Below are 144,179 nucleotides of genomic sequence, written 5' to 3' on the forward strand. Positions count from 1 at the left end.
GATGTATCAGTAATTACACTTATGTCTGTTGCAGGAAGAGCAGAGCTAGATATCATTATATCTCACATAGCAGAAGTCTAGAACAGAGATGTAATGACGGCCCCGATCTCACTGCAGAGTGATTTGAAAGTTGCCTCAGCACAGCAGAGGTAAGGTTGATTACTGACAAACTCAGTAATCAAGAGAGCTGCTAGAGAGGTTTTTAATGTAGTACAGCTAAACTCAGCTGCACTCTCCTCCTCTTACTCTGACTCCTGCTGGAGGTTACACTGAGAAACCTGCTTCAAGTTATGGTGGGGACGTGACCTTTCTTTTGAGTGTTGCTGCCTGCTTATGATTAGCATCAGACAGGGAGAAGACGTACACAACCCCGGTGAAAACTGTCTGATAACACCTACTTGGACTTAAAAAAGTAACTTATTAAGTGCCAAACACTGTAATTGCTAATATCTTTGTAACGGAGAGGCCAAATTGAGAAAAAAAAAAAAAACATTCTATTTCGCTCTGCAGCCACAATTACATCGTGTGTCCAGTTCAACATGACAAATTTGGTGAAAGGTCTTCTTTAACAGGCATAAACAAGCCGTTCACCAGAGCCTCCTCATCAGTCAACAATAATAGCCTATGCTGCACTAAATAGGCAACACATGATACAATAGCACAACATGTAGAAGAACGTTATCTTTTCAGCACTAAATCGCCCTCCTTTGCCGACTTACTAAATACAATGGTTGGCAAGTCTGATTTAGTAAATGTTGACCCAAAATATTTGCAATATCAACAATTCTCATCAGAGGACATAGCACAGGATTGTATTTCATCATGAAGCTCAAGTCTTTCTTTGTTTGATTTGAGGAACTAAACACGAATTAAGGGTCAGCGAGAGTTCTTCATTATCCTCATGTCCCACAATGCTACCGGCATCTGCTCGCATCAAATTGTAGTTCTGTGTTGTTATTTAATATTAGTAGCTCTGAAAGGAACGCCTTGTCTGACTCATTAGTGATAATGAATAAATGACAATGAGATAAAAATATACTTACAATTAATTCTACCAGTATCCGAAACATTGTAGAGTTTCTTCTAATGTCTCTATCTATTGAGCTACATTCACACTTCTGTTAAACATATAAACACAGACGTATTTTGAACAACATTAGAAAAAACTTTATTAATTTATAAAACTCATATAGCCATTAAAAAGTAGCCAATAATGCTTGTAATGAGCCAGAAAGATACAAAAGCGGCATCACCATAGGGTTGGCAAAATTATCACATCAAAAAAACCATCAATACGTAGTGCAGCATATCTATACGTTCATGGTAGAACTAGGGACAGGATCTAGTTTGAGCACCTTACAATTGAAAATACAACGGTTAATGCATAAAAGGACCAAGATCTGGTGAAACAGAGCATTCCTTGAAAATTATGTAAAAAAGAAGTACATTCCACGTGGATTTCGGATCCAGATTTTCCCATCATTTCCAGTTGATAATGAAGGATATATATATCCATATGTGAGGACATTTGCAGTAAAGGGTCAAACCAATTCATGAAATTATTGATTGAACTAAATAAGAATGCAATTGAGACTGAAATTGATGAACTGTATACCTCTTTAAAACGAGATGCTACTCCTGAGACAATTACTGCCTTTAATACATCTAAAAAATCCGAAGAGTGGGAAACACAGATCAAAACGTTACAGGCGAAGAAATTTGCACGTGATACCATGGATTACCAACAAAATAAGGTATATAGGTGGCGACAGCGAAACACTAAATCACAAAACAGAAGATCAGCATCCATGTCATCAATATCATCTGTTGACGAATCATCTGATAACTCACAGTACTCTTATAAGTCGATGAAAACCAGGTTTGGCGTTGGTAAACGGAAAGGAGATCATAAATTACCCAATACCAAACAAGGGATACATCAACCAAAAAACGGACCAAAGGTAATTAATTTCTCTGAATATTCTTTTTCTGATGTTGAATTGCAACTCTTTTTTTAAAGGCTTGACATTTTCACCAAGTAGTAGGTTTGATCCATTCACGGCCGTCAAGGATCTTCACATCTTCGCAAGATCTCTAGTTTTTAAAAAATGGTTTCACAACGAAGATACAAAGCGGAATTTTCCAATGCCAGAGGAACAGGAGGCGCTACAGGTCCTGGAAGAACTCAGCAGAGAACACGACATGCCACCTTTAGGTATAGCACCATCATCTATGAAACAAAAATCTAAAAAATTTCCTCCATTATCAATGTGTCCTAACATCGAGATTTTTGTTCAACTAGTTGCAAGAGAATTTGAGGAAATACCTAGGAATAACTTTCATGATAATTTGACTGTACCTGAACGTGTTGGTCTAAAACACCTGAAAAAAATTAGATGATGCACTATTCAAATCCGCTGACAAGGGGGGCAATGTGGTAGTGTGGCCATGCAAAATGTATGAAACCGAAGCATATTGACAACTGAGAGAACCATCATGCTATAAGAAACTCACTTACAATCCTATTTCTTCATACAGTGAGCATCTTGGAAACAATTCTTAAAACGGCATTGGACAAAGAAATTATCACCCAAGAGACACGTAATCTACTCTGGACAAAAGATCCATCTGTTCCAACACTATACCTACTACCTAAAGTCCATAAAGATGTCAGAAATCCTCCAGGTAGGCCCATTATCTCCGGGATTGCGGGATTAACCGAAAATGTTGGCAAATACATCGACTCCTTTCTAAAACCATTGGTTGAGACGTTTCCATCTTTTTTACGAGATACTTCTGACTTTTTGTGTAGAGTGGACTCCATACACATTGACGGGGATATGCTCCTTGTCACATGTGATGTGGAGTCCCTCTACACCAGTATTCGGCATCATGATGGTCTAAGGGCTGTGTAATATTATCTCTCTATGACTAAGCTTTCTTAAGACAAGATGGAGTTTCTTTTACAACTATTGGACTTTCTCCTCACTCATAATTTTTTTATTTTCAATGGGTCCTTCTATCTGCAGCTCCAGGGGACAGCCATGGGAGCAGCGTGCATGCCCTCCTATGCCAATCTGTTCCTGGGGCTGTGGGAGAGGGACCTGTTTTCGTCGGATCAGGGTTTGTCGATGGGCCGGGTCATTTTATGGGCCAGATTCATCTACGACATTTTTTGATCTGGCGGGGAACATCAGTAAACAAGAATTCTTGCAATATAAGACTGACTTATAAGTATCATACTAGTCAAATTTAATTCTTGGATGTGCTGATCAAAAAAGATAATACCGGCCTATTACAGACAGACATCTTTCGAAAGGAAACTGCAGTCAATGCAATTCTGCATGCTACATCACCCCACCCAACACATGTAGTGAGATCTGTCCCTCTTGGTCAATTTTTAAGAATTAGACGTATATGCTCAACGGACTCTGATTTTGAGGAACGTGCAAATAAAATGAAGGAAAGGTTTTATGAACGTGGCTATAGTGAGCAATCTATCAAAACATGCCTACAATCGAGCAAGGAATGCTAACCACCACGAATTGATGTATGTTAAAACAACAAAACCAAAAATGGAGTCTTCAAGGATGGTGACACGGTACCATTCCCAGTTGCAGAAAATGTACAAGATAATGCAGAAACATTGGCCAATCCTACTAGCAGATAAGACTTTCAGACAATATTTACCACAGAGACCAGTTGTCACTGCCCGACCATGTGAAAACCTGCGTGACCACCTAGTAAGGAGCTACTGTTCACCCACGAATCAACCGCATGTGATTTTGAATATGGGTAAAAAATTAGTTAACGTTTGGGGATGTGCACCATGCGGCAAATGTGTCACCTGCCCTAACATAGAAAAAACAAAAGAGTTTCATTCATCTGACGGGCAGAAATTTGTTATCACACATTCGATAAACTGTTCCACACAGTGATCTACCATGCAACCTGTCCCTGTTACCTCATTTATATAGGCCTTACTACGCGGGCCTTGAAGGTCAGGGTACGGGAACATGTACGCGATATTGTGGCAGCTGCGAAAGAAGAGGATTTGGAACAATTGAAGACAATCCCGAGGCACTTTAAGCAACATCATTCTTGTGATCCATCAGGCTTTCGAGTTAAAGGAATTGATCATATTCAATCTAATCTTCATGGGGGTAACCTTAGTCGTAACCTGGCACCAAGAGAGGCCAAATGGATCTGGACTCTGCGCACCCTTCAACCGAATGGATTAAACGAATCCCTTAGCTTTGCTCCTTTCATTTAAACTCTGACCCCGTGCATAAAATTTTTTATTCTCTTTTTTGGCATCTTTTTCGGTTGTATATATTTGTTTGTTCTTTTGTTTTTATTGGCTTTTTAACTTGTTTTTATTTCTATCGGTACTAATTTGTGCTATTTTTTTCATGCTCCCTTGTACGATCTTGGAGAGTTACCAATGATCTCTCTCTGACTCACAACAGTGATGTTTTTCCATGTCACCTTGATGAAGAGTTCACCGTTCGCTGAACGAGATTACACTTGGTGACCATATGAAGAGATTGAATGCCCGTGATCGTTTTAGTTGAACAGGACGATACTCCAGTGTTTAGATGAAGATTATTGAAGAAGGCCCACTATACCCATATGAAACTCAGTATGAATTATAAATCTATTTTATTGTGGACATTTCGGCTCGAAGTTGAATTATTGCTGACCAAACTCTAGATATATGCACTTTGCACTTTAAGATGCACAGGACTATTATAATGGGTCATGTAAAAATCAGGATTTAGGGTCATATCCCTCACCATTGGTCGTTGTTTTTTTTTTCTATTTTAAGAACTTATTTTCATATATCAATCATTTCTTAGAAGTAATAGCTAAACATGGGGATATATATATATCATTGTATATGGGAATTGGCAAATGGTATATGAATTTAGGTAGGTATTCACATACCAAGATATTTGTGACACATGTTATTGGTAGTATGGTTTCTTATTGTTATAGGCACGTATGGTATGTCTCTACTTGTCTGTAGTGTTGTACTTTTATAGCTTTTTTATATCTACGAGCTTTCATAGCTATCTTTATATCTATTTGATAATTTATATTCACTATATTTTATTTTGATGCAATTAAGGCAACATAATATCACATACAGATTTGTGTTTGTATACTCTTGATATTTATACACTCACCGGCCACTTTATTAGGTACACCATGCTAGTAATGGGTTGGACCCCCTTTTGCCTTCAGAACTGCCTCAATTCTTCGTGGCATAGATTCAACAAGGTGCTGGAAGCATTCCTCAGAGATTTTGGTCCATATTGACATGATGGCATCACACAGTTGCCGCAGATTTGTCGGCTGCACATCCCAAAGATGCTCCATACAAGGCAGGATGGATCCATGCTTTCATGTTGTTTACGCCAAATTCTGACCCTACCATCCGAATGTCGCAGCAGAAATCGAGACTCATCAGACCAAGCAACGTTTTTCCAATCTTCTACTGTCCAATTTCGATGAGCTTGTACAAATTGTAGCCTCAGTTTCCTGTTCTTAGCTGAAAGGAGTAGTACCCGGTGTGGTCTTCTGCTGCTGTAGCCCATCTGCCTCAAAGTTTGACGCACTGTGCGTTCAGAGATGCTCTTAGGCCTACCTTGGTTGTAACGGGTGGCGATTTGAGTCACTGTTGCCTTTCTATCAGCTCGAACCAGTCTGCCCATTCTCCTCTGACCTCTGGCATCAACAAGGCATTTCCGCCCACAGAACTGCCGCTCACTGGATTTTTTTTCTTTTTCGGACCATTCTCTGTAAACCCTAGAGATGGTTGTGCGTGAAAATCCCAGTAGATCAGCAGTTTCTGAAATACTCAGACCAGCCCTTCTGGCACCAACAACCATGCCACGTTCAAAGGCACTCAAATCACCTTTCTTCCCCATACTGATGCTCGGTTTGAACTGCAGGAGATTGTCTTGACCATGTCTACATGCCTAAATGCACTGAGTTGCCGCCATGTGATTGGCTGATTAGAAATTAAGTGTTAACAAGAAGTTGGACAGGTGTACCTAATAAAGTGGCCGGTGAGTGTATATAGACTAGATGATGGCCCGATTCTAACGCATGGGGTATTCTAGAATATGTATGTATGTATGTATATAGCAGCCACATAGTATATAGCACAGCCCACGTAATACAGACAGCCACATAGTATATAGCACAGCCACGTAGTATATAGGAGCCACGTAGTATATAGCAGCCACGTAGTATATAACACAGCCCACGTAGTATATAGCACAGCCACATAGTATATAGCACAGCCACGTAGTATATAGCACAGCCACATAGTATATAACACAGACCACATATAATATAGCACAGCCACATAGTATATAGCACAGCCACGTAGTATATAGCACAGCCACGTAGTATATAGCAGCCACGTAGTATATAACACAGCCACGTAGTATATAACACAGCCACGTAGTATATAACACAGCCCACGCATTCAGTTTTTTTCAGGCATGCGCAGTTGCGCTGCCCCTCGTACTTACAGCGCAGGCGCCTGGGACGATAATGCAGCAAGAGGAGGCGGCGCCCGGTGTGCACAGGCCCGAAGTGACGGCTGTGCTGCGTCTGATTAGGAAGGAAAGACTCGCCCTGGGACGGTTTCACGGTATGAGGGGGCACATTTTACAAACGTTTATTTCAGCGTGTGCAGGCATCATAACTAAAAGAGCCACCTTGTCAGAATGCAGCATTTGTGCTGCACAAGGTGGCTCTTTTAGTTACAAACGCCTGAGGGGGGTGGCAGGTTCCCTTTAATGGCCGAGTCTGATCCACAAAACTGCTGAAAATTGGACATGCTCCGAGTCTCGTTGACCAGAGAAATTGACCCATTATTAAAACTGATGTGTGTGATCAATGAAACTCTGGGTCAGTGTGTGCTGACCCCCCCAAAAAAGGGTCGCACATGGATGTAAGAATGTAGCCTAAATGTATTACGAACCTCCGTAAGCGCAGTCCTTCCTCTCATACATCAATGACAGCAGGTGCACCATCAAAAAATGGAAGTACCTGACAGTGGCCAGAATTAGGATTTTATGTGTAATAAATCTAAATATTAGACAAAGATAACACATGTAAATGCAAAATGCAGTTTTCAAGTGAAGGTCTTTATTATTAACCCCTTTCCGACATCGGGCATATTAGTACGCCAATGTCGGACACACCTTTGATGTGGGCTCTGGCGGTGAGCCCACATCTTTCCCGGCACGTTAGCTGTTTTGAACAGCTGACATGTGTTTGGAACATCTGCGGGTTCATCGTGATTTAACCCGTTAAATGCTGCTGTCAAACGCTGACAGCAGCATTTAACATGCACTTCTGGCAATTGCGACGGAAATCCGCCCACCGGTGACCCCCGTCATGTGATCGCGGGTCACCGATGGGTTGGCATGACAACCAGAAGTCTCTTACCGACCTCTATGGTTGTTATAGATGGATTGCTATGAGCACCGCCCGGAGGTCGGTGCTCATAGCAAGTGAGGTATTCTGCTACATACTGGTGATCTGATCATCGCCTGTATGTAGCAGAGCCAATCGGGTTATGGCAGCTTCTAGTCTCCCATGGAGACTATTGAAGCATGCCAAAAGTGAAAAAAATGTATTTAAAAATATATATAAAAATGTATAAAAGTTCAAATCACGCCCTTTTCGCCCCATGCAAAATAAAACAATTAAAAAAAAATCAAACAATCAAACATACACATATGTGGTATCACCACATTCAGAATCGCCCGATTTATCAAAAAAAAGATTAACCCAAACGCTAAACGGCGTAGCGAGAAAAAAAGTAAAAATGCCAGAATGAAGTTTTTTTGCTCACCGCGGCACTGCATTAAAATCGTATCTGCGCCAAAATGGTATCATTAACCCCTTTCTGACATATGATATACTATCCCGTCGAGGTGGTATGGGCCCGTATGACCACCGATGGATAGTACATCATCACCGATCAGAAGCACTAACGGGGGGAGCGCGGCCTGGTGTCAGCTGACTATCACAGCTGACATCGGGCACTATGCGCCAGGAGCAGTCACGGACCGCTCCTGGCACATTAACCCCTGGTACACTGCGATCAAGCATGATCGCAGCGTTCCGGCGGCATAGGGAAACATAGCGCAGGAATGTGATCGCGTTGCTCCGAGGGTCTCCTCCGTCCTCCTCCCTGCAGGCCCCGGATCCAAAATGGCCGTGGGGTTCCTTCCGGGTCCTGCAGGGAGGTGGCTTGCAAGCGCCTGCTCAGAGCAGGCGCCGGAAAGCCTCCTGCAGTGCCTGTCTGATCGCTGATTTGACACAGTGCACTGCAAAGTGTCAGATCAGCGATCTGACACTATATACTAGTCATGTACCCCCTGGGACAAAATAAACACGTAAAAAAATATATATATATTTACATGTGTAAAAAAAAAAAAAATCCTAAATAAAGAAAAAAAATATATATATTGTTCCAATAAATACATTTCTTTATCTAAATTAAAAAAAACAATAAACATATTTAGTATTGCCGCGTCCGTAACGACCCGACCTATAAAACTGTCCCACTAGTTAACCCCTTCAGTGAACACCGTAAAAAAAAAAGAGGCAAAAAACAACGCTTTATTATCATTTATATAAAAAAACATGGTACCACTGAAAACGTCATCTTGTCCCGCAAAAAATGAGCCGCTATACAGCGTCATCAGCGAAAAAATAAAAAAGTTATAGTCCTCAGAATAAAGCGATGCAAAAATAATTATTTTTTATATAAAATAGTTTTTATCGTATAAAAGCGCCAAAACATAAAAAATTGATATAAATGAGGTATCGCTGTAATCGTACTGACCCGAAGAATAAAACTGCTTTATCAATCTTACCAAACGTGGAACGGTATAAACGCCTCCCCCAAAAGAAATTCATGAATTGCTGGTTTTTGGTCATTCTGCCTCACAAAAATCGGAATAAAAAGCGATAAAAAAAGTCACGTGCCCGAAAATTGTACCAATAAAAACGTCAGCTCATCCCACAAAAAAACAAGACCTCACATGACTCTGTGGACCAAAATATGGAAAAATTATAGCTCTCAAAATGTGGAGACGCAAAAACAATTTTTTGCAATAAGAAGCATCTTTTAGTGTGTGACAGCTGCCAATCATAAAAATCTGATAATAAACCCACTATAAATAGTAAATCAAACCCCCTTAGTTAGGGAAAAATAATGAAATATAAAAAATGTATTTATTTCCATTTTCCCGTTAGGGTTAGGGGTGGGGCTAAAGTTAGGGTTGGGGCTAAAGTTAGGGATGGGGCTAAAGGTAGGGATGGGGCTAAAGTTAAGGATAGGGTTTGGATTACATTTACGGTTGGGATTAGGGTTAGTGGTGTGTCAGGGTTAGGGGTGTGGTTAGGGCTATGGTTGGGATTAAGGTTAGGGGTGTGTTGGAGTTAGGGTCATGGTTAGGATTGGGATTAGGGTTAGGCCGGGATCACACATACGCAAGATACGGCCAAGTCTCGCAGGTGAAATCACTCATCTGGCCCCGGCACTCCGGAGCGGAGCGTGCAGCCGCACAGCAACACATGAAGCTGCATGCTCCACTCCCAAGTGCCGACGCCAGAGGAGGGATTTCACCTGCGAGACTCGGCCGTATGTGTGATCCCGGCCTTAGGAGTGTGTTGGGGTTAGGGGTGTGGTTGGGATTAGGTTAGGGGCATGTTCGGGTTAGGGGTGTGGTTAGGGTTATGGTTGTGATTAGGGTTAGGGGTGTGTTTGGGTTAGGGTTTCAGTTAGAATTGGGGGTTTCCACTGTTTAGGCACATCAGGGGCTCTCCAAACGCGACATCGTCCTGTAGCCTTAACATCTCACGCTATGAAGGCCTTGGAAAGATTAGTGCTTGCTCACTTAAGACCAAGGGTCAATGCTTTTATCGATCCCCTTCAGTTTGCTTACCGACATAGATTGGGGGTGGATGATGCTATTCTTTCTCCGTTACATAGTGTACATTCATTTCTGGAGACTGACGGAACCATGGTGCGAGCGATGTTCTTTGATTTCTCGAGTGCATTTAATTCCCTGCAGCCACCTTTACTACACAAAAAGATGACTGATATGAAGGTGGAGGTGGGGATGAGAAATTGGATAACTGACTACCTATCAGATCGGCCACAGTTTGTACAGATGGGAGCAGTTGTGTCAAGCAGATTATTGAGCAGTGTAGGTGCCCCCCAGGGAACGGTGCTTGCACCCTTTCTATTCACACTGTATACATCGGACTTTCAGTATAAATCTGATCTTTGCCACCTTCAAAAATTTTCGGATGACTCCGTGGTTGTGGGATGTATTAGGGGAGATCGGGGGGATGAGGAATATAGAAGGGTGGTGTCGAATTTCGTGGATTGGTGCAATGGTAACTATCTACAACTAAATGTTAAGAAAACCAAGGAGTTGGTGGCCAACTATAGCAGGATTAAGTTGGAATGCTTACCGATCACTATTGCTGGTCAGGAGGTAGAGCAGGTGGAGAGTTATAAATATTTGGGGGTCCATTTGGATAGCAAACTGGACTGGAGATGCCACTCAGAGACTGTCTACAAGAAGGGGATGAGCAGATTGTATTTCCTAAGGAAACTGAGGTCTTTTAATGTGTGCAGCAAAATGTTAGAAATGTTCTACCAGTCTGTGGTGGCAAGTGCCATCTTTTTTGCAATCATATGCTGGGGTAATAGTGTGCGGGCCTCTGATGCTAATAAGCTGAATAAGCTTATCAAAAAGGCAAGCTCTGCTGTCGGCTGGAATCTGGACTCTCTTGAGGAGGTAGTGGAGAGAAGAACTCTGAAAAAGTGTATGGCAATTATGAACAATAATGCACATCCACTATATGAGCTATTCATGAGACAGAAGAGCACCTTCAGTAACCGGCTAATACTTCTGAGGTGTAAGAAGGAAAAATTTAGGAAATCGTTTTTGCCAACTGCTATGGGGATGTACAACAATAACATTAGGGTTAAATCATAAAGGGGATTGTCTACTTTATTTCTTCTACTTTTCAGTTCACCCGCTGTGTATGTCCTATTCTAATGTATAATGTCCTTCTGTCAACAAACTGTCATGTCAATTAAGTAATTCATTTTATGATTCTTATGATATAAGTTGTGCTGCTGTGATACCATAATTTCCCATGGGATCAATAAAGTGTATCGTATCGTATCGTATCGTATGGCGTCCGATCTCGATTCCAGCCAATTTTGCATTGAAAAGTCAAACGGTGCTCCTTCCCTTCCGATCTGTGCCATGCACCCAAACAGTGGTTTACCCCTACATATGGGGTATCAATGTACTCAGGACAAATTGCATAACAACTTTGGGGTCCAATTTATTATGTTACCCTTGGGAAAATAAAAAATTGGGGGCGAAAAGATCATTTTTGTGAAAAAATATGATTTTTTATTTTTACGGCTCTACATTATAAACTTCTGTGAAGCACTTGGTGGGTCAAAGTGCTCACCACACATCTAGATAAGTTTCTTAGGGGGTATACTTTCCAAAATGGTGTCACTGGTGGGGGTTTCAATGTTTAGGCTCATCAGGGGCTCTCCAAACGCGACATGGCGTCCTATCTCAATTCCAGTCAATTTTGCATTGAAAAGTCAAACGGTGCTCCTTCCCTTCCAAGCTCTGCCATGCGCCCAAACAGTGGTTTACCCCCACATATGGGGTATCAGCGTACTCAGGACAATTTGCACAACAACTTTTGGGGTCCAATTTCTCCTGTTACCCTTGATAAAATAAAATAAATTGGAGCTGAATTTTTTGTGAAGAAAAGTTAAATGTTCATTTTTTAAAACATTCCACAAATTCCTGTGAAACACCTGAAGGGTTAATAAACTTCTTGAATGTGGTTTTGAGCACCTTGAGGGGTGCAGTTTTTAGAATGGTGTCACACTTGGTTATTTTCTATCATATAGACCCCTCAAAATGACTTCAAATGAGATGTGGTCCCTAAAAGAAAATGGTGTTGTAAAAATGAGAAATTGCTGGTCAAATTTAACCGTTATAACTCCCTAACAAAAAAAATTTTGGTTCCATAATTGTGCTGATGTAAAGTAGACAAGTGGGAAATGTTACTTATTAAGTATTTTGTGTGACATATCTCTTTGATTTAAGGGCATAAAAATTAAAATTTAGAAAATTGCAAAATTTTCGAAATTTTCGCCAAATTCCCATTTTTTTCACAAATAAACGCAGATAATATGATAATAAGAAATTTTACCACTATCATGAAGTACAATATCTCACGAGAAAACAATGTCAGAATCATCAGGATCCGTTGAAGCGTTCCAGAGTTATAACCTCATAAAGGGACAGTGGTCAGAATTGTAAAAATTGGCCCGGTCATTAACGTGCAAACCACCCTTGGGGGTAAAGGGGTTAAAAACGTCAGCTCGGCGCTCAAAAAATAAGCCCTCACCCAACCCGAGATCACCAAAAATAGAGACGCTACGGGTATCGGAAAAAGATACATTTTTTTTTTTTTAACAACGTTTGGGATTTTTTTTCACCACTTTGAATAAAAAAGAACCTACACATGTTGGTGTCTATGAACTCATAATGACCTGGAGAATCATAAAGGTAGGTCAGCTTTAGCATTTAGTGAACATAGTAACAAACGCAAAACAAAAAAACAACTGCGGGATTGCACTTTTTTTGCAGTTTCACCACACTTGGAATTTGTTTCCCATTTTCCAGTACCCAATATGTTAAAACCAACGGTGTCGTTCAAAAGTACAACTTGTCCCACAAAAAACAAACCCTCACATGACCATAATGACGTAAAAATAAAAAAAGTTATGGCTCTGGGAAGAAGGGGAGCGAAAAACGAAAACGCGAAACTGAAAATACCTCCGGTCATGAAGGGGTTAAGGGAAAAAGAAATCCAAACCTACAGGGCCCTGCGTAATCTATCTATATATATAATTGTCTAAGGGTTTTTCTGTCTGTCCTGGAAATCCCGCGTCTCTGATTGGTCGAGGCCGCCTGGGCCTCGACCAATCAGCGACAGGCACAGTATCGACGTAGATGTCATAATGGTTGCCATGGTGACGATGATGTCATAAAGGTTGCCTTGACCAATGAGCGACGGCACAGTCTGCCGCGAATTCTGGAATCATCATTGTCCATATACTACGGGGACATGCATATTCTAGAATACCCGATGCGTTAGAATTGGGCCACAATCTAGTTTATATATATATATATATTGTATACTGGGCAATAAATTTATTTTGGGGATTTCATATGGGTTCTGAATAATTTGAGGAGTTTGATCTAATTTTAAGGGGCTGATCTAAGGTCTTATTACATTTTGGGGCGTCTGGTCTTTGGATCATTTAAAGGAGTGTTCTAATTTTCTGTCTTCAGGAGCATACCCCTCCCTACTTTTCAGGTGCATGAGGTAGTGCGCTCCAGAAGATTCTCAGTTCATACAAGTGTCCTGGCTTCACTGCTGGTCCGAACTGTGTGCTCTCTACTATTGCTTTATGGGGCAGCTTTACCTCTGAAGCATTGGAGTAGCACAGGAAGACTGGTGCTGGCGAAATCCAGCAATCTGTCCAGCTTCAGTGTGGCACAATCAGGCTTTAACACCGAGCCTGCAAGTGGCATGTGCTCCTTACCTAGGTAAGACTACCGCGTGGCTGCTAACCTGGACAACGAACTGTAAACTAGAGCCCTTCCTTCTGGTGAATGGAGAGGAGTTTTAATAAAAGGTAAAATTGCATAGTTGCTTGTTTCAAAAGAAAAGAAACAAGCATTGTTTCTCAACATTTTGTAATAACATTGCGCCTCAGTCATGTAAAGGGACATCACTTTTCATTTTGATTCAAGTAGCTCTACAGAGTTTGCAGAATATCAGTAGAAGACTATATTTCCTGTTTGTGTTCAGCTCATTCATTCAGCTTCATCTGACCGCAGACTCAGGGAAGTGGACTTTTACTAAATTCAGTACCGCTGCCCTATACGACTTATAATGATCTTCTTATGTAAAAAGGCTGGTGGACAAGCACCTTGAAACCTGAGATTTGTTATTTCCAAAATATCTAACTTCTACTTGTAGAATCGTTAGATATATGACATCAAACTGATCAAAAACATTCGCAGTAGGCCACTTTGAAATCATCCATCACAGCGTAATGAGGTCACGGCAGGCGACTAATTCTAAGAGGCGCAGGGGACGTAGCGGGAGTTCACAGTGCTCTGGCTCAGCAGCTATGGACTACTCACGTAGCTTCTTGTCCAGGGCACAGCATTCTTTTTGCTAAATTCTGATTTGTAGAAACTCTATATCACCGTTATAGAACTATATATTTGAAGGGGCTTTCCACTCCTTCCTGTTATTTGACTCATTGTCCAACTCTACCATAAAAACATGAAATAGCACATATTCCTTTCATCTTGTGCTGTTGTCAATGTGTGACTGCTGCAGCCAATCAATGGCCACATTGGTCAGACGGCTCTATGGTCCAAGGCTCAATTTATACTGCAGGCGCCCATTGTGATGTCATCACCTACATATGATGTCATCACCTGTAACACTGCCAACCATTCTGGAGCCTTAAAGGAGAAAAATCAAGTCATAACGCACTGACCTCTGCTCCGTATCGATCAGTCTGATTGTAAATCAAAGAGCAGAGACTTCACTGTGGGACACTGCCATTATCAATGGTGATCCAGCTCTGATGCATTGCAAGTCTTTGGGTATATGATTTATAGACACAGCTATTTATCTATCATTCCAGTCTCTTTGTGTATCTCGGTGGAATGTAGAACGCAATAGCACAATAACATTAGAGGAATACCCACCTGTGTTTGCTATTGGGAAATGTAGATTAAATACACAAGATTACATGAAGATGGTTAAAGCATAACTCAGAGAAACAAGTCCATCTGATAATTATTATAGCATGATAATAGTGGTTCTGGTACATTTTAAAGACATTTTCTAGTTTGGGAAAACCCATCTCCTTGTTGCAGTCTGTTTTAAAACCCCAAACTGTTCTTTACTCACTATCCCTGAGTCCAGTCTGAATCTGCGCCACTACTCCTGCTGTCTGTTATTGTCAGTCAGTGACCGCAGGGGCTTGTGCCGTCCACTCAGGCAGAGCCGCTGAACTCAGTTATTTTCTGCAGTGCCGTCAGCCATGATGTCAGAAAATAACACACCTGGAACAATTGAGTCGCCCAGCAGGGCAGTGGGGCACTCGGTACCGGGTCCGGTCGCAAGGGGGATGTCACGGTGGCTGCGACCCGGTCCGTGGGCCTCAACGTTCAAGGGGAAAATGTTCAAAGTTTGTCGTGACGCCACCTGTGGAGTTCGGTCAGTAGTGGGACCGACACTGCATTAAAGGGGTCCCCTGGGGGATGTTACGGCAGCACAGATGTTACACTTCCCACAGGTGAAGCGGGTCCCCAGGGGTCCTATGGTGTAGGGCGTGGATGGTATAGCCGGTAAATAAATGGAGGAGACAAGTTGTAAGTCTTTACCTGGTTTACTGTAGGTTGCTGGCCACAGTCCAGGATACCAGGCATGGATGATGGTGGTCTGGCCGGCTCAGAGGCAATGAAGAGTTCCCTTGTTCCAGTAGAGGTCCATGAGCCTTTTCAACTAGCGCCCTTAAAGGTGAGGTCCCTGCTGCCTAAAGCTTCCTACAGGGTCCTCCAGTTTCCCCCTGTCCTGGGACAGGTACTGTTATGATCTGGTGACCTTGGAGCCGCATGAGAGACTTTCTCAGGAGTAGGTGGTACCTGTACTGACTGCAAACCCTAATCTAACACCGCAACTAGAAGTAGCCGTGGGATGTACCTAACACGTCCTAGACATCTCGACACAGCCGGAGGACTAAATACCCCTATAGATGGAAATGGGAATTCTATCTTGCCTCAGAGCAGAACCCCAAAGGATAGGCAGCCCCCCACAAATATTGACTGTGAGTATAAGAGGAAAGACACACGCAGGCAGAAAAACAGGATTTAGCAAAAGAGGCACTTCTAGCTAAATAGAAAAGGATAGGACAGAATTCTAAGTGGTCAGTATTAAAATCCTAAAAAACATCCACAGCAGATAATACAAATATTCCACATCTAACTAAAGACATAGAAAGTATATCTGCATCTCCTGAGAATCCAGCATGACTTAAAAATCCAAACAAAGTCTAAGCTGGACAAAAACACAATAAATTGCACTGAATTGCCAAGCACACTGCATGTGTGCACAGAGACAAAAAACCAGACACTTATCTTAGCTGAATTTGCAGCAGGGCATGAGGAGCCAGAGAGAGATGCAATCCCTCCAAGTACAATGGACAACTGGCACAGACTCATGGATCCTGCACACCTAAATACCTAATAGAGCTGCAATCAGCAGAAACACCTGCCCGGATTACAACCCCAAGACAACTGCACTACCACCAACAACCACCGGAGGGAGCCCAAGAGCAGAATTCACAACAGTACCCCCCCCTTGAAGAGGGGTCACCGAACCCTCACCAGAGCCCCCAGGCCGATCAGGACGAGCCAGATGAAAGGCACGGACCAAATCAGCAGCATGGACATCAGAGGCAAAAACCCAAGAATTATCCTCCTGGCCATAACCCTTCCATTTGACAAGGTACTGAAGCCTCCGCCTCGAAAAGCGAGAATCCAAAATCTTCTCAACCACATACTCCAACTCCCCATCAACCAACACAGGAGCAGGAGGATCAACAGAGGGAACAACGGGCACCACATATTTCTGCAATAAAGATCTATGGAAAACATTATGGATGGCAAAAGAGGCTGGAAGGGCCAAACGAAAAGACACCGGATTGATAATCTCAGAAATCCTATAAGGACCAATAAACCGAGGCGTAAACTTAGGGGAAGAAACCTTCATAGGAACATGACGGGAAGTCAACCAGACCAAATCCCCAACCCGAAGCCGGGAACCAACACACCGACGACGGTTAGCAAAACGCTGAGCCTCCTCCTGAGACAACACCAAATTGTCCACCACATGAGCCCAAATCTGCTGCAACTTGTCAACCACAGAATCCACACCAGGACAATCAGAAGGCTCAACCTGCCCCGAAGAAAAACGAGGATGAAAACCAAAATTACAAAAGAAGGGCGAAACAAAGGTAGCCGAACTAGCCCGATTATTAAGGGCAAACTCGGCCAATGGCAAGAAAGCCACCCAATCATCCTGATCAGCAGACACAAAGCATCTCAAATAAGTTTCCAAAGTCTGATTAGTTCGTTCGGTCTGGCCATTTGTCTGAGGATGAAATGCGGAAGAAAAAGACAAATCAATGCCCAGCCTAGCACAAAAGGCCCGCCAAAACCTAGAAACAAACTAGGAACCTCTGTCAGACACAATATTCTCCGGAATACCATGCAAACGAACCACATGCTGAAAAAACAACGGAACCAAATCAGAAGAGGAAGGCAATTTAGGCAAAGGCACCAAATGAACCATCTTAGAAAACCGGTCACAAACCACCCAGATAACCAACATCCTCTGGGAAACCGGAAGATCTGAAATAAAATCCAAAGAAATATGCGTCCAGGGCCTCTCAGGGACCGGCAAAGGCAAAAGCAACCCACTAGCACGGGAACAACAAGGCTTGGCCCGCGCACAAGTCCCACAGGACTGCACAAAAGAACGCACATCACGCGACAAAGAAGGCCACCAAAAGGACCTACCAACCAAATCTCTGGTACCAAAAATACCAGGATGGCCAGCCAACACAGAACAATGAACCTCAGACATCACTCTACTAGTCCATCTATCAGGAACAAACAGTTTCCCCACTGGACAGCGGTCAGGTTTGTCAGCCTGAAATTCCTGCAGAACCCGTCGCAAATCAGGGGAAATGGCAGAAAGGACCACCCCTTCCTTCAGAATGCCGACCGGCTCAAGTACCTCAGGAGAATCAGGCAAAAAACTCCTGGAGAGGGCATCAGCCTTAATATTCTTAAAACCCGGAAGATACGAAACCACGAAATCAAAACGGGAGAAAAACAGGGACCATCGAGCTTGTCTAGGATTCAGCCGTTTGGCAGATTCGAGGTAAATCAGATTTTTATGATCGGTCAAGACCACAATACGGTGCTTGGCTCCCTCAAGCCAATGTCGCCATTCCTCAAACGCCCACTTCATAGCCAACAACTCCCGATTGCCGACATCATAATTGCGTTCAGCAGGCGAAAACTTACGGGAAAAGAAGGCACACGGTTTCATCAAGGAACCATCAGAATTCCTCTGAGACAAAACGGCCCCTGCCCCAATCTCAGAAGCGTCAACCTCAACCTGAAACGGAAGAGAAACATCTGGCTGACGCAACACCGGGGCAGAAGTAAATCGGCGTTTAAGCTCCTGAAAGGCAGAGACAGCCACAGAGGACCAATTCGTTACATCAGCGCCTTTCTTCGTCAAATCGGTCAGGGGTTTAACCACACTGGAGAAGTTAGCAATGAAACGGCGATAAAAATTAGCAAAGCCCAAAAATTTCTGAAGGCTCTTCACGGATGTGGGCTGAATCCAATCATGAATGGCCTGAACCTTAACCGGATCCATCTCTATAGATGAGGGAGAAAAAATGAAGCCCAAAAAAGAAACCTTCTGCACTCCAAAGAGACATTTAGACCCCTTCACAAACAAAGCATTGTCACGAAGGATCTGAAATACCATCCTGACCTGTTTCACATGAGACTCCCAATCATCGGAAAAAATTAAGATGTCATCCAAATATACAATCATGAATTTATCAAGATAATTCCGGAAGATATCATGCATGAAGGACTGAAAAACATTAAACATTAGAGAGCCCGAATGGCATCACAAGGTATTCAAAATGGCCTTCGGGCGTATTAAACGCAGTTTTCCATTCGTCACCCTGCTTAATACGAACAAGATTATATGCCCCCCGAAGGTCAATTTTAGTAAACCAACTAGCCCCCTTAATCCTGGCAAACAAATCGGAAGGGAAAGGTAAGGGGTATTGAAACTTGACCGTGATCTTATTCAAGAGGCGATAATCAATACAGGGTCTCAAGGAGCCATCCTTCTTAGCAACAAAAAAAAATCCCGCTCCCAACGGTGAAGAAGATGGCCGAATATGCCCTTTCTCCAAAGACTCCTTAACATAACTCCGCGTGGCGGTATGTTCCGGCACAGACAGGTTGAAAAGTCAGCCCTTAGGAAACATACAGCCTGGAATCAAATCAATAGCACAATCACAGTCCCTATGCGGTGGAAGGGAACTGGACTTGGGCTCATCGAATACATCCTGAAAATCAGACAAAAACTCTGGAACTTCAGAAGAGGAGGAAGAGGAGATTGACATCACAGGAACGTCATTATGAACCCCCTGACAACCCCAACTAGTCACAGACATAGACTTCCAATCCAACACAGGATTATGTATCTGCAACCATGGAAACCCCAGCACAATAGCATCATGCAAATTATGCAACACCAGAAAACGACAATCTTCCTGATGGGCTGGCGCCATGCACATGGTCACCTGTGTCCAAAACTGGGGTTTATTTTTAGCCAAAGGTGTAGCATCAATGCCCCTTAAAGGAATAGGGTTCTGCAAAGACTGCAAGGGGAAACCACAACGCCTGGCAAATTCAAAGTCCATTAAGTTCAAAGCGGCGCCTGAATCCACAAACGCCATGACAGAAAATGACGACAATGAGCAGATCAAGGTCACAGATAACAGAAATTTAGGTTGTACAGTTCCGATGGTAACTGAACTAGCGATTCTCTTTGTACGCTTTGGACAGACTGAAATGACATGAGAAGCATCGCCACAATAAAAACACAACCTATTCTGACGTCTGAATCCTTGTTGTTCCGTTCTAGACAGAATCCTATCACACTGCATAGGCCCAGGCATCTGCTCTGAGGACAACGCCACAGCACGCACAGTTCTGCGCTCCCGCAAGCGCCGATCGATCTGAATGGCCAGAGACATAGAATCACTCAGACCGAAAGGCGTGGGAAACCCCACCATAACATCTTTAACAGATTCAGAAAGACCCTTTCTGAAAATTGCCGCCAAAGCATCCTCATTCCATTTAGTCAGCACAGACCATTTTCTAAATTTCTGACAATACAATTCTGCCGCTTCTTGACCCTGAGACAGGGCCAACAAGGTCTTCTCCGCTTGATCCACAGAATTTGGTTCATCATATAATAATCCTAGAGCCTGAAAAAAGGCATCTACATTAAGCAAGGCCGGATTCCCAGATTCCAGGGAAAATGCCCAATCCTGAGGGTCGCCACGCAGCAGGGAGATGACAATTTTAATCTGCTGAATGGGATCACCAGAGGAACGAGGCTTCAGAGCAAAAAACAGTTTACAGTTGTTTTTAAAACTCTAAAATTTGGACCTGTCCCCAAAAAACAAATCAGGAGTAGGAATCCTGGGCTCTAAAAGCAGAGTCTGAGCAATATAATCAGAAATGCCCTGTACCCTAGCAGCAAGCTGGTCTACACGAGAAACTAATCCCTGAACATCCATGCTAGCACAAGACTCCTCAGTCACCCAGAGGAAAAGAGGGAGGAAAAGACAAAACAGGCTACAGAAAAAAAAATGGCTCTTTCTTCCCTTCTTCTGAGATGCATTGAACTCATTGTTGGCCAGTTGTACTGTTATGATCTGGTGACCTTGGAGCCGCATGAGAGACTTTCTCAGGAGTAGGTGGTACCTGTACTGACCGCAAACCCTAATCTAACACCGCAACTAGAAGTAGCTGTGGGATGTACCTAACACGTCCTAGACATCTCAACACAGCCGGAGGACTAAATACCCCTATAGATGGAAATGGGAATTCTATCTTGCCTCAGAGCAGAACCCCAAAGGATAGGCAGCCCCCCACAAATATTGACTGTGAGTATAAGAGGAAAGACACACGCAGGCAGAAAAACAGGATTTAGCAAAAGAGGCACTTCTAGCTAAATAGAAAAGGATGGGACAGAATTCTAAGCGGTCAGTATTAAAATCCTAAAAATATCCAGAGCAGATAATACAAATATTCTACATCTAACTAAAGACATAGAAAATATATCTGCATCTCCTGAGAATTCAGCATGAGTTAAAAATCCAAACAAAGTCTAAGCTGAACAAAAACACAATAAATTGCACTGAATTGCCAAGCACACTGCATGTGTGCACAGAGACAAAAAACCAGACACTTATCTTAGCTGAATTTGCAGCAGGGCATGAGGAGCCAGAGAGAGATGCAATCCCTCCAAGTACAATGGACAACTGGCACAGACTCATGGATCCTGCACACCTAAATACCTAATAGAGCTGCAATCAGCAGAAACACCTGCCCGGATTACAACCCCAAGACAACTGCACTACCACCAACAACCACCGGAGGGAGCCCAAGAGCAGAATTCACAACAAGGTACCTGCACGACGGGCAGGTTGAGGCGTTTTACAGGGACGCTAACATGCCCCGGGCTCCTTAGTTGCTGCTGCATCTCAGGCGTGGTGCGAGCAGTTAAGGTGTAGTGTCATGCCCTCCGATTCTGCTCTGTGTCCTAGAGTCCCACAAAAGCCTCGGGCTCCCGGTTCCCAGCTACTGCGCTTCAGCTCTGAATGTACCCTGTCACAGTTCCCCTCTGAGCTCTGTTCCTCTCCTGTGCTCTTTCCCTTCTGGCTACTCCACATTCAACCCTTCCAGGTTATCTGTCCTTCCAGAGGCTGCAGCTCCCTCGTGGCTGCCAGACCTCTCTGTCTACACTCAGTTCCAGACTTCCTTCTACTTCAGTATCTCTCTCAGACTCAACTAGCTCCTCCAGGTCAGGATACATAAAGCCTAGGGAAGCTCCCCCTCCTGGCCTGGATTCAGAATGTGTTGCATGTGTGTGCCTTACCTGGTGAAGAGAACTCTATTGCCTCTGAGCATTACATTACTCTCCCCGAAGGAAAGGCAACATCACTGCAGCAACTGGTCACCTGGGGTGCTGCACAATGGTGGAGACTCAGCGCTGGACCAGGGAGGGTGACTGAAGAACTGTTTTAAAAAAAATACTACAGCTGATAGACGGGTTTTCCGAAGCTGGAAAATGACTTTAAATATTAAAGTATTTTGACTTAAGACATACTGTGGCATGTAAAAGTTTGGGCACCCCAGGCCAAAATTACTGTTATTGTGAACAGTTAAGCAATCGGAAGATGAAATTATTTCTAAAAGGCCTAAAGTTAAAGATGACACATTACCTTTGTAGGCAAAAATATATATATATTTTTATCTTTTACATTTTAAAAATTACAAAAAGAAACATGGGCTTATGTAAAAGTTTGGGCACCCTCCATGGTTAGTACCTAGTAGCACCTCCTTTTGTAAATATCACAGCATGTAACAGTTTCCAGTTCTTTTTTTACCATCTCTGCGTTCAACGTATATTTTTATATTTTACTAGTACTGTAAATTTTTAATTTTTTTTATACTTTTTACATGTAGTGATTTAAACTTTTAGTTTTTTTTTTCTAATTTATTAAACACAGCAGATTTTCTGCACAATGGAGAAAACTGCACTTACACTACATAAGAACGTGCCTATAGGTCTGTTTTCACTATTTCCTTCGCTCAGCATAGAGAGAACACTTCTTGTGACAGGGCACCTGTAAAGGGATGAGATATATTAGGCAGCAAGTGAACAGTCCTTCCTGAAGTTCATGTCTTTCAATCATGAAAATAAACACATGTAATTATCTAAGCATTTTGACATGGGCCAAAATATTATGGATAGGACATGATTTAGAACATCCCCAAAATGGTACTTCTTGTGAGGTTTTATATGAAAGGACCTACCAAAAATGGACCTAGAAAAGATTGGGTCATGGATGCCCAAGGTCAGTGATGCCCAAGGAAAGTGAAGCCTAGCCTTTGGTCAGATCCCATAGAAAGCTAACACTTCCTATCATACAAAGATATCAAGAAACACAGTGCATGGCAGCTTAATTGTGTATGGGGTTGTGCTGCTACAGACAGGTCAGAGAGCCCATGCTGATCACTGTCCACCACTGAAAGCATATCCATTGGCCATGTGAGCCTCTGAATTGGACCATGGAGCTATAAAAGAAAATTGCCTGGTGAACGCAGCATTGTGTACTGGGCAGGAAACGTAGGGTCCTGGAATCTATGTGGATGTTACATTTTTTATAAGATCATCAAAATTATCTGTACAATAGAGAACAATATAAACATACAACGTCTGTGTCATAAAAAATGAGCTAAGATAGCTGTGACCAAGAGAAAGACCCATACCAAGCCACCCACTCATTCATACCCTATCCTGTGCACCATTTAAATGTAGCTTTACTTTCATGAAAATTTGCATAAATCATGCAGTGAAATATAAGAAACTCTTGGGAATATATCTTATCAGAAAAATCAGCTTCCTTCCCCACTTATGAGACACTTTTTCCCTTCCTCATTGCCTTGTGAACTTATCAGCCAAGAGCTCAACTCTGTCTTGCTCAGAAAAGACGGATTGCCATCTCACTGTAGTATTCTGTGACACAGCCAATTATACTATAAAGAGAGTTAAGGATGAGCAGAGTGAGGAAACAAGCAGATGGAGACGTAGCTGAGCTTTCTAACAAGTCTTTTACCTTCCCCACAGTTGGATTCACATCTACACTGCTCACTAATGCCACGTAATTTCCTCAATGCTGCTGCTTTTCTCCATGTTTTAGCATAATAAATGATGAGCAGGAATCCCACCTTGCGTGCTGCGCTGTGAGGATGAAACTGGTGAAAATGCAGGATACAAGTCATATAATGGCCAGAAATAATGGTAATCCCAATGTACTTGAAAGTTTGGCTACTTTAATGTCAAGATTAAAAGATATAAGGCAGCAGTTCTAGAAACATAGAAATATTACATCACATTTGTTTTATAACATTTCCACGTGACTTTTCTTTTAGATAAGTGTAGTTTCAATAAATCCTTTCTGTGGTATGAAAAAAATGTGTCTGTTTCTTATCTTTATGGTTCCTCTGTCCAATCCATGTGCAGAAGGACCATTTTATTAAGCAATAGGCCCATAGCTGAAGGAGTAGGCTTCGCCCAGCAGTGAAGAACGCTTTAACACAGTACTGTCCTGTGGTAGTGACCTCTTTCAGCAGGATAGCCGGCATTTCTCCAACTGGTGGATATCTTGCACTTGCACAGCAGCTGCCTTGTCCCAGTACTTACATGACTAGGACAAGGAGAGCTCTTTGTGCATGATTACAGCAGATCCAGTATGACTGGTCCAGGATCAGGAGACCACTCGGTGACTAGTAGAGGTACTTTACATATGTTGCGCAACACTATTAAAGGGTTTTTCCGCTACTTAGAAGACATTGCTGGCCTATCCTTGGGATAAGTGATAAATATCGGATTGGCTGATGTCCAGTCAACATCTGACTATCCAAACATTCAGCTATTATCAGCCCGGCAGCAGCTGGACCAAAACACCATACATGTAATGCCAGATGTTGGGTACCCCAGATTATCCTCCATTCAAAGTATTAAGGACTGATCTGCAGTACCCAGAATGTGAATATAGCACTGGTGGGTTCAAGTTATGTAATCACATGTTATGTTATTTCAAATACACGGCAAACGTTTTTGCAGATGTATGATTGGCAATTATTCAATTTCTCTTTAAGAAGGTGCTTTGTGGTTAGTGGGCTGATATCATAAATGAAAATCCCCCCCATGTAAACCCACCCTGGTGCTCAACAGCAGTTGTGGATGACTGCGAACGTTCTCTTTGTGGTCAGATTGTATTCTAAAAAAAAAAAGTACCATCTGATTTAGTCGCTGATGGAATGGTTCCAGTAAATGTCATGATGAATGTTTTGTCTGTGTTCGGGCTTTTATGTGGTGTTACGGAGTCTGTTAGGTTTTCGGCTGCTGGAGGCAAAAGATGACATTTACAGACTGGATGTGTTAATGGCAGGTTTGATTTTTCTCACATTCACAGCTCAGCTTTGAAGTAATGACTGTGATATATTGCGATGTCATGTTAGGCTAGAACTCACTATTTGTCCTTCTCGATTTATGTCATCATCCTTATATTTGTGATAATCCGACGATGTAGAAGATATTCTAACATTATAAAGCTTAATATAACTTACCAGAAGTGGCAGGTTTGGGACCTATTTATAACATCGTAGTCATCTCTAAATTTTCTGAAACTCTAAGATCCCCAAGCAGCTGTGATCGAGAACAATGATTTTATATAGCATAATAAACTAAAGTAGATCTTAGACGACGTTCACACATCTCTGTCTGTTTTTACATCCCAGTAAAACAGACCAGTTTTCTCTCTTTTATCATCCGTATTGCCTACATTTTGAGTACATTTTTTTCTTATTTGTTTGTAAAAACTGAAGCAGTTAGACTATCAGAACTTTTATTTATCCAGTGGTTCTTAGCAAAAGATCGGTGAAATGTGGCTAGAACACAGAAGTAAAGAGGATGTCTCTTGTTTTTCATCTATGTTTGACGGACACCCGTAGACTTTAATGGCCGATTCTGATCCACAAAAAAGGACGAGAATAAGGCATGCTCTGAAATCTCACCGCCTGGACACATGGATCCATCTTTTAAAACAGACTTGTGTATGCCTCAGTGAGATTCTATGGGTCAGTGTACTGTCGGAGGAAAAAACGTGCACATGGACATGTGAATGTAGGCCGAGACTATATGAACCTGTGGGAGGAGGGTGCATTGAAGGGAAAAATGAACATATATACACTCCACCTTCTATATCTATTTGTAAATTATGTGCATTTACATGCTAGTTAAGTACTCGTGATGCTATGTGTGAGATTATGGCTAGTAATGTCAAATTGACCACATAAAAAACAGATGGAAACTGCTAGCAACTAACAGCAAATGTAATAAAACAGTGCACTGATACACTTAATGTTTTTAGCTTAAGAAATGGTCCAAAAATACCCCTTTTAGGCATTTGTGATCAGGCAAATTATTCTATTCAAAACACTGACTCAAACTGATGGTGTTAGAGGTACCATCATTCTGCTGTGAGACGAGATATGTGACATATAACACTCTTGCCTCCTCACCACTAATTCACTTGTTGGAGGCAAAAGAGGCCAATTGTGACCTGAATTGCTGGTGCTAATTGTCATGGCTCAGTTGGGGGATTCACTCCAGTGACCTATTTCTTTGGAGTCAGTTCTTCTGTCTGTTGAACTATTGCGCTTTCCCTTCCCTGTTCTGATGCTGATTGTTCCTATTGTCTTTATTCTCCCTTCTTTGTGTGCTCCTCTCCAGGTGTTTTCTATGAAACATGGCAAGGATTGCATCATCCATCTGTACGATATTAAGTTGGAAGTATTCGGCTGGCTTTACGGTGATGTAAGTGAATGCGTTGTGTTCGTCCATTTGCTATGGCGCTGAAAATATATATCCCATAAATATCGGATTGATGCACAACCCAATATTCATCACCACTACTGGCTCCAGCGAGTCTGAGATTATTCCTTGGAATACAGGAAGATATTTCATTTAAACAGAGGAAGCCCCTGTGCTTCTCCGCTTCTGAGTATAGTTATCCCAGACTTGTTGACTAGTTTTCAGAGATCCCATGTTTGTAATTACTTGTTCACAGCAGGAGGTCCCATTTCCATGGAGGTTGAAGTGTCAGCTTTTTCTTACTTCCCCGTTATAATTAATCCCATATGTTCAAAGTGAGGGTGATAGGTCCCCTCTTTGGAAATGTGTTTATGAATTCTACAATTTTTCGGTATGACATCTCCTCCTTTAAGAGGTGGCATGGGAAACTGATTTACAGATCGTCTCCCAAGCCCATCTCATGGTACAACCTCCCAGGATCCCACAATACCCTATCCTTGTTGGACTCGGAGACAGGCTTCTCCGTAAGGTCACTCAGTGTCTCATACTGGCATCTACAAGTAGTGCAGCCTGTAACTCCTGGCTAGAGGTAGCCAGAAGTAACGTTAAGGCCCCAACTTCACAGGAGCCCTCTGGAACCTGTTTTGCTTCAGTAACTGATTCTGATATCCCGCGGAATGGTGAGGTTCCAGAAGGAAACTTGTTGACAGTGGGTGACAGCGACTATGTAGGCTGTCTCCCCTGGGTATAACAGCACTTTCCCAGCATCCTGACAGGCTGTGGATACCGCTGTCCCATCACCTTGACAGGCTGTGGGTTCCATTTTCCCATCACATCACCCTGGCAGGCTGTGGTTAACACTCTCCCATCACCCTGACAGGCTATTGGTACCACTTTCCCATCACCCTCACAGGCTGTGGGTAACATGTTTCCCTCACCCTGACAGTCTGAGGGTACCACGTTTCCATCACCCTGAAAGGCTGTGGGTAACACTTTTCCCTCACCCTGACAGGCTGTGGGACACACTTTCCCACCATCCTGTCAGGTTGTGCATAACACTTTCCCATCACCCTGATAAGTTATGGGTACAGTTTTCCTATCACCCAGACAAGTTGTGGGTAGCACTTTTCCCTCAACCTGATGGGCTGTTAGGCACATCTTCCCATCATTCTGACACGCTGTGGTAAAACTTTCCTCACCTCCCCTAATACCACATGAGCAGTGCTAATCATGGGGCAGCTACCACCGGCTGTGTCACAGTCCATCGTGACACTGGTCAACTGCACGCGACCAGCTTCTTTATGATCCCCGTGCATGTTCCCATCCTCCAATAATACTTCAGGAAATATGCTAATCATGGGGCAGCCATTACAGGCCATGTCACAGTCCGTCGTGACACTGGTCAGCTGCAGGGGACTACCTACTTCATGATCCCTGTGCCTGTTCGCATCGCCTTTAGCACTTCTTTTAGGGGATCCTCAGCAAAATCACCCAGCAGCGTGACATGGCTGAGCTCTCCTGTACAAAGAAATACTTTATCATTATGCATGACATTGACATCCAAGTTATCGACATTTGAATCACATGAAGTGCCAGATCTATAAGGGTTGTCAGGAACATATTGAGCAACCAACCATCCCAGATCAATCTCCGGGCAGGTTGGTCGCAGGTATAGCACTGGTGGGAGTCAGATGCAGGCCTGGTGCAGGAAAGTGGGGCGAGACCCCCTGAAGACCATCTGGCAGGGCATTGGGTGTCGGCTTGCCCTTCTTCCAGCTGGCGACAGCTGACTTCCACACCCCAAGTGTATGGTTGGTCTCATAGGTATCTGAGACCTGTGCGGCCTCCTTTGGCTCCCAGTCCATCAAGAACTGTCGCACCTATACAGAACACCATCAGACCATCAGGTACTCAAAGGTGGTAACCGATTGTCCCTGGACCCACTGCTCAAAGTTGTCTCTGAGCCCGTCCATCACATCACCATAGCTGTTGGAGGGCCCGGAACTTTATCTGGTACACTTCAGAAGTCAACTGATATTTATGAATCCCCCAGCACATTCGCTATGCGCTGTGAGGATTCACCGCTTTCTGACCCAGAACCGGAGGGTATGTGTGCATTATACATACTCTCGGCCAGTGGGCACAACCTCGCTTACATACACTTGTATGGAGCGAGGCCGTGCCCTCTGGTCGACCACGCCCACTGGATGGCCTCATCACTAGACGGGGTGCGGCCTCACTCAATAGAAGTGTAGGGAGTGAGGTCACACCCACCAGTTGGGTTCTGGCCTGGAGTATGTATAACTCATACATACCCTAGGGTCCCAGGTTTGAAACCAGAGAATCCCTGCAGCATAATGTGCATGTGCTGGGGGAATTCATACTTCTGAAGTCACACAGAGTAACTGTAGACTCATCGATTTGGACCGGACAACCCCTTTAAAGCCAATCCCACCTGGGAAAATTGTAATGTACTGGAAGCTGGTGATGGCTTTGGGCTTTGAAATTGGGGGCAATGTTGGATTTGAGGCTTATGCTAGCCATACACATCAGATAATTGTCGGCAGACAACTCAGAAGACTATCTCTCCCGACTCCCGCATACATATCACGAGCATCCATGTGTTTTCAATGAGGAGAGAGAAGATAGCTATCACTAGAGAAGTATCCCCTGAAAATGAAAGAATTGGCTGCTGAAATTCCAATAGCCAAATTCTTTTTTCTCCCAACATCATCTGTCAGACGAGAGTTGGGAGGCCCTCATAGCCATCAGATGATTGGCTGGTCCCACTAAAGTTCGTCGATTTGGGTCACTTACATCTGCTGTGTATGGTGGCCAGTAGAGCTGTTTGCCTGGTGAGGATGGGAGGTAGGCTGGAAACCCAAAGGTGTGACGAGGGCCTAAGGGGTGCTCTATTGAGAGTCACCAGGCATACTTGAGCTTGTTTTTGGAAAGGAATTCAGTAGGCTTAGCTGAATGGAGAAGATTTTGAGCTAATACAGTGACTGCTTATTTTTATTCTTGATAGATGGAAGACTGTTAGTGGACAAGGGTGCTCTGCAGTGTTCTGTGCAGGCAGTCCAGAGATCCAAACCATCAAAAAATCTTCTTCGAAAAAACTATTGATATCAGTGTACACAAGAAAAAATGTATGCAACATATTGGCCACACAGGGCCTTTTGTGTGCACGCTGCTGAGACAGTATAGACGGAATGTACTCCTCAGCTTGGGTGGGGATAGCACTGTGGAAAATCTGCTGTGCCTGGGGATATATACACGTGGTCAAAATTGTTGGTATCCCTCGTTTAATTACAGAAAAACTCACAATGGTCACAGAATCTGACAAAAGTAATAATAAATGAAAAATCTATGAAAATGAACAGATGAAAGTCAGATATTGCTTTTCAATCATGCTTCCACAGAATAAAAAAAAATGAAACTCATGAAATAGACCTGGACAGAAATGAACAACGCCGGTCTTGATGAAACAGGCCCATAATGTTATAATTATTACAGCTCGTAAAGTTGATCATTTTCAGAGTTGCAGATATGCTTGCAGAATCCAGCCTGGGCAGTACTCTTAGGTTTACCTACATGGGCAAGACCAACTGGATCAAGTTCTTGAAGTTCAGACACTTATTTCATATTAGCATTTTGAGACACTGACACTGCAATGGAGAAGATATTTTATAACTAAAGTTAATGATTCAAGGTTAAGTGTAGATTTAGTAACTCGTTTGAATGTATGAAAACTTAGAGCAAATTCTCCTTAATCCCTGTAATAGCGGAATCTTGATGTTTTGTCTCAGTAGAAAAATTCCATCTGAAAACATATTCCAATCGCACAGCATGAGAACCCGTTTCCTCCAGCTCCCAATTAACAATTTTCTTCATAATTTATTAATGTTGACATTAAATGTTTTTAACACCTTCAGGACTTAGTCTGTTTTGTCTTTTAGGACTGATCTATTTTAAGTTTTTTTGGCTTCCCACATTCAGGCCCAAATGTGGTAAGACAAAAATGTACAAAATTCTATGACATGACATTATGTAGCTTTTTGTGTTGCAGAACATGCTGTACTTTGTCATAACAATATGTTAGAGTACACGCTGTATTTCTCAGCTTTATTTATTAATCAACTTTAATCTAGTTACAAAATTAAGGTTGTTGCAGTTATGTGGATACCAAATATATATAAAATATTTGGTAAATATTGGTTTTCTTTTTAGCCAATAAGAGATTTTCTTTATTGATCAGTTTTGATCTGTAGTATCTAATATACAGGATGGCCGGAAAAGAAGAATACACACTTAGATAGTGGTTATTTATGCCCCTTTTAAAAATTCTAATTGAATTATGGGAAATGAGATGGGAAAATTAAATTTTTCATTTAGTTGCATAATAATTCTGCACACTAATAGCTGACCAATAGTTGTGCACACATACAGGGTAGATATTCTCCTGATAAAGACAAAACATCACTTTTGCCTTCTTAAGTATTACATTTTTGAGTGACAGCACTGTAGTTGTTCATTTACCCCTTCAAGCCATGGCCATTTTTCTTTTTTTAATTTTCGTTTTTCGCTCCCCTTCTTACAGAAGCCGTACTTTTTTATATTTCCGTCAATATGGCCGTGTAAGGGCTTGTTTTTCCCAGGACAAGTTGTAAACTTGAAAGGTATCATTGATTTTACAATATAGTGTACTGGAAAAGGGAAAAAAAAATTCAAGTGCAGTGAAATTGCAAAATTTGCAATTGCTCAATTTTTTTATTTACCAGATTCACTATATGGTTAAACTGACCTAGTAATATGATTCCCCAGGTTAATGAGTATGTAGGTAGCAAACATGAATCGTTTACTTTTTATTTAAAAAGTGAAGTTTTTTTTCGAAATTTGAATAAAAAAAGTTTTTGCGTTTGTCACCATATTCTGAGACCCCTAGCATTTCCATTTTTCAGGATCTGGGGCTGTGTGATGGCTTATTTTTTACTCCCCGAGCTGACGATTTTATTGATACCATTTTGGGGTAGATACGGTGTTTTGATTGCCTCTTATTGCATTTTTTTTGCAATGTTGTAGCTGCCAAAAAACATTATTCTGGGGTTTTTATTTTTTTCTCGTTATGCTGTTTAACAATCAGATTAATTTACTTTGTATTTTGATAGATCTGACATTTCTGAACACTGTGATACCAAATATGTGTACTTTTTTTTAATTGCTTGATTTTCAATGGGACAAAGGGGTGTGATTTGAACATTTGTGATTTTTTAGCTTTTCAGATTTTTTTTCAATTTACACTTTTTACTTTATTTAAAAAGGATTTGACACTTAATTGTTTACATTGTAGAGGGCACTATTGCCCGCACTCACTAGCCAAGGGTATTGAAGGGGAGGTAAAGGGAGAACAAATCTGTGCTACCCACTCATGAGTGAAGTGAACAGTTACTCCTGCTACACTCATTCAGTGCCTGCATCGAAGTATGGTACAGGAATGTACAGCGTGATGTGAGCAGTACCAAGAGAGGGTGAGGAAGCAGTCTCATACAAAATTCTCCACTGTGCCCTACTCATGTGTGTGTGTGTGTGTGTGTGTGTGTGTGTGTGTGTGTGTGTGTGTGTGTGTGTGTGTGTGTGTGTGTGTGTGTGTGTGTGTATATAAATATATATATATTATATATACAGGTCCTTCTCAAAAAATTAGCATATAGTGTTAAATTTCATTATTTACCATAATGTAATGATTACAATTAAACTTTCATATATTATAGATTCATTATCCACCAACTGAAATTTGTCAGGTCTTTTATTGTTTTAATACTGATGATTTTGGCATACAACTCCTGATAACCCAAAAAACCTGTCTCAATAAATTAACATATTTCAACCGTCCAATCAAATAAAAGTGTTTTTTAATAACAAACAAAAAAACCATCAAATAATAATGTTCAGTTATGCACTCAATACTTGGTCGGGAATCCTTTGGCAGAAATGACTGCTTCAATGCGGCGTGGCATGGAGGCAATCAGCCTGTGACACTGCTGAGATGTTATGGAGGCCCAGGATGCTTCAATAGCGGCCTTAAGCTCATCCAGAGTGTTGGGTCTTGCGTCTCTCAACTTTCTCTTCACAATATCCCACAGATTCTCTATGGGGTTCAGGTCAGGAGAGTTGGCAGGCCAATTGAGCACAGTAATACCATGGTCAGTAAACCATTTACCAGTGGTTTTGGCACTGTGAGCAGGTGCCAGGTCGTGCTGAAAAATGAAATCTTCATCTCCATAAAGCATTTCAGCCGATGGAAGCATGAAGTTTTCCAAAATCTCCTGATAGCTAGCTGCATTGACCCTGCCCTTGATGAAACACAGTGGACCAACACCAGCAGCTGACATGGCACCCCACACCATCACTGACTGTGGGTACTTGACACTGGACTTCAGGCATTTTGGCATTTCCTTCTCCCCAGTCTTCCTCCAGACTCTGGCACCTTGATTTCCGAATGACATGCAAAATTTGCTTTCATCAGAAAAAAGTACTTGGGACCACTTAGCAACAGTCCAGTGCTGCTTCTCTGTAGCCCAGGTCAGGCGCTTCTGCCGCTGTTTATGGTTCAAAAGTGGCTTTACCTGGGGAATGCGGCACCTGTAGCCCATTTCCTGCACATGCCTGTGCACGGTGGCTCTGGATGTTTCCACACCAGACTCAGTCCACTGCTTCCTCAGGTTCCCCAAGGTCTGGAATCGGTCCTTCTCCACAATCTTCCTCAGGGTCCGGTCACCTCTTCTCGTTGTACAGCGTTTTCTGCCACATTGTTTCCTTCCAACAGACTTACCATTGAGGTGCCTTGATACAGCACTCTGGGAACAGCCTATTTGTTGAGAAATTTCTTTCTGGGCTTACCCTCTTGCTTGAGGGTGTCAGTGATGGCCTTCTTGACATCTGTCAGGTCGCTAGTCTTACCCATGATGGGGGTTTTGAGTAATGAACCAGGCAGGGAGTTTTTAAAAGCCTCAGGTATCTTTTGCATGTGTTTAGAGTTAATTAGTTGATTCAGAAGATTAGGGTAATAGGTCGTTTAGAGAACCTTTTCTTGATATGCTAATTTATTGAGACAGGTTTTTTGGGTTATCAGGAGTTGTAGGCCAAAATCATCAGTATTAAAACAATAAAAGACCTGACAAATTTCAGTTGGTGGATAATGAATCTATAATATATGAAAGTTTAATTGTAATCATTACATTATGGTAAATAATGAAATTTAACACTATATGCTAATTTTTTGAGAAGGACCTGTATATACACAGTACAGACCAAAAGTTTGGACACACCTTCTCATTTAAAGATTTTTCTGTATTTTCATGACTGTGAAAATTGTACATTCACACTGAAGGCATCAAAACTATGAATTAACACATGTGGAATTATATACTTAACAAAAAAGTGTGAAACAACTGAAATTAGGTCTTATATTCTAGGTTCTTCAAAGTAGACACCTTTTGCTTTGATGACTGCTTTGCACACTCTTGGCATGCTCTTGATGAGCTTTAAGAGATAGTCACCGGGAATGGTCTTCCAACAATCTTGAAGGAGTCCCCAGAGATGCTTAGCACTTGTTGGCCCTTTTGCCTTCACTCAGCGGTCCAGCTCACACCAAACCATCTCGATTGGGTTCAGGTCTGGTGACTGTGGAGGCCAGGTCATCTGGCGTAGCACCCCATCACTCTCCTTCTTGGTCAAATAGCCCTTACACAGCCTGGAGGTGTGTTTGGGGTCATTGTCCTGTTGAAAAATAAATGGTCCAACTAAACACAAACCGGATGGAATAGCCTGCCGCTGCAAGATGCTGTGGTAGCCATGCTGGTTCAGTATGCCTTCAATTTTGAATAAATCCCCAACAGTGTCACCAGCAAAGCACCATCACATCTTTTCCTCCATGCTTCATGGTGGGAACCAGGCATGTAGAGTCCATCCGTTCACCTTTTCTGCGTTGCACAAAGACACAGTGGTTGGAACCAAAGATCGCAAATTTGGACTCATCAGACCAAAGCACAGATTTCCACTGGTCTAATGTCCATTCCTTGTGTTCTTTAGCCCAAACAAGTCTCTTCTGCTTGTTGCATGTCCTTAGCAGTGGTTTCCTAGCAGCTATTTTACCATGAAGGCCTGCTGCACAAAGTCTCCTCCTAACAGTTGTTGTAGAGATGTGTCTGCTGCTAGAACTCTGTGTGGCATTGACCTGGTCTCTAATCTGAGCTGCTGTTGAGCTGCTGTTAACCTGCGATTTCTGAGGCTGGTGACTCGGATAAACTTATCCTCAGAAGCAGAGGTGACTCTTGGTCTTCCTTTCCTGGGGCGGTCCTCATGTGAGCCAGTTTCTTTGTAGCGCTTGATGGTTTTTGCCACTGCACCTGGGGACACTTTCAAAGTTTTCCCAATTTTTCGATCTGACTGACCTTCATTTCTTAAAGTAATGATGGCCACTCGTCTTTCTTTACTTAGCTGCTTTTTTCTTGCCATAATACAAATTCTAACAGTCTATTCAGTAGGACTAATCGGCTGTGTATCCACCAGACTTCTGCACAACACAACTGATGGTCCCAACCCCATTTATAAGGTAAGAAATCCCACTTATTAAACCTGACAGGGCACACCAGTGAAGTGAAAACCATTCCCGCTGACTACCTCTTAAAGCTCATCAATTTCGCAATAAGATCCCCGGAAGAAGCTTATTGCGAAACGTGCGTTGGGGTGAGGAGGGACGTGGTGGTCAGCACAAGGCTAGCTTTATTTTCATCACTGCCTTTGGTAAAGTATTTTGTCTATTACATGTGCATACTTTGGTAGCCTCTATTAGACTGGAATATAGATCCTTATGCACATTATGTGCACCTTGTGGGGTATGTGTATATGTGCTATAACCTAGCGTCCCCCTTGGTTAGGGCGCTCTTGCTTGTTTGTTGTTATTTAAACAATTTTTATCAATAAAGCAACTGATGTTTTTTACTTTATTTTGGATCTCTTTGTTCGGCTATGTTATGTAAGTCCGTATATGGTGTTTAACTATTGCTTGAAGTGCCAGTCTCTGATGGCTTTTTTGGACATTTGTGAGTCTACCCTTTCTTTGATGTTGAAATTTGAAGAGGACAGGAACTTCCTCCAGGTTCTAGAGTAGATTTTTGTGTTATCTGTTTCCTACTCCTTATCTACCAAATTTGGGGAGAAGCCTCTGTCCTTTAACAATGACCACTCAAACTCCAAGCCGTTAAATGGAGTCCCATCACTTGTGGATGGCAGATCGGTCACTGGAAAAGCAAGTTCAGAATATCTGGTAGTACCCAGGGATCGCTGTTGTGATTTCTGCTCTTGGGCTCCCTCCGGTGGTTATAAGTGGTAGCGCTGCTGTCTCTGAATCGCAGCATTTATCAGGTGTGTTCACTTGTTGCAAATCTGACTGGGCTATTTAGTCTTGCTTCACCCTTTAGTCAGTGCCAGTTGTCTAATGTTCCTGGAGGATTCACATCTCTTCCTGGTCTCTCCTGCTTTGCAGTTCTTTTCATCAAAGATAATTTCTGGCCTTGATTTTTTGCTGTCCACATCCTGTGGCCTTATTGTTCAGTTCTTTCCCCATGTTTTTGTCTTGTCCAGCTTGGTCTGTATAAGAATTTGTTTAGCCAAGCTGGTATCTCTGGAGATGCAGATATACCCTCCATATCTTTAGTTAGATGTGGAGTTTTTGTATTTTCTGTGGTGGATATTTTCTAGTGTTTTAATACTGACAGCATAGTACTCTGTCCTATCCTTTCTATTTAGCTAGAAGTGGCCTCCTTTGCTAAATTCTGATTTCAGTCTGTGTATGTTTTTTCCCTCTCCTCTCACAGTCAATATTTGTGGGGGGCTTCCTATCCTTTGGGAATTTTCTCTGAGGCAAGATAATTTTCCCTTTTCTATCTCTAGGGGTAATTAGTCCTCCGGCTGTGTCGAGATGTCCAGGGAGTGCTAGGTACATTCCACGGCTACTTCTAGTTGCGGTGTTAAGTTCAGGGTCTGCGGTCAGTACAGGTACCAACTTCTCCAGAGTACGTCTCATGCTGCTCTTAGGCCACCAGATCATAACAGATCGCCTACCGACATTGTCCTAAGCCATGCGAACCAGGTTCTCCTGGGCCAACAACACACAAAGAAAGGTTCATGCATCAAAAAAATGGGATCACCACACCAATAATTTTGGTACAAAAAGATAAAGTTTTTATTTGAACAACACCACACAAAGACTGTAATTTTAAAAACAATTAAAAAATCCCCACAAACAAAGTGGGAGGTAAGGGTCCATACAAAATATGAGTTAAATACTCAAAGGAACATTGCACATTGCACAGTCTATATCAACTTTATAAGTATATTTCAGAATGTGACCAAATACAAAATAATGTGGGCCAGACAATATATGCATGCTGTATCTCCTTTCAATAAAGCAATCAGATAAGATTATTATCCCAGTACCATATTCAATGTGCAGGCAACATACATAATCATGTGGCAATACCCCACACAGGTTAATGGGGATACCTAAGTATCCAAAGGGCACAATGCGATTGATTATTGTTCAAGAAGAAAATATATATACCAATCTCCAAAAAGCCGCACCTAAGGACCCGGTATCTTACCCCCACACCATCAAGCAGGTCACCTTAATTAGTAACAAAGCAGACTGTGACAATGTTAGACCCACGCGTATCGACGCTTAAAGCGTCTTCCTCAAGGGCCACAGTGCTCTAGTGGTGTAGTCCCTGTTTAAATACTTAGTTCTGAATCAATCATACATACCAGGTGTGCAGCATAATGGCGGTGAGACCCAAAGGATATGTGTCAATCCGGCGTGTTGTAATAGCCAGTGCGCAGATGCTAAGTTTCCTGCCTAACCGGAACACTAACTCCAGCGTACTGCGCAGGCGTGATCCAGCGAACAAGTCGCCATAACAACCAAGACGCATTTCCAAGTACGCATAAAGGGAGCAGAGTATTTAACTCTGTGCAGTGCGGTATGTCTCTGCTACAAGCCACACAGCCCTACCCAAGTTATATATACTAAATTGTGAACTAATTTACTCCAAAAAATATTCACGGAGGTTATGATTACAACACCCCATACTTGGGTATCAAAAGGCTGTTTTAGCAAGGGATCAAATTCTCACATGTTGCGCATGCGCAATCAGAAAAGGCGAAGACATAACCCTCAAAGACGCATTTATAGCAGACCAAGCATAGGAAAGGAGTTTTACCTCCATACAATGCGGTATGTCTCCGCTGGATCTATCAACACTTACACCCAATTAGGTCCACTGAAATGTGAACGACCATTGGCAAAGATTGTGATTAAGGTATCATATAGGCAGCTATAAGAAAGCTGTTACAGCTAAATTAGTGGACAATAGCTATATAGTATTTCAATTAAAGGTAAATGGTTGTATTACTGGACACTTGCTGTATCTTCTGTTCTCCTGGGCCAGAATGGGGCAATTAGAATGACTTTCGCTCAATCTTCCCCGATTTTCCTCACCACTAGAGGTAACAGGTTCAATGGTGGGAAAGCGTAAGCCAAAGGAAAATCCCATTTTATCAGGAATGCATCCACAGCCAGAGGATTCTCCCTGGGATTCAGAGAACAAAATCTTTTTACTTTTTTGTTGTCTCTGGTGGCAAAGAGGTCCACCACCGGTTGACCCCATCTGTGGACAATTTGATTGAAAATGTTGCCGTTTAGAGACCACTCTCCTTGTTTTAGCGTATTGCGGCTGAGAAAGTCTGCTTTTACATTTTCTTTCCCTTTGATGTGAAGAGCAGTTAAAGATTGAAAATTTGTCTCTGCTGTTTGGAACAGGCGATCTGCCACCTGCATCAGAGCCTCGGAACGTGTTCCACCTTGATGATTTACATAAGCCACCACCACCACCTGGTCCGAGAGGATCCTGACGTGGTGTCTCTGCAGGTATATGAGGAGTTTTTTAACTGACAATTCGATCGCCATTAACTCCCTCTGATTAGATGAAGTCGTGCGGGGGTTCCATTGTCCCTGAACCACAATGTCACCCATGTGGGCCCCCCACCCTGAGGGGCTAGCATCTGTGGTTATCACCCGAGTCATATGTGTTAACCAGGGAACGCCTGCAGATAAATTATCTTTATCTAGCCTCCACCTAAGGGATCTAGGGGTTAACGGCTTCAAAGTTATCCTTTCTCGTAAGGCCCCTCCCAAGGCTTTGTCATTAATCAAGACTTCTTTCTGTAGGGATCTAATGTGAAGTTGAGCCCATTTGACAGCTGGAATACATGATGTGAGGGACCCCCAACAAGGACATAGCTTGTGGAAGACTCATGGAGCGTGTTAATTGCTTTTATCACCTGTTGTTGAATTTGATCTGACTTCTCCATAGGAAGAAGACACTCTTGTGAAGCTGAATCTAACAACAACCCTAAGAACCTCTGAACTTTTAGGGGCTGTAACCGAGATTTTTCATAATTTATTATCCAACCCAGGTGTTCCAACTTAATTCTAGCTACCTCCAATTGTGACAAGCAATGATCCATTGAATTCCCCGCTATGAGGAAATCATCTAGGAAGGGGACAATAAGAATATTGGATTCCCGTAAATGTGCCATAACCTCAGCGATTATCTTTGTAAATACTCTAGGGGCGGAAGATAGACCAAAGGGAAGAGCCCTATACTGAAAATGGCGAACTACTCCCCCCATTAAAACTGCTACCCTTAGGAATTGTTGGAAATCTACATGGATGGGTACATGATAATAGGCATCTTTCAAATCCACTACTACCATGAAACAGTTTTTAAACAGCATTTTTATTGTTGAATTGATAGACTCCATTTTGAAGGTATGTTTGTCCAGAAAATAATTAAGGTACCTAAGGTTTATGGTGGTCCTATATGTTTTGTCAGGTTTCTGAATAAGCAACAGGGGAGACTAAAATCCCCTTCCTCTTTCAGATTCTGGAACTTCTATCAAGACATTTTTAGAACAAAGAGCCATCACCTCTTCTTCTAAAGCCGACTGTTCAAGGGGAGAAGAGCGTAAGGGAGTCCATTTAAAATTATCCCATGGGGTACGACTAAATTCAAGCTTGAGTCCCTGAGATATAGTGTTCTGCACCCAAACACTATTTGTGATCTTTGACCATGCTGGAAAAAAGTATAACAATCTCCCACCCCCCCGGGATTGCTAGTCATTGGTCTGGCTTCTTTCTCTCCCTCGAGGAACGACGGAGCATAAATCCTGTACCTCTTCTACGCTTATCTTCCCATCTAGACCGATCTCTAATGGGTGAGAATGCACGCTTCCTTCCCCGACCAAATCTTTTCTTATTGAAGAGACGGCGGTAGGACATGGATAAATTAGGGAACTTTTTGTCATCTCCGGCCTTTTCTAGGAGCTCATCCAAGGCCGGACAAAACAAATATTCTCCCTTGCAAGGAATGGCGCAGAGCTTTGACCTCGTCTGTATATCTCCCGGCCAGCATTTTAACCACAGGGCTCTTCTAGCAGCATTAGAGAGTCCTTCTGCCCTATCCGCCATCTTAACTGAGTCAACAGAAGCGTCTGACAAGAGGGCAGCAGCCTCCTGAATCACCGGTAGAGCAGTTAAAATAGAGTCTCTAGAAGCCCCCTCCTTTAACTGGGATTCTAATTGGTCCAGCCAAACCATCATTGACCTGGCTGTACAAGTTGATGCTACCGCAGGTCTTAAGGAACCGGCTGCCATTTCCCAGGTACCCTTAAGAAAGGTGTCGGCCTTCCTGTCAAGGGGATCCTTAAGGGTTCCCATATCCTCAAAGGGAAGAGAAGCTCGTTTTGCCACTTTGGCTACTGCCGCATCTAATTTAGGGGCCTTCTCCCAACTGCTGACTGCCGGGTCATCAAAGGGATATCCTTTTTATGTTTAGCCTTACCGATGCATTTCTTCCCCTAAAATAAAGAATATGAGGGGAATCACGTCACTGAGTGAACATTCTCGTAGATCACTTACCAGTGGTTGCCCAAAAAGAAAGATACCGGAATATGAGGGGGATTCTTCCTGGCTGATGCTTCTGATCCCTGTCTGGAGGAGCTTTTGCGACCAGACTTATCACTCCTCCTGTCATGCTCCTTCCCTGTAGGCTTCTGACATCCCTCATCCAGCAGCTGAGGCTGCTGCTCTCGATCACTCTCCATACCTCATGGAATTGAGGCCAGAAGCAAGGGACCGGATCTGGAGCTCGTTTAAATACCCCTCCTACGGTCAGCAGATTCGCCAAGCGCTCCCCCTGAATCGTTGTCTGCCCCCCCCCAGGTGTAGGAGATTGGCCGGAGGGCCTGCGAGTGAGCGGCGTGCAAATCCCGGTGGGCGCCGCCATATTGGAGACACCACGCATGCGCGGAACTCCGAGACCCGGAAGCAGACGCCCGCTCCACCCCCAGACATCACCCCAGCCCGCAGCGCTTCCTGTCGGTGCTGGGAGCAGAGTGGGACACCCGGCTAGCCAGCGGTGCACCAGGCGGCGCCACCCCAATGCTGCCGCACAATACACAGCCCTGCAGCAGCAGCCACACACCTCGGGAGGAACCAACCAGGGGAAAATACTTACCTCGCGCTGGCCTGGAGACAGAACACCGCTGGCGACTGCTCCCGGCTGTGAACGTCACCGCCGTGCAGCCCTGCCAGGACCACCGTGACGTCTCCAGGATCTCCGCAGCGGCCGAGGTAAGAGACCCCCCCGCAACCTGAGTTGGCCGGCCTGGGATTCTTTGAAAATTCTGTAGGATCCCGTCCCTTTAGGAACAGGAAACCAACTGATACGTGGGAGAGGTGCCTCCCTTTTGTATCTGTAGGTTTCCTGTCCCTAATGGGCAGATCCCCTCTCTTGTGGTGCTGTCATGGGAGTCCGAATAAAAATCTTTAAATGAGAAGGTATGTCCAAACTTTTGGTCTGTACTATATATATATATATATATATATATATATATATATATATATATATATATATATTTTCGGTCATCCTGAGACAAGAACTCTGTCCTTGAGCGAATGCATTGTCTATTACAGTTGTCCTCGGATGGGCCATAGCGTATACATAGTTGCCAGCCTACAAGGCTCTGAATGGTAAATTTACAGACTGTAGCTAGGACATCCATAAATATGCCCTAATAACAGACCATTTGATTAGAGATGAGCAAACTTGTTCGAAAAACGTTTGCCAATCTCAAATTTGACATGAACTTAGCAAATTCGGATTTGAGTTCAGATTCCCAAGCATTTTTCTGCAAAGTCAGCAAAATTCGTCCACAGTTTGGTAAATTATTGTGTTTCCACTAATGCTTTTGTTACTACTTTGGCTAGGATAGTGGTGCTTTATGAAAAGTGGGGGACGTGTTTGATGAGGGGAGAAGTAGTGGCGGATTGTAGTTTTTTATAAGTTAATGGGTGGAGATTCAGGCAACCAATCAGGGCGCAGAAGCCATCCACAACATCCAGACACAAGGGCTTCTGTCATTGGTTGCCGAAGTCACGTCCCTCTCATATAAAAAGTGGACATATTGTTTTGGCACCATTTTGTCAGTGTAACAGCGCAGAGAGGCTGTTCCTGCTGCAAGTAATCAGATAGTTAGGCGGTTTATGGTCAGCTACTTCAGCTAGATAGGAGCCTGTGTGAAATCGACCTTCCAGCATCTAAATCGTTTGTGCTAATAGTGTTGTCCAGCAAGGGAGTCCACATTTCCGAATCTAAATCCTTTCTGATAATAGTTTGAGCCATACACCAGGCCACACTTTAGAATCCAAATCATTTGTGCCAATACCGCGATGCAGGCAGGAGGCCACATTTAATATTTTAAATCGTTTGTGCTAATACTGTGGTGCAGGCACCAGGCCACATATCATAATCTAAATAGTTTGTGGTAATGCTGTGGTGCAGGCACCAGGCCACATTTCATAATCTAAATAGTTTGTGGTAATGCTGTGGTGCAGGCACCAGGCCACATTTCATAATCTAAATAGTTTGTGGTAATGCTGTGGTGCAGGCGTCAGGCCCCATTTCATAATCAAAATTTGTTTTGCTAATGCTGCAGTCCAGCCAGGAGTCCACATTTCAGAATATAAATAGTTTGTCCTAATTGTGTTGTCCATTCAGTATTCCGCATTTCAGCATCTAAATACTTTGTACTAGTTGTGTGGTCCAGACACCAGGCCACATTTTAGCATCTAAATCTTTTGTGCTAATTCTGTGGTTCAGCCATACTATCTCAGCAAGTAAATACAGATTGTTAATTTACTGACAGGTGACTGACAGGTTGTGGGCCTAGGGTTGTGAAACAGCTGATTAAAAGAGGGGAAGGGTACAACTAACATGAGTGTGAAAACGTGAGGTCATGGTGTAAGGGTGAATAGGCTTGGTGTTCCAGGTGTATGTGGGGTAGGAGGTAATGTTACTGAAAGCTCTACTGAACAAACACCAACTCGTCCTATCCAAAGACAACTGACAACTTTTGTTACTGGCCAGGCATCTCGACTCCCTTTCTTTGGCAGCGGGGCAGCGGTACACCTTGTAATTGAGAACCAGAAAGAGCATGTGCTCCAGTGGATGGCAAACGCTGCATCAAGTGGCCTCTCCACTTCCTCCACTTTATCATCACACACAGTACAGTCCTCAGAGGTGGCACCCAAATTACCCTTGTCCACACCCGTCACAACTCTCCAACCACCCAAGTTACCCAGAGTACAAATAGTAAAATTGCGCAGCATGAATGCATGGGGCAGGACTTGGACCTGTATTTGTAGCTTAAACATTGATCAGAAACAGGTGGATGAGTGACACTTGGTGCTCTGAGGGCCTTGCCAAATTCAGGCAACAGGCATGAAGGAGACCCAACTTGGAGTCCAAGCATTTCCAAAAATGGCATGGGCCATTTATAAGCCAGGATTGGGCCAGCATTAATAGCCTGCCAGTTGCCAGTCTGGGAGCCCTACTGCTACAGGCAACACACACATGAAAAACCGAACTTGGAGTCCAAACATTTTCCAAAATTTTTGGCAGACGCCACTAAAGTATCATCAATTTCCCCAGAGTAGAAATAGTATAACGAGGCTGTGACACTTCTTCTACTACAGACAACCCACCAGATTGAGACCTAACTTGGAGACTCCACATTTCAAAAAAATTGTTCGTAACATCAGCAGCAGTAGAAACAGCAGGCAAAGAAGCCACGAAAATGGTGTCACAGACTGCAATAACGCGAGGTGAATGCAGCACACTAAACTACACCTTCGCCTAGTCTGCGACTGGGTGCAAAAGTCATTGGAGATCCATGACTTGTTCATCTTGATGAAAGTTTGGCAGTCTACACTTTCAGGGGACAGCTGGATGCGCTTATCCATCAGGATACCACAAGCAGCGCTGAATACACGTTCTGAGAAAACGTTGGCTGCCAGGCATGACTAAACATACAAGGCGTAACAGGCGAGCTCAGGTCACTCTTCCATTTTTGAAGATCAAAATGCAAAAGGGTCTAAAACCCTCCCCACCCCCGATGGCATTGATATTGAGCTCGAGATAGTGAACATCTGGAGAGGATGGTGCAGGACTATGTGTCAGACTTGTACTCTGTTCTGCTGGTGCACGGACTGTGTGTGAAACGACTCACAGAAATTGCTTATGCAACTTACACTGCTGCTGCTGCTGTTTTTGCATTGACGACTCAGCATTTTCAGGGTTGGAAGTCTATAACTACTATGCACACTGTATGCCTCACTGCTGTCTTGGGGAAAACCACTGTTAAGATTGTCTACAAGCATGTTTTGATACTCCAGCATGCACGCAACCATTTCCAGGGAGGAAGAATCTTGCAGAATTTACTCTCGCACAATGGATCTATTAGAGTGGCAACCCAGTAGTCAGCACTATTTCTAATCCATACAATACGGGCTTCATGTTGCAGACAGTGCAGCAAGAAGACGTTCATGTGTCAGGCACTTATATGAGATCCAAGTCCATGGTGTGTTGGTAGCGTGGTAACACTCAAGTTTGCTTCCTCTGTTCTCTCCTGCCAACCACAGACAGCAGAGAGGGGATCATTATCCTCTTCATCTCCTGACTTTTGCGCACCCATCACCTCTTCCTCCTCCATTCTTTCCTCAGCTCCTGCTCCTTAATTAAGTTTGTCTGTTACCATGAGCTCCCCTCAATCGCTATAATCTACCCACCTGTGCGACGACAACCTGGAACTTAAGAGATATTGACCCTAACCATGGCATACAAAGCCATTCACAACTTGTCTCCTCCATACATCTGTAACCTAGTCTCCTGGTACTTACCTGCGCACAACCTCCAATCCTCACAAGATCTCCTTCCCTACTCCCCTCTTTCCACAATCGCATACAAGATTTCTCCCGTGCATCCCCTCTACTGCGGAATTCTCTACCCCAACATATCAGACTCTTGCCTACCATGAAAACTATTAAATCCATTGTAAAAAGCAGCCTGGCTGTCCTTCAAAAATGTCTCCTCCTTTCTCAGAAATCAAAGCAGAAAACTACAGTGATATGGTGAGTGATCTTGCAAAATTATACTAAAGAAGATAGACAGAAGATGCAAATTATCCTTCAAACTTCATTTCTTGGACTCCCCACTTGGACGACTTCTCAAAAAATCTTGACACTGTTAGTGACCAGCACGGGAAGCTTTTTCCATCAGCTAATTTCTACGATGGAACGGAGGTACCAAGTCAAGGGAAGGCCCAGTATGCTGGCTGACTATTGCTGGACCATGAAAATACATCCCAAAAGTAAATTTTTCCAGTACATCATCATGAAAAATTTTATAGGCAAGGTGCATTTCATATAATGTTGACTACATAAGTATTGTTTTATATTTTCAAAGCCCTGTCTGATGAAAAAATAACAAAAATGAGCATATTTGAATTCAGCACAAAAAAAAATTTTTTTAGATCCAGTTAATTTTGTTTTTGTAAATTATTGTCCACCAGTCTAATACCTGCAAGAATGAGATCCATTCGGAAGAGCAAATTAAATACCCGATACATTTCGGTGCTTATTCTGTGTGGCAAAGCCGAATGTTTTTCTATTCCCATGCCTCTGGCACTACCGCATGAGCTCCTCACTCTGAGTAACTTTACTTTCTTCTTGGTGTAATAGTTATAATAGAAGGGTCCATTAGTAAGCGGATGCCTGGCAACGGCAGAAGAGAAACTCTTAATGAGGGACGATTACATGCTGTTTGAGTCTCTCCTGAAAATGATTAACGTGCGGCCTGTAGCAGAATTGCAGCGACCTGTGAAAATTGTCCTAGGAGTTTACCCCGTGCTGTTCTAATTTCAGAAAATTTAATTACATACACTTTTAACAAGAACATTTTCCCTGATGTCACCAGTTTTTAATCAGCTACCAAATATACTGAATATATATATTTTTAGTTTTTATTTGCTCATTATCAAAGCTGTAAGACTAAGATTTTGGACCCCAATTCATCAACTCTGGCATTTTGAACACCAGTCTTGAAGAGTGTGCCGGAGTAAGTTGCGCCAAGAACCACAAAGAGCCTAACACCTTTTCACAAATTTTGTGCATCTGTTAGTGATTTTGTGCCACCGCCAGAAAATATACAGCAGAGACTGGCACACATTTCTGTTGTCATTTTTGTGGCAAAAATAATGGATTTGTTGGGCTTCATCAGCCTCACCCGCTCCTGGCCGAAAACACACTTTCAAAAGGTTGTCTAGAACTGGTGTAAAAGGCCAAATATTGATTCTGCAAAAATTGTAACATTTCTACATTTTTATGCCAGAAAACTGTCGTAAACAGCTTGTTAACTTAGCCCGTTAGATTTAGCGGACTTAGCCCCACCACATTAGGATCACATGATGAGTGTATAGCCAAAAATGCACAAGATGCCCAACAGCCCCACGTCAAGGTGATCTATACTGCACATATTGTTGTAACACTCCAGCCCTTTGTTGTTGTTTTTTTATTAACCCATCCTCTAGCCTGCAGTAATATGTGAACACTCCGTGCATTAGGATCCTTACCACCACTGCCCTTGCTACATTCTGGCACCACTCCGATCCTCTCCTGCACCATGACAGCAGATGGGATTAGCCGGCTCTCTCAGCGGCTTGTATGTGGACCGGATGTCACTTTCTCTGCGCGTCGATGAGGATCACAATGAACTTGCATTGAAAGAGCAACAATCCACTGTATGACCCAACCAGGTATAGCAGGGGCACATGATGCAGGAGGGGCCCAGATTGGTCTTGGAAAGACAAGACTGCATGCATCAGAATACTGACCCAGGAGCCAAAAACTGCACTGTTCACATATTATAGAAGGTTAAAGGATTGGTTAACCTTCAGAGATTTTACTTAAATGCATGTATTTAGGGCTAAAAATAATTGTGCAAAATATTTGAAACTGAAGTTTGCGTTATTTAGCCTCTGTGTTGCACTCCCTATTCCTTGCTGCAGAATGAGTTAACTCCTTAACTCTCCAATAAGTACCATTGGACTTCGGAGTAGATGCAGAAGCAGAGCCCTCTCTACAGAGAGCAGATGCCGGCTATATTATACAGCTGGCATCTACCTCTAATAGCGGCAATCGGTGCACACGCCGATCGCTGCCATTGACCTCTTAAATGTTGCCGTCCATCACCGACAGTGGCATATAAGCACCACGATCCGGCCCAGACGTTCGTTCTGATGCCGATCAGCCCCACTGTGGCACAATCACAGCGAGCCGATAGGATGCCTCCATGCCTGTGACTGGGCATTATAGAAGGTCATCTTCACTATATAGAGCAAAAATAAAGGAAACTTTTTGAACCATCTACACGTACTTGTAAAAAAATAAAAAATAAATAAGCAAGCATGTGAAGAAAACATCAGACAAGTGTAACAGACAATCATTTTATTAGAAAAACATGGCAATGACAAAGGAAGAAGACACTTTAAATAAGTAAAACACTATTCTAGTGAATGCGAGTACACGGAGAAGGCAGTTACAGAAATCTGTGACATTTCCCAAGTGCATTTAGACTGGAGACATTGTCTTATCAGATCTGGTAGCTGCTATTGCAAGGAATAAAACAGATCACTGAATAATAACCTAAAATGCCGGCCGAGCCAAGAATGGCAGCCATGAGAGTATACGACAAGTAACCGTGGTGGGTGCAACCTAGATACGTGTATCTAAATATGATAGCTTCCAAGGTGACTTGTGCTGAAAGCGGGGTGGTCTAAGAAATATGGCCCACCAGATCCGTTCTTAGAGGCCTGCTCAGCATAGGCGGTTTAGGACCATTACACACAGCAGCTAGGAAGAGATCAGAGACCTTAAAGTACCACTGTGGGGTTTATTCCAACAATGTATCAGTAATGTATGTTCCCAATGTGTACTACAATACTTACCGGCTGCCGTCTTCTACTCTGGTTCTATTCTGCACATGACCGGAGAGGTGACCTGCCGGATCACGCCCGTGTCTGCTGTGCACAGGCCCTTCTCAATGTCAGTGTACAAGACTCAGGAGGAGGTTTTCATACACGTCCATTAGTAGAGACAGAGACCATTGACTTCCGGCCAGTCAGAGCTGTGGTCACACGCCAGTGTAGAGCGGCCCCGGAACCTTGCAAGACGGCGACCAGTAAGTATTTTATTACACACAGGGAACAAACATCACTGTTGCCACTCCGGTGCTGAAATGAAAAAAAGAAATTAAACTGCAGATGTACTTTTAGGGTAGAGATGCCTATATCCCAGCCGGGCTAGCACTGCCAAGATATGGTGTAGCAAGAAGCTGGGAGGTGGACGTTCATGATTGTAGAAGAAGAGGGAGACTGCCTAAAATATCATGAAAGGGGTTCTCCATCTTTTGGGCCAATTTTCTTTTCTTACTTAATTACATGTATATGGGGCTAAAAATCCTATTTTCAGTTCCATTTGATAAAACAAATGATTTCTGACCACAGATCATATCAAAGTTTAATGTGCTGGGGAGCAGCCTGTAAAAGCCAAATAGTACAACATTTTCAATGAAACCCCCTGACAAAAATAATTTTGAGCCTGAAATATTTGCATTTGTGTGTTAAAAAAAAGGGGACCCAAAAGGTGGACAACCCTTTAAATGAGTTGTATCTGTGTCCTCAAGTATATGCCATTATTAATGAGCTCTCATTTTACAGTAGGAAGAAAAATGTCAGGACAAATGTAATACATCATAGGAAGGCAAGTGTAGTTTGAGGGAAACCATCAGCGGCTTTATTCAGATATGATCTTTTGCTTCACAGAAAAGGGAGCGATTTTCCTTTTCCGCACTGATCTTTCCAGGGTAAGTTACAGAAACCTGCAGCAATTGCCCAGGATTGAGCAGTGAGATCATTAATCCTAAACTTAACATACTTTACATTTACGCTCGATCCTGGGCAGCCTCTAACCTACATGTCTATCATTAGCTGCCTGTCTGGGGTGGAGAAACCTGCAAAAAAATAGCTTCTTTCAGGGCTTTGTACTCAAGAGACCATATTGGAAGTCTCTCCTGTGCCGCCAAAAAGAGACTTTGGATGTCATACAGTTGCCTACTGGTGATGAGCGAATGTGCTGGGATAAGGTGTTATCTGAGCATGCTCGTGTGCTAACCGAGTGTCTTGCCATGCTCGAATAATATGTTCGAGTCCCCGTGGTTGTTCGACAGCTGCAACACATGCAGGGATTGCCCAACAAACTGGTAATCCCTGCACGTGTTGCAGCTGTATAACAGCTGTGGGGACTCAAACATATTATTCGAGCACACCGAAGACACTCGGATAGCACACGAGCATGCTCAGATAACACCGTATCCCAGCACATTCGCTCATCATTACACAACAAAACCACCCAATCATCTCCAAATATCAGCTCTAGACTTCTGGTGGGACACAAGAACGCCAGTAGTATGGAGGGTACTCTATAATAGAGTTGGACCCTTCACTACATCTCAAACCCCGTGCAGAGGTGAACCTCTATTGTACAAGTTCCCATAAGCCACTGGTAAGGAGCTGCTGGAAAACTATCAGTTCTTCACATCTTCCATCACTACGTCCATATGGAGAAGGTGCGTGATCTACAAGTTATACTACAAGGCCAGAAGTGTGGTCAATGTACCAACTCTACCTCCTCTAGGTCGCAGGTTTTCTTCACCGTCTATGAGAGCAAATGTAACATCGGTAATCAAAATGATGTAAAGAAAAAAAAATGAAATACAAATACATACAAAAAAAACAAAGGGGAGTGCACCCGGGTGAAAAACTAAGGCCAGTAGCCATTTAGAAGAATAACTACGGTTCCAAGTAAATCCCAGCTATTTTTTTTTTCACTGTACAAGACCAGAAAAAAAGCACAGAATTCACAAAAATAAAAGTTTTACTGGTATAAACTTAGGCCTCATTATTTTGTTTTTGTGTGCGAGAAAAAAAACAAAAAAACAATTACATGGTCTTAAAATACTAAAAATGCCAGGGTTTTAATTTTAAAGTGCCTCAGTCTTTAGTCTGCCCTAAATCATAGGATTATGTACAGTCTGAAATGCAAATATATTCTGAAATGTATTCTTCTGATTGGAAGAGACAGATACATTAATGGGGGTCTAAAACAATTGGGACACCATCAGCCCAGGGGTCTCCTTCATGGATGACAGCAGGATGCAGGTATGCTCAAAGTAGGACGATCCCAAGGCCTCGCTCTATAGCTATATAATGAAAAGTAACAACCGGCTCGGCCAGGGTCCACGTGTGTGTTGGGGTGGAAATTTTGTTGTTTCCCTTTAGTTGTGATGAAGTCATAAAGAAGATAATTTTTTTCAATTCTGGACGCTTTTGCTACTTTTTTCACTATATGAACATTTAAAAAAAGGACCTGTCAGATTTATATGTTGTAATACGTAAGGAAATATGAAAAACCTGAATAAGGGAATGTTCACATGTAGCGTATTGGTTGCATAAAATACGCAGCACTTTACAAAACCAGCGTAAATCAATGAGATTTCTGAAATCTTGTGCACACGTTGCTTTTTTTTCCAGTGTGTACTTTTAGGCCTGCCACAACCCATTCTGATCATCAGATGATATCTACCGCAAAAAGAGAAGAAAACATGAAATATAATGTAGATACTGGGTACTAGCCATGTCTGGCAATCAGTATTTGCTTTCTTACTGTTTTTCCAAATTTTTCAACACCTCTTTTGACATGAGGAGATATATTATATATATATATACACATATACATACACACACACACACACACACATACATATTATATATATATATATATATATATATATATATATATATATTTTATTTTTTTTTAAAGACGCAGGAGTTGGAGGAAAAAAATTGAGGAATTTCCTTGTTGAGTTTTCTGAAAACATACTATCACAATATTAAAAGGGCAAGGATCCAATACCGTGACAACTAGGTAAAAAAAACCAAACAAACAAAAAAAGAAAACACAACAACAAAAAAACAGGAACATAGCTTCATGTGTCCTTGGACCTCGGCATTATTGGCTAGGTAATGACTAAGGACCGGGATGCGCCTTGCTTAATCCTGGCAATTGTTCGGAAGGTTTCTGGTGCTGCAAGCAACTTCTCAGCCAGAAAGACTGTAGGATAAGACACGGCAATAGCCACAAAATATTGTTCCACCTGTAAGACATTTTACCACCCTATAGATTTTGACGATAGAAAAAAAGTGGAATATTGGAGAATGCCACCTTAATAAGTGAGGACATTTATATTTAGGGAACATTCTTACTTAGGAGACTTAACAGACTTTAGACAATTGTAAAAAGAACATTATTAAAATGACAAGACAGAAAGATCATATCTTGCCATGGCCTGAACACTAAAGGGAGGAATATAACACAAAAAGAGAACTACGATCAATAATCCCAAGAATAGGTTTTCAATATTACAAAAAATCTTTATTCAATATAACAAGGGTACATGAAGATGGAGGGAGGAACAAACAAGACATGCACATACTGAAAGGGTGTGCAATATATTAACTCTAATCATAAGCATAGTATAACCCTTATTCTAGTGCACATTCCCAAATGGCCTAATGAAAGGTAAAAAGAAGCATATAGATTGTTTATCAACAAGTGTTGTATCTGATCAGATGGCTTTGAAAGTGTCACACTGCTCCCTCCCCGACGCGCGTTTCGGCTGGGAGAGCCTTTACCCCTTGTCAAAGGCTCTGCCAGCCGAAATGTGCGTCGGGGAGGGCGTCCCGATACTTTCCCAGCCATCTGATCAGGTACAACACTTGTTGATGAACAATCTATATAACATGTATACATAAGATGCTTGTTTTTACCTTTCATTAGGTCATTTGGGAATGTGCAATAGAATAAGGGTTATACTATGCTTATGATTAGAGTTAATATATTGCACCCCCTTTCAGTATGTGAGCCCCTTGCTCGTATGTGCAGGTCTTGTTTGTTCCTATTGAATAAAGATTTTTCGTAATATTGAAAAACTATTCTTGGGATTATTGATCGTAGTCCTCTTTTAGTGTTTTTATAGTAAAGCCTAGTGATTTATCCCCGTATTGTCCATTACATTTTCTGGCCACACATAACTAATAATCCATACTTCATAGTTTTGATGGATGTGCTATAGTGTGGTTCCCATGAGGATTTTATGGTATATTTTATGCTAAAGGGAGGAAGTAGACGTGTACGTTTTCGGTTTGACCACCTTTCCATTTCTCACGTTGGGACAATACACTAACCAAAACATCAAAAAAACACCTAAAAAACAAAAACATAATCAGTCGCATTACATAATAATTTCAGAGTTCTGCAAAACGGAGCAGGTTACACATATTCTCAATCTACATTTGTTACCAAGGATCACGGCTGACACAATATGGACTACAATGAGCTACAATCGACATCACGAGCTCCGGTATGTAACCACTGAAGACATCGGTATCTCCACCCATGGCGTCCAAATTTACAGGCCTGTATGTACACTTTAAAACTTGCATGTGAGGTCTATTACATGATATGTGGGACCGTACTCGTTAAATGATAAAATGGGGATCTTAGGGTGGCTTTTGAGGTATTCCATTTAGTTGCATACCATTCTGTAGGCTGGTGAATCCATCATACACAGCTGGAAGTCATCCAGCCTCTAGTGATAGCAGACAGCTTGTAAAAGTTCCAGTAGTGTGGGCTGAAGCATAGTAAAAAGGTAATGGTGGCGCAGGTATGTGGAGACTAAGGCACCTCCTCCATGTCTGGGAAAGCTGTTGCACTGCTTTGCTTTCATACGTACAACAAGAACGGAGAAGTAACGGACGATGCCCAGGAGGAGCGGAGAAGTAACGGGCGATGCCCAGGAGGAGCGGAGAAGAAATGGTGATGCCCAGGAGGAGCGGAGAAGTAACGGGCAATGCCCAGGAGGAGCGGAGACGTAATGGGCGACGCCCAGGAGGAGCGGAGACGTAACGGTGATGTCCAGGAGAAGCGGAGAAGTAACGGGTGATGCCCAGGACGAGCTGGTGTACACGGGAAGAATTGTACTTAAGGTGCTTTCTTCTGGACAGAACCAAGTCAATTGCATCAACGAGGAGAAAAGCCTGTTGCCAAACTGCAACCCACTGTCGGTGTCATGTCCCAGATCTATAGAACAGAAAATCAAATATTAAATTTACATTTTTTTTAGACAGAAGACTACACTAAATGTGGTTAATGACACCGGTCCCAATGTATATTATATGTATAGATTATAAAATGCTTGTTTTACATTATGGAAGTTGTGCACACTTGTCTTAGGCCTTGTTCAGATGATCACATTTTTGGATCATGCACTAAACAGACAATTTACAGACTAATGTAAGTGCATGCACTAGTCCAGTGTTTCTCAACTCCAGTCCTCAAGACCCCACAACAGGTCATGTTTTCAGGATTTCCTTAGTATTGCATAGGCGATGGAATTAATGCTTGAGCAGGTGATGAAATTATCACCTGTGCAATACTAAGGAAATCCTGAAAACATGACATGTTGTGGGGTTTTGAGGACTGGAGTTGAGAAACACTGATCTAGTCTCTTCAGTTTATCTGACAAGACTCAAGCAAAGAACCTAATCGGTGCATACTTGTATGGCAGTATCCGCATGGCACCGATTACATAGGAAATGGTAAGGTTTAGTGAAGCTTATTAATCATTAGCTTTACAAAGGTTCATGCTGCTTGAACCATGGGCGGCCTTAAGTAAGGATGGGGTCCCTCATTATAGAGTTATTATTTGCTCTGAAACAAGGCAGCATTTTAGATTAGGAGTAGTGATGAGTGAGTGAACTCGTTGCTCAGGTTTTCCCGAGCACGCTCGAATGGTCTCCGAGTATTTATGACTGCTCGGATATTTAATTTTCATCGCCTCAGCAGCATGATTTACAGCTATTAGCCAGTTTTATTACATGTGGGGATTCCCTAGCAACCAGGCAACCCCCACATGTAGTCAGGCTGGCTAATAGCTGTAAATCATTCAGCTGCGGCGATGAAAACTAAATCTCCGAACACTAACAAATACTCGGAGGTCACCCGAGCGTGCTCGTGAAAACCCAAGCAACGAGTACACTCGCTCATCACAAATTAGGAGTAGAATTAAAAATGAGCCAGACACAAGGCGAACCGTGCACTTCTCAATACCCCGCTTGGTGACAGGTCTCTCCCTGTACATGAATATACAGAATCCCATCTATCAAACCAAGCGGATATGGAGAAGCCGCCCAGCTCACACTTATACCTTTGCCAAATCATTTTTTAAAACAGTATTTTCTACAGAGCATTTCAGAGTAAAACAAAGTTCCTACAATAAAGGACCCAGTTGGTATTTAAAGGGGTTTCCCACTAGTCAGACAACCCCTTTCTGAATCCCTAGGTTTTAATAATACTTATACTCACCTGAGAGGCTGGCGCCTTACCAGCGGTGTCAGCAATGGCTCCCCCGGGCTCGCATTACACATCAGCACAGGCTTCACTCCCCTCTCCTTCAGTGAGAACAGCTACAGAGCTCACTACATTCGGCTGTCAATTATGTCCGAAGAAGAGGGGAGTGAAGCCAGAGCTGATTGGCCACAGGGATCACGTGACATAATGCCACGCAAGCCCCAGGTGAGTCAGTGCTGACACTGGTGGTACGACGACGGCACTGGGAGGGGTGTAGATGTTCTTATTTTACTGAGGGGAAACACAGGAATTCAGAAGGGGTTGTCCAAGTAGTGGACAACCCGATTAACGCTGCTTGTAGTTTTGGACAGTATGAAACTAATGACAAGTTACCGGGAACTAGTCATGTAAAATACCGCGATTAACCTACAGGTATGGGGTTTATTTGTTGGTTAATAGTGTTCTGACACTGCGAGAGTCCCGCTGCCAAAAGGAAATTAACAAAAGAAACTTTATTCCGCCCAGGGAGCGTTCAGCTTACAGTCACAGGGGTGGTGCTGTACGGCTGTAACCGCGCGCCCCCGGCACCGACTGACAGCTGGCTCTAATGCTGAGCTGCTGTCAGTCACTGCTGAGGGTGCGGTTACAGCCGCCGCTCTCTATACACAGAACAGTAACTGAGCCCATGTCGGTGCCATCCCGATGACTGAAATGGCTTTTCCCAGTAAGGTCTCTTTCACACTTGCGTTGGTACGGGTCCGTCGCTAAGCATCAGCGCGACGTACCGACGCACTTTGTGAAAATTTGTCACAACGTGGGCAGCGGATGCAGTTTTTCAATGCATCCGCTGCCCATTGTAAAGTCCCGGGGAGGGGGCGGAGTTCCGGCCTCGCATGCGCGGTAGGAAATGGCGGACCCGATGTACGAAAAAACGTTCCCTTGAACGTTTTTTCGTGCTGGCGGTCCACCAAAACACGACGCATCCAGTGCACGACGGACGCGACGTATAGCCATACGTCGCGTCCGTCGGCAATACAAGTCAATGGGAAAAAAACACATCCGGCGGGCACATTTGCAGGATCCGTCTTTTCCCCAAAACAACGCATTGCGACGGTTGTCACACAACGCAAGTGTGAAAGAGGCCTTACCGTTTCCCTACCTTATTCATCTCTATGTTGTCAGTCAACGTATATCTAAATCTTCGACAGCAGCTCTTGAACGAATTGAAAAAAAAACAAAACACAAAACTGATACCTTGACTAGTCGGTCTGTGCCACACGTAACCATAAGGCCTCGGGAGACATCCATTGTCATAAAGCAGATGTTGTGTTTACCCTCATGGAACGTGGCCAACGATGCTCGGCTACACAGAAGTATTGGAAGCAAGAAGGCTATTAGTATCAATGTGTGACAACCATTATCCACTCCCCCTTCACCCTCCAAGATGCCCCTCTGTACACATAGAAGTTCTTTTCCCTTAAAACACATCTATACCAGCCAACGTAACCTAATAGGGTCTGATCCACCAAGACTGGTGACGTTCACACCAGTCACAAAGAATGCAACACTGGAGTGAGATGCATCAAATTCATTAAGACACGTGCATGTCACTTATAGGGAATCTGTAACCAGTTCCTTTGCTACTCCATGTGAGAGCAGCATGGTGTAGGGGCAGATATCCCAATTCCAGTGTTGTGTCATTTACTGGGCTGCTTGCTGCGATTTTGAAAATAAAAATAAGTTTTCTCTGCTGCAGATTTACTAGTTCATTGAATGTTGATCTTTGTATAGCCTGCCCATACAACTGATTGTGAGCTTCCTGTGTACACTGTGCATAGGCAGAAAGCAGCTAATCAGTGGTGGATGCAGGGTCCTCTAGTGATGATCTCCTGCTGATAAAACACTGATTTAATAAAAACTACAGCAAGCAGCCCGATAATATATGGCCAGGATCAGGATCTCTGCCTCTACATCAGGTGTGGGGAATCTTTTTTCTGCCAAGGGCCATTTGGATATTTATACCAGCTTTCGGGGCCGTACAAACTCCGCCGACAAAGTACATCCTGATTGGCACTGGTGTCAGGACGTAATCTTTCATTGCATGCCTTTCAGTGGTGTGTGTGTGTGTGTGTGTGTGTGTGTGTGTGTGTGTGTGTGTGTGTGTGTGTGTGTGTGTGTGTGTGTGTGTGTGTGTGTGTGTGTGTGTCAATCCAAATACACCCCCCTGCTCAAGAATGTTGTCCCGGAAAAGCTGCCCAGAGGCCTGATAAAAGGTCATCCAGGGCCGTAAATGGCTCTGGGGCCTGAGGTTCCCCACCCCTGCTCTACATCATGCAGTTCTCAGATTACATAGAAAAAACCTGCCGACAGACTCCCTTTAATGAGCTAGGCGCATATTACAATCGGCAGGCGCCTTCGCAAAAAATGTTACTACAGTCAGGAACTGGAGTACATTACCAGCGTAGCTTCTGATAAATTTGCTATTCGGGCATAACCACACCTTATCCCACACACATTTGCAGATCTGGCTGAACTGGCATAAAAACGTCAAAAGAAAATGTTGTGACATTTCAATGTGTTTTGCGGTAGAATTCTGGCACATAGACTTTAGAAAAGTCACTAATATTACGCAGCCATTATCACTGTAGATTTCAGACTGTATTTTTCTCTGCAGATGTATTTTTTTTTACATTTTGTAAAACCAAAGTAAGGGTCACCAACTTCATCTACAATGACCCAAGTAAGGGTCACCAACTTCATCTACAATGACCCAAGTAAGGGTCACCAACTTCATCTACAATGACCCAAGTAAGGGTCACCAACTTCATCTACAATGACCCAAGTAAGGGTCACCAACTTCATCTACAATGACCCAAGTAAGGGTCACCAACTTCATCTACAATGACCCAAGTAAGGGTCACCAACTTCATCTACAATGACCCAAGTAAGGGTCACCAACTTCATCTACAATGACCCAAGTAAGGGTCACCAACTTCATCTACAATGACCCAAGTAAGGGTCACCAACTTCATCTACAATGACCCAAGTAAGGGTCACCAACTTCATCTACAATGACCCAAGTAAGGGTCACCAACTTCATCTACAATGACCCAAGTAAGGGTCACCAACTTCATCTACAATGACCCAAGTAAGGGTCACCAACTTCATCTACAATGACCCAAGTAAGGGTCACCAACTTCATCTACAATGACCCAAGTAAGGGTCACCAACTTCATCTACAATGACCCAAGTAAGGGTCACCAACTTCATCTACAATGACCCAAGTAAGGGTCACCAACTTCATCTACAATGACCCAAGTAAGGGTCACCAACTTCATCTACAATGACCCAAGTAAGGGTCACCAACTTCATCTACAATGACCCAAGTAAGGGTCACCAACTTCATCTACAATGACCCAAGTAAGGGTCACCAACTTCATCTACAATGACCCAAGTAAGGGTCACCAACTTCATCTACAATGACCCAAGTAAGGGTCACCAACTTCATCTACAATGACCCAAGTAAGGGTCACCAACTTCATCTACAATGACCCAAGTAAGGGTCACCAACTTCATCTACAATGACCCAAGTAAGGGTCACCAACTTCATCTACAATGACCCAAGTAAGGGTCACCAACTTCATCTACAATGACCCAAGTAAGGGTCACCAACTTCATCTACAATGACCCAAGTAAGGGTCACCAACTTCATCTACAATGACCCAAGTAAGGGTCACCAACTTCATCTACAATGACCCAAGTAAGGGTCACCAACTTCATCTACAATGACCCAAGTAAGGGTCACCAACTTCATCTACAATGACCCAAGTAAGGGTCACCAACTTCATCTACAATGACCCAAGTAAGGGTCACCAACTTCATCTACAATGACCCAAGTAAGGGTCACCAACTTCATCTACAATGACCCAAGTAAGGGTCACCAACTTCATCTACAATGACCCAAGTAAGGGTCACCAACTTCATCTACAATGACCCAAGTAAGGGTCACCAACTTCATCTACAATGACCCAAGTAAGGGTCACCAACTTCATCTACAATGACCCAAGTAAGGGTCACCAACTTCATCTACAATGACCCAAGTAAGGGTCACCAACTTCATCTACAATGACCCAAGTAAGGGTCACCAACTTCATCTACAATGACCCAAGTAAGGGTCACCAACTTCATCTACAATGACCCAAGTAAGGGTCACCAACTTCATCTACAATGACCCAAGTAAGGGTCACCAACTTCATCTACAATGACCCAAGTAAGGGTCACCAACTTCATCTACAATGACCCAAGTAAGGGTCACCAACTTCATCTACAATGACCCAAGTAAGGGTCACCAACTTCATCTACAATGACCCAAGTAAGGGTCACCAACTTCATCTACAATGACCCAAGTAAGGGTCACCAACTTCATCTACAATGACCCAAGTAAGGGTCACCAACTTCATCTACAATGACCCAAGTAAGGGTCACCAACTTCATCTACAATGACCCAAGTAAGGGTCACCAACTTCATCTACAATGACCCAAGTAAGGGTCACCAACTTCATCTACAATGACCCAAGTAAGGGTCACCAACTTCATCTACAATGACCCAAGTAAGGGTCACCAACTTCATCTACAATGACCCAAGTAAGGGTCACCAACTTCATCTACAATGACCCAAGTAAGGGTCACCAACTTCATCTACAATGACCCAAGTAAGGGTCACCAACTTCATCTACAATGACCCAAGTAAGGGTCACCAACTTCATCTACAATGACCCAAGTAAGGGTCACCAACTTCATCTACAATGACCCAAGTAAGGGTCACCAACTTCATCTACAATGACCCAAGTAAGGGTCACCAACTTCATCTACAATGACCCAAGTAAGGGTCACCAACTTCATCTACAATGACCCAAGTAAGGGTCACCAACTTCATCTACAATGACCCAAGTAAGGGTCACCAACTTCATCTACAATGACCCAAGTAAGGGTCACCAACTTCATCTACAATGACCCAAGTAAGGGTCACCAACTTCATCTACAATGACCCAAGTAAGGGTCACCAACTTCATCTACAATGACCCAAGTAAGGGTCACCAACTTCATCTACAATGACCCAAGTAAGGGTCACCAACTTCATCTACAATGACCCAAGTAAGGGTCACCAACTTCATCTACAATGACCCAAGTAAGGGTCACCAACTTCATCTACAATGACCCAAGTAAGGGTCACCAACTTCATCTACAATGACCCAAGTAAGGGTCACCAACTTCATCTACAATGACCCAAGTAAGGGTCACCAACTTCATCTACAATGACCCAAGTAAGGGTCACCAACTTCATCTACAATGACCCAAGTAAGGGTCACCAACTTCATCTACAATGACCTAAGTGGGTATTAATTAAAACCGACAACACCCGTTAACACTGCCATCATCTTTTCCAGCCATCTGGCGAGGGGGCATGTTGCTCTATGTAGACACACCAGCTGTCTGCCATGGATCCTAGAAAAAGCTTGCCAGTCAAACATTTTTATACCAGAGAACATCTGATTTAGATTTAAGGGTTGCCCCCAACTGTATTAACTATGGGACTGTGAACAACTACAATGCAATCAGTCAGAATACTCACTCCTCGTCTTTTATGCTTTCATAGCAGAAGTCACAGACCCGCACCTGGAACTCGAAACCCATAATGGGGTAGCTGGACCTCTTGGAGCTGCATTTCCCACAGACTGCCTGTCCGCATTTCCTGCAGTGATGCTACAGGGACAAAGGGAACAACATAAAGCTCCTCAACATGTCAAGAAGTATGACACAGACACTGAGAAAGTACTGACAGAGGCAAAGGGAGAGGATCCTTCTCTCCGTTCTATTACCTGGCGTAACCCCATAGTCCTTGTGTCCCACATCTGTTTTATGTTCCAAAAGAACGGCTGGGCACACTTTTGACATGAGTCGCTTTCCAACCATTGAGGAGCCTGGAATACAGAAAATAGGGAGAAATGTATTCCAATTTGTAATCAAAACACCAGGGAGCATGTAAGCCTCTGTTCACATCGGAGTTGTGGTTCACCATGCAGTGTCCGATTCATCACACAAGGGGTGAAATGACCTCACTGACATAATGAAACGTGAAGATCTGCAATGAAGACTCCTGAAAGAGTCACCAACACGTGGCACCTTAGCTTCCTATGAAGCTACAAACGAGAATGTAGAATGTAAGTCCGCAAGGACAGGGTCCTCTCCCCTCTTTACCAGTCTGTCATTGCAAAATGTTTACTGTAACCGATACCTATAACCCTGTATGTAACCCCTTCCTCATGTACAGCACCATGGAATTAATGGTGCTATATAAATAATAATAATAATAATAATAATAATAATAAACACCCCCCCCCCCCCCACCGTACTTGGCATTGAACTACTAGTACTGACCTGGAGAAGTTCATCGCCAGGTCACTTTCAATGTGCAATGAATACAGTCAAAATAACCCACCCAAGCAGCCGATGGCAGAATTGCATTTTTTTTTCTTCATTATTTCACCCCACTTGGAATTTTTTTGCCTGTTTTGACATTGAAACAACAGATGCATAAATGTGCAAGACTGAAAACCAAGACTTAAAAGTTCCACTACCTCTTTTCTTTCGACATCCATATTCCAAACACAGATTCCTCCATCGACTGAACAGGAGACGAGCTGCCGAGTGAGCTGCAGATAGCACAGGCCTTGTACCTTATCACTAGAATACAGGGAAGAGACAGGATTTACCATCACTTACCATATCAAATGTGCAGACATGTCTGGTTGCAGGAAAAAAATCATATTCCAATAATACACAGTAAGTGACACTTCATCTGTGCACCACAGATAGTGAGGGTGACGGACAATGACGTCTGCTGGCTACCTGCTTTTTAAGTCATCCGCTCTAACACTACCAGCACTTCAGTATTAACCCCTTCCCGACCTTTGACGCATACGCTGCGTCATGAAAGTCGGTGCCAATCCGACCTGTGACGCAGCGTATGCGTCATGGAGGGATCGCGCTCCTGCAGATCGGGTGAAAGGGTTAACTCCAATTTCACCCGATCTGCAGGAACAGGGGGAGTGGTGCTTCAGCCCAGGGGGGGTGGCTTCACCCCCTCGTGGCTATGATCGCTCTGATTGGCTGTTGAAAGTGAAACTGCCAATCAGAGTGATTTGTAATATTTCACCCAAAAAAACGGTGAAATATTACAATCCAGCCATGGCCGATGCTGCAATATCATCGGCCATGGCTGGAAAACCTAATCTGCCCCCACCCCACCGATCGCCCCCCCAGTGCTCCGTTACGTGGTCCGCCCCCCTAAGTCGTCCTGTCCGCTCCTCCGTCCTCCTGTCCGCTCCCCCCGTGCTCCGGTGCCCCCTCCCTGTGCTCCGGTCCCCCCCCCCTCCCGTGATCCGATCACCCCCCTACATACTTACCGGGCCTCCCGGTGTCCGTCCGGCTTCTCCGTGGGCGCCGCCATCTTCCAATATGGCGGGCGCATGCGCACTGCGCCCGCCGAATCTGCCAGCTGGCAGATTCGTTTCAGATATATTTTGATCACTGCGATATAGCCTATCACAGTGATCAAAATAAAAAAAATAGTAAATGACCCCCCTTTATCACCCCCATAGGGACAATAATAAAAATAAATAAAATATATATATATTTTTTTTCTGCTAGGGTTAGGGTTTGAACTAGGGTTAGAATTAGGGTTAGAATTAGGGGTAGGGTTAGGGGTAGGGTTAGGGCATGTGCACACAGTGCGGATGTGGCTGCGAATCCGCAGCGGATTGCCGCGGATTGGCCGCGGATCCGACGCGGATTGGCCGCTGCGAATTCGTAGCAGTTTTCCATCAGGTTTACAGTACCATGTACACCTATGGAAAACCAAATCCGCTGTGCCCATGGTGCGGAAAATACCATGCGGAAACGCTGTGTATTTTCCGCAGCATGTCAATTTTGTGCGGATTCCGCAGCGTTTTACACCTGTTCCTCAATAGGAATCCGCAGGTGAAATCCGCACAAAAAACACTGGAAATCCGCTGTAAATCCGTAGGTAAAACGCAGTGCCTTTTACCTGCGGATTTTTCAAAAATGGTGCGGAAAAATCTCACACGAATCCGCAAAGTGGGCACATAGCCTTAGGGTTGGAATTAGAGTTAGGGTACCGTCTCACAGTGGCACTTTGATCGCTACGACGGTACGATCCGTGACGTTCCAGCGATATCCATACGATATCGCTGTGTCTGACACGCAGCAGCGATCAGGGACCCTGCTGAGAATCGTACGTCGTAGCAGATTGTTTGGAACTTTCTTTCGTCGCTGGATCTCCCGCTGTCATCGCTGGATCGTTGTGAACGCATCGCTGGATAGCTGTCACACACTTGTAACCAGGGTAAACATCGGGTTACTAAGCGCAGGGCCGCGCTTAGTAACCCGATTTTTACCGTGGTTACCAGCGTAAAAAAAAAAAAAAAAAAACCGTACATACATTTCGGTGTCCTTCAGGTCCCTTGCCGTCTGCTTCCCGCTCTGACTGTCTGCCGGCCGGAAAGTGAGAGCACAGCACAGCAGTGACGTCACCGCTGCGCTCTGCTCTCACTGTACGGCGGCACTCAGTCAGAGCGGTCTGTGTGACAGCTCCCCAGCGACCACACAATGACTTTCCAACGATCACGGCCAGGTCGTATCGCTGGTCGTGATCGTTGGTAAATCGTTATGTGAGACGGTACCCTTAGGGTTGGAATTAGGGCTAGGGTTGGAAATAGGGTTAAGATTAGGCTTGTGGTTAGGGTTAAGGATAGGGTTAGGGTTGTGTTGGGGTTACAGTTGTGGGTAGGGTTGGGATTAGGGTTAGGATTAGGGTTGGATTTAGGGTTACGGGTGTGTTGGGGTTAGGGTTGTGGTTAGGGGTGTGTTGGGGTTAGGGTTGTGATTAGGGTTATGGCTACAGTTGGGATTAGGGTTAGGGGTGTGTTGGGGTTAGTGTTGAAGTTAGAATTGAGGGGTTTCCACTGTTTAGGCACATCAGGGGTCTCCAAACGCAACATGGCGCCACCATTGATTCCAGCCAATCTTGCGTTCAAAAAGTCAAATGGTGCGCCCTCCCTTCCAAGCCCCGACGTGCGCCCAAACAGTGGTTTACCCCCACATATGGGATACCAGCGTACTCAGGACAAACTGGGCAACAACTATTGGGGTCCAAATTCTCCTGTTACCCTTGCAAAAATAAAAAATTACTTGCTAAAACATAATTTTCACGGCTCTACGTTATAAACTTATGTGAAACACTTGGGGGTTGAAAGTGCTCACCACACATCTAGATAAGATCCTTTTGGGGTCTAGTTTCCAAAATGGGGTCACTTGTGGGGTGTTTCTACTGTTTAGGCACATCAGGGGCTCTGCAAATGCAACGTGACGCCCGCAGACCATTCCATCAAAGTCTGCATTTCAAATGTCACTACTTCCCTTCCGAGCCCCGCCATGTGCCCAAACAGTGGTTTACCCCCACATATGGGGTATCAGCGTACTCAGGAGAAACTGGACAACAACTTTTGGGGTCAAATTTTTCCTGTTACCCTTGGGAAAATTAAAAAATTCTGGGCTAAAAAAATATTTTTGAGGAAAGGAGACACATTTATTATTTTCACGGCTCTGCGTTATAAACTTCTGTGAAGCACTTGGGGGTTCAAAGTGCTCACCACACATCTAGGTAAGTTCCCTTGGGGGTCTAGTTTCCAAAGTGGGGTCAATTGTGGGGAGTTTCTACTGTTTAGGCACATCAGGGGCTCTGCAAACGCAACGTGACGCCCGCAGAGCATTCCATTAAAGTCTGCATTTCAAAACGTCACTACTTCCCTTCCGCTCCCCGACGTGTGCCAAAACAGTGGTTTACCCCCACATATGGGGTATCAGCGTACTCAGGAGAAACTGCACAACAACTTTTGGGGTCCAATTTCTCCTGTTACCCTTGGGAAAATAAAAAATTGTGGGTTAAAAAATCATTTTTGAGGAAAGAAAAATATTTTTTTATTTTCATGGCTCTGCGTTATAAACTTCTGTGAAGCACCTGGGGGTTTTAAGTGCTCACTATAAACTAGATTAGTTCCTTGGGGGGTCTAGTTTCCAAAATGGGGTCACTTGTAGGGGAGCTCCAATGTTTAGGCACACAGGGGCTCTCCGAACGCAACATGGTGTCCACTAACGATTGGAGCAAATTTTCCATTCAAAAAGTCAAATGGCGCGCCTTCCCTTCCAAGCCTTGCCGTGCACCCAAACAGTAGTTTACCCCCACATATGAGGTATTGGCGTACTCAGGAGAAATTGCCCAACAAATTTTAGGATCCATTTTATTCTGTTGCCCATGTGAAAATGAAAAAATTGAGGCTAAAAGAAAATTTGTGTGAAAAAAAAAGTACTTTTTCATTTTTACGGATTAATTTGTGAAGCACCTGGGGGTTTAAAGTGCTCACTATGCTTCTAGATAAGTTCCTTCGGGGGTCTAGTTTCCAAAATGGGGTCACTTGTGGGGGAGCTCCAATGTTTAGGCACACGGGGGCTCTCCAAACGCGACATGGTGTCCGCTAAAGATTGGAGCCAATTTTTCATTCAAAAAGTCAAATGGCGCTCCTTCCCTTCCGAGCCCTGCCGTGCGCCCAAACAGTGGTTTACCCCCACATATGAGGTATCAGCGTACTCAGGACAAATTGGACAACAACATTCGTGGTCCAGTTTCTCCTTTTACCCTTGGGAAAATAAAAAAATTGTTGCGAAAAGATCATTTTTGTGACTAAAAAGTTAAATGTTAATTTTTCCCCTCCTTGTTGCTTCTGCTGCTGTGAAACACGTGAAGGGTTAATAAACTTCTTGAATGTGGTTTTGAGCAGCTTGAGGGGTGCAGTTTTTAGAATGGTGTCACTTTTGGGTATTTTCAGCCATATAGAACCCTCAAACTGACTTCAAATGTGAGGTGGTCCCTAAAAAAAATGGTTTTGTAAATTTTGTTGTAAAAATGAGAAATCACTGGTCAAATTTTAACCCTTATAACTTCCTAGCAAAAAAAAAATTTATTTCCTAAATTGTGCTGATGTAAAGTAGACATGTGGGAAATGTTATTTATTAACTATTTTGTGTCACATAACTCTCTGGTTTAACAGAATAAAAATTCAAAATGTGAAAATTGCAAAATTTTCAAAATTTTCGCCAAATTTCCGTTTTTTTCACAAATAAACTCAGAAATTATCGACCTAAATTTACCACTAACATGAAGCCCAATATGTCACAAAAAACAATCTCAGAACCGCAAGGATCCGTTGAAGCGTTCCTGAGTTATTACCTCATAAAGGGACACTGGTCAGAATTGCAAAAAATGGCAAGGTCATTAGGGCCAAAATAGGCTGGGTCATGAAGGGGTTAAGTGACTGGACGTCAATCAACCATTGACCATGGACGTCAGTCGCCACTGAAGTGAATTAAAGTGCGGACTTGGCTCGGGGCCAGGAATTGTTGGTCCAATATCCGAGAGTGAACAATGTCACACACTTTCCTGGAGCAAAAGCAATGTGAAATTCTTACTGGTGTCCTTGTAGGATGAGTGTTCGTCCTTGTCGCCCTCCAATATCCCACAAGATGATGCTGTGATCAGATGAACCTGAAAACAGATAGCGCTGGACAGGATCCCAGTACAGACATGAGATGCTGCCTAAAATGAGAAGAAAAAAAAATGTAACAATAAATCTGCTTCATAATCAATGGGTGAAGAGAACAGTCTGATAGAAGTGGTAAATCCGCCCTATGGGGATATTTATAAAAGCAATTACTGCAATTTTTCTTGGTATCAAAGTTGCATTTTTTGTGCACCCCTTTCCGTTGTTACAGCAGCCCCAGCTCTAATAAAACGTGGGTCCTTATAGTAATAAACATGGCCAGATAGACTTCCTGGGGCACTGCAAGCCACAAAAATGACACAGATGTGCCACATTTATTAGGGGATTCATAAAGCACTACTTCAGCGTTTGTGGGGGGGTTTCAGTACCAGTGGCGCTTTAAATGCAAGCCCCTTGGCCCCATTGTTATACTCCCCTTCTGGCGGATTCGCCTTCTACTGACGCCGCTCAGCTCCCGCGGCACCATCTTGTGCCAGTAACTTCTCACTGGCCTGAAGTCAGGAGTTACGTCACGCTCAATGCAAGTCTATGAGAGCCAGAAGGAGGCCAGAACAAGGCCCTCATAGACTTTCATTGATCGGTGACCTCCAGCGCACTCGATGAAACACCGGAGCTGCCGGCAGCTTACGTCACCGGAGATCGACGGGGGCGATGCTGGAACAGGATGAAGGTGGCGGCAGGGGAGTATGAGAATGGGGGCGGGGAATTACATTTCTTCACTCCAACGGGGCTATGACAAAACGCTGGAGTGGGGTTTTAAATTACCACACCTTACTCCAGTGGGATTATGAGCAAGACTGGAGTAGGAATCACTAGTCTGACACATCGAGGGGAATGTAACAGAGCAGATGAGGAGGTGCCGGGAAGGTACAACCCGATAGTCTTCCTACTCCTAAAGGGGTCAGGATTTAAACATTGTGGGGAATCTATAATAAAGTCACAACCCCATTTTTACTACATAGAATGTAACAGACGGGGTCTCTGCTGATTCAGTTCTGTACTTAGGTCCTCTTACACCCCCCTTAGCAGGAGATTACATATAACACCCATGCTATATGTTACATCTAATAAGGAGAACACACGTAGAACACGTAGTCCTGTAGAGCGTCCAATGCTGGGTTTGTAGATATGAAATTTACAGATTTATTTTCTTTATTTCATGAGTATTCAGCTATGGTCCCCGGGACAGCTACCATGAGACCTCCTCCTTTCATAAATGGTAAAACATTTTCAGCCATAGACAAAATCATCCGATTTACGCAGCTGCCGTTTCTGACGGACTACTTGCTTGTAGCGCCACCTGTCAGTTGCAAGAAGTATTGCACTAAAGCCTAAATGATCATTAGACAGTAACAGAAATTTTATTCCAGTCGTGTGGACAGAAGATCCATTTCACATGTGTCACATGGTCACATGAAAGACACAAATATCTGCCCGCACTTTCCTGGATGAAAATCTGCAATCTATGCAATGGTTGAAATTTGCAGCACAATCCACATTGAAATCTTCCTCTCTCCCAAAAAATTAAAAATAGGAAAGGCTTGGATACTATATTTTTTGCCATCGTAGACTCACAGGTATTTAGAAGGGGTCATGTGAGTGTTGGACAACCCCTAGAACCGTTTCCCGACAGTAAAACAATAACACCTATATTCACCTCCGGGTCCGGTGCCGTTCCAGCGATGTCGACACTGGTTCTCCTGGAGCGCATGTGACAATGTTATTCTAAGCAATTCCTGCAGCCAATCAGCACGGCCATCACTCTCCCCGCCTTCAGACAAATCAAGACATCCGGAGGAAATGAGAAAGCAGCCGCAGCCATCGTTTACGTTGGATGTCAACTACGTCCGTAGGAGCCAGCGCTGATTGGGAGCAGGGATTGCATGACATAATGTCACACAAGCTCAGAGCCAGTGCTGACACAGATAGAACGGCGCTGACTAACAGTGTTACTTTACTGGGGGAAACACAGGAATTCTGAGGGGGTTGTCTAAGTAGTGGAAAACCCTTTATAAAAAGATTAACAAACATCTACAGGCAATTGAAGTGACTGCCAAATATGAAACATTGTTTTCAGATATCTCACAGTCCAGGTAAGTAGTAAGAAGTGTGCAGCTCAGGAGACAAAAGCGCTCATAGTACGGCGGTCAATAAAAAGCACGGGTTAGGAAGGGTATGCCTTCTATTGAATCCGTTACATGTAGTTTTTATTGATTACTTGGATTGTTGAGTGAATTTTACTCCAAAACCCACTAGAAATACTCGAGTGGCAAAATGCTCCTATGATGCCCACGGTGCAGTTTTTCTCCCACACGCTTTTCTGAGCATTTTCCGATAACAAAACAAAAGTTTATTATCTAATGTCCTTTACAGTGAGAAGAATACTACAGCAAAATCTATATCACTTACTAAAATACAGCTTTGCATCGGAAGTTACCTTCATGACCTTTGAGGGTGGAGATGACGGAGCAGGTGTCCAGCTTCAACAGCGTGACCTGGCCAGAGAAGTCTCCCACAAAAGCATATTTGGTTTCCTCATCATACCTGTACGGGGGTGGTTAGGGATCATGTCGCTTCTTACAGAGGTTGCACAGATAAAAGAATCCCCCCAACCCAAAAAAAACAAAACAAAAAAAAAAACATAAAAAGTAAATGAAACCTTACCTCTGTATATGTATGTGAAGATAGAAATAACTCTGCATACATTGATTCTATGCTGCGCTTTCCCACGAGAGCTTACGCTTTGCTTCACTTACCATCACATTACTGAAGGTATAACCCTGGGGAAAGCTATGGGGGTGATATTGGATCTGGGTATTAACACTTAATTTTTCGCTTTTGCGCTTTCGGTTTTCCTTCCCTTCTTCCAAGAGCCATAACTCTTTTCTGTGTACACAGACGTACAAGGACTTGTTCTTTGTGGGACGAGTTGCAATTTTGAATGACACCATTCATTTTACCATATAATGTACTGAATAATAAAGGAAAAATTACAAGTGAGATGAAATGGTGAATATCATGCAATTCAGCCATTGGGGTTTGTTTTGCTGCATTCAGTATATAGTAAACAAGACCGGATAGCATGATTTCCCACGTGAGGATGAATACATAGAGTAAAAAAAAAAAAAAGAAAATATATAACACTTTTGGTGAGCGTTGAAAGAAAGAATTGAGAAGTCTGACAAAAAAAAAAAATTTGGTTTGTGTACACATTTTCCAAGACCCATATCATGGACCTGGGTGAAGGCTTGTTTTTTTGGATTGCGAGTATTGATGGCTTTTTATTGTTTTTTTTTTTTGTTTGTTTTTAGAGATGCGTGGAGATTTTTGATTTTTTTTTCTGATCACAGCATTTAGCAATTAGGTTAATTAGTTACAGATTTCGATAGATCATACTGTTGTGGAATAGATCTGATTTATTTGTTCGGTTTTTTTAAAAAATTTTAACGGTGGAGGAGAAGGGATGATTGCATTTCTTATTTGTAAAAACTCATTTTGTCTATACTTTGTTAGTCCCTTTAGGGGACTTGAATCTGCAATCATTCGATCACTTATACAAGCTGCTGCAATACAATGTAGCTGAGCTTCTGAGGACCAAGATGGAAGTGACGAGGCCCTCGCCTGTCATTGTAATTTAGGCTACTTTCACACTAGCGTCGGTACGGGCCCGTCGCAATGCGTCAGGCCGACGTACCGACGCATGCTGTGAAATAACTGCAAGACGTGGGCAGCGGATGCAGTTTTACAACGCATCCGCTGCCCCATTGTAATGTCCGGGGAGGAGGGGGCGGAGATTTGGCTGCGCATGTGCAGTCGAAAATGGCAGACGCGACGCACAAAAAAAGTTACGAACTTTTTTTGTGCCGACGGTCCGCCAAAACACGACGCATCCATCGCACGATGGATGCGACGTGTGGCACTCCGTCACAATGCGTCGCTAATGCAAGTGTATGGAGAAAAAACACATCCTGCGGGCAACGGTGAAAGTAGCCTTATCAGCATCCTACAATGACGTAACGAGGTGCCTGTGGGAGCCGCTGCGGACATTGGCTGTGACGTCATTTAAGTGCTGCAAAAAAAAAAAAAAAGGATTGACAGTGGTATTTAAATGGTCAGTAACCAGATCTCAGCTATGGAATGGTTGTTAGACAGGTGCCAACTATTTAATACAGCCGGCATCTAATGTATGGATGGACAGAGCTGAGCTCCTGAACCTCCTCTACACCTGGCAACCCAGCACAGGATGCAAGTTACACCCATAAGCGCAAAGGGGTTAAAAATGACTTTGCTACCATACACTGCCATGCCAGCCAAGTTCACATGCTCAGTATTTTTTTTTTAAATTTGGTTTGTGTTCATTTGTGAGATTTGTCATGTTTTTCCGTTTCTGCTGATGGAGCGGTGAGCGCTTGTTGATGAGGTCTGTAAAGCGCTGTGGAATTAATGGCGCTATATAAGAGTAACATACAGTAAAATATTTTAAGATACATACGATGTTTTGATCATTTTTCGGTGCATTTTCTTGGGGGGAGAGGAAATGATCGAAAACCAGCAATTCTGGCTCTTGGATTGTTTTCTCTTTATTACATTACCTTATGGGCTAATTAAGTTTATATTTACAGACAGATCAGACTTTTACAGTGGTGGCAATAGTATATTTTCATTTGGTTTTTAAAATAAGGGTGTCTATTAAAACTTTAAACCTTTTTTTCTATTATTCCTTTTCCTATGAGTGTGGTTGGGCTTTAGAATTACACAAAAATGGCAGAGACCGGGGGGCTTTAGTAGGCCCCTGGCTGCCAATGGCAACCCATCACAAGTGAGGGGCCAATGGGCTCTGGAACGGTCATGGCACACGATCCCGCCATCTGAATGCTGCTTTCAGAGATTGACAGTGGCATTATATAGTGGCTAAAGAGCGGCGATTGCAAGTGATGGCTGGGTAAGACCGTTCCTACCTTGTATGAAGCGGGCTTAGCACCCTAGCATACATATAGCAGAAGTGTGATGAATGGGGGCCAATATGTATGACAATGCCCATTCATAATACAGTGATATAGCCATCTTAAAGGGAAGGTGCCACCAGTATTCTTGTAGTTTCTTTTTTGTGAAATAAAGCTTAAAATAGTAATTACAATGTATTAATGCGATGTTTGCAAACATTTCTATATGAAAAATCTTATATAATTTTGTACAAATATATATATTTACCACTAGGGGGAGCATTTTCCGTTTTAGACCTCAAGCAGCTATAAAATTAGCAGCTGCAGCTTGGATATACCAGACTGTTGCACAACTCTTAGGGTAGATAAATCTTATTCAGCAGGAAGAGTGTAACCCATAACGTTATGGGTTACACTCTTCCTGCTGAATAAGCTCAAGCAGCTATAGTAAGACTTACCAGCTTTACTGTTAGCTGGAAAAATGGGGCAGTAACTGCTGACATCACCATTTCCCTCTCCTTTTGGGTGGTCTAGTATCCCTGGGGCAGAATGAAGAGCAGCATCACAGGGCAGCGCCATTTTGTGGGTGACTGCCCTGTGATCTGCTATCACCAGCAGTTACTGTCTCTCTCCTATCAGTCTTCATATGTCTCTCTCACCCAGATTACATGCATCTCGAATGCTGATTGTACACTGTTCCTCCTTGATGTCTTTGCAGTCTCTGATACTCTGCCTTAGCTTTTCTCCCATTTTACTCCTGTCAATCTAGGATCTGTTCTGCTGGAAGAAGTACTGCTAGTTAAGTTATGTTAGCAGATCCTAATGTCAGGAGATGAGAATTGAGCACAGTTGACAGCCGAGGGCTCCATGAATATGGCAGCAGAACACTCCCACTACTGTGAATTGTGCAGCCCAGAGGCGTGCCCAGTTCACAGCAGTGACAGTTCTATTGCAATAGATAGGGTCTGCGTCTGTCTGTTATCTACTATGACCATGGGATGCCGTATGATGACACTGAAAGTGTCGTGTTGCTAATGTGAAAGCAAGATGTCAGCCCTCAGTGCCTTATTTAAACTCCTATAACACACGGAATATGTTTCAAATGCAATCAAAACTTGGTTATAACAGCATGTTATGCTACATTACATTAATTTATGAATGATCTACAAACGCGGTACCTTTCCTTTAAGCATTTAGGGCGTCTCTACAGCATATGTCATAAATGCCTGATAGTTGCGAGAGCCAACATAATCTCCAGTAGCTCAAAGGGTGAGGTGGCCATGCTTGCATGGAGAGTTACAGAAGAGGGTGAACAAGCAGCTCCCTCAGGCTGCTCTCCTCACTTATTACAAGAGACCGGAGTGGTACAAGGGCAGTAGCCAACTGCCCACAAAGGATTTCACTTTAGTAATGAAAGACAATTGCAGAAAACATCTACCGTGCTTTGGCAGTCTGAAAATATAGCTCAAGAGCCAGCCCGGCACACTGAGGTATACAATCCTGGAAGTAGGAGATGAAAAAAAACAGGAGCCTCCACTGAAAAATGAATGTTACAAGACATAGAAAAGATTAACTCAAAATCCAAGATAAACAAGGCCATAAATACTTCTGAAAGTATTTACAACCTAAACTGATCCTCCTTGACTGGTCCGTGCTGTGGGTGAATAGCACAATTGCGTAATAAAGTGATCTAAAAAAAACTATTGTACTGCAATGTTCAGGATTTTAGTAGGTTTTCTTTTGAGAGTGGAGGTACACTTTAAAGTTAGGTCACCTCTAGAATGGCACAATCTATACATTCATGCTTAATCTAAAGACCCGTACAAAGGATACTGGAGGCAGGAGGCCCAGGAAGTGAATGCATGTCGTCCCACCAGCGATCCGCTCTGCGTGCACATCCAGGTGAGGAATTTATCCTGCCCAGTGCTAATCACCCATTCAGGGTCAGGAGCGAAAATTACCTCGGTCACACGGTTCTGATGAGCTGTAATAGTTAATCACAAATATAATAATTAGCGGAACCTCGTGAGAGACTGAAATTGGAGCTAACTGACCTATGAAAGGCAATGAGACACCAGTACATGGGGCATTCACCTAAACTGCAGAAGAGAACCAGTAGTACCTTCCGCTCTCTTCCAATCTAACCTACACAATATGAATCATATAGTGGGATCTCATGCTTTAGACCAAATACCTTTCACTAGAAATATCTAGTACAGCAGACTCATCTACCTACCAGGGTACGTCTTCACAAAGTTCATTTTGTTAAAGTCATCGGAGACCAAAAACTCCTGCCCAACAAAAAATGTAAGAAAAATTTTAGACACAATGTCTTACTACATATGAAAACAATACATAAACAAGTAGAATAGTCTCCATGCTTGTCAAAATAACAGCAATCTAATTCAGCTTTTATGGTTCACAAGAGACCAAGTATGGAACACAATGTCCAGACCTCCTGCTGGTCTCCAGGCCCAAACTCAACAGCCTCATAGGATATATACACATAAGAGGCTGCTGAGATGGGGTCAGGACAGGAGACCTGTGCTCAGTCCGTGCATCACACCTCACACCAGGACAGTGAAACCGGCCTACACATACACAGATACTTACAACAATAGCTCCACTATCTTGTCCCACAAAAATCATTCTACTCTCATGGTGGTATCTCAGAGCTGAGCAAGGGGCTGAAATAAAAAATGACAAAGTTAGATACAAACAAGGACAAACCAAATATTAAAAACTAGATGGTGGCCCGATTCTAACACATCGGGTATTCTAGAAAATGTATGTATGTATGTATGTATGTATGTATGTATGTATGTATGTATGTATGTATGTATGTATGTATGTATGTATGTCTGTCTGTATGTCGCGCTTAGCACAGCCACGCAGTATATAACACAGCCCACGTAATATATAGCACAGCCCACGTAATATATAGCACAGCCCACGTAATATATAGCACAGCCCACGTAGTATATAGCACAGCCCACGTAGTATATAGCACAGCCCACGTAGTATATAGCACAGCCCACGTAGTATATAGCACAGCCCACGTAGTATATAGCACAGCCCACGTAGTATATAGCACAGCCCACGTAGTATATAGCACAGCCCACGTAGTATATAGCACAGCCCACGTAGTATATAGCACAGCCCACGTAGTATATAGCACAGCCCACGTAGTATATAGCACAGCCCACGTAGTATATAGCACAGCCCACGTAATATATAGCACAGCCCACGTAATATATAGCAACGCCCACGTAATATATAGCAGTGTGGGCACCATATCCCTGTTAAAAAAAATTAAAATAAAAAACAGATACTATATACAGTACAGTATACAGTTATATACTATCACCCTCCGGCGTCCACCGAAGCTGTCCCGATGCGCGCAATGCTGCCGCCACCTTCCGTTCCCAGTGATGCATTGCGAAATTACCCAGATGACTGGTAATTTCGCAATGCATCACTGGGAACGGAAGCTGGCGGCAGAATCGCGCGCATCAGTGGACGGCGGAAGGGGAGAATAGCACAATTTTTTTATTATTATTATTTTTAACATTGTATCTTTTTACTATTGATGCTGCATAGGCAGCATCAATAGTAAAAAGTTGGTCCGGGATGGGGTGACACACTGGCACTGACTGGAGGGGAGTAGGGAGGAGGCACTTACTTGAGGAGAGTAGGGAGGGGCCAATTCGCGGCCGGACTAAGCCTGTCGCTGATTGGTCTCGGCGGGCCGCGACCAATCAGCGACGCGGGATTTCCGTTACAGACAGACAGACAGACAGACGGAAGTACCTCTTAGACAATTATATAGATAGATTAAATAAAAATACATATATATCCAGTACATTATATATACACTGCTCAAAAAAAATAAAGAACACTTAAGCAACACAATGTAACTCCAAGTCAATCACAATTCTGTGAAATCAACCTGTCCAGTTATGAAGCAACACTGATTGTGAAACAATTTCTCCTGCTGTTGTGCAAATGGAGCAGACAAGTAGAAATATTAGGCAATTAGCAAGACAACTCCTATAAAAAGGCATGGTTCTGCAGGTGGTGACCACAGACCATTTCTCTGTTCTCTTCCGTTTTGGCTGTTTCGGTCACTTTTGCATTTTGTCATTGCTCTCACCCCTAGAAGTACTGTACAGTAGCATGAGGCAGTGTCTACAACCCACACTGAGGTTTTTGTTTGCAACCCACAGAAGTTGTTCAGGTAGTGCAGCTCACAACAGAGTTGAGAGGAAACGTCCATGTGGACACGCTGAGTGGAACAGCTTTTGTGCAGATAGCCCACAAGGAGTGGTGGGTAACTCCCCAGTCTTGAAGCCACAAGATAACAATTATGGAAACAGGAACACATGGGCTACTTGCACAGTGAACAAGTCTGTAGGAACCTGCTCTATATGGGTATACCTTGACGTTTGGTGGAGCAGCTTAGTATACATTTTTTGCAAAAAATGTATCAACCAAATACCCTGTTTTTTTACATCTTTTTACTAGCACTTGCAGATTACTGTGATTTTTTGAAACTGAGTGTTTTTGGTTTTACTATGCTCTTTCGTGTCTTCAACATCCTCCAGCATGACCGGTTTGGCAGTGAGTCAGTAATGCTGTGGGGAGGCAATTTTTCAGAGGGCCGCGCAGCCCTCAATGTGTTAGCCAGGGGTACTCTGACTGCCATTAGGTACCGGAATGAGAGTCTCAGACCCATTGCGAGACCATATTCAGGTGCAGTGGGTCCTGGGTTCCTTCTGATGCATGACAGTCCTAGGCCTCAAGTGGCTTAAGTGTGTCAGTAGTTCCTGCATGATGAAGACATTGATGCTATGGACTGGCCCGCCCTTTCCCCAGACGTGAATCCAATCAAGCACATCATGTCTTGTTCCATCCACCGATGGCACGTTTAACTACAGACTGTCCAGGAGTTGACTGATGATTTAATCCAGGTCTGGGAGAAGATGCCTCTGGAGAACATCCTCCACCTCATCAGGAGCATGCCCAGGCACTGTAGGGAGCTCATATAGGCACGTGGAGGCCACACACTACTGAGCATAATTTCCTTGTCTTGAGGCATTTCCACTGAAGTTGGATCAGCTTATAATTTAATTTTCCACTTTGATTTTGAGTATCATTCCAAATCCAGACCTCCATGTGATATTAATTTTCATTTACATTGATCATTTTTGTGTTTTATTGTTCTCAACGCATTCCACTATGTAATGAATAAAGATTTGCAACTGGAATATTTCATTCATTGATATCTAGGATGTGAGATTTTAGTGTTCCCTTTTTTTTTGAGCAGTGTATATATCTTATTTTGTTCAGTATGGAAAAGAACAATCTCCTGCAGATGCTTATCCACAGAGTTAGGGCTCAGTCAAATGTCTTATCTCGTATGCGAAAAACAGTTTTTCAGATAGAACTCGTACCCATTATGGTCTATGGAGCTGTTCACATGTCCATGTATTTTTGTCAACTGGCTGGTCCGCACAAAATCACAGACATGTCCGATGTAACAGAATTTCAGATAAATCTCGTTAATACAAATCATATTGCACTCAGATGCCATCTATGTGCTGTCCATTCTTCAAAGATCGAAATGAGAAGCTGGAGAAACTTTTTTTTCCATAAGAGAAAAACTGATAAAACAAAGGTAAAAAATGACCAAACTCTGATCAAAAGAACTGATGAAACTCAGACCTTCTTGCCGGACGAGAAAAAAAACTGCTGTCTGAGTACATTGTAATATCAGTGCAGCTGAAAGCGGCCAAACTTACTGGGTGGGGTAAAGCGGAGGTTTGGAAGCCATTTACATATTTTTTTATTTTTATTTTTATTTATTTTTTTACACAGGAATTAAGACAAACCCACTGAAAAAATTATTTGTAAATTTTCACAACGTTCCATGCAGGACAAAATTCTAAAAAAAAAGTTCAGTTATTCATTAACTTCTTGGTGCTGCAGCCATTTTTCCCTTTTTTTTTTCCATCTCTGCTTTCCAGGAGAGGCAGTTTTAGTTTTGACAGCGTTCTCTTTCTCTCAGCAGTAAAATTTACAGGTATATGTTAACTTTATTCTGGGCGTCCTTATGATTACAGAGATACAAAAATTATAGAGCTAAGGTTTTATTACTTTCAAGAAGTATAAAGAAGTTTTGAAATACAGAGGTTTGCAGAAGTGTTCACCCTTTGTTTTACCTATTTTATTACGTTACAACCTGTGTTTAAATATTTTTGTAATCCGATTTGTGTGTGATGCATCAGCACTAAATAGTCTAAGTTGGTGAAGTGAGAAAAACATAGGCATAAACTAAATTTATGGGATCAAATAACTAGAAATTGGCATGAGCATATGAATTCACCCGTTTTTCTGGTGCAAGTAATTCCCTTCATAAGTCACATGTCCACCCGTGTGCAATCTATGTGTGACATGGTCTGTCAGTATATACATGCATTTTCTGAAAGGCCACAGAGGCTGCAACACCATTATGCAAGAGGCAACACTAAGCAAACAACACCATGAAGACCAAGGAGGTCTCCAAACAAGTCAGGGACAATGTTGTTGAGAAGGTCAAGTGAGGGATGGGTTATAAAAAAAACATCCTAATCTCTGATCCTCCCCCGGATCACCATTAAAGCCATGATCATCAAATGGAAAGAACATGGTGCCACAACAAACCTGCCAAGAGAGGGCCACCACCAAAACTCTCAGCCCGGGATGGAGGACATTAATCAGAGAGACAGCACAGAGACCAAAGGTAACCCTGAAGGAGCTGCTGAGTTCCAAAGCAGACTGGAGTATCTGTCCATACGACCACGGAAGAGTGGGCTGAAAAAAGCCTTTACTTAAAATGAGCCTTACAATTTTTGTAAGTTTGCCAATAGACATGTGGGAGCCTCTCCAAATGTATGGAGGAAGGTGCTGTGGTCAGATGAGATCAAAATTTAACTTTTTGGCCATCAAAGTAAACGCTATGTCTGCCACCAAACAAGCACGGCTCAATCACCCCAAGAACACCATCCCCATAGTGAAACATGGTGGTGGCATCATGCTGTGGGGTTGTTTTTTGACACCAGGGCCAGGGAAAACAGATGGTGTGAAATACAGGGACATTCTTGAGCAAAACATTTTTTTCACTCTGTCAGTGATTTGAGATTGGGACAGAAGGTTCACCTTCCAACAAGACAGTGACACAAAATATACTGCTAAAGCAAGACTAGAGTGGTTTAAGCGGAAACATGTAAATATTTGAAGTGGCTCGTCAAGGCCAGACCTTAATCCAATTGACAATCTGTGGTCAGACTTGAAGATTGCTGTTCATCAGAGGAAACCATCTAACTTGAAGGAGCTGGAGCAGTTGTGCATTGAGGAATGGGCAAAAATCCCAGTGACAAGATGTGAAAAGCTCATAGAGACCTATCCAAGGAGAAGTGCAACTGCAATGGAGACTCAAAGTATTGACTTTAGGTGGGGGGGTTAATAGTTATGCACACTGAAGTTTTCAGTTATTTTGTCCTATTTGTTGTGTGCTTCACAATAAAAAGAAAACCAAACGTTCACACTTAGCCATGTTCTTTACATCAACTGATGCAAACCCTCAAAATGAACACAAAAACTTGAAATTCCAGGACGTGAAGTAGCAAAGCATGGAAAAAATGCCAAGAGGGTGAATACTTTCGCAAGCCACTGTAAATTCAATTTTAGTTTGTTTTACCATGTTGACTACGTTTTATTACATTATTTTTTTAGAGGCAAAATGACAGTAATGCCAGTATTTTTTACTGCATTAATTGTGCACGATAAGCATATTAAAGGGAACCTGTCACCCCCAAAATCGATGGTGAGGTAAGCCCACCGTCATCAGGGGCTTATCTACAGCATTCTGTAATGCTGTAGATAAGCCGCCGATGTTACCTGAAAGAGGAAAAAAAAAGAGGTTAGATTATACTCACCCAGGGGCGGTCCCGCTCCGATGGGCGTCGCAGGTCCGTTCCGGCGCCTCCTATCTTCATTCCATGACGTCCTCTTCAGGTCTTTACGCCGCGGCTCTGGCGCAGGCGGACTTTGTCTGCCCTGTTGAGGGCAGAGCAAAGAACTGCAGTGTGCAGGTGCCGGGAAAGGTCAGAGAGGCCCAGCACCTGCGCACTGCAGTACTTTGCTCTGCCCTCAACAGGACAAAGTACGCCTGCGCCGGAGCCGCGGCGTGAAGACCAGAAGAGGACGTCATGGAATGAAGATAGGAGGTGCCGGAACAGACCTGAGACGCCCATCGGACCGGACCGCAGCGGGACCGCCCCTGGGTGAGTATAATATAACCTCTTTTTCTCATCTTTCAGGTTACATCGGGGGCTTATCTACAGCATTACAGAATGCTGTAGATAAGCCCCTGATGACGGTGGGCTTAGCTCATCATCGATTTTGGGGGTGACAGGTTCCCTTTAAATAAGGGCCAAGTCCCATACAACACAGTATAGCTCATTTAAAGTGCATTTTGGTGGCGACAGTCCACCCACAATCGATCTATTGCTGGTTCACCACAGAAATGCTTCTACATCACCATCTATCACCAGTCAGGATCCTCATATTAACCCTTTCAATACAGGGCGATTTTCCGTGTTTTATTTATTTTTTGTTACAATTTAGTTTTTTCCTCCCCTTCTTCCAAAAGCCATAACTTTGTTATATTTCCGTCCACATAACTAAGCCGTAGGGCTTGATTTTTGCAGGAAAAGTCGTACTAGGTTATGACTCCATTCATTTTAACATGTAAAGTGGGGAAAAATTTCAAATCGAGTTGAAATTGCAAAAAAGTACAATTCTTCAACTGGTTTTGGGGTTTTTAATCTACCAAGTTCATTATATGGTAAAACTAACCTGGAAATATAGTTCTCCAGGTCATTACGATTACACAGATACCAAATATGTGTAGCTTGGGGAGGAGGGTAGAGGGGTGTGTTTATTCAAGCAGTGAAAAAAAAAAAAATTTTGAAATCTGTATATGTATGTATATAAATATTTGCATTGTCATTTTTAGGGTATGTGCACACGATGCAGATTTGGTGCAGAATTGCACTGTGATTAACAGTACAATGTAAATCAATGTGAAAAAAAAAAAAGCTGTGCACATGGTGCAGAAAAATCTGCGCAGAAACGCTGCAGATTTCAAAGAAGTGCATGTAACTTTTGTGCGTTAATGCAGTGTTTCTGCACCCCTCCATTAATAGAAATCTGCAGTGGTAAAATCTGCACAAAAAAACGCATTAAAAACGCACAAAAAACGCATTAAAAAACGCATTAAAAAAAGCACCTGCGGATTCTGCCAGGAGATGCAGATTTAGTGCAGAAAATTCTGCACCACATTTCCTACGTGTGCACATAGCCCCATATTCCAAAAATTGAAAATGTTACAGGAGTCTAAGGCTATGTGAGGGCTTATTTTTTGCTCCCTGAGCTGATGTCTTTACTGTTACTATTTTGGGGTAGGTAAGCCATCTTTCACACATCAGTTTTTAGCCGTCAGGCACAATCCAGCTAACTTTGAAAAAAACGGATCCTTGGCAAACTGAGAAAAACTGATGCGACGGATCTGTTTTTCTGCTGGATCTGACTTTTTTTTTTTTTTTTTTAACCTGGGGACAGAGTTTGGAGATCCGTCGAGAGAGAGGGGGGAGAGAAAAATGCATGATTTTTTTTTTTTTTTTTTAAACGGAATTGGTTGCGGAATTCCATCATTTCACCTCACGTTTTATCTGTTTTTCGCCGGATCCGTCGCTGTGCGTTTTTTCACCAAACAGAAAAAAACGTTCCTGTGTATGTTTTCTCCGGCCGCCAGAAAACTAATTTTCGATGGATCCGGCAAAAAAAGAAAAAAAAAAAAGGATGAAACATGAGGCCATCTGGAGCAATCCAGCGCTGAGAAAAAAAAGTATTCGGCGGCAACTTTTGCAGGATCCATTTATTTTTTATATTTTTTATTTTTTTTAATTCGCCAGATTGTGCCTGATCGCAAAAACCTGATGTAAAAGGGGCCTAAGATGTTTTGATCGCCTCTTATTGCATTTTATTTGTTTTACGGCAGCCGGAAAAAAAACCATAATTCTGGCATTTCAGTTTTTCTTCTCGTTATGCTGTTTACTAATCGGATTAATTTATTTTAGATTTTGACAGCTCGGACTTTTAGGAACGCAGTGATACCAAATGTGTATTTTTATTTTATTGTTTTATAGTGAAAATCACTGTCTCCTATGAACATCAGCTAAATGCTGGCTCTCAGAGGAAAATAGTCATAGACCCCTGGCTGTCACGGCAACCGATCAGGCCACGCGATCACACTGCAGGAGAGTCGATGGGGGTGTGGAATGATACACCTTCCTGCCACCAGAGATTGACAGTAGCATTTAACAGGTTAAAGGAAACCTGTCACCCCCAAAATCGAAGATGAGCTAAGCCCACCAGCATCAGGGGCTTATCTACAGCATTCTGTATCCTGAAAGATGAGAAAAAGAGGTTAGATTATACTCACCCAGGGGCGGTCCCGTCCGATGGGCGTCGCGGTCCGGTCTGCGGCCTCCCATCTTCATCAGATGACGTCTTCTTCTTGTCTTCACGCCACAACTCCGGCGCAGGTGTACTTTGTCTGCCCTGTTGAGGGCAGAGCAAAGTACTGCAGTGCGCAGGTGCCGGGAAAGGTCAGAGAGGCCCAGCACCTGCGCACTGCAGTACTTTGCTCTGCCCTCAACAGGAAAAAGTACACCTGCGTCAGAGCTGCAGCGTGAAGACAAGAAGAGGCCGTCATCGTAAGAAGATGGGAGACCCCGGACCGGACCGGGACACCCATCGGACCGGAACAGAACCGGGACCACCCCTGGGTGAGTATAATATAACGTCTTTTTCTCATCTTTAAGGATACATCGGTGGCTTATCTACAGCATTACAGAATGCTGTAGATAAGCCCCTGATGCCGGTGGGCTTAGCTCACCATCGATTTTGGGGGTGACAGGTTCCCTTTAACAGCATGGGCAACTGATGTTCTATAATTTGAATATTCTGTAACAGACATTTCCTGATTCCATAACTGCCATTTCCCCCGGAAACACTTGGATATTCCGCCGGAGAAAAAGCGGCGTTTCCAGGATGTTACAATATACACAGGAAACCCGGCCGTATTTACACAGCTGGAAGATAGCAGCACTGGCACAAATACACTGACTCCACACTGCGTCCAGCCTCAGCCATCACGGAATAGAACACTTCAAAAGTGAACATTTAAAGGGAACCTGTCAGCAGGATTGTGCTCAGTAACCTACACACAGTGTCAGGTTGGCGCCTTTATACTGATTACAATGATACCTGGGAGATTAATCCATGTTGTTGTTTAAGCTTTGTGTTAATGACATGCTCGTGCTTCGGGGCAGCATGTGGGGGGGTCTTAGGCTGTGTGCACACGTTCAGGATTTTTCGCGTTTTTCGCTATAAAAACGCAATAAAACCGCTAAAAAAACATACATTAAGCATCCTATTATTAGAATACAATCCGCAATTTTTGAGTACATGTTTGCGTTTTTTTCCACGGAGGAATCGCATTCCGAAAAAAAAATGCAGCATGTTCATTCTTTGTCCGGAAATGTGGGGATTCCGCACACATAGGAATGCATTGATCCGCTTTCTTCCTGCTTGTGGCTATGCCCACCATACGAGAAGTAAGTGGATCATGTGCGGTTGGTACCCAGGGTGGAGGGGAGGAGACTCTCCTCCAGGCCCTGGTAACCATATAATTGTTAAAAAAAAAAAAAAAAAAAAAGAATTAAAATAATAAATCGTGATATTCTCACCATCCGGCGTCCCCCGCAGCGTTCCCGCTCCTCGCGATGCTTCTGTTCCCAGTGATGCTTTGCGGCAATGACCTGTGATGACGTGGGTCTCGCAAGACTGCTACGTCATCACAGGTCATTCTCGCAATGCATTACTGGGAACGGGAGCATCGCAAGGAGCGGGAAGACTGCCGGGGACGCCGGAAGGTGAGAATATCACGATTTATTTTTTTTAAACTATTTTTAACATTAGACCTATTTACTATTGATGCTGCATAGGCAGCATCAATAGTAAAAAGTTGGTCACACTTGTCAAACACTATGTTTGACAAGTGTGACCAACCTGTCAGTCAGTTTTCCAAGCGATGCTACAGATCGCTTGGAAAACGCTAGTATTCTGCAAGCTAATTACGCTTGTAAAACGCTAGTGTTTAGCGGGAAAACGCATGCCAATTCCGCATGCTTTTTACCCACGGCACAGTTGTGGAATTGCCGCTGAAATTTCCGCGGCAATTCCGGACGTGTGCACATAGCCTTAATGTGGTGCTCTGCTTACATATGCATCGGTATGGCATAGGTCACGATCCCTCACTGGCCTGCCCCCTAGTTTACATAATGAATGTAATATGTATTGGGGAGAAAACAAACAAACAAAAAAACACATTTAGCAGACAGGCGTCGGCGCATATATAATATGCATTAACCCCTTAACGTCCAATGACGGATATATCTGTCACTGGACGCCTCCCCGTTTCATCGCCAGAGCCAGCACCTTTTCCGGCACATGACATCTGACCCGACAGCTGCAGGTGGAATCACGATGTACCCGCGGCTATTAACATGTTAAATGCCACTGACAAACTGACAGCGGCGTTTAACGCGTGCTTCCGGTAAGCGAGACTGAAATCTGTCCATCGGTGACCCCTGTCAAATGACCACGGGTCACCGATGGGTTGACATGACAACCAGAGGTCTCCTGTAGACCTCTATGGCTGTCACTGCCGGATTGCTAAGAGAGCCGCCCAGTGGACGGCGCTCACAGGAAGTGAGTAATTCTGCTTATACAGGTGATCTGATCATCGCCTCTATGAAGCAGAGCCGATCGGGTTATGGCAGCTCCTAGTCTCTCATGGAGACTACTGAAGCATGCAAAAAGTAAAAAGAAAAAAAAAATGTTTTTAAAATCATAAAAAGTCCAAATCACTCCCCAACACCCAAATAAAATAAAGCCACTAAAAAAAATTCAAGAATAAAAAATAAAAATCAAACATGCACATATTTAATATCGTCGTGTTCAGAATCGCCCAATCAATATATAAAAAGAATACAATCAGTAAAACGGTGTAGAGAGAGAGAAAAAAAAAAAAATATTGAACAGCCAGAATTACTTATTTTTAGCTGCTGCAACATAATGTGATAACGGGCAATCAAAAAAATCATATGCACACCAAAAAGGTATCAATAAAAACGTCAGCTCGGCACGCAAAAAATAAGCCCTCACCTAACCCGAGCTCACAAAAAATGGAGACGCTACAGGTATCGGAAAGTGGCACAATTTTTTTTTTTTTTTTTTTTTTTGACAAAGTTTAGAATTTTTTTTTCACCACTTAGATAAAAAAAGAACCCAGACATTTTTGATGTCTATGAATTCGTAATGACCTGGAGAATCATAATGGCAGCTCAGTTTTAGCATTTTGTGATCCTAGTAAAAAAGCCAAAACAAAAAACAAGTGTGAGACTGCACTTTTTTTGCAATTTCTCCACACTTGGAATGTTTTTTCAATTTTCTAGTACACGACTTGGTAAAACAAATGGTGTCGTTCCAAAAGTACAACTTGTCCCGCAAAAAATAAGCCCTCACATGGCCATATTGACGGGAAAATAAAAAAAAAAAGTTATGGCTCTGGGAAGGAGGGGAGCGAAAAATGGAAATGCAAAAACGGAAATACCCCTGGTCCTTAAGGGGTTAAATTATTTTCTTTAAAGATATACATTTATTCTGAAGAAAATAACAAAATTCTCTCTCAAAATGGCGCCGGCCGCCCCTGCTCAATGACATATATTGACCATCCCATAGATGCTACTACGAGAAAACGAAAGTTTGTCTCCAAGATGGCGTTGACGGCGCCTGCGGAGTAGGATTGCTGATAAATACTACTGCGCAGGCGTGGCAGGCACCATTGTGAGAAGTTATTTTTTTTTTTGTCAGATTAAAGTATATCACTTAGTGCAGCAGGGCTGATGCAGTGTGACAGACAGGCAGTGACCACAGGAAAGTTCAAAACAAAGTGTCTTTAATGTTCAACATACTCAGAAACGGAAAAGAAATGGCATCCTCCGGTTCGTATTCGGGAATCAAAACAATCCGTATCTGAGATCTGTTACCGTGGGTGACTGCACCATCGTGTCACGTTGAGGGGCGCCAGGTCTTTTGGATTCGCTTGGCTCCGTGTTACTTCACAGAGGCTGAACCTTGCAGAGCCACCTCCTCTGCAGTTTGCAAACCGACACCCCCAACCCTTTACTGCAGGGATTTTAAATGGAATCTGTGGACATGGGCCACTTGTAAGACCAGGCTGGAGAAGGTGAACCGCACCACTACCATCTCCTGTAGCTAACTTAAAAAATAAATGGCCATGCCGGGTTTTCTTAAATCTGTCTTGGGCAAATAGCTTGTCCAAGACCACACTTTTATTCTGCACGCCAACCACAGCTATGCCTGTGACTACAATACACTCCAGCGGCCTCAATACGCTTCTATGCGCATCCTGGGGGACACATAGTGACCCTCGCATAAACTACCTGTCACTGCCTCACACACTAAATAAAATAATGTAATGCATATTATAGATGTGATCATGCTGCAGAGAAGGCGATGCCGCCGACAGCTGAATGGGATTTATTTAACACATATTATATTCAGTATGAAATATAGGGGGCAGGTCAGTGAGGGATCAGTGACCTGTCAGCAGTCTGCATTATGAATAGCTAATCAGAGCACCACATGAAGACCCCCACAGGCCGCCCCAAAGCACGAGCATACCATTAACATAAACTGAAAATAAGGATTAAACAACAACCACAAGACGGCGCAGACCTGACACTGTCTGTAGGTTACTGAGCACATTTCTGCTGACAGGTTCCCTTTAAAAGGATTTCGATACTGATAAAATGTACCCACATGGCAGAGCAGACTCCACTCTCTTTATATACACAGGGAGATATCGGGTAGGGCAAAAACTAATGTAGCTCTTACATGACATGGTGTGATAGATGCTGGGCCAATACTGCCCGCTGTCTCTCTTCAGCCATATTCGCAGAGTCCTGTGGATACAAATGAAGCTTTTATATATCGTTGTTACAGTACAAAAACAGAAGATATTTCAGGAAAGTATTACGTTCCAATAGTGTTTACACAGTTACAGGAGAAATGATTTCTCTGTTATAGGGAACCGGTCATAAGATTCCTGTCGCCTGAACCATGGGAGAGACCTGTCAATCACCTGGAGAGGGGCAGGGAGAAGTCAGAAAGGGGCTGACCTTTCTTCAGCCAGAGGAGACAGGGTTGTAAATACGTTATTTTTTGTTTGTTTTTGTGACACCCCCTTTAACTCTTCGGTGCCATCAATAAAAATGTAGTGGACATCCCCTTCAATTCAACTTGAAAAGTCATGTATTGTGTGATTTAACAGTAAATAATATTTATTTGTAGGACAACCCCTTTAAGGCTATGCGCACACGTTCAGGATTCTCTGCAGAATTTTCCTGAACAAAACCGGACTTTTTCTGCAGGAAATCCGCATGCGTTTTTCACGCGTTTTTTGCTCGTTTGTGACGCTGTTTTGTGCGTTTTTTTCCGGAGCTTCCCAATGCATTAAATAGCAGGAAAAATGCGAAAAATCCGCAAAATTAATGAACATGCTGCGTTTTTAACGCAATGCGTTTTTTTCGCGGAAATATCGGATTACTCACCGGTAATGCTCTTTTATAGAGCCCACGACAGCACCCACTGAGAGAGGGGATCCGCCCCTAGGAACAGGAAACCTACAGAGAGATAAAAGGGGCGGCCCCCCCCTCGCTCCTCAGTTGTTTTACAGAGAAAAAGGAGGAACCGCCGCCAGGTTTTTTAGTTTACCAGGTTTAGGCATATATACATATTTACAACCTCATACCATATTACTCTATTATATACATCTCCCTATTAAGACACCACGTGCAACTAAATAAAGAAAAGGGAGGGAATCGAATGGGTGCTGTCGTGGGCTCTATAAAAGAGCATTACCGGTGAGTAATCCGATATTTTCTATTCGCCACGACAGCACCCACTGAGAGATTTTCAGAGACTATATACTGGGTGGGTTAACTGAATCAAGAACCGAAACCCCAAAGGTTAGGTCAGAAGCAGCAGATAGATCTAATCTATAGTGTCTATAGAAGGTGTTTGGTGAAGACCAAGTTGCAGCCTTACATATAATGTCTATCGGCACATTCGCCCTTTCTGCCCAGGAGGTCGACACGGCTCTTGTGGAGTGTGCTCCCACATGCATTGGAGGATCTCTTCCTCCAGCTTTATACGCCAGGATTATGGCATCTCTAATCCAGCGTGATAGCGTGTTCTTTGTAACTCTGGAACCCTTGGTTTTCCCCTGGAAAGAGACAAAGAGAGCCCTACTCTTCCTCCAGTCCCTAGTCCTCTCTAAGTAGGCTAGAATAGTTCTCTTAACATCTAGGGTATGAAGCCTGGCTTCTTCTGGAGTCGAGTGGTCTTTATAGAAGGTAGGTAACAAGATCTCCTGGGATCTATGAAAACTAGTGGCTACCTTAGGGAGATAACAAGGGTCCGTCTTTAAAATTATTCTATCAGATGTCACGGATAGATAAGGAGGGTCAATAGACAAGGCATGGAGATCACTCACTCTTCTAGCGGATACTAACGCTACTAACAGTATTGTTTTTAGCGAGATGTTCTTTAATGAGGCCTCATGTAGCGGCTCAAACGGGCTTTGTGTCAAGGCATCTAGGACCAGAGATAGATCCCACTGAGGCACCTGTGGTATATGAATAGGTTTCGATCGTTCACATGCTGATATAAAACGAGAAACCCATCTATCTCCCGCCACATCATAACTAAAGAGGGCTCCTAGAGCTGAAACCTGGACTCTTAGAGTATTTACAGACAGTCCTAATTCAAGTCCTTTTTGCAAGAACTCCAATATTGCAAATATAGGAACTTCAGCGGAAAGTTGTGCAGTATGAAATTGAAGGAATTTTTTCCAAATTCTGACATAGATTTGGGTAGTGGAAGGCTTTCTACTCTTCATAAGAGTATCTATAAGCCCACTGGAAAAACCCCTTAGAGTTAGTAAGTGCCTTTCAAATTCCATACCGTCAGATTCATGCCTTTTACCCGAGGATGGAAAAACGGTCCCTGAGACAACAGGTCCTTGGTCTGAGGCAGGATCCAAGGGTCTGTAGTCGACATCGCCCTGAGCCAGGAGAACCATGGCCTTTTGGGCCAGAATGGGGCTACCAACAGAACTCTTGCCCCCTCCTCCCTTATTTTTCTTATTACTATAGGTAATAGATTCCATGGAGGGAATGCGTAGGCCAGGTCGAATGTCCATGGCACCTGAAGGGCATCGAATATGTCGGGGTTGTCCAGTCTGCAAAGGGAAGCAAATGTTTTGACCTGACGGTTGGACCTTGTTGCGAATAGGTCTATTTGTGGCACGCCCCATCGGTCTGTTATCAGCCGGAAAATCTCTCTGCTGAGCATCCATTCCCCTTGATGAAGGGTATGGCGACTGAGGAAATCGGCACGAATGTTGTCTATACCTCTGATGTGCACCGCTGACAAGGACAACATGACTTTCGGCTAACGTCATGATGTCCGAAGAGACTTTCATAAGATTTTCTGACCGTGTACCTCCTTGACGATTTAAATAGGCTACTGCCGAGGTGTTGTCTGAGAGGACCCTTGTGTGAGAGCCTCGTAGCTGGGGAAGAAAGTGGAGTAGGGAATAATATATAGCTCTTAATTCTTTTACATTAGAGGAATTAGCTAATTCTGACCCGGACCAAAGGCCCTGAACCACCTCATCACCAAAATGTGCTCCCCAGCCCTCCGGACTAGCATCTGTGGTCACTATGGAAGAAGGGGTAATGACCCATGGTACCCCCTCTGATAGATTTCCCCAATCTAACCACCATGTAAGGGAGTGTACTACCTCTGCCGTTAAGAAAATTGTTCTATCTAAATGTACTCTATTTTTAGTGTCCTCCTGTAATACCAATTTTTGCAGCTGCCTGGTATGGAATTGGGCCCATTTAACCGCAGGGATACATGATGATAGCGAACCTAACAATGACATGGCATTTCTCAGTGACATATTACGCTTTTTGATAGCCAAATCTACTTTACTAATGATCGAATACTTTTTATCATCAGGCAACCAACATTTTTGGTCTACTGAATCCAGGAGGAGACCTAAAAATTTCTGACAAGTGACGGGTTGAAGTCTGGATTTTTCCCAGTTAATAATCCAACCCAGCCTTTGTAAAGAGGATACCACCTCCTTCAACCTTTGCTCACACTGTAAGAAATTTTTCCCCACAATTAGTAGGTCGTCCAGATATGGGATGACCAATGTGTCTTTTAATCGTAGGAAGGACATTACTTCCAAAAGTAACTTAGTAAAGACTCTAGGAGCCATAGACAGACCAAAGGGCATTGCTCTATATTGAAAATGACGAACTTGACAGTCTATAACTACTGCTACCCGAAGAAACTGCTGGTGCGACTGGTGTATAGGAAGATGATAATAAGCATCTTTGAGATCAAGTACTACCATGTAACAGTTAGGGAACAAATTTTTAATGGCTGATCGAATGGATTCCATCTTAAATGTTGTGGGTTTTATGAACATATTTAGTTTCCTCAAATTAAAAATAGTTCTATAGGATCCGTCAGGTTTTGTAATCAGAAACAAGGGGGAGTAGAACCCCTGCCCCATTTGAGATGACGGAACCTCTATTAAGACCCGTTTTGCAAGAAGGGACTTAACTTCTACTTCCAATGCTTCTTGTTGTAGTTTGGATTTTAGGGAGGTGAGCCGAAAGGAATCCGGAGGTTTTCGGATGAAGTCTAGGGTGAGGCCTGAGGATATTAATTTTGTGGCCCATGGGTTGACAGTTATTTCTCTCCACTGATTGATAAATCCCAGTAGTCTACCGCCCACTGGTGGAATAGGGTTCCCGGGATTTTTCGGCTGGTTTGAAGGGACGTTTGTTAAACAAATTGCCTTTCTGCCTGAAGTCTTTGTTCCTCCATTGCTCTTTAAAGCTTCCCTTTCTGCCAAATGCTGGCCTCCTAAATGCCCTTCTGTAAGCAGGAACAAAGGGATTAGGAAAACCTTTTTTACGCTCACCCGCCTTAGTGAGTATCTCATCCAGAATAGTTCCAAAGAGGTACTCACCCTGACAGGGTATGGCACACAACTTGGATCTGGACTGGGCATCCCCCTTCCAGTTCTTTAACCATAAGGCTCGGCGGGCAGTATTTGCGAGGCTGGCTGTTCTGGCCGCCAGGCGGAGAGAATCCACGGAGGCATCGGATATAAATGCCGCAGCGCTCTTAATTAAGGGGATGGATGCCCTCAATTTCTCTCTAGATATACCACTCTTGATATTCTGGTCCAGCTGGTCTAACCAAACCAGCATAGATCTACTGGTACATGTGGTGGCGATCGCCGGCCTAAATGCAGTGACACAGGCTTCCCACGATTTTTTCAAAAGTGCATCCGATTTCCTATCCATGGGATCAGATAAGGAGCCTGAATCTTCCACTGGTAGGGAAGAACGGCGGGAAGTGGATGCGACAGCCGCATCGACCTTTGGAACTTTAGTCCAGGTGTTTAAATCTTCGTCCTCAAAGGGGTAACGTCTCTTACAGGATACTGGTGTAAACCCTTTCTGCCCCTTGCTCCACTCTTTTTTAATGAGATCTTTTATAGTCTGGTTTACTGGGAATACGTGGCCCTTTCGCTGAGATAGACCTGCGAACATAACCTCCTGGGCCGTTTGGGGTTCTTTAACCTCCGACACCCCCATCGTTTTCCTCACTGATTTGACTAGACTATTTACTCCCTCAGTCGGGAAACAGACATATTCCTCCTCATCTGAGGAACCAGACAAGTGGGAGACGTCTGAATCAATTTCCCCACTTTCCGCCGACGTGTCAGCATTAGGTGAGGATTTTCTCCTACTTCTCTTCTCAACACTGCCTGAGGGACCACCACTCAACGATTGGAGTTCCTCCCGAATCATGAGCCGTATTTCGTCCATTTTAACGGACTCCTCCTGCCGCAGGGTGTTATCTATGCATGCCTGACATAACGTTTTTGAATAAGAGTCAGGCAGGGGCTCAATACATATAGCACACTGCTTGTGCTTGGTCTTCTCCTTGCTTTTTGCCTAGAGGGACATGAGCAGAGGAGACCAATATAAGCTCTGAAGGAGCTGAATACCCAAACATTCTGAAGCATACTATACCGATTGTTGGGTGGAACGTCCGGTCTGGGATGTGGAACGGGATGATCTCCTTCCTGATTTTTCAGTGGAATCACTCTTCCTGGAGTGTCCACTATTCTTTTTTGCAGCATTTCCACTTTGCTTTTGTGGCTCTTCTACAGGGTGCTCACTGACTTCCTCGTGGGACGACATAATGCGCACTGTTTTTCCCTTCCTATCGGACTTTTATAGTGCGGACTATCAACCCAGCCCCCGCAGCTGCAACCCATTTTTTTTTTTTTTTTTTTTAATTACCTGCACCAGGACACCTGCGAATACCGCCAGGAGGAATCCAACATGGCGGTTCCCCCGGAAATGCAATGCCGACCTCCGGGGGTCGGCCATACTACATCCGGGATTCCGGACGCACTGCGCATGCGCCGGCGTCTGCCGCATTTTTCCGGCATTACAACCCCACGAATCGTACCTGAGGGACCGGGGGGAGCCACCGCTGTCGCGCCACACCTTCCAGACCGGAATCGACCAGGTAACCATACCGCGATGGTCGTCCTTCCACAACGATGTCCCAGCAGGGAGATCGTTGGAACTTCCCAGGCCCCACTATTTGGCCGGTGCAGACGAGGAGGGAACCAACAGGAATCCCCGACTCTGCTTCTACTCGCTCTGGAGCCCCTGCCGCTCAGCAGAGACGTACAGGCGGCATCCAGGCGAGTCTTTCCTCTTCTCAGACACCGCTGTTAGTGTCTACAGAGATCTTCTCTGTGGGCTTCCTTAGGAACAGGAAACCAACTGAGGAGCGAGGGGGGGCCGCCCCTTTTATCTCTCTGTAGGTTTCCTGTTCCTAGGGGCGGATCCCCTCTCTCAGTGGGTGCTGTCGTGGCGAATAGAAAACAATGCATCATGTGCACAAAAATTGCAGAATGCATTAAAAATGATGGGATGCTTAATGTATGCGTTTTTAAGCGTTTTTATAGTGGTTTTATTGCGAAAAAAAACGCAAATAATCCTGAACGTGTGCACAGTCTAAATGCTACATCTTTCACGAGTCCTTTTAGACATCTCCTTTTTTTAAGACACCTATCCACACTGCTGATGAAAGTACAAAAAGCGAAATAATTTTTCCCAAAATTGTGACAGAATTAGGGAGCATTACAGTAAATACTACACTACGGTTGTTATACGAGAACAGAACAGAAGCAGGAGCCTTCACATGCCTAAGGGAAAGCATGCCACGTATACAGATCACATGAATGGGGTGAAGGATTAAGTGTGACTCCTTATTTCACATGTTATGTGTTATACAAGAACCCCTTGTTCTCCACGGACATAGCACAACACCCCCTTTATTCTCAGGCATCTACAGCTCATCAATAGGGTTTAACAGCAGCATAAACACACTGAGAAGACATTGTGACAAGTCTCTGGGGGTAAAAATGTCCAAAATAGGAGATCTGAGGAGTAGCAGTAGCATCAGAGCCATGCGCGGCCCCTGCAGGCCACAGTTCCTTCATGCAGTAATGAATGGGATTCTCCAAGTACCATCCATGGCGGCTGCGTTATTCTACACCACAGCAGGTCCTCTCTCCTATCCATGCAGATTTTACATTTGTTCCTCAGATATGGTGTCTTCTTCCTTGTATGTAAATCTAGTATTTTTAGCCAAGTGGGCGTGGTGCTCAGTTCTTCTCTGTAGAAGTCTTCTTGAGGACCCCAGGAAGGAGGGAGCCGTATCTCATTAGTGGGGAAAACATCAGATTCAGCCGAAAGGCGACATTTACTCCATGGAAGACCATGACTTATTTATGACAAGTCACAGATCCCGTTTGCGCCCTGTGCACACTGCATCTGAGGCCTACATTTGGCACATCCTCTGGAAAATGCTCCCAGAGTATACAGCACAACACATGTATCTGCAGGGTTCGCTCAGCGGGAACCATAAGTACTGTGTATACATATACTGTTTCCCTATTATCTTAGAAAGCCCAGTATTCTGCACAGGGGGGGCATGCAGTCGAGCGATTTATTTTTAATGACCGAATTGGTGTGTGGAGGGAGAAAAAAAAATGCTGCAAAATCACTAATTACTTCTGTAAATTGGATTAGACTATTCAAGACTATGGGTACTGTCACACAGTGGCACTTTGATCGCTCCGACGGCACGATCCGTGACGTTGCAGCGTCGCTTGATTATCGCTCCAGCGTCGCAGACTGCGGTCACACTTTGCAATGCACCGGCGCTGGAGCGATAATTTCATGACGTAGTTGCGATGAAGAAGTCATACGGGACATTGGGAATATCGTGCACACCTTTGTTACACGCTGCGATCATGCCGCCACAGCGGGACACTTGACGACGAAATAAAGTTTCAAACGATCTGCTACGACGTACGATTCTCAGCGGGGTCCCTGATCGCAGTAGCGTGTCAGATACAGCGATATCGTAAGTATATCGCTGGAATGTCACGGATCGTGCCGTTGTAGCGACCAAACTGCCACTGTGAGACAGTACCCTATGAGTGCGAGAAACCATTTGGATGCCATACAGCGACAGTACAGCGTGCGATTATACACCACAATTCTGTAACATAGGAAACGCTAAATGGTCCTGTACATTATTAATAGCTGCTGCTGTAAAGAAAACAGATTGTACACGGATGACAAGTGAGAAAAAAAAAATTGTCCCTCATTTCTGGATGGAATGGAACGATTTATTTATTTATTTATTTTTTTAAACGCTCCTGTGAACCTGCCCTAAGGAAAACAGGGCGTGATCTGCTGCCGGTAATCTGATGCTTCTGAGTTTAGCCTAGATAACAGGGCTGTGGAGTCAGTAAGCCAAACTTCCAACTCCACAGCACTGGACACTACTGAGCATGTGCAGAAAGTGCAGCACAGATTCATCTCAACTACGACTCCACAGCACTGATCACTACTGAGCACGTTCATAAAGTGCAGCACAGATTCATCTCAACTACAACTCCACAGCACTGATCACTACTGAGCACGTACATAAAGTGCAGCACAGATTCATCTCACCTATGACTCCACAGCACTGATCACTACTGAGCACGTACATAAAGTGCAGCACAGATTCATCTCACCTATGACTCCACAGCACTGATCACTACTGAGCATGTACATAAAGTGCAGCACAGATTCATCTCAACTAAAAGCCGAGGTCCTTAGGTCAGGAACAGAACAGACATTTATAGGACATTTTATAACTTTCCCAAATTATTATGAAAACATTTACAACACATCCTGCATTGTACTACTGTACCCAATGTATTATATATTCAGTCCATTTTATACCAACTCCACAGCCCTACTACAACACATTTTATTCCAAGTTTGCTATTTGTATCTGTCTGATCTTTAGATCAATTTTATAAAGTGTTAATTTGATGTTGGGATGTTTTTTGTTTTGTTTTTTTTATAAATAAAATAAGAAAAAACTAAAAACAACTTTTAAAGGTGCTAGGTCATTAATTTCAGATCAGCGGAGGTCAGACATTCATTGTCCCCACCGATCCAATGAATGTACATTTTGTGCGGAGAGGACCGCCACATTGTTACGTTGTTTATTCTGTTGGTGTAGTACTGTAGATCACGTATAATGCCTTAAATCGGTTTTCCCACAAACAAAAGTTCATTTTAATCAACAGATCGTGAAATAATAGTAAGTTTCACAATTGGATGTGTTAAATTAAGCCCTTAGCTGCCACCGATAAGCCTTATGGGTCATATGGGCGGAGTTTTCGGGTGTTTGATTCACCCTTTCCTTACCCGCTGGCTGCATGCTGGCCGCAATATTGGATTGAAGTTCATTCCCTGTCCTCCGGAGTACTCGCCAGCGCAAGGCAATATTGCCATGTGCAGGCATGTACTACGGAAGACACAGCATGAACTTCAATCCAATATTGCAGCCAGCAGGTAAGGAAAGGGTGAATCAAACACCCGAAAACCCCGCCCATATGACCCAAAACTGGTCCCGCCAAATTCAGGTGACAGGTTCCCTTTAAAACAGAGATCGGTAATAAGGCTGTAACGCCCCCCAGTAGCAAAATCTCCAGGGTCTTGGCTACCGGGGGTAGCCGAGACCCCGGAGAACATGATCGGGGTCAGATTTTCTGGTGTCTAATCACAAAAAAAAAAAAAAAAAGTGTGCCGGACATTTTAATGATTTCTCTCTCTTCTGACATGATATACGTGTCAGAGGAGAGAGAAATGAAGCCCCCCACACCAGAGAGGACCACCGGTACCTCCTGCTCCGTCCCCCAGCCCAACGTTATCTTCCTGGAAAAAACAGTTTTTTCTCCCCCCCTGCCCAGGAGATGTGGTATGAGCAGACCATGTTCCCGCACAGTCAGACACGGCCATTACACAGTGCACAGCAGGAGCACATTTATAAGATCTCTGCACAGGAACATTTTATTTAAACACATCCAATTGTGGAACTTATTATTATTCCAAGATCTGTTGATTAAAAAATGAACTTTTGTTCAAAAGGCAAAAAAACAAGATACAAAAAAAATTTTATGGGACGCATGTGGCAGGTCAGTGTTCACACCAACTGTGATTTAGCAGGTCTTCTGAACCAGAGTTGGCACATGGTACTTCTATTGTCAACTATCCCCCTAACACTTTGTAAAAAGGGGGCACATGTGGACCCCGGGGGGCACAGACGGTGACTTCAGTATCCTGTACATCCCCCTATCACTTAGTATAAGAGGGGCACTTGCGGACCCCGGGGGCTCAGCCAGTGACTTCAGTATCCTGTATATCCCCCCTAATACTTGGTATAAGGGGGGAACTTGCAGACCCCGGGGGCTCAGTAGGTGACTTCAGTATCCTGTATATCCCCCCTAATACTTGGTATAAGGGGGGAACTTGGAGACCCCGGGGGCTCAGTCGGTGACTTCAGTATCATGTATAGCCCCCCTAATACTTGGTATAAGGGGGGCACAGCCGTTGACTTCAGTATCCTGTATATCCCCCCTAATACTTGGTATAAGGGGGGGCACTTGCAGACCCCGGGGGCTCAGTCGGTGACTTCAGTATCCTGTATATCCCCCCTAATACTTGGTATAAGGGGGGAACTTGTGGACCCCGGGGGCTCAGCCGGTGACTTCAGTATCATGTATAGCCCCCCTAATACTTGGTATAAGGGGGGCACAGCCGTTGACTTGGTATCCTGTATATCCCCCCTAATACTTGGTATAAGGGGGCAAAGCTGTTGACTTCAGTATCCTGTATATCCCCCCTAATACTTGGTATAAGGGGGGAACTTGCAGACCCCGGGGGCTCAGCCGGTGACTTCAGTATCATGTATATCCCCCCCTAACACTTGGTATAAGGGGGGCACAGCCACTGACTTCAGTATCCTGTATATCCCCCTAATACTTGGTATAATGGGGGCACTTGCAGACCCCGGGGGCTCAGCCAGTGACTTCAGTATCATGTACCATGTTCCTCTGGCACGGTCATAAAGCTGCCGAGCCCCGCGCACTCCGCCCGTGACGTCACCAGGTGATGCAGGACAACAGCCGTCACCCTGCATTATTATCATCCCGACCCCTCAGCTAGGAGTATAATTACCGGTCTTCGCTAGCGGTGATGACACCGTCCTCTCGCGGGATGAGGCAAGCAGAGGTCACGTGTTCCCGGTGCCCGGGTATTTTGGTGAGGAGAACAGGGCCGTGGGGAGACCGGGAGTGGATCTCAGCCGCCATCTCGAGTCATGTGACCTGAGCAGGCCCGTAGCCGTAATACAAAACATAGCTGCGCACCATCCCTCGTATGCACCGTAGTGACCTGTGTAGGAGCGCCTACTGTAATTACTGGAGTACGGCCGCCACCCCGGCTGTGAGGAGGAGTATAGAGAGCGCCGGTCAGTCACTGCACACAGACCCAACAGCCAGAACTATGTGCACACGCTGCGGATTTTCCTCTGGAATTTTTTGTGTGGATTCTGCATCTCTTTGCAGAAAACGCAGGTGCAGATTTGATGCATTTTTTATGGGGATTTTGTGCGGATTTCTGCATTTTTACCCCTGCGGATTTCTATAATGGAATGGGTACAAAAACGCTGCAGATCCGCACAAAAGTATTGACTTGCTACTTCTTTTAGGGTATGTGCACACGTTGCGGATTCTCTGCGGATCCGCAGCGTTTTTTGCAGTGCAGAAACGCTGCAGATCCGCAATTGATTTACAGTACAATGTAAATCAATGAGAAAAAAAAAATGCTATGCACACGTTGCGGAAAATCCGCTGCGGAAACGCTGCGGTTTAAAAGAAGTAGCATGTCACTTCTTTTTTGTGAATCTGCAGCGTTTTTGTACCCATTCCATTATAGAAAACCGTAGGGGTAAAAAACGCAGCAAATCCGCAAGAAAACCGCAGCAAAAACGCACAAAAAAACGCTGCGGAACCGCACAAAAAACCGCAGGTGCGTTTTCTGCCAGGAGAGACAGAATCCGCGCAAGAAATTCCTAAGCCTAATCTGCAACGTGTGCACATAGCCTTAATCCGCAGCGTTTCCGTGCGGAATTTTCCACACCATCAGCACAGCGGTTTTTTTTTTTTCATTGATTTACATTGTACTGTAAATCACTTGCGGATCCGCAGCGTTTCTGCGCGGTAAAAAACGCTGCGGATCCGCAGGAAATCCGCAACGTGTGCACATAGCCTTTGGTTATGTGCACACGCTGCGGATCTGCAGCAATTTTCCATGTGTTGTACAGTACCATGTAAACCTATGGAAAACAATATCCGCAGTGCACATGCTGTACAGAAACGTAGCGGTTTATATTCCGCAGCATGTCAATTCTTTGTGCGGATTCCTCAGCGGTTTACACCTGCTCCATAATAGGAATCCGCACAAAAAACGCTGTAATTCCGCTGTAAATCCGCATTGCGGTTTTCCTGCGGATTTACCAAAAACAGTGCGGAAAAATCCGCACCACTTTCCACAGCGTGTGCACATAGCCTTTATTTATTCTTCCATCCTCTTCGCCATATGAGAGCGTTTTTTCTGTAGTTTTCAGTGACTGCTATCATTTCACTGTATAATATACCGGAAAACGGAAAAAAAAACAACAAAGTCCTGTGAAATTGCACAAAAAAGAACAATACAACCCCTCACCTGATTTTAGGATGTCTTAGTAGGCTATGTGCACACGTTCCGGATTTTTGGCGTTTTTTCGGCAGTTTTCAGCAGCAAAAACGCTTAAAAAAAGCATATATTAAGCATCCCATCATTTTTAATGCATTCCGCAATTTTTGTGCACATGTTGCGTTTTTTTCCGCAATAAAAACACATCGCAGAAAAAAATGAAGCATGTTCACTAATTTTGCGGATTTTTTGCAGATTTCCCGCTATTTATTGCATTTTGAAGCTCCGGAAAAAAACGTGAAAAACCTGCACAAAAACCACAAAAAAACCACGCGAAAAACGCTTGCGGATTTCATGCGGAAAAGTCCGGTTTTGTTCAGGAAATTTCTGCAAATAATCTTGACGTGTGCACATAGCCTTACAGTGTTCATTGGTGAAACTGACCAGTGACCAGATTCTCCAGGTCTCTGTGATTACAGCAACACCAAACCTCTAGTTTTTGGGGATCTGTATGAAAGAATTCCACAATTCTAAAAAAAAAGAAAATAACCTCTGGCCTTTAGATTTTGTCTCATTGTTACATTTACAGATGGGGTTAATTAATTGTATCCGTTGATAGATTCGGCGTTTACGGAGATGCCGCATGTGTGTGTATTTACTTCTTTATTTTAAAGGGGGGAGAGGAAGGAGATTCCAACCTTTATATTTTCTTTATTTTTTGGTATTTTTAAAAACATAAAACATGTTTTTTTTACTTTACTTGTTAGTCCCCTAAGGCCGGGATCACACACAGCGAGATACGGCCGTCTCGCAGGTTAAAACCAAGCTCTGGGACTCCAGAGCGGAGCGTGCGGCCGCATAGCAATACATGGAGCTGCACGCTCCGCTCCGGAGTGCAAGTGACAGAGCTGGGTTTTCACCTGCAAGACTCGGCCGTATCTCGCTGTAGTGTGACTCCGGCCTTAGGGCACTTGAATCTGTAAGGCCGGGATCACACATACGCGAGATACGGCCGAGTCTTGCAGGTGAAAACCTAGCTGTGGCGCCGGCACTCCGGAGCGGAGCGTGCAGCTCCATGTATTGCTGTGCGGCTGCACGCTCCGCTCCGGAGTGTCGGTGCCAGAGCTGGGTTTTCACCTGCGAGCCTCGGCCATATCTCGCGTATGTGTGATCGCGGCCTAACAATAGAAACTACCAGCTCACCCCTGCTGTATAACCGAGATGCTCGGCATGGGGGAAGGGAGGCCGCTCCTGCCAAACTCAGCGCTGTATAGATCCCATAGAAAAAAGTCCTGCAGCCAAAAATCCAATTCATGCTATATTGCTGCATGAAATGGAAGCTGTCATTCATTTTTTAATCGCACTGGATTTTCAGCTGGAAGAGTTTTTTCTATTACTCTTGAACCTGTAACTGTCTGACCTCAGCTGAGCTGGGTGTCATTGTTTGCTGTCATCGCTGGCTCCTGTCTACACCACTGTAATGAGCGGCGTCTGCAGACGGCAGCCGCTGATGACCGCTCACACTGACACTGAGCGCAGCTGGGCCAGGGTCCTGGTCGTCACAGTGGCATTGCTTTCCTCACGGGGAGAGTGATGCTACGCTTGAAGGCAAGGAAGCACAACTGTCACCAGAGCCTCTCACCTAGCCAAATCAGTTCTCATGCTTCGCACTGACGAGGGCCAACAGCCCGAAACACCGTGTCTGCGAATTGAGATACTGACTTGGCTTTTATCCTAAGTCATATTGCACGACTCATTAAAGGGTTGATTGTGACTTGTAGGATCGCTACTTCCAACAGGTGGCGCTATAGAGTTAAGTCCTCTTTTTCTCAGAAGAGGCAATTGGCAGGTAAACACAAGCATGCAACATGTTCACACTCCAGGCCACCAGGGGGAGCTTTTGAGCTTATTTACTAGGTGACTCCCCATATATATAGTAGTTTTGGAGGGAAAGTTAGTCAGTTAGTGCCAGACAGCAGACTGGAGCAGTCTGAGGCAGGAAGAACGCATGAGGGGCCGTGCAGCCACGACAGAGTGCTGCAGCTCCTGGACAGAGACAACACTGAAAGCAGAATATATTGCAGTGAGCGTGTAGGAGAGAGGAGCACAGGCGAGGACACCAGGGAGAGGACAGCAGCAAGCAGACTGTCTCCCTAGCAAAGCGCAGAGACCGGTAGCCGGACCACCTTATCTGAAGCCAAAGGCAGTAAGGGACTACATTACCACCACACTAGAGGGAAGGCTCTTAATCTCCACCTGGAAAAGGGGACTCCCAACTTGCCTTCAAGCCGGCTGGACTCTGCCTATCCTGTGATCTGGAGCCCCAAGATGGCAAGCGGAGGTCACCCGGAGGAGGGGGCGGAAGCCCGCAGCTATCCCAGCCAATTGGACGAGGAGGAGGCCCCGCCGTCACTGATGAACCCGGAGGTTCTCAGCGCAGAAGTGGAGGAGCTATGCCGTCAGCTCCAGCGATCCTGGTACCGCGCAGCTGCAAACGTCCGGGAGCAGCAGCGCAGCCAACCCCTGGAGCTCAGGTCTGCAGCGGAGGAGGCCGGCACCGGAGACGTCAAGGTGGAAGGTAGGAACAACAACCCTGCCCCGGTAACAGAGGACACCCTGCTAGGGCCTGTAGATGCCCCACCACCACTACCACCCAGCCAGGTGTGTAGCCTTCTCGAGTGGGAACGGCCCTGGGAGACACTACAAACCACAGACGCCCCACTACAGCCGACGAGGGAGGCCCCAGACGTACACGGGGAATGGGTGACCTTCCGGTGGCAGCACTCCAGCACCAACCTAATTGGGTTCCCCGGGGAGGCCCAAGCTGAAGGAGAGCAGCTAGAAGTAATCAGCCAGGACGAGTCCCATCGGCAGCAGGCGCTCCAACAAGAACAGGAGGACAGGGAGCAGGACCTCCGACGTAAGGCCGCAAAAGAGAAAGTTCTACAGGCTAAAGCTCAGGCCAGGAGAATGAAATATGCGGACAGGGGCCCACGGAGATATGGGACTGTAGTGGCATTCCGCATTAAATCCGGCTGGGGATTCATCAAAGAGCCCCACCTATATCCGGAGGTGTTCGTCACCAGGTGTGATGTGGAACCCCACCTACAAGAGGGACACCCAGACAGGGACCTCTACCCCGGTGACCGAGTCACCTACACCAGACACTGGGGAGACAAAGGGTGGTATGCCCTACATGTGCACAAATGTGCTCTCAAAGCAACCAGGTCACCAGCACGTGACCCTGAGCCACCACAAGCAGCCCTGCTGTGCTCACCAGCATCCCCACATGGCAAGGTGACAATTACACCTACTTCTCACAGAGCACCCGTCACCATGTGCTCAAAGTCTACCCAAACTGTAATTGAACAAAGATCAAGGAGCACCCAGACTCCCATTTGGAGTATTGACGAACTACTTTATGTGGTACCTGGCTATCGTCCAAATCCGCAGGGGCTACCATGGAAAAAGAATTAAATCTGCAAAATTTGAATATGACTGTAAAGAGTTGATTTATCCCTGTTGGATTATTCCTTAGCTGTTCCAGTTTGAAAGTTCGTTTAACCCATTCAAGGTTCCAGTTATTTGTTTTAAAAAGAACTGCAGAATCATGAACTGTGCATGATCAAAAACTTTATTGTAAGTAGTTTGCACCTCTTAAAGGGAACCTGTCACCCCGTTTTTTCGGTATGAGATAAAAATACTGTTAAATAGGGCCTGAGCTGAGCATTACAATAGTGTATTTTGTGGACCCCGATTCCCCACCTATGCTGCCGAAATACGTTACCGAAGTAGTCGTTTTCGCCTGTCAATCAGGCTGGTCAGGTCAAAAGGGTGTGGTGTCCTCCCCCAGATCTTGCGTAGTTTTCCGTTGGTGGCGTAGTGGTGTGCGCATGTCCAAGGTCCAGAATCCTCTGCCAGGGGATTTCAAAGAGCGCGGTGTCCGTTATTGCATTGGTGATCGGTGGGCGCGGCCATCTTCCTTTGGCCGCGCGTGCGCAGAAGCGGCGCTGTGCTGGCCGCGACGCTCTGCTGGCCGCGGCTTCAGGAAAATGGCCGCGGGATGCCGCGCGTGCGCAGATGGATATCGCGGCGGCCATTTTCCTGAAGCCGCGGCCAGCAGAGCGTCGCGGCCAGCACAGCGCCGCTTCTGCGCACGCGCGGCCAAAGGAAGATGGCCGCGCCCACCGATCACCAATGCAATAACGGACACCGCGCTCTTTGAAATCCCCTGGCAGAGGATTCTGGAACTTGGACATGCGCACACCACTACGCCACCAACGGAAAACTACGCAAGATCTGGGGGAGGACACCACACCCTTTTGACCTGACCAGCCTGATTGACAGGCGAAAACGACTACTTCGGTAACGTATTTCGGCAGCATAGGTGGGGAATCGGGGTACACAAACTACACTATTGTAATGCTCAGCTCAGGCCCTATTTAACAGTATTTTTATCTCATACCGAAAAAACGGGGTGACAGGTTCCCTTTAAGGTGCTTTCTACTGGTTTTACATAGAGCTCTTAAAGGAACTGTTCTAATGTTGCCTTAATTGATAATCTGTTTACATTTAGACCTGAAGAAAAACCCGGTTGGCGTTGCAGAAGAACAAGGGTCTGAGGATACGCCTTGTAGCCCGTCTAAAGCCTACTTTGGGGGTTAGCGGAAAACGGGTCCCCCATATTGTGACTGTTGTTTGCAATACAAATGTGATTGATTTACTTGAATGATAAAATTGCACCTTTAAATATGCTACGATAGTATAAAAAGTTAAGTATGTTGCACTTTAGGGTAGCAGCCATAATGGTTGCTCTAGTTAGAAGAAAGTGAAAGAAAAATGCTGAAAGACTTGAAAAATGTTTGCACCCTTAAAGGGGATGTTGATCTGTTGCACTTTAATAAAATGATAGTACTTGATAGTGTTAGAAAAGTTAGTTAGGACTGTATTTAATATGCCAGACAGTGTTGAAGATTCGGATCTGAAGTAGTGTACCCGTATGGGTAGTCACCGTTGGTACGCCTTAAAGTGATAGTATACCCTTAGAGGGTAATTGCATTTCATAGCCAGTTGTAATAGGTATTCATACCATGTAAATATGTTTTTGTAATGTTTAAGTATCCATTCCTCCCATAAAGGGATGCTCCAGTTTACATTTATTAACTTGTTTCATATGTTTGCATGCATTTAAAAATTGTATGTTTTTTGCTAATATATTGTTGTTCTTCTTTTCCCAGTCCGGGAGTACTTAACGGTGGGAGGGGGGAAGGGGAGTGTGGCACCCCAGGGTCCTGGTCGTCACAGTATCATTGCTTTCCTCACGGGGAGAGTGATGTTACGCTTGAAGGCAAGGAAGGATAACTGTCACCGGGTAAACACAAACATGCAACATGTTCACACTCCAGGCCACCAGGGGGAGCTCTTGATCTTATTTACTAGGTGACTCCCCATATATATAGTAGTTTTGGAGGGAAAGTTAGTTAGTTGGTGCCAGACAGCAGACTGGAGCAGTCTGAGGCAGGAAGAACGCATGAGGGGCTGTGCAGCCACGACAGAGTGCTGCAGCTCCTGGACAGAGATAATACTGAAAGCAGAATATATTGCAGTGAGCGAGTAGGAGAGAGGAGCACAGGCGAGGACAGCAGGGGGAGGACAGCAGCGAGCAGACTGTCTCCCTGGCAAAGCGCAGAGGCCAGTAGCCGGACCACCGAGGTTGTAAGGGACTCTAAGACTTACAGCAGAGACCGGCAGGACAGCTGAACTGCAAGTTACCTGTCCGCCACACACCTGAGACACAGTAACACATAGAGCCCGGGGCGTACTAGAGTCCCTGTAAAAAGGCACGAGTTACCTGTCATGCAGGTATTGCCCTATTGTCCTATCCTATATGGTGGACAGAGAGAAGAACTGTGAGGACCTTATCTGAAGCCATAGGCAGTAAGGGACTACAACACCACCGCACTAGAGGGAAGGCTCTTAATCTCAACCTGGAAAAGGGGACTCCCAACTTGCCTCCAAGCCGGCCGGACCCTGCCTGTCCTGTGATCTGGAGCCCTGGATTGTGGATGCTGAAGTCTAAAGTATACCAGGTAAAGAGACTGCAAACCTGTGTCCTCGTTCCTTACTGCGCCGTCCACCATCTTCCATCTACACACCGGGAGCCTTGGGGATATACTTCACCTGTGGGAAGTTATACCATCTAGCTGCCATAACATCACCCCAGAGGAACCCTTAAAGCAGCATCGGTCCCCACTGACCGAATACCACAGGTGGCGTCACAAACATAAACTCTATTCACCAAATCCCTTTTAAACTTTCCCCTTTTACATGGGCCACGGACCAGGTCGCCACCATGACATCCCCCTGTGAACACTGGACCCGGTACAGGGTACCCCACGGCCCTGGCGGGCGACTCACTAGCAGCGCCCACTTGTGCTGTGTCAATCAAAATATGTCAAAGTGCTCTTTATGCAAATTGAAGGGGCATAAAGAAACACTGAGCCCCTGACCACAACAACAGTGCACTGAAGCATACAACTTTTTTTTTCTTTTTCTGCCAACTAAACTGCGAAAATCTATCATACAAGTATGGTTTTAATAGAGGCTAACTCGCCTACATGGGGAGACAGACTCCCTTTAACCCCTTACTGACCTCGGACGGGATAGTACGTCCGAGGTCAGATCCCCCGCTTTGATGCAGGGCTCCGCGGTGAGCCCGCATCAAAGCCGGGACATGTCAGCTGTTTTGAACAGCTGACATGTGCCCGCAATAGCGGCGGGTGAAATCGCGATTCACCTGCCGCTATTAACTAGTTAAATGCCGCTGTCAAACGCAGACAGTGGCATTTAACGGGCGGCCGGAAATGAGCGCATCGCCGACCCCCGTCACATGATCGGAGGTTGGCAATGCTTCAGAATAGTAACCATAGAGGTCCTTGAGACCTCTATGGTTACTGATCGCCGGTAGCTGTGAGCGCCACCCTGTGGTCGGCGCTCACAGCACACCTGCATTTCTGCTACATAGCAGCGAACATCAGATCGCTGCTATGTAGCAGAGGTGATCGTGTTGTGCCTGCTTCCCATGGAGGCTATTGAAGCATGGCAAAAGTTAAAAAAAATGTGAAAAAATTCAAAATAAATCAATAAAAAAATAATCAAACCTACACATATTTGGTATCGCCGCGTTCAGAATCGCCCGATCTATCAATAAAAAAAAGCATTAACCTGATCGCTAAACGGCGTAACGAGAAAAAAATTTGAAACGCCAGAATTACGTTTTTTTGGTCGCCGCGACATTGCATTAAAATACAATAACGGGCGATCAAAAGAACGTATCTGCACCGAAATGGTATCATTAAAAACGCCAGCTCGGCACGCAAAAAATAAGCCCTCACCCGACCCCAGATCACGAAAAATGGAGATGCTACGGGTATCGGAAAATGGTGCAATTTTTTTTTATTTATTTTTTTAGCAAAGTTTGGAATTTTTTTTTCACCACTTAGACACCTAACATGACTAGGTTATTTTTTATCTATGAACTCGTACTGACCTGGAGAATCATAATGGCAGGTCAGTTTTAGCATTTAGTTAACCTAGCAAAGTGGTCTGCACTTTTTTTGCAATTTCACCACACTTGGAATATTTTTCCCGTTTTCTAGTACACGACATGGTAAAACCAATGATTTCGTTCAAAAATACAACTCGTCCCGCAAAAAATAAGCCCTCACATGGCCAAATTGATGGAAAAATAAAAAAGTTATGGCTCTGGGAAGGAGGGGAGCGAAAAATGAACACGGAAAAACGGAAAATCCCAAGGTCATGAAGGGGTTAATGATGCAGACAAGCGGCCATATTTCTCGCGGGGATCACATTGCAGTGCACGGACTGGCCCGCACCTCTCCTGACCACAGCGTGATGTATTTCCATAAGCAGCTGGAAGGCTACTGTATGTGCCCACCTTGCGGATTCATGTGTGCATTGTTTTTGCAAAATCCGCAGGTAAAACGCACTGCTTATTTCCTGCGTTTTTTGTGCAGATTCTACCTGCGGTTTTACACCTGCGGTTTCCTATTGAGGAACAGGTGTAAAACGCTGTGGAATCCGCACACAGAATTGACATGCTGCGGAAAATATAATGCAGCATTTCCTCTCGTGTTTTCCGCACCATGGGCACTGTGGATTTGGTTTTCCATAGGTTTACATGGTACTGTACTGGTACTGAGTCAAATCCGCAACATGTGCACATACCCTCAGGCTCAGTTCAGGCGATGTGCCGAGCTACTCCAAGGAGTGCAATGCAATCCTCGCATGAGAAATACAGCCATCTGTCTGCACCCTAAGGCCGGCGTCACACTGGCATATTGCATCGGATGCGATATGCTAATGACACTCGGCTCCTGCTCGCAGCAGAGCAAGAGCCAAGTGTCATGTGTTTGTGCTCCGATTCTCCCGCACGGAGGATCGGAGCACAGCTGCGGAGGAGGCGGAGAAATGAATTTCTCCATCTCCTCCATTGCAGGGGTCCGCTTATAACGCACATCACTCGGATGATATCCAAGTGATGTGCGTTGTCTCACTCGCACCCATAGGCTTATATGGGTGCGAGTGAGCCGATAGCATGCTGCAATTGTCTCGTACCGAGGAAAACGGCCGACAAAAAGTTGGCTGGAGGTAGCTGCCCCATAGCTTAACATTGGTCCGAGTACAATGCGATTTTTAATCGCATTGCACTCGGCCGTTTAAAACGCCAGTGTGACGCCGGCCTAAGCCTCACAATCATAACTTAAAGGGAATCTGTCAGCAGGTTTTGCCATGTAATCTGAGAGCAGCATGATGTAGGCGCTGAGACTCTGGTTCCAGTGATATGTTACGTAGGTTATTGGGTGCTGCAATATAATTTATATATTTTCTCTGCTACAGATCTAGCAGAACTCCGTTGTTGAGCTGTGTATAACCATATCCCCACCACACCTTTCTGTGTATATGACAGATAGCTGCTAATCAGTGCTGGGGGCATGGTAGGACTTATAGTCACAAGGCCAGTTGTACTGTAGTGATAATCTCCTGCAGATAAAACACTGACTATTGAAACAGCAAAAATACATCCCAGTAAGTGACACAACGCTGGAATCAGTCTCTCTGCCCCTACATTCCTGCTAACAGATTTCCTTTAAAACAATAAGGAGGAACATACTGCATAAGTAAAATTATGAGTAACATTATCCAGGACTGGGACAAGGTATTTCGGTGGCCCAGGCAGAAGAAGCCCCCCCAATGAACCCTCAGCCCCCAAGTAAAGCAATGGGTCAAAGACTAAGGTAACAGGACCCCTAAGGCCTCTTTCACACTTGCGTCGGTACGGGTCCGTTGCTAAGCGTCGGCGCGACGTACTGACGCACGTTGTGAAATTTCGGCACAACGTGGGCAGCGGATGCAGTTTTTGAACGCATCCGCTGCCCATTGTAAAGTGAGGGGGGCGGAGTTCCGGCTGCGCATGCGTGGTAGGAAATGGCAGACCCGACATACGAAAAAACGTTCAAGGGTCCGCCAAAACACGACGCATCCAGTGCACGACGGACGCAACGTATGGCCATACATCGCGATCCGTCGGCAATACAAGTCTATGGGCAAAAAACACATCCTGCGGGCACATTTGCAGGATCCGTTTTTTACCCAAAACGACGGATTGCGACAGATTCCAAAAAACGCTAGTGTGAAAGTAGCCTAACACACCCCCTCTGCTCCTCCGATGGGTTAGGCCCCTTTCACACATCAGTTTTTTGCCATCAGTCGCAATCCGTCAAATTTTGAAAAAAATGGAGGCGACGGATCCGTTTTTTTGACGGATCCGACTAGGGGGGCTGGCTAAAGAATCCTAAAAAAATCGGAGCATGCTCAGTTAAAAAAAATGGATCCAGTGTCCATAGACTTCCATTCTAACGACAGACGGCGACGAATCCGTTGCTGTTCGTTTTTTTGACAGAGACAAAAACGTTACTTTGTTGTCTAAGGCCGCCGAACAAACAATTTTCAACAGATGCGGCGAATGGCGGTGAAACGTGAGGCCATCCGTCGCAATCCGTAGCTAATACAAGTCTTTGAGGAAAAAAACGGATCCGGCAGCATTAGTCGCTGGATCCGTTTTTTCAAAATTTTACGGATTGCGACTGATGGCAAAAAACTGATGTGTGAAAGGTGCCTTAGGTAACAAGCTCTGACGACCACTTCCACTAGAATTACCTTTTTCACCAAAAAATACCAGCAAAAGTTAAAAAAAAAGTTATGTACTTTAGGGGTGAGGCTTAACAGGAAGTATATTTTCAAAGTTAGACAAAAAATCATTAATTGATTGTGGACCATTTACACAATACAAGGTAAATAATTATATTCATCCCTGACGGCCTATATTTTTAAATGTCACACCCAAGGACCATTATGGAAGCTAGTATAACTTAACTATAATGGAGACTGTGTGGTTTCAATTAAAGGGAACCTGTCACCTGAATTTGGTGGGACCAGTTTTGGGTCATATAGGCGGGGTTTTCGGGTGTTTGATTCACCCTTTCCTTACCCGCTGGCTGCATGCTGGCCGCAATATTGGATTGAAGTTCATTCTCTGTCCTCCGGAGTACACGCCAGCGCAAGGCAAGATTGCGTACAAGACCGTATAATACGGATCCGTAAAATACGGCAGATAGGAGCAGGGCCATAGAGAATCATGGTACCATATGCAATCCGTATTTTCTGCACCTCTCATACGTCCGTAAAACACGCCAGTGTGACGCCGCCCTTAGAAATGACTTCTGTCCTCCCTAGCAAACACTGGAGCCATCAGGTCACAAACTGCAGAAGGAGACGAGAGCAGTGCAGAGAACAGAAGACGACCACTGGTAAGTATATTACAAGGGACAGAAAACTTAAATTAGTGATACAATGCCAGGGGTGAAAAAAAATGGTGGGGCTTTAAAAAAAATGCAATAAAAAATCCCAATTAATCTTAATTAGCCACTTGGTGCAAAAATGCTGCAGAGAACCTTCAGAATCAAAAATGCACCAAATGCTCATCGTGGGAAAATAGCTTAAGGCTACAGTCACATACTTAATGTACACATCCCGTGCTGTCTTCTGACCCACAGTTTCATTGATCCATGCAGACATCTGTTTTAAAAATAGAGACTCAGAATATGTCATATTCTCATGTATTTTGCAAATCAAACTTGGCCGTTAAGGGGAACCTGTCAGATCAGATAACGCTGCCGACATGAAGATGCAATGTGCCTGGCCGCCATACTATAAGTGTGCCACCTGGATGAAAATGAGCTGTATTCCTCCTGGGACCCGACTGCTTTCAGCCATACCATACAGATGTGCCAGCCCTGCTACAATCACCAAATAGCTGAAGTTGCCAAATAATATTGACAATTGATCATTTAGTTCTGGGCGTTTGCTGTATAATAAATACATATAAATTAAATGTATTGTAAAACGTTGCCTTAGCAAAGTTCAATTTGTTTTTACAAAAAGAAAAATGTTTCATACCTCTGCTTTGGAGTAAAAATAGGTACTTTTTTTTTTTTCAGGATTTTTATGATTACATTTGCAGGAAAAACAATTCTTTTTTTATAGGGCAAAAATTGCAGCAGAAATTCACTGGATGTACCATATTGTTAGAAAATAGTTCACAGTGCAAACAGTAAATGTGTTGAATATAGTGATGAGTAGAGTTGAGCGACTTTTACTTTTTTCAGATCGAGTCGGGTTTCGCGAAACCCGAATTTGTCAAAAGTCAGGTCGGGTGAAATCGGCTGATTATTGCGAAAAGTCTGGGGCCGACTGAAACACGAAACCCAATGCAAGTCAATGGGGAATCAAAGTCGGCAGTGAGTGGAGGACAGGAAAACACCTACAGTGCCCATTTTAATGCCAAAAACATCAATTCTTACTACTTAAGCTTGTCAATCTTAATTTACTTTATAATAATAGTTAGGCATTGAAAACTGGGGGTCATTTGGCTAAAGTTGTGGGGGGTAGGGCTGGCTCAAGATTTTCGTGGGCCCAGGAAACGCGGAATACGTCACGGCGGTGGAGCAGGGAGAGGTAAGTATTTCAACTTTGCAAGTGCTGTGATCCTGAGCAAGCAGGGGGGGGCCACTCGTTCGTAGGAAGGTGCAGATGAAAGTGCAGGTTCCTTCATCAGGTGGGGGGCATACTCGTTGGCGACGTCACTGGCACAGGGCCCCTCATAGTACGGCGGTGTGTTTGACGGCGGGCGGCGCCTCCCACTGGCAGAGACACTTTTGCGTACTATGAGGGGCCCTGTGCCAGTGACGTCGCCAACGAGTATGCCCCCCACCTGATGAAGGAACCTGCACTTTCATCTGCACCTTCCTCTTTGTCCCCGTGTAAGATGGTATAGTATGCGGGAAGGGGAACCTGACTTTCAGCAGGGTCAGATTCTGGCTGTGTAGAGTGCAAGGGGAATGTAGTGGTCTGGGTCAATTTACCAGCAGACTCATCTAGCAGTGGCTGGGCAATGGGCAGGATGAGGAGGAAACACAGTTAGTAGGCCCAAATAATAAAGTAGGCTAAATGCAGTTCAAATGTGGTAACAGGACTAAACAGGCGGCATTGCTTTGTTCAGTGGAGGAAAACTGTAATGAGTGGCAGACATAGTTTGTAGGCCCAAATAATAAAGTAGGCTAAATGCAGTTCAAATTTGGTAACAGGACTAAACAGGCGGCATTGCTTTGTTCAGTGGAGGAAAACTGTAATGAGTGGCAGACAGTTAGTAGGCCCAAATAATAAAGTTGGCTAAATGCAGTTCAAATGTGGTAACAGGACTAAACAGGCGGCATTGCTTTGTTCAGTGGAGGAAAACTGTAATAAGTGGCAGACATAGTTAGTAGGCCCAATTAATAAAGTGGACTAAATGTCTGCCAAAAAATTGTTCATAAATAAACAGGTGGCATAGCTAGGTACAGGGGAGGGCTCCTCTGCTGAGTAGCAGACAGTGGTAGTAGGCGCAAAGTATTAACTGGTCTAAATGGAGGCCAGCGCCCCTGTATATTTTAACTATCATCTATCATTTCAACAAATTTGTATTGGCAGTGCCATTGAAGGATTTAACAGCACAGACTACACAGTGGTGGAGCAGGGAGAGGTAAGTATTGCAAGTGTTAGAGCACTGTTCGAGCTGGGGGGAACACTCTCTCGTGGGCGGCGGTACTGGTGGATCGCCCCCAGAGTAGGGCAATGGGGTACGCGGTACTGGGTCCTTCAGTTCGGGGAATGTCACGGTGGCCTGACCCGGTCCGTGGCCCTTTGAGGGACGTCCAATAAAAGGGAAAATTTGTATGGGATAATGTTCGTAACACCACCTGTGGTATTCGGTCAGGGTGACCGACGTTGTGGTGAGGGGTCCGCTGGGGCGATGTTATGGCAGCTAGATGGTATACCTTCCCACAGGTGAAGTGTGTCCCCAGGGCTTCCCAGAAGTGTCGATGGTGATGGTGGACGATGTAAGGCGCAGAGAATAACGAGGACACAAGGTTGCAGTCTCTTTACCTTTACTGGAGGCTTCAGCATCCACAGTCCAGAGTACAGACCACAGGGTAGGTAGAGTCCAGCCGGTCTGAAGGCAAATCCAGGGTCCCCTATCCAGGTGTAAATCAGTAGCCTTCCTTCTAGCGCCTGTGTGTTGTAGTACCTCCCTGCTGAGCTTCTCGGTAAGGTCCTCACAACTCTTGTAGATGTTCTAGATGTTATTTCTTCCTCTCTGTCCCCCAGATGGTGTGGATAGGACAAACCCGTATGACTGATGGCCTGAGGCTTGTTTATAGGGACCCTAGAGACGCCCCGACCCTCACAAGTTGCCACCGTGTCTTCTTAGGTATTAAGGTCGGGCAGCCAACTTGGAATTGACTGTCCTGCCGGTCTCTGGAGCAAGGCTTGGAGACGGTTGCTCCCTCGGTGTTCCGGCCACCGGCTACGCACCTCAGAAGGAGGCAGCCTATTTCAAGGCAGAACTCCTTTTGGTGATATCTCCTTGTGCTATGACTTCGTTTCTCACCCTCTACAACACAATTCTCTTCGTGTCCTTTCTTAGGATGCTGCTGCACATTGGGCAGGCGCAGCTCTGTGTCTTTCTGTCTTGCTAGGCCTCTTTCCCCCGTGTCTGCCTGAAAGGTGTTGCCTGGGCAAAGCCCAGTCAGCTTCTCTCTAACTTTCTATCCAGCCCACCAGTTTTACCCTTCTGTGAGGAGTGCCCTAGTAGATAGGAGCAAGGCTCCCCCTGGTGGTCTGTAGTGTGAAGTGTGGTGTATGGTTTGTGATACCTGGTAGGAAGATCTGCTTTATTGCCATCAGACGTAATATCACTCCCCCTGGTGGAAGAATGATATCACTGCAACGACCAGGACTCTGGGGCGCTGCACTGGCACAGGGCCCCTCATATTACGACGGTGTGTCTGACGTTGGTTGTGCACCACCACCATCAGAGACACTTCATTGTACTATGAGGGACCCTGTGCCAGTGCCGTCGCGCAAGAGTGGGCCCACCCACCAGTCCAGGCAAACGTTACTCGCACGGGTGCTTGCGCCAGGTGGTGACCATGGTCCTGTGGGGGGAGTCAGCCCATTTATGGAGGTATAAAAATGGCCTATGGTGGACATTCAGCAGCTGCAAATGGAGGAAATGGAGAAGTCAGTAAGAGGAGGCGAAAAGCAAGACATTTTCAGGCAAGCTACGTGTCAGCAGGGGAAGGTGGGGCAAAATAATTTGAAATCCATGATTGGTTCATTTTAATGAAGGTTAGATCATCAACATTCTGGGTAGCCAGACGAGTCATTTTTTCGGTCAGTATTGAACCAGCAGCACTGAAGACTCTTTCTGATAGCACACCAGCAGCAGGGCAAGAGGCTTTTAAAGCTGTTTTCCTACTCCCAGATAAGGGAGCCTTCGAGGCCTTGTGTAGCCAGACGATGACGCTAGCTCAACACCTCCAGCCTTAGGTGCTATTGTGCTTTTGCCACTACCACGAGATGCACCACGACCACCATCAGTACCAGCTGGCAACCACCGCCCACGGCCTCTTCCACCAGACTTCCTCATTTTTTGGAAAATCTAACCAAAATAACAACCGTTATATGGTACTGTAAAACAAGGTAAAAGGTGTATATAAACTTGTTGAGAATTTAAATCTCCCTTTTTTTTTGGGGGGGGGGGAGACTGAACCAAAACTCAGGCCCAGTGTATAAAACAACACAATGTAAGTGGCAGAAAGTGGCTGGATGATATATGAAAAAATACAAGGACTGTAGTACAATTTCAATTTCCCTACAATGATCTCAGGACAAGTATGGCAGCAATAAAAAGGACTGCTGCACACAAAAGTGTGGACAAATAAACAAGATAACTGCAGAAAGGAGCAACAGGATTTTTGCTTTTAAAAAAGCAGTTGGTTTGCACAGCAGCGTACAAACAGCAATGCAGCTATCAGGGAGCCTTATAAGGCAGCCTAATAAGCTACAGAGCTGATGCACAAAAACATAGCCTCCACTGTCCGTGCAAAAACAAGGTGGTGTTGGACATTGGAAATCGCTACAGCACAAGCAGTTTGGGGGTTAATCTTCCCTCCCTAACTATATCCCTTCTGATGAAGCTGCAGCAACCTCTCCCTATTCTAAGATCGGCAGAAGTAAGATGGCGGTCGGCGTGCACGCCCCTTTATAGCCCCTGTGACGCAGTAGAAAGCAAGCCAATCACTGTCATGCCCTTCTCTAAGATGGTGGGGACCGAGACCTATGTCATCACGCTGCCCACACTCTGCGTCCTCCTTCATTGGCTGAGAAATGGAGCTGAAAGCGTCATATGAAACGCAACTTTGGCGCGCAGATCGCTGACCTCATGGCCGATCCCACACTAGGATCGGGTCGGGTTTCATGAAACCCGACTTTGCCGAAAGTCGGCGATTTTTGAATTTGTCCGATCCGTTTCGCTCAACCCTAGTGATGAGCGAACGTGCTAGGATGAGGTTATCTGAGCATGCTCAGGCGCTAACCGAGTGACTTCGGCGAGCTCCAATAATGTTTGCGCCTCCTGTCTTGTGGCTGTTCGACAGTTGCAACACATTTGCTGATTGCCTAACAAACAAACTATTGAACAGCCGTGAGACATGCAGCCGCGGAGACCCGAACATATTATTCGAGCACATAGATATCACTCAACACATTAGCGCACTGGTATGACGCCTTATCCAAGCACGTTCTTTCATCACTAGTTGTATATAAATAATACACCAGCAGGGGGCAATAATGAGTTGAAGTAAAGCAAAGCATCTAAAAGTTACCTGCCAAGCTTTATTCATGCTTTCCTAGCAGTAACTGGAGGTTTGCTCACTTATCCAGCACCATTAGTTCCACAGTGCTTTACAGACATTATTGGCACTGTCCACATTGGGGAATCACAATTTAGATTCCCTATCAATACAATTTTTGGAGTGTGGGAGAAAACCCACGCACACATGTGGAGAACATACAAACTCCTTGCAGGTTTTGTACTTGGTGGGATTTGAACCCAAGACCCCCAGCACTGCACGGCTGCAGTGCTAACCACTGAGCCACATTGCTGCCGATAGATGATAGACCTCCTGAGGTAAAGCAGAGAGCATCTTTTTTACTTACATTTTCTGATAGATAGCATTGGCTGCAGCCAATCACTGGGCTCGATGATCTAGCGCAGTATGCAGTTTGCGGAGCCAGTGATTGGCTGCAGTGCTCACATGCTGTAGACAGGTTGTAACCACTGCAGCCTATTCACAAAGACCAGTGTCGGGCAGCAGAGAGACATTTAGAATTAATAGTATAACATTTTCGCAATGAATGAATGTCATAATGTGAATATTTCTTTACAAGCTGAACTGTATTGAATCCCTCTGGTTTGTCTGGCCGCGGTGCCTTTCCCTGACCTCACTGTTTAGTTTTCAGTGTCCTATCCCACAGTGACATCATTCAGGCCCAGCTGGAAGTTGAAATGAAATCCTTTGTGCTTCAGCCTGAACCCAAGCTCAGTACATGCCATCCGAATGGTGCAATCAGGCCGGCTAATATGGCCACACATAGCTCCCTCCGTCTGCTAGAGAGGGAGAGATAGAAATCTGTATACACAGGAATGCCTACTTTCTATAATGCTACACATGAGATAAAAAAAAAATCAGGAAACTGGTCTTAAAGGGATTGTCAGAACCGATAAGTCTTCAGTCACTCTGTGTGACTGCAGACTATGAATCCCCCAAGTACACGCACTGTGCACTGCGGGGATTCGCCAGTTTCAGCTCCGGGAACCGAGAGTATGTATGAGTTATACAAACCCTGGCTGGTGGGCACTGCCCCGCTCTCCATACGCTTGTATGGAGTGAGGCCGCGCCCTTTAGTCGGATACACACACTGGCCATCCATGTCACTGGTTGGGACGTGGCCTTGGCTCGATACAAGTGTATGGATGACGCTGCGCCCACTGGCCGGGGGTATGTATAACGCATTCATACTCTACATTCCCGGGTCTTAAACCGGCGAATTCCCACAGCGCACGCACTGTGTGACTGCAAACTTATCGGTTTTGACCAGACAACCCCTTTAAAGAGCTTTCTCAGTATAATAAAACCATGTAATAATAAAACCATCACAAGTACAAATGTGTAATAATTGAAATTGTTGTTGGGCTATATTGAGTACAGTGGTAGAGTGGTAGCAGATGCCCCTGGGCTTTGGTGACTGAGGGGACTCTACCACATAAGACACCAGTACAATAAAGGGTACATTGCATTATAGTCTAGGAGCTTTAAGTTATGCCTCAACTAATATGGGTACTAGTTTAACAGGGGCGTACATAGAGATTGCGAGCCCCATAGCAGAAGTCCTAACTGGGTTCCACATCCCCCCAAAATATTCTATAGAGTAAGTGGGCTCATAACTCCCAACTTTTAGAAACAGGGCAAGAGACATGTATTGGGGCACCTTCACAGTAAATATGCTCCTACTGAAGCCAACAAGTACTCTCATCTAGTAAAATACCAAGTTGATGACCCCCATAGAATATGATGCTCCCAGACACACAAACACATACACGATGATATAATCACAGTGAATCCCCTCACATAGTTTGCCCCAACACCCAGAATATGATGCTCCCACTGTGCCCTGACACCCAAAGTACAATATGCCCCTAACAAACACACACGCGCGCACACACACACGCACGCGTGCGCGCGCGCGCACGCACGCACGCACACACACACACACACTGTCATAAATGTATTGGATCACTTCCTGAACCTCCTGCTGTGTGCAGGTAATACACTTACCCCCCCTGAAGAAGCAAACCACGAAGCGCACATTGTGGTCTGCCGCTTCCACGTCCTGCAGCAGGTTGTTCACTGGGTTATCAGCTATTTGCATTCTGCCTTATCGGTTCCCCTAAAAACCAGGGGTGATCCACATTAGGACTCTGCTATACTTGTTAGCTGTCATTACTGTATTAATCATGTATTTATTAATTATTTTTTTTTACAGCTGGAGTTAATTATTCATTATCAGGTCTTTTTTTTATCATATTTGATTGGTTGTTACATCTAGCTGTATTTTATATGTATATTTTCTGTGGTTGGCATTACCTGTTTCTATGCACTTTACCTTGAATACTAAATTTACCAATTTTCTACTCATTGCACAGGCACTTTATATTGCCTCATTGACTCTATGCATATATACATATGCTTATGTACCTTTTTTGTATACTGAACATCTTTTTATGACAGCTTCCCTTTTGTGTGGAAAATATATATTTTTGCCCTCTCTGGTTTTTCCCTATGTTATCTACTGTGTATACTTACGTATCCCATACAAGTTTGACTCTGCTTGGACGTGGCACTATGGTGACGCTGCCCTTTTGATTAACAGTCTTTTACTTGCATCTTACTCCTTTTTTGTTCTTATGAAATTATAATAATAAAATCAGTGATTTTTTTATATGCTCTTGTGTCTATTTTTTCTTTTCGGGTTTTTGTGTACAGATAATTGAAGCAGGTTATCGTGAATACAGAGTAATTAACAATGATCTGATAGTTGTTGAAAAGGCAAACTTTGTGTACATCCTAATTACTAAATAGGTGCTAATTAGTGATGAGCGAATATACTTGATTTCTCAAGATTTCTCGAGCATGCTCGGGGGTCCTCCGAGTATTTTTTTTAGTGCTCGGAGATTTAGTTTTTCTTGCCGCAGCTGAATGATTTACATCTGTTAGCCAGTATAATATAAACCGAAAGAAAAAACCATACGGAGTTTAAGTCCCATTTATAAAGGGTGAAAAATACAATTTTTATTTATAAAACCAGTACAAAACAACAAATATTCACAAGTAACTAGAGACAATGAGGAGATCTTCAGAGAACACTGAAAAATAACAGCAGTGAAACCCTCAATGACACTGGCAATATTTAATCAAAAAAGTGCTAATAGTGCATATTTAAGGTCAAAGAGCCTGCTATATTATATAGCTAGTATACAGGAATATGCTAGGTCCACAACGGGTACCCTTTCGCCCTATCAGCGTGCATAGCATCCCACGTAATAAAATTAGCTCTTACCCATAGAAAACCGGTGCCAGGGGAATCGCGCGTTTCACGTTGGCTTCGTCAGGGGGCAGTGAAGTGCTTTGTATTGGGCTGGAATATATAATGCCCATGAGTCCGGATCATGTGCGCCTAATTACGGCGCATGTAGCTCGTAAGCCCCGTCAGGAATTGCATCATGTTCGGCGCCCAAGATGGCGCCGCGGTTCACAGTCGCGCCCTAATGACGCCACTGGACCGCAAGCGTCACTGTCAGGGCGCCGCCCACAATACCCCGACGCCTGGCCGCGAGGGACATGCGCACAAGGCATGGCATGAAGATGATATAAAGACCAGAACAAAATGCAGTAACGTCGGACTGAAAAAAAGGGAGGCGCATGAGCGCACTATAGAAAGACGATCTCGAGAACAGATTACAGTGCAACTGTGAAAAAAGACCGCTACAGCGTCAGACTAAAAAACATACATTTGTGATATGCACTGTTTTTATATATATCACTTTTAGTAGTCTTTGTTGGTACTGCATTGTTATATTATCAACTATTGTGTCACGTTTATAAAGTGTTTTGCATTGTGATGCATATTTTTATATATATTTATTTCTAAAGCACTTATAACTATGCACGCACTGTAAGCTGGTAACTGTTAATGGTTTTTTAGTCTGACGCTGGATGCAATTCCTGACGGGGCTTACGAGCTACATGCGCCGTAATTAGGCGCACATGATCCGGACTCATGGGCATTATATATTCCAGCCCAATACAAAGCACTTCACTGCCCCCTGACGAAGCCAACGCGAAACGCGCGTTGGGGCTGCGGCGGTGATTCCCCTGGCACCGGTTTTCTATGGGTAAGAGCTAATTTTATTACGTGGGATGCTATGCACGCTGATAGGGCGAAAGGGTACCCGTTGGGGACCTAGCATATTCCTGTATACTAGCTATATAATATAGCAGGCTCTTTGACCTTAAATATGCACTATTAGCACTTTTTTGATTAAATATTGCCAGTGTCATTGAGGATTTCACTGCTGTTATTTTTCAGTGTTCTCTGAAGATCTCCTCATTGTCTCTAGTTACTTGTGAATATTTGTTGTTTTGTACTGGTTTTATAAATAAAAATTGTATTTTTCACCCTTTATAAATGGGACTTAAACTCCGTATGGTTTTTTCTTTCGGTTTATATAACATGTGTTTGGAGTGTCCTTGATTGATATGTTTTGATCTCCTAGGTGATTATTTTTCCTACATCATATGATGAGTAGGTGTAGGAGATCAAAAATACTGTGGTCCATTGTGGGATGTTTTTATTGTTAGCCAGTATAAGTAGCATGTTGCTAGGGAATCCCCACATGTACTTAAAGGGAACCTGTCACTCCCCCCAGGCGTTTGTAACTAAAAGAGCCATCTTGTGCTGCGCTAATGCTGCATTCTGACAAGGTGGATCTTTTAGTTCTGGTCCCTGGCACTGCTGCAATAATCGCTTTTGAAGTTTGTCCCTCATACCTGTGAAATCATCCTGGGGGCAGGTCTTTCCCCCCGAATCCAGATGCCTCGCAGCCTTCAATCATGGTCTCTGCGCGCCGGGCGCCGCCTCCTCTCCTTCATTAGCGTCCCCGGCGCCTGAGCTGTAAGTTTGAAGGGCAGCGCAACTGCGCCAAAAAAATAGCAGCCCAGGTGCCGGAAACGCTAATGAAGGAAGACGAGGAGACGCTCTGTGTGCAGAGGCCATGATTGACGGCTGCGAGGTGTCTTTATTCGGGGGGAAAGACCTGCCCCCGGAACGATTTCACAGGTATGAGGGACAAACTTCAAAAGCGATTATTGCAGCAGTGCCAGGAACCCAAACTAAAAGAGCCACCTTGTCAGAATGCAGCATTAGTGCTGCACAAGTTGGCTCTTTTAGTTACAAACGCCTGGGGGGGGGGGGGGGGTAACAGGTTCCCTTTAAGCCGGCTAACAGACGTAAATCATTCAACTGCGGCAAGAAAAACGAAAACTCCGAGCACTAAAAAATACTCGGAGAACCCCCGAGCGTGCTCAGGAAATCTCAAGTAACAAGTATATTCGCTCATCACTAGTGCTAATCAATGCAAAGTGAAGATACCTGCTCCAAAGGCAGACAGAACAACTCAATATCAGAGTCCTCACATGGCAATGGAAGTCTAAGGCTACGTTCACATTTGCGTTGTGCGACGCAACGCACAACGCAAATGTAAACGCATGCACAACGCAGCGTTTTGTGACGCATGCGTCCACTTTTGCATGGTTTTGGGCGCAGAAAGAACTGCAACTTGCTGCGTCCTCTGCGCCCTGACGCATGCACCACAGTGACGCATGCGTCACAAAACGCAAGTGCAACGCATGTCCATGCGCCCCCATGTTAAATATAGGGGCGCATGACGCATGCGGCGACGCTTCAGCGCCCGACGCTGCGGCGCAGAACGCAAATGTGAACGTAGCCTAATATTTAACATGCCACATACATAAAATCTGCGTTTGACGCAATTCATAGATATAGCCATGATCAAGATACATATTCGCATCTATGGATAAAATTGCAAAAGTTTTGGTAGCTGACAATATCTCCCTGATTTATGGATTTGTCATATTCATGTGTTGTGTGTATAGAATGTTGAAGGACGTTTGGTGAGATGACGGCAATATTAGTTCTCTAGGAGGTTCCTGGGGGAAAATTTGTCTGACAGCAGAAATATGGCCTAAAACTGAATTAGAATCGAATGTATGTAATAGAGAGCAGGGTTGAGTATGTCACCACGGAACAGACAGACCAACTGTTGAGGGGGATTTATTAACAGGAGTAAGATTCTCCTCGCAGGGAGTAAACAGGGGGTTAATAGAGATAAAGTAAACAGTTAAGCGGAATCAAAAGGGTTAACGAGTGTTCTTATAACTTATCAGTCCAGGGAGGTCCTGACTGGAGGGTCCTAATTCCAACATGGGTACAGTCACCAGCAGCACTTGAGATCCTGAAGTCTCTCCTCTGTCTCCTGGGAACTGGAGACTCCGGGGTTAAGTCTTTGCAGTCTTTTCTCCCAGTGAAGCTGGAAGCAGGAAGTAACTCAGCCACTCTGCTGGGAGTCACTGTATATCAGGCTGGCAGTGTTTCTGCAGTAGCAATGCTACACACACACTGAGTAGTTTACTTGTCACACTCATGGGTCCTGGCTTGTCACTGCGGTCACCGGGGCTGCGCGCTCAGGTCACTGTCAGGGGATACGTCTTCTCTGATTACGGAGACTTCCAAGTCCACACTCTCACATCCAGCCTTCACTACGGCTGGTATCTCAGCCTCAGTGCCCTCACGGGGAGCAATCTCTTTCAGGGAGCGCGGCGCTTCAGCCTGCTCTCTCTCTGGCGCACTGTCCCGCGCGCTCTGCTGTCCCGCTCTTTTCTGACCAACCCCCCACCCCCTCTTCCTCTCTGCCCCCAGCAGTCACATGGTCCCTTCTGTCCAGGGCAGAAAGTCTTCCCCCCCCCAACAACCCAGTTGTCTGACTAAGTGGTTTTGTAGCGCCCCCACTGCCGCAGGGCCGAGGGGTACCCGGTACCGGGCCTCTGAGTCTCTGCTCTGGGGTTGTCACGGTGGCTAGACCCGGTCCTTGACCCTGCTGAGGGGCGTACAAGGAAGGTGTTGGTGGGGGAGATGTTATGGTGCGGTGCTGGTCACAGTAAATAACGAGGACACCAGGTTGCAGTCTCTTTACTTCTTTACTGAAGGCTTCAGGATCCTCAGTCCGGAATACGGTTAACCGGGCTGCGCAAGTCCGGCCGGTCCGATGGCACCTCCAGAGTTCCCTTTGCAGATGGAAATCTGTGCCTACCTTCTAGCGCTTGTGTGTTGTGGTCCTCCCCTGCTGTGCTTACGGGATAGTCCCCACAACTGTTGTGTCTGTTTCTGAAGTTCCCTCACAACTCGATTATGATGTTCTGCTTCGTCCCCCAGATGATATGGCTAGGACGCACCCGTATGACGGGTAGGCTCGGAGCTCTTCCTGGACCCTAGTGTCGCCCTTCTCCTGTTGTTGCCCCCTGTGTCTTCGTAGGTGATTTGTGTGAGACAGCCCGCCTATAGCTGACTGTCCTGCCGTAGGTTTTAAGTATTGCTTGGAGCCTAGTACTTCCTCGGCGTTCCGGCCACCGGCTACGCGCCTCAGTAGGATGTTGCCTCGTCTTACAGCACGACTCCTACTGGTATTTCTCCTTGTTGCGTTGATCTCGTTTCTCACTCAGCACAATATACCTCGCTTCTTTTCCTTTCTTAGGGCACCGCCGCGATCAGGTGCAGGCGCGGTCCCGTAACGTTCTCTCAGTTCGCTAGGCCTCTGTCAGGATCCCACCCCTGACAGGGACCCCCCTGAGTCTCTCCCCGCAACACCCTCTGCCACAGGGTGTTGCCTGTTCGATTCCCAGTCAGCTTCTCTCTAACTTCCTCTCTAACCCCCAGTTTTACCAGATTGTGAGGAGTGGCCTAATACATAGCACCCTTAGCTCCCCCTGGAGGCCAGACTGTGAAGTGTATTGGTGTCTGTGATACCTGGTCAGGTGAACTCCTTCAGTGCCATCAGACGTACCATAGCCCCCCTTAGTGGCGGAGCATCAGTACTGCAATGACCAGGACTCTGGGGCGCTGCACTCCCCCCCGGTTAAATCCAGTACTCCTGGACTGGGAAGAAAACAACAATACATGTCAGCAAAAAGACATACAATTTTGAAAATGCAGTAACAATAAGTAAATTTGAACAGAGCTTCCCTTTATGGGAGGTGAGGACACTTAAACGTTACAAACTTGGTTAAATACTTTAAATAGCATATTATAAATAACTTTTCTTACCCAACCGGGTATTCTACTAAGTGCAAATTTCTGAACAATAATTTAACATTGCCTTTAAGGACGTACACGCTGAATCCACTAAAGACCTTCTTATAAAACATTATAAGGCTAATCAACTTTTTCTTCATTTTCCACCTTTACATCTGCAGGACCGCCTGTCTATCTGCCCCAGGCCTACTGCCTCTCGTTCTGTTGCAGGACCGCCCCTTTCAGCCAGGGCCTACTGCCTTTCTGCTACTATACACCGTATAGAACTTATCATCCATCTCTCAGTTCAGGATCACCGAGCCATCTCTGTATGGCTCCTAAGAGGACTCACCGACTAACCCCGTACGGGTTCACTTCCTGTCCTCATTCTCTGACACATCATTAAACATTTCTTACTATCAACTGTCTGACTACATATAACTTTACATGCAAGCATTATCACTATTTCTCTTAAGGCATCATTATACTTTAAGTGCTATGGGTGAACGTTCCCTTTAAGAGGGGACCAAGTCTCTATGAGGTAGTGCAACTTCTCAAGCTGCAAGTCCGTGTGCAGCAAGGACTCCGGTACTGCTTCCAGGAACAGTTTCTTCGCAAAGAGTCCTTTCTTTTATAAAACCAGTAGAGGGCACCTTTAAACAGGTGCAAACTATTTACAAGGAGTTTGTAATCATGCAGTGTTCATGATCCAGCAGTTCTTTCAACAATGATAAAACAGGAAACAAAAACAAAAAGCAGAAGAAGGGATCCCGGGTAAACAACGGGATCCCTTTAAGAGTTACCCTGATCGGGTCATAGCAGCAAGAGGACAAACAGTTAACTATTTACATGTTCGGAAGATTAGAACATTTACTTGAACCACTCAGGAGGCAGTACCGGCGGAGGCAACCCCCTTGGATATTGCCCGCCGCCTGGTACTGCGTAAGGGGGAGCGCTGTCCCATCTGGGGGTCTGCGTGCCCACCGTCTTCCATTCTGGGGCAGCTGGTGCACTGACCACCTGAGAAGACGCCCCCTTAGCCACGACAGTGGTTGAGGTGACAATGTTGCAGGTCGTGGTTTTGATGATGGTGTACGTCGGAGTGACCTCGGTGGTTTTGGTGATGATCATGGGCTGACCACAAGGGGGCACCTTTGCCACGGGGGTCAGCTTCACTGGCACCTCAGTCGGGGGTGTCACGAGGTTTTGCTTCTTATGGACATTCAGGGCGAACCACCCCTTTTCCCCAAAGTGCCTGGTATAAGTAACTTCATCCCCCGGGTAGAGATCCCGGTCTGGGTGGCCCTCTCTGAGATGAGACTCCACATCCCGCCGGTTGACAAAGACTTCGGCGTACAGGCCCGGCTCTTTTATAAAGCCCCAGCCTCTGCGGAGCTTGAAGGCGACAACGGTGCCCTGCCTGCGCGGGGCCTGGTGAGCGATGGGGTCCTTGCGGGCCCGGTCCTTGACCGCCAAGTCCTTTTGGTGGTAGGCCTCTAGCCCGGCCTGGTACGCCCTTTCCTTCTCCTCCCACTGCTGTTCCAGCTGGACCTGGTATTCCTCCCAACTCAGGGCCTGCACCATCTCCCCTTCCCGTGTCTTCATCCCGGGGAACCCCATGAGGTTGGGTCCTAGGTTCACCAAGTGGCGCACTGTACGCTCCGCATGGACCTCACTCAGCGGGGTAATTGGTGGAATCGGGGCTTTCAAGAAGTGTTCCATACCCGTTGTCTCCTCCCACGGTAACAAGCGCTGGAGTCTATGGGTCCCAGGGGGAGGGGTGCCGCGACGGGGCCTATCAACAGACCCTCAGCCAGCGGGACAGGGTCGGCAGACTCACCAGTCGGTGCGTGCCCCTCCTCCTCGGTCGGCTCCCCTGGCGGTATGGTCAATGGGAGCGTCGGCTGGGGTTCCGGCAGCAACACAGGGTCCGACGTTAGAAGGTCCTCCGCTGGCGCCTCCGTCCGCAGCTGGAGGAGTTGTTCGATCAGGCCCTCCATCTCCATTTGCAGGAGGCCGGCCCCAATCGCGGAGAGCTGGCCGCTGGGCTCATCCGGGTGGCTGGGGGAGTCTTCGGCTTCAACCTCGCATTCCTGGTCTGAGCGACTCGTCATGGCGTCCTCCACATGGGTCGCTTCTTGGTCTTTTTCCCGCTCTCTCCTTCGTGGGCGGTTTCGTTTTCTCTGTCTCCGCCCACCATTGAGAATCAGGAGGCGGATCTCGGCTGCTGACGGACACGTCCTCACAGTGCAGAAATATTTAGACTGGGCGGCCATTGTCTTTCGCGCTCTTCAGCTGGTCCACGCCTACTCCACGCCCCTCTTCTTCTCCTGCGCTCTCCTCAGCGCTGTAATGGCGGCGGTTTTTGGCGGGAACTTTTGGCGGCAAGTGGCAATACACAGTCCTTGCAATAAGTCACAGTCCAAGCACAACAAATCACAGTTCCAAGGCACACATGACCTGATTCTTCAGGCTTAAGTAGATCCTGTTCGTGACGCCAAGTTGTAGCGCCCCCACTGTCGCAGGGCCGAGGGGTACCCGGTACCGGGCCTCTGAGTCTCTGCTCTGGGGTTGTCACGGTGGCTAGACCCGGTCCGTGACCCTGCTGAGGGGCGTACAATGAAGGTGTTGGTGGGGGAGATGTTATGGTGCGGTGCTGGTCACAGTAAATAACGAGGACACCAGGTTGCAGTCTCTTTACCTCTTTACTGAAGGCTTCAGGATCCTCAGTCCGGAATACGGTTAACCGGGCTGCGCAAGTCCGGCCGGTCCAATGGCACCTCCAGAGTTCCCTTTGCAGGTGGAAATCTGTGCCTACCTTCTAGCGCTTGTGTGTTGTGGTCCTCCCCTGCTGTGCTTACGGGATAGTCCCCACAACTGTTGTGTCTGTTTCTGAAGTTCCCTCACAACTCGATTATGATGTTCTGCTTCGTCCCCCAGATGATATGGCTAGGACGCACACGTATGACGGGTAGGCTCGGAGCTCTTCCTGGACCCTAGTGTCGCCCTTCCCCTGTTGTTGCCCCCTGTGTCTTCGTAGGTGATTTGTGTGAGACAGCCCGCCTATAGCTGACTGTCCTGCCGTAGGTTTGAAGTATTGCTTGGAGCCTAGTACTTCCTTGGCGTTCCGGCCACCGGCTACGCGCCTCAGTAGGATGTTGCCTCGTCTTACAGCACGACTCCTACTGGTATTTCTCCTTGTTGCGTTGATCTCGTTTCTCACTCAGCACAATATACCTCGCTTCTTTTCCTTTCTTAGGGCACCGCCGCGATCAGGTGCAGGCGCGGTCCCGTAACGTTCTCTCAGTTCGCTAGGCCTCTGTCAGGATCCCACCCCTGACAGGGACCCCCCTGAGTCTCTCCCCGCAACACCCTCTGCCACAGGGTGTTGCCTGTACGATTCCCAGTCAGCTTCTCTCTAACTTCCTCTCTAACCCCCAGTTTTACCAGATTGTGAGGAGTGGCCTAATACATAGCACCCTTAGCTCCCCCTGGAGGCCAGACTGTGAAGTGTATTGGTGTCTGTGATACCTGGTCAGGTGAACTCCTTCAGTGCCATCAGACGTACCATAGCCCCCCTTAGTGGCGGAGCATCAGTACTGCAACGACCAGGACTCTGGGGCGCTGCAGTTCCAGGTAAGGAGCAGGGAAAGCAACCCCCTTACATCTAATCAGCCGTCCTACTCTTACTTTAGCTGGGAGAGGAGTGAGGGGTCTGGTGAGACCCTGTATAACAAATCATCTAAGGAATATCAATGTCAGACCACAGGAGAAGCAATGAGTATTGCAGATCTGTGCATATTTCCTGCATCGTTTTCCTCTGCTTCACAGAAATTTGTAAGATATGTCTGTATATCATCCCTTTTATACTGTTTTTGCCTGTGTCTATTTATTTCATTGTTTGTAACCTTTTTAAGCATTGTACTTCTTTTTATATATTATCTAAAGTTTAGTAAGTTTGTCCCTTGTTGCTCTAAACATACCCATAAATGCTGATAAGGGTGAGAATAGCTTGGTTGTGTTACCCTTTGTATGCCAGAGTGTTAGGGCTTGTGTCCACTGTCCGGATTTACGGCGCTTTGGACGGAGCGGAAAACCCGCTCCGCCCAAAGCGCCGCCCCCTTCTGAATGCGCGGTGATTCCGGATGTGTTCATTGCACACATCCAGAATCTCCGCACCCTATGCATAGGGCCCTGTGATTTACCTTGCAGCGACAGAGCGCCGCCGCAAGGTAGACATGCTGCATTCTAAAAGACGTGCCGCATGTCCGTTATTGCAGGGCCGCCGGATGCGTGTTCGCACGCATAGTGGAGATGGGATTTCATAAAATCCCCTTCACTATGCTGTAACATCTGGACGCTGCGGGTTGAACGCTGCGGTTGTATGCAGCGTTCAATCCGCAACTAATCCGGATATAAACCGGCCCCTGGACAAATACCCTAAGAAAGGTACTTTTCAGGTGCCCTGGAATGCTGGGTGGCATGTGTGCTAGTGAGTGACCAAGTGCAGGCACCTCGCTAGTCTATCAAAATGGCTAGTAGTGGCAGTGAAAAGTGTGGAGTGGATGTGAGAACTGTCTGTGTGTGAGAAGCAGAGTTCTCCTTTACAGTAGCATCCGAGGAACGCATGTTGTGAGCAAGTGGCATTTGTGACAAATTTGTGGAATCGGTAGTTTTGACCCTGACACACACAGTATCATGCCCTCCACAAAGTATGATGGCCTCAGCATGTCGGATTGCAGAATGAGCACTTCATACCGTGGCCACCAATGGCCCTAATAAATTAAGTCCATTGATCGTGCTCTATGCTGAGTAGCACAGATAGTGCTTTGTGCCGTTGACCTGCAGCACCGAGGTCCTTCATTAAATCCAACTGGTTGCAGGAACAATATCTGTGTGGAGTTTGTATGTTCTCCCTGGGTTTGCATCGGTTGCCCTACAAAACTAAAAATGTTAATTTGCAATTTAGATTTACAGTGCCAATGTGTACAGGTACCAATGTGGGTCGCAACACTTTCTGTAAAGCACTGTAGAGCTTTTTGGTGCTATATAAATGAACTTTGTAATGAAGACAGGGAGACTCCACATAGGTGATGTCAATGTTAAAGACATTATATGATCCTTCTACAAACTGTCATAAGACACGACTTGTGAACTCGCTCCGTAATCTACAGTCTGCCAATGAGCTTCTGTTCCAACAATTCTGTGCAAGTCATTGGTAATGTCAGATGTATATACTGTATAGAATGTTTCTGAGTTCAGTTCCATCACAGAGAGAAGGAGGAGGGTGATGATAGTACTCATAGGGGGCTGATGGATTTTACATCTTGCTGCAAGCAGCTGGAAATTAGTGAGTTACAGTAATTATTTGTGGATATCATTGCTCTGCTTTTCCCGTAGGCATTGGTAAAAAGCTTGACTGTGTAGCACTTAGAGAATGGGCATTTTCTTGGCAATTCAACTGGAGCATCGTGATAGACTCAGTGTAATAAATACTGTGGTAATAGGCATGAGCAAATCCGTGGAAGTTCGGGTTTGGCCAAACTTGAGTCCAAAGTGTGGTTCGGGTACCCAAACTTGACCCCAAACCCAAACCCCATATAAGTCAAATGAGATCTGAACTTTGTTGCTGTAAAAAGGCTGTAAAATGGGCATAGTAAGGGCTAGGGGGCTGCAAAAGGAAGCATAATGGGGTAAGAGCAGAATTGCCCTGTTAATAAATGTGGATAGGGAAACATAGATTTTAAAAAAATAATAATGTTGAACCAGTAGGCCGAGGTCCAAGTGGAAGAGTGGAGTGGTGCCTAGCATGTGTAGTTTACTGTACTAATTAATACAATTGTGTGAAAAAGTATTTGCCCCTTCCTTATTTCCTGTTATTATACTTTTGTCACTCTTAAATGCTTCAGATCACCAAACAAATTTAAATATTAGACAAATATAACACCATAACACAAGTAAACAAAAAATGCAATTTTTAAATGAAGGTCTTTATTATAAAGGGAAAAGGAAATACAAACCTACATGGCACTGTGTGAAAAAGTGATTGCCTCCCCCCGCCCCATAAATCATAAATTAAGTGTGCTTTAACACATCTTTTGGAATCTGAGTTCAAATTCCCTAGCCACACACAGGCCTAATTACTGCCACACCTGTTCTCAATCAAGAAATCACTTAAATAGGGCCTGCCTGACAAAGTGAAGTAGAACAAAAGATTCTCAAAAGCTAGACATCATGTCGCGATCCCAAACAATTCTGAAACAAATGAGAAACCAACTAATTCAAAGCTATCAGTCTGCAAAAGGTTATAAAGCCATTTCTAAAGCTTTGGGACTCCAGCAAACCACATTGAGAGCCATTATTGACAAATGGCAAAAAATATGGAACAGTAGTGAACCTTCCCAGGACACAAAAGACCCCACAACAATATCCAAAGAACTGCATGCCTGACTTGCCTCAGTTAAGGTCAGGGTACATAACTCCACCATAAGAAAGAGACTGGGCAAAAATGGCCTGCATGGCAGAGTTCTGAGAGGAAAACCACTGCTGAGCAATAAGAACATAAAGGGTCACTTCAAGTTTTGACAGAAAACATCTTGATGATCCCCAAGACATTTGGGAGAATACACTGTGGACTGATGAGGCAAAACTTTAACTTTTTGGAAGGTGTATGTCCCAATACATCTGGCATAGAAGTAAAGCAACATTTCAGAAAAGGAACATCATACCAACAGTAAAATATGGTAGGGGTAGTGTGATGGTCTAGGGCTGTTTTGCTGTTTCAGGACCTGAAAGACTTGCTGTGGTAAATGGAACTATGAATTCTGCTGTCTACCAACAAATCCTGAAGGAGAATGTCTGGCCATCTATTCATGACTTCAAGCTGACACGCACTTGGGTTATGCAACAGGACAATGATCAAAAACACACCAGCAAGACCACCACCGAATGGCTTAAGAAAGACAAAATTAAGACTTTGTAGTGGCCTAGTCAAAGTTCTGACCTTAATCTGATCGAGATGCTGTGGCATGACCATAAAAATGTGGTTCATGCTCAGAAACCTCCAGTTTGACTGAATTACAACAATTCTGCAAAGATGAGTGGGACAAAAGTCCTCCAGAGCGTTGTAAAAGGCTCATTGCCAGTTATCGCAAAGGCTTGATTGCAGTTGTTGCTAAGAGTGGCCCAACCAGTTACTAGGTTTAGGGGGTAATCACTTTTTCACACAGAGCCCTGTAAGTTTGATTTCTTTTTCTCTTAATAATAATAATAATAATAATAATAATTATTATTATTATTATTATTATTATTATTAAGACCTGCATTTTGTGTTTACTTGTGTTATCTTTGTGTAATATTTAAATTTGTTTGGTGATCTGAAACATTTAAGTGTGACAAACATGCAAAAGAATAGGAAATCGGGAAGGGGCAACCACTTTTTCACACAACTGTAAATAAATAAATGAATGAAAAAAACATGGTGTGGTCTCCCTTATTTTTAATAACCAGTCAAGGGAAAGCAGACAGCTGTGAGCTGGCCTTATTATGCTGAGAAGGAACCAATATCAATTCCCAGCCTATTAATACACAGCTGACATCAACGCCAGTCCCATTACCTTGATTGCCAACACAACAGGACAATCAGGAAGAGCAGAGGCTAAGTGCCAGAATTAGTGCATCTAATAGATGCTCCATTCCTGGGGCGGCGGAGGGCTGGTCTTATTCATCTGGGATGGGGCCAATATTCATGGACATTCCCAGTCTATTAATATTAACTCATAGCTGCCTGCTTTCCCTTGGCTGTTTATAACACTAGGGGGGACCGGACGTCATCTTTTTTAATTAATAATTTTTCACACTGTCATGCCGGGTCACAAGGTGCACCTGCCAATCACAGCCATGCCATTACTTGACATGGCTGTGATGGGGCCTGAAGTGCCCACAGCCTTAAAGGGAATCCGTCACCCCAAAAATGGCCTATAAACCAAGGACACCGGCATCAGGAACTTATCTACAGCATTCTGTAATGCTGTAGATAAGCCCCGATGTATCCTGAAAGATAAGAAAAACAGGTTATATTATACTCACCCAGGGGCGGTCCCGATGCGGTCCGGTCCGATGGGCGTCGGGGTCCGGGTCCAGCGCCTCCCATCTTTATACGATCACGTCCTCTTCTTGTCTTCTTTCCTTGGCTCCTGCGCAGGCGTACTTTGTCTGCCCTGTTGAGGGCAGAGCAAAGTACTGCAGTGCAGGAAAGGTCAGAGAGGCCTGGTGCCTGCGCACTGCATGGCAGGCAGCTTAAGCCTTTTCCAGGTGTCACTCCCTCGTGACTCCGGGCTCTGGTATGCGGCTGTGCCTTCGGGTGTCAGTTGGGCCAGGAGACCTGCAATCTCCTGTCCTCCTGATTTGGCTGAGGGGCCTGTAGTTCCCACACAACCACGGACTCCAGTGTCTACTCTGTTGAGCTCAATCCTGGGGTGAGCTCAGTCACAGCTGCACTCCCAGGCTCTCCTCACATGCTTCCTCTCCCTTCACTGTCTCACACTAAACTCTCTAACCCTGCCTCCAGGCCAGAACTTATAGGGACGCTCCCCTGAAACCGGGTTTAGAGCTCCCCCTTCTGGTCTGGAGTCAGGAAAGGTGTTGTATGCCAGCATACATGCTACGGGAATCCCTTCTTGCTTCCAGGCATGGCATCACCTCCTGTGAGGGAGGCAATGCCACTGTGGCAACCGGACTCCTGGGGTGCCACAAGAGCATTGTGACAGGGCAGAGTGACAGAACAGTGTCACAGACTTGCATATCCCTGAACTCCCCCTCCCCCACCATCATCGTCCATGACCACTAGAATATAATCGTGCCCTCATGCAGACTTAACTAAAGAACCTACAGTACTAGGTCCATGGTAATTTGCTCGGACGGGATCTCTATTACCGGTAATGGGACTAGAGGAGTTTGGAAGTGAGAAGAGGGAGCGGTTATCTGGCAGGTGGGGCAGGACCTACAATAATTCAGGATCTCCTGGTAACATCCCGGCCAATAGAACCTCTGCAATATTCTCTCCTGCATTTTCTCCACCCCCAGATGGCTCCCCAAAACATGTGAATGGGCCATGTCTAGAACCCTCCACCGGTATGGCCCTGGAACCAACAGCTGCTCCACTGTTTCTCCTCCCCTCAGTGTAGTCACTCGATACAATAATTTGCAATTGACTGCTAAGTGTGGGTAACTGGTGTCAGCCCCCGACTCTTGAGTAACCCTATCGATCAGACACATTTTCAAAGGCCCCTTTTAGGGTAAGATCCCGCATTTGAGCAGTCCCGAAATTTTCCCCAGACACCCCCAGCTCAGGAATTTCGGCCTCACTGGTCACCAATTCATCTTCATCATGCCGGTGATGCATCAGGGTGCGCTGGCTCCTGCCTGAGTCACTGGGCACCCCTCCCTTTCCCCACAAGTCTCAGAACAGGTTGAAGTCCTGCCCAATTATCACGAGGTGCAGCAAGTCTCTAACTACCCCGACCTCATGAACTCCATACCACAGCTAATTTTAATCAACACTCTGGCAAAGGGTAGTCTTTGGCATCCCTGTGGATACAGCAGAAGCCCAAAGGTTTCCCAGGGTTCAACTGGTGGGGAAGCCTGGCCGTTTCTCACGATCCATTTTTGGATCTATGGTAGATCTGGCTTTTCATATTTAAAACTTTTTTCCTTTCAGGTCATCAGGGGTTAATGCAGTTTTCCCCGGTGGCCTGCTGGTGTAATTGCATTGCTGCTGGGTCAGCTGATGTGGGTGGTGAACACCATCCTTCAAAAGGTCACCTGATGCATCAGCTGACTGTTGGTTATACAGGTCCTTTCGGATACCAACTGTGCTGAAGACTGGAGGTTGCTGGTGCGGTGGTGCTTCAGTTGAATGCTGTAACTTGGTGCCTTAACCCCTTAGTGACAGAGCCAATTTGGTACTTAATGACCAAGCCAATTTTCACAATTCTGACCACTGTCACTTTATGAGGTTATAACTCTGGAACGCTTTAACGGATCCTGCTGATTCTGAGACTGTTTTTTCATGACATATTGTACTTCATGTTAGTGGTAACATTTCTTCGATATTACTTGCGATTATTTATGAAAAAAACGGAAATATGGCGAATATTTTTAAAATTTTGCAATTTTCAAACTTTGTATTTTTATGCCCTTAAATCAGAGAGATATGTCACAAAAAACGGAAACAATGTGGAAGAAAAAATGAACATTTAACTTTTTTTTTAAAACATTTTACTTCAGAACCATTTTTTTTATTTTCACAAGTGTAAAAACAGAAATTTAACCATAAATTTTGTTGTGCAATTTCTCCTGAATACGCCAATACCCCTTATGTGGGGGTAAACCACTGTTTAGGCGCACCGCAGAGCTTGGAAGAGAAGGAGCGCCGTTTGACTTTTTCAATGCAGAAAAAGTGCATTGGCTGGAATTGAGATCGGATGCCATGTCACGTTTAGAGAGCCCCTGATGTGCCTAAACAGTGGAAACGCTCCACAAGTGACACCAATTTGGAAACTAGACCCCTTAAGGAACTTATCTAGATGTGTGGTGAGCACTTTGAGCCCCCAAGTGCTTCACAGAAGTTTATACAGTACAGCTGTGAAAATAAAAAATCGCATTTGTTTACACAAAAATGATCTTTTCGCCCACAAATTCTTATTTTCACAAAGGTAACTGGAGAAATTAGACCACAAAAGTTGTTGTGCAATTTCTCCTGAGTACGTCGATACCCCATATGTGGGGGTAAACCACTGTTTGGGCGCACTGCAGAGCTTGGAAGAGAAGGAGTGCCATTTTACTTTTTCAATGTAGAATTGGCTGGAATTGAGATCAGACGCCATGTCACGTTTGGAGAGCCCCTGATGTGCCTAAACAGTGGAAACCCCCCACAAGTGACACCATTTTGGAAACTAGACCCCTTAAGGAACTTATCTACATATGTGGTGAGCACTTTAAACCCCCAGGTGCTTCACAGAAGTTTATAACGTAGAGCCGTGAAAATAAAAATCGCATTTTTTCTACAAAAATGATCTTTTTGCCCCCCAATTTTTCTTTTCACAGGGGTAACAGGAGAAATTAGACCACAAAAGTTGTTGTGCAATTTCTCCTGAGTACGTCGATACCCCATATGTGGAGGTAAACCACTGTTTGGGCGCACCGCAGAGCTTGGAAGAGAAGGAGTGCCGTTTTACTTTTTCAATGTAGAATTGGCTGGAATTGAGATCGGACACCATGTCGCGTTTGGAGAGCCCCTGATGTGCTTAAACAGTAGAAACCCCCCATAAGTGACCCCATTTTGGAAACTAGACCCCTTAAGGAACTTATCTAGATGTGTGGTGAGCACTTTAAACCCCCAAGTGCTTCACAGAAATTTATAAAGTAGAGCCGTGAAAATAAAAAATCCTTTTTTTTTCCTCAAAAATGATTTTTTAGCCTGCAATTTTTTATTTTCTCAAGGGTAACAGGAGACATTGGAACCCAAAATCTGTTGATCAGTTTGTTCTGAGTACGCTGATACCCAATATGTGGGGGGGCACTGTTTGGGCACCCATCGGGGCTCGGAAAGGAAGGAGTGCCGCTTGGAATGCAGACTTTGATGGGATGGTCTGCGGGCATCATGTTGCATTTGCAGAGCTCCTGATGTACCTAAACAGTAGAAACCCCCCAAAAGTGACCCCATTTTGGAAAGTAGACCCCCCAAAGAGCTTATCTAGATGTGTGATGAACCCCCAACTGCTTCACAGAAGTTTATAATGTAGAGCCATGAAAATAAAAAATATTTTTTTCCACAAAAATGATCTTTTCACCCCCAAATTTTTACTTTCACAAGGGTAACAGGAGAAATTGGACCCCAAAATTTATTGTGCAATTTATGCTGAGTAGGCTGATACCCCATATGTGGGGGTAACCACTGTTTGGGTGCATGGCAGAGCTCGGAAGGGAAGGAGCGCCATTTTGGAATGCAGACTTTAATAGAATGGTCTGCGGGCGTTATGTTGCATTTGCAGAGCCCCTGATGTACCTAAACAGTAGAAACCCCCCACAAGTGACCCCATTTTGGAAACTAGACCCCCCAAGGGGTCTAGATGTGTGGTTGGAACTTTGAATGCCCAAGTGCTTCACAGAAGTTTATAATGCAGTGTCGTGAAAATAAAAAAAATAAAAAATTCCACAAAAAAGATTTTTTTAGACCCCAAGTTTTTATTTTCACAAGGGTAACAAGAGAAATTGGACCCCAAAAGTTGTTTTCCAATTTGTCCTGAGTACACTGATACCCAATGTGTGGGGGGGGGACCACTGTTTGGGCGTATGGCAGAGCTCAGAAGGGAGGGAGCACCATTTGACTTTTTGAGCGCAAAATTGGCTGTGGCATTTAGAGACCCCCTGATGTACCTAAACAGTGGAAACCCCCCAATTCTAACTCCAACCCTAACCCCAACACACCCTTATTCCTAATCCCATCCCGATCCATAATCCTAATCACAACCCTAATGATAATCACAACCCTAACCCCAAAACAACCCTAATCCCAACCCTAACCATAACCCTAATCAGAACCCTAAATCCAACACACCCCTAATCCTAATCTCAACCCTAACCTCAAACCTAACCCTAATCCCAATACACCCCTAACCCTAATCCCAACCCTATCCTTAACCCTAATCCCAAACCTAACCCTATTCCCAAACGTAACCCTAATGCCAACCCTAATCCAAACCCTAACCCTAATCCCAACTCTAACCCTAACTTTAGCCGCAACCCTAGCCCTAACTTTAGCCCCAGCACTAGCCCTCACTTTAGCCCCGAACCCTAACCATAGCCCTAACTTTAGCCCCAACCCTAACTCTAGCCCTAACCCTAAATTGAGCCCCAACCCTAACCCTAGCCCTAAATTTAGCCCCAACCCTAACCCTAAATTTAGCCCCAACCCTAACCTTAACCCTAAATTTAGCCCCAACTCCTCTAGCTGCTGGCCCGCCATTTTCTTACCAGATGAAGAAGCCGGCGGGCAGGAGGGGACGCAGGAGGACCCAGGGACACCGGTAAGTATGACAGGGTCCCCGAATCCCCCTATTTCTCTGTCCTCTGATGTGCGATCACATCAGAGGACAGAGAATTACACATCGCTTTTTTTTGCGGTCGCGGGTAAACAGTTAATTACCGGCGATCACAAAACAGGGGTCGGTAATACCAACCCCGATCATGTTCTTTGGGGTCTCGGCTACCCCCGGCAGCCAAGACCCCAAAGATCTTCCGGGTGCCGGCCCATCGGGAGCCACGAGGAGCACCGGGGGAGACAGGTGAGTATCGTGGGGCGATTGGGGACCCAATTTCTCTGTCCTCTGATGTGCGATCACATCGGAGGACAGAGAAATTAAATGGGAAATCGCGTTTTTTTTTTTTTTTGCGACCACTGGTAAACGGTTAATTACCGGCGATCGCAACCCAGGGGTCGGTAAAAAACCCCCGAATCATGTTCTCTGGGGTCTCGGCTACCCCCGGTAACCGAGACCCCAGAGAAAATCCGACTCTGGGGGGCGCTATTCACTTTTTCCACAGCGCCGTTAATTAACGGCGCTGTGGTTTAAGTACCCTTAACTGCCACCATTAAAAGGCGTATCGGCGGTCGTTAAGGGGTTAATCTGCTGTGCGGTGCATTTCAGCAGAGAAAAGCTAAGTGTTGTTTTGTGTTTCCTTTTCCCTGTGGTGTTTGCCTTCCATGTGTTGTTTTGGTGCAGCGGTGGGACCAGTGTCTTCACTTGCCAATTCCCTACTTAGGGATAGGAGCAGGGCAAGTGAGGGAACAGGTACCCTGCTCAGCGAAGGGGTGAGAGAACCCGTATAGGGACGTTAGTAAGACCAGGGCACATCGTCAGATGAGTGCAGCAGGTGTCCATTTCCCCGTTCCCTATTGTCAGGGACCACGGTTGTTATTGTGTCCCCGGTGTACCCTTGTGTGTTTCGCTGTTTTGTGACCGTCCCCTCGTCGGGTCGGGTCACGCTAGGACAGTCTCTTCGTGACACCCTTATCAGGGTCACCAAACTCCAGGAGTCCAAGAGTCTTGACACCAGTACTCCGTTTATGGTCGCGGGACATGACTGCGCCCCCTCTCCAGGCTGATAGTCCACACTGCAGGTTAGGTAGGCATAATACAAGCACCACCTGCCTAGGCTACAATCCATCTGCTCAGAAGACATAGGACAACGGGCCACTATGTGTCCAGGACCGTGACACTGCCAGCAGATCAGGTCTTTAGCAGCAGCCTTTGGGAGCCTCCCTGGGGCTCTATACCCGCTTGTCTGTGCGTCTTTTGGATTTCCTTTTTGCTCACTGGGACACATCCCTTCATAAGATTTACCATACATAATTGACAACATACGTCTGAAGAAGGTCAATGTGAAAGACCGAAACGTCACAAGATTTTGGGGTCTCTAATAAACTTATTGCACATGCAACAAATTGAGTGCCAGATTAATTTAATTAGTTTGGTAGCCTCTCAGCGGCTCCTGGGGACCTCTAACTCTCCCCAGTGGTGTCTCTGTTACGTCTCTTTTGGGACTTGGGCTCCTGCTGGGTACCCCAGTAGGGAGATGCACCACCCCCGGCTTCCTTAGGGACCTCTCGACCTTAGGCCTACCAAGTCATCCACATTCCGGGGGTCTCTCTGAGCAACCCAGGTCTGCACCGGCCTGGAGAGGGATTGAATAAACCTGTCCATAGCCACTCGCTCAACCATTTGGGCTGGAGTGGAGCACTCCAGCTGCAACCATTTCAGGACCAAATGCAATAAGTCAAACATTTGTGAGCAGGGAGGTTTATCGCCATAACACGGCCAGTGATTAACCCTTCGCGCTCTGGCGGACATAGTGACCCCTGAGCGTGCCAGTATCTCTATTTTCAACATGGCATATTCCTGGGCATCTTGTAATGTCAAATCATGTTAGGTCTCCTGAGGCTCACCAGTCAAATAGGGGGCCAGTATCTCTGCCCACTGCTCTGGTGGTAGCTTCTCATGCTCCGCCACCCGCTAGAACACAGTCCAAAATGCCTCTATATCATCCCCTGGGATCATCTTTTGCATGGCTCGTCTTACCGCTTTCCGGACACAGGATTCATCACCTTGATGGGGGGAGGGGCCTTTTCTCTGCTGCGGACATCTCCCGCCAGGAGTGCCAGCTGCCTTTTTGTTGCTGTTGAATTTGCTGTATTAGGAGTTTATTAGTCTCCTGCTGCACCTGGTGCTGCTGCTGTTTGCTCAGGATCGGCTGCTTGAGTAGCTCCTCCATTTTGTCCGACTGCTGTTACATCCCTGTAGGTGCCTTAACCCAGGACATATGGTTTATCCACCACTGCTACACGTGATCCTGGACCATTGCCCGCATTCTCGACCAATTGTGAAAAGTCAGCTCACTTACCTGCTCCTCAAGGTAGACACAGGCACACGTGTGGTTAAAGTCTCTGGGTTGTTTATTGCATCATGAACCAAAAACCCAAACTGGTAACAAAAAAGCAGCCTCTCCGTCTCAAATGAAAATTAAAAGTTCACATACAGTCCTGCCCAGTTCCTCTGGGACAACACATATAGCAGCTCTCGCAGGAGCTAGCAGTCAGGAGACTTCCTTTCCTCCACATACACAGGAAAAACTAGCTGGAAATTTAACTCTCTCCAGCCACACCCTGGAGGTGGAGATATGGTGGGTAGGCATCCCTCCCATCTCTGACCTACCCACCATACCCATATAGCGAATGGATTGCTTTCATGCTGGAGAAAACACTTATGGCTTTCACATCACACAGGAAAGCAACCTTTGAGACACATATCTCCCTTGTGTATGGCACCAGTGACCCTGTCACATGGCATGTCAAGCCCTACACTGGAAACCTACATCCATGGCTCCTTTTTGGGGCACCAAAATGTACTGCTCTGTAGCATAGAGACTTTTACCACAGCTCTTTTTCATGATCTCACAGGTTTCTATCCTGTTTTTAATTTGTATGATAAATTCAAAGGTAAAATTCTGCAGCCTTGCCCTGTCACATTCTTGACTGATGGAAAACAAGTTTATTATCTACTTCAGAGATGAGCTGCATCTCTGCTATTCTTGACCATATTGTTTAGGACATTGTGTCATCCATTTTCTACCCACTGGTTATTTATAGATGGATCTAGGTGACAGACCATTCCAGAAAATCTAAATAGTGGTATAAATAAGGCTACGTTCACATTTGCGGTCCTCGCCGCAGCGTCGGGCGCCGCAGCGGCGCCGCATGCGTCATGCGCCCCTATATTTAACATGGGGGCGCATGGACATGCGGCGCACTTGCGTTTTGCGCCGCATGCGTCGCTGCGGCGCCCGCGTCGGTGCGCAGAGGACGCAGCAAGTTGCATTTTTGCTGCGTCCAAATTCAATGAAAAAAACGACGCATGCGGCGCAAAACGCAGCGTTGTGCAAGCGTTTTGCTGCGTTTTTATTTGCGTTGTGCGTTGCGGCGCCGACGCTGCGGCGCACAACGCAAATGTGAACGTAGCCTAAGATCTATGGTAACTGTTAAAGTAAGAAATATGGTAACATACAAGCATGTATTAACATACAAGCATCAAAATACTGTAACATTTTTCAAGCAGATACATACGAGGGGTATTGATACACAGTTGGCCTAGGCTAGAAAAAAAGTTGCATGTTTTTGAAGTAATACTAATTTATTCAACAAAATCACCTTTCTGCTCTACATGGGATGCATCAACCAAAAAGTATTGTCTTTTGAAACTAACATGTTAACCGTTCTACAAACCCCATATCCACACCAGCAAAATCCATCTTGTTTGCCGTAAATTTTCCATCTTTCAATAAGTTTTGGTTTCAGAAAGATATAATACATCACATAAGGCCAAATCGTGAGAATATGGAAGATGAGTGACAATTTCAAAGCTGATTTCAATGCGTTTTTGAAACAAGGGGCAGGCACATTATTTGTCAAAAATAAGACGTATTTGGAAAGTTTTTGCTGAAGGTCTGATCATCACATGATAGGGTTCATTTTTGTTAACTTCAATTTCAAAATGACGTAACCTTCTCCCTGTCGAAGATTCTAACTATCTTTGGTGATCTGTCAAATTTTAACCCCTTAAGCCCCGAGGGTGGTTTGCACGTTAATGACCAGGCCAATTTTTACAATTCTGACCACTGTCCCTTTATGAGGTTATAACTCTGGAACGCTTCAACGGATCTTGGCGATTCTGACATTGTTTTCTCGTGACATATTGTACTTCATGTTAGTGGTAAAATTTCTTCGATATAACTTGCATTTATTTGTGAAAAAAACGAATATTTGGCGAAAATTTCGCAATTTTCCAACTTTGAATTTTTATGCCCTTAAATCACAGACATATGTCACACAAAATACTTAATAAATAACATTTCCCACATGTCTACTTTACATCAGCACAATTTTGGAACCAAAATTTTTTTTTGTGACGGAGTTATAAGGGTTAAAAGTTGACCAGCAATTTCTCATTTTTACAACACCATTTTTTTTTAGGGACCACATCTCATTTGAAGTCATTTTGACGGGTCTATATGATAGAAAATACCCAAGTGTGACACCATTCTAAAAACTGCACCCCTCAAGGTACTCAAAACCACTTTCAAGAAGTTTATTAACCCTTCAGGTGTTTCACAGGAATTTTTGGAATGTTTAAATAAAAATGAACATTTAACTTTTTTTCACACAAAATTTATTTCAGCTCCAATTTGTTTTATTTTACCAAGGGTAACAGGAGAAAATAGACCCCAAAAGTTGTTGTACAATTTGTCCTGAGTACGCTGATACCCCATATGTGGGGGTAAACCACAGTTTGGGCGCATGGCAGAGCTTGGAAGCAAAGGAGCGCCATTTGACTTTTCAATGCAAAATTGACTGGAATTGAGATGGGACGCCATGTTGCATTTGGAGAGCCCCTGATGTGCCTAAACATTGAAACCCCTAACAAGTGACACCATTTTGGAAAGTAGACCCCCTAAGGAACTTATCTAGATGTGTGGTGAGCACTTTTTTTGCTTTTTGGAAGTGCATCTGAACAGCAAGGTGGATTGCTGTTGAGGGGAGATAGAGAGGAAAAAAAAAATCTATAAATCTTCAGCACAGCGAGTGTGAGCGAGCTGAGTGTGACCTGAGTGTAAGTGTGAACGGCGGTAAGTGTGTGACTTGTGATTCAGTGAAGAGGTATTTGGAAGGCCTTTAACAAATACCTGTGTGAATTTGTGTGAATTGCTGAATTGGGAGTAGCTATATTCACAAGGTGTTAACTTAGGGTGGGGGCTCATAATCAAGGGTTTATAAGGGGCAGCTGTTTGGGGCTCAAGCCCTTTTTGGAAGTGCATCTGAACAGCAAGGTGGATTGCTGTTGAGGGGAGATAGAGAGGAAAAAAAAAAATCTATAAATCTTCAGCACAGCGAGTGTGAGCTGAGTGTGACCTGAGTGTAAGTGTGAACGGCGGTAAGTGTGTGACTTGTGATTCAGTGACTTTGGAATCAGGGAGTTTCCAAGGGAGGAATTGCTTCTGTTTTTTTTTTTTTTTTTTTTTTTTAAATTAATACTTTGTATTTATTTTTAATTAAAGTTTCTGTGTGGTGCAATCCCCATTAAGAAACGTGCTCCACAATTGTTAATGCCATCCAGTGCACATCTTGCCACATGTATGCAGTCCTTGACCAGCTGGTCGAGGGTGCATACTGCTGTGCGAGATGTGAGCACATTGTGCATTTGGAAGCCCAGATTTTGGATCTAAATGTGCAGCTGGCAACACTGAGATCCATAGACAATATGGAGAGGAGTCTTCTGCTCACAGAGCAGACGCTCAATGGGATAGATGAGGAGGGGGATGGTAGGATGAAGCTGCAGGACAGTGTGGCAGTTAGCTGGGTGACAGATAAAAGGCGGGGTAGAGGGAAGAGTGCCAGGGAGGCTAGTCCTGATCTGGCACACCCCAATAAGTTTGCTAAGTTGGCAGATGAGGGGGGTGCCAGTACAGGGGTAGCACTGCTGCAGCCAGGCATGTCCTCTGAAAGCCGGAGGAGTGACTGCTCCAGTAAGGAGGGAAATAGGAGAGCAGGGCAGGCCAGACAGGTGCTGGTAGTGGGGGACTCAATTATTAGGGGAACAGATAGGGCAATCTGTCACAAAGACAGGGATCGTCGGACAGTGTGCTGCCTACCTGGCGCTCGAGTCCGACACATCGCTGATCGGGTGGACAGATTACTGGGAGGGGCTGGTGAGGACCCAGCAGTCATGGTGCACATTGGCACAAATGACAAAGTTAGAGGTAGGTGGAAGGTCCTTAAAGATGATTTCAGGGAATTAGGCTGCAAGCTGAAAGCAAGGACCTCCAACGTGGTATTTTCTGAAATACTGCCTGTACCACGTGCCACGCCAGAGAGGCAACGGGAGATTAGGGAGGTTAATAAGTGGCTCAAGAATTGGTGTAGGAAGGAGGGGTTTGGGTTCCTGCAGAACTGGGCCGACTTCTCAGTGGGCTACAGGCTCTACGCTAGGGACGGGCTGCACCTCAATGGGGAAGGGGCAGCTGTGCTGGGGGAGAAAATGGTTAGAAGGTTGGAGGAGTGTTTAAACTAGGGATTGGGGGGGAGGGTATTCATTTTATAGGAGGGGAAGATAGTGGAGATAGAGACCTGGGCACAAATAAGGAAGTTGGGGGTGGCGGTGGCATGGGGGGTGGGGTTAGAACAGTTAATAATTTAAGAAAGAATAGAGGTCCAGAGAGGAACATCAAGTGCATGTATACTAATGTCAGAAGCCTCGCCAACAAAATGGACGAATTAGAACTAATGTTGTTGGAGCATAATTATGACATGGTGGGGATATCTGAGACGTGGCTGGATGAGAGCCATGACTGGGCTGTTAACTTGCAGGGCTATAGCCTTTTCAGAAATGACCGTACAGATAAGCGAGGGGGAGGGGTGTGTCTATATGTAAAATCTTCCTTAAAACCCATCCTGCGTGATAATATAGGTGAATTTAATGAAAATGTGGAGTCCCTGTGGGTGGAGATAAGGGGAGGGGGAAAAAATAATAAATTACTGATAGGGGTTTGTTATAAATCTCCAAAAATAATGGAAGCAATGGAGAATATCCTCGTAAAGCAAATAGATGAAGCTGCGACTCAAGGAGAAGTCATTATTATGGGGGACTTCAACTACCCTGAAATAGATTGGGGAACAGAAACCTGCAGTTCCAGCAGAGGTAATCGGTTTTTGACAACTATGAGAGACAATTACCTTTCACAGCTGGTTCAGGACCCAACAAGGAGGGGGGCACTGCTAGACCTAATATTAACCAACAGGCCAGACCGCATATCAAATATAAGGGTTGGGGGTCACTTGGGGAATAGTGATCATAAAATAATAAGTTTTCATGTAACCTTTAATAAGATGGGTAGTAGGGGGGTGACAAGGACACTAAACTTCAGGAGGGCAAATTTCCAACGGATGAGAGAGGATCTTGGTGCAATTAACTGGGACGATATCCTGAGACACAAAAATACACAAAGAAAATGGGAGACGTTCATTAGCATCCTGGATAGGACCTGTGCACAGTATATACCGTATGGGAATAAACATACTAGAAATAGGAGGAAACCAATATGGCTAAATAGAGCTGTTAGGGGTGCAATAAGGAACAAAAAGAAAGCATTTAGAGAATTAAAGGAAGTAGGTAGTGATGAGGCATTAAATAAATACAGAAAATTAAATAAATTCTGTAAAAAGCAAATCAAGGCAGCAAAGATTGAGACAGAGAGACTCATTGCCAGAGAGAGTAAAAATAATCCCAAAATATTCTTTAACTATATAAATAGTAAGAAACTAAAAAATGACAGTGTTGGCCCCCTTAAAAATAGTCTGGGTGAAATGGTGGATGAGGATGAGGAAAAAGCCAATCTGCTAAATGACTTTTTTTCATCAGTATTTACAAAAGAAAATCCCATGGCAGCCAATATGACTAGTGATAAAAATTCCCCATTAAATGTCACCTGCTTAACCCAGCAGGAAGTACAGCGGCGTCTAAAAATCACTAAAATTGACAAATCTCCGGGCCCGGAT

General features: G+C 44.6%; 2 protein-coding genes across 3 annotated transcripts; one reads left to right on the top strand and one right to left on the bottom strand.

The window, feature by feature from the left end:
- Nucleotides 1-50,856: 50,856 nt before the first annotated feature.
- Nucleotides 50,857-97,240, bottom strand: WDFY1 (WD repeat and FYVE domain containing 1). Of its 2 annotated transcripts, none has more exons than XM_077290897.1 (13): nt 97,049-97,240; nt 86,178-86,245; nt 73,701-73,774; nt 73,324-73,378; nt 72,921-73,071; nt 68,582-68,688; nt 66,053-66,179; nt 61,087-61,192; nt 60,328-60,429; nt 60,081-60,211; nt 55,703-55,811; nt 51,733-53,179; nt 50,857-51,393 (listed from the first exon to the last, which is right to left on the bottom strand). In XM_077290897.1, the coding sequence occupies exons 1-12, from the start codon at nt 97,180-97,182 to the stop codon at nt 53,120-53,122; spliced, it is 1,224 nt and encodes a 407-aa protein (XP_077147012.1). In that variant the 5' UTR covers nt 97,183-97,240; the 3' UTR covers nt 50,857-51,393; nt 51,733-53,119. The 2 variants fall into 2 exon arrangements, with proteins under 2 accessions (XP_077147012.1, XP_077147011.1); XM_077290896.1 differs by having other exon boundaries at nt 50,857-51,696; nt 51,788-53,179; nt 97,049-97,239.
- A 3,296-nt stretch (nt 97,241-100,536) lies between these two features.
- Nucleotides 100,537-103,599, top strand: LOC143808358 (uncharacterized). The gene is made up of 2 exons (XM_077290899.1): nt 100,537-102,205; nt 103,143-103,599. The coding sequence occupies exon 1, from the start codon at nt 100,895-100,897 to the stop codon at nt 102,041-102,043; it is 1,149 nt and encodes a 382-aa protein (XP_077147014.1). The 5' UTR covers nt 100,537-100,894; the 3' UTR covers nt 102,044-102,205; nt 103,143-103,599.
- Nucleotides 103,600-144,179: the final 40,580 nt, after the last annotated feature.

The sequence above is a fragment of the Ranitomeya variabilis genome, chromosome 2, assembly GCF_051348905.1.
Source record: "Ranitomeya variabilis isolate aRanVar5 chromosome 2, aRanVar5.hap1, whole genome shotgun sequence".
Taxonomy (NCBI): Eukaryota; Metazoa; Chordata; class Amphibia; order Anura; family Dendrobatidae; genus Ranitomeya; species Ranitomeya variabilis.

Excerpts from the sequence above, each read along its gene's own strand:
- WDFY1 (XM_077290897.1), bottom strand. The coding sequence starts at position 97,182 with ATGGCGGCTGAGATCCACTCCCGGTCTCCCCACGGCCCTGTTCTCCTC. Across the intron at positions 73,072-73,323 it reads CTTTGTGAAGACGTACCCTG|CTCATCAGAACCGTGTGACC; the intron begins GTAGGTAGATGA and ends TAACTATTACAG. Across the intron at positions 66,180-68,581 it reads CACCCTCAAAGGTCATGAAG|GCAGCATCTCATGTCTGTAC; the intron begins GTAACTTCCGAT and ends TTCTCATTTTAG.
- LOC143808358 (XM_077290899.1), top strand. The coding sequence starts at position 100,895 with ATGGCAAGCGGAGGTCACCCGGAGGAGGGGGCGGAAGCCCGCAGCTAT.